Source organism: Bombus vosnesenskii, unplaced genomic scaffold (genome assembly GCF_011952255.1).
Source record: "Bombus vosnesenskii isolate JDL3184/JDL3185 unplaced genomic scaffold, Bvos_JDL3184-5_v1.1 scf7180000013267, whole genome shotgun sequence".
Lineage (NCBI taxonomy): Eukaryota > Metazoa > Arthropoda > Insecta > Hymenoptera > Apidae > Bombus > Bombus vosnesenskii.
This window is the reverse complement of record NW_022882927.1, coordinates 6,227,118-6,342,645: the sequence shown is the minus strand read 5'-3', so window position 1 is coordinate 6,342,645 and position 115,528 is coordinate 6,227,118. Positions and strand designations below refer to the sequence as shown.

Below are 115,528 nucleotides of genomic sequence, written 5' to 3'. Positions count from 1 at the left end.
GATCAATTTTCACATAAAACGGATAGCTCGTCACTGCGAGTAACAAAGAACGACCTAAAAAAGACAGATTTAAATTGTAACAGCCAATGAATATAAATACGCTGGAATAGCTATTTTTATTTAAAAATGGGAAAAAAGAGAAGTTGCAAACTTCGAAATTCTGGATGTCATCGCGTTGCTTTTATCCTTAGCCTTTCGAAATTTACCTCTTATTCGAATAAGTATAAATCTAGAATATGAATATACATGCTGATAAGTAATTCGACGTAGAATTATAAAACTGCTGGAAACTTTTCACCAGAAATTTATAATTTTAACTTTACGTTCGCCAATCCACTACCGCTCTTTTACTCAATTTACAGAAATTTCAAATACACAAAAATACACGTAATATTAAAAAATACAGCCATAAGTAGAAACATCAAGAACGAAACAAATTCCTATTAGCGTTCCATTTGTTCGATCGTATCTGCGGAACTACTTGTTTACCTAAAAATCCACAATCTGATCGTTCGTTAATAAATTATTACACCAAAGAGTCTTAACATTGTCAACTTCGGAGAAACTTACAGGCAATTTCAACGCGACTAAATCGTCTGTGATGGCGATTTTCTAGCGAAACAGGAACAGGCGCTTAATTATTAAATGCATCGTCGTGTCTGTCAAGTACCGCGGAATATATATCGAGCTATTCACAGCCGTATGATACGAACAAAATCCCTCAGCGCAGCGTCCTCTCATCGAACAGAGTCGAGTGAAAATGTTGCAAGGTTACAGCCGATTGAAAGCTTTTGCAATCTGAATTTCATTAGAGGAGAAGGGGGTGAGGGGGAAATTTTAAAGAAAGCAGCGAATTTCAATGTTAACAATCAACTGCAGGATGCAAAATGACGTTGGTTACCGGGTTAAAGAGCACCCAATTGCTATACAATTTCCTGCTGAATAATTGATAGCGTGTGTTAAACGAATACACAACGCTTCGAAATTGTCGCCGAGAATATTGGTTAATTGGTAACTGGACACAAACAATTGCGCGTAAATACAAGTGGTAATTGTTTTCGCTGAATTTGCAAATAGGAAAACAAATCGCGAAACCTCTACGATCGATGAGCGTGCCAAATCATTATATGTTTATGAGCTGAGCAATTTAATTATTTATTTATTTACCGACGAATTGCGTTGTTCTGTTGAGAGTGGGGATTTTTTTTTATTTGGCGTTGTTTAATAACGGGATAATATTACGCAGTGTTCTGTTCTATATTTATTTGATCAACGAACATTTAATCGCTAGTTTCCATAGCGAAGATGTGTACGAACTGAGTGACGCGATTAGTTTCAATGCAGTGTGAGTGATAAACGTTGAACGTTAAATTGTTAGACGAATGATTGGTCAACTTTTATATAGATTGTAACATCGTCTTCATATTTTAGAAGAAATTGTTCTCTAAGTCGAATATGTAAATAATCTAAAAAGTGAAATTAATTCTTAATGTCTAATTACGATATAAATATAGAAATTCTTCATTGCGACACCTAAAACTAAGATTAATAATTTTTATTTGTAATTCACGAATAAAATTCTCAAATACATACGATCCTTCGATCATTGAAACTACTTTCTAGTTTCTCAACTACAATTGCAATTTCGTTAATGTCCAAGATTTGCGGAATATTTTAATCGTACGTGGTGATAAGTTAGTTTCGAATTTTTCAAATCAACTTTCACTTTCATTGCTACACAGTCAACTCTAAAAAACTTCCTCAACCGTAATAATTAAAATCTGGTATAATTCACAATCGTAATTTCAACTTTGATCATTTTCACAAGTATAATATCGTCGAAACAATTTTTAGCCCCTAATTCGTGTCTACGATTTCAACGTTGGAAAATACCAGTAACAAGAAGAGATTTCTCGTTTCTATTAACTAAAATCCTCCTTCCATTCGCAATTATTTCAACTAAATACGTGCAACATACGTCACATTAAACGTTGAACAACTTCACATTCCGTTTCGTCGCAATTATACGAATAATACTGTCGTTGGAAAAAGAAAAGGAGGTAAAGCTTGGGAAAAATTTACATGGAATTGTGCCGTGCGACGAAAAAGAAATGGAACTGCGTGCAAACAAGCAGCTCCTTTGAAAACTGGCACACAATGCGCCGAACGAGAAGCTAACAACACTTTGCTGGCTTCTCTCGCCTTCCCACGGCTCCACCTTTGCTCGCATATATAACGCATTTTCGCCTAAACGACGTCGACAATGCCACGTGAAACAGACGTCAGAAACAGGTCACCGGTGGTTCATGTACGCACGCACATTTGCCCAACCAATCAAATTGCCACGACGTAGCTTTGCGTACGGTTGCCAAGAACGTTATTCACGTTGCCGCGGTGAATTGCCAAAATCCGCTGTTGATCAACTTGATCGAAAGTATCTCTGGTAGTCGCGGAGGCCTCGTTAGGAACGTCATTTACGTTACAGTTGCAGAATTTTAGTTAGTGCCCGATTAACTGAACTTTTGATGCTTGAATTCGGTTACCTGAATGCAAGCCATCCTATTATACGAACGAAAAGTAATAGGTAGCGAGGAAAATTGATGAGCTCCTATTGTACGCGAATCCCAATTATATCAACTATTCTACTGCACCAACTTTGAATCTATTCTCGAATGTATTATACGGACGAGCAAAATTGGAATTATACCTGAAATACTATACCCAAGCATCTATCCAATTCGACCATCTTAACTTTTTTGTAGAGATACGTGATTCGCAAGTTATATTACGTTCATGCGTCTATATATTTAATCCCTGTTTTAATCCCCAAATTGTGGGACAGCATCATTTGGTTTATGTCCAAGCTTAACGTTCTGCTTGCAATCTCATCTTTACTGACGACGTCCGCATAATACTGGGTCGTTTAAGCGCAACTCGTGGTCGTTTTCACGTTTCTGAGTTTTAAAAAATCCTCCGAAATTTCGTCGAATACCCTTCGAGTTTCCAGGCTATCATCGAATAGCCTTTATTGCCGTATGTTACCTTAATTTTTCAAAGGGAAGTAAACTTTAAACAAAACTATGGGAAAAGTGAAAAATGATTTCGAATTGCCGGACGTAGACGCGTATAGTATGCAGCTGAAGATATACGTAAAATATATATCGGAAATCTACAAATTGTTGCATGCATAGAAGTGAGTTAAAAATTCTTTCGTTCGAAGCCTCTTTTTTTCTTTTTTTTTTAGAAAAATCGAGTTTGAAATTGGTGTCAACGCCGTGTTGACAGCTATTCCGAGGAATTTTCAAATTTCGAAAAAACACAGCAACTGCCGGGATGACAGAAAAATTGACAAGTTTTTGCTGCCAAGCCTTCGATTGCTTTATGAATACAGAACTGTTAGGAACCGACGTCTGTGCATTCAGGTAGACACGTCGTAAATCCATAATACAGTACAGAAACAATTGGTGGATATGGGGTTGGCTTCCCCTTGGGCCTAGTCCCTCTGTTGACCTATATCATCACCTTGCTAACCTTCCAGTTATCAAGGGCTAATGTTCCGGATCCTTGGAGGATTATTTATCTTCTGATGATGTTACATCAGCCAGAAGGCAATTTGTCATGAATCGACTTGAGCGTTAATTCGGCTAATCTCGTTTTTCCTCGTCATCTTACATCAAATTACGTTTTATTGGCTGGATAAATCAGTTTTGATCTCGTAATCGGAATTTGCATCGAGAATATCAACTGACGTCTTACGTGAAATTCGTAATTACGTGGTTATTATTAATTTATAATTATTATATTACAATTATTATAATTAATTGATTAATACTAATTATAGTTTCATACATTGATTCGAGAATTAAAACGCAATTTGATTGTATGACATTACGGAGATATTATAAATAAACAAGCCAGGATATTTTCACATAGCGTTTCATAGTTTCATAGTTGGAAGCCCAGAACAATAAAAATAATTTCTAAGCTGCGGATATTTACGCAAATACTCATTTTTACGAATTAAAAAAAGCGTAAACAAAAGCATAAAAAGTACAAGTTAAAATACCCAGGTAGTGAATGATCCCATCTATTAAATGTTTTAATCAATGGTCTACTCATGGGATAGTCTGATCATAATTTTCTACCGATGAAAATATACCGACTATTTATTTTCAAAATAACGTCCGTGTCGCAAAAGCTCCATCTTTTTAACGAAGCAAACTGACAGCCTGGAAAAAACGATCGCTGCATCCAGCGGTTCGTTGCAACGCTCTAAGGACGATCGCGAACGCATCGCCCGAGAAACGTAAGAGGAACGATAAATATTACGTGGGCGTTACAGGAGAATTTAGGGGATGTAAGAAATCGAGGTGAAGGGACGGTGGTGAGAAGAGCGACAGAGAGAAGTTCGGTGTATGGTACCGGAAGAGAAGGCGTTTTGCGGGGAAGAAAGAGTTTCCTGGCAGCAGCCGACTTTAAAGGCACTCGGTCAACAAGAGGCGCGAGCCTAAGTCCTTCTTTTGACGACCGTGTGCCCAAGAATACGGGAAATGAAATAATTCGTTCAAACAATCTTCTCGTGAACAGATTCTATTTTTTTATTATTATTTAATTTGTACTTTACAATTTGAACAGCTGGACATTTGGTAAATTTTTCTAACTTAATTGCTAAATAACACGTGAATGGCTACCCCCAGTGGGATATCATCTTTGAGTTTGACTATTTCATTTCTTTAGTGAGGCCAGCGGGGTGTTTTCTTTTTTCTCTTTTTAGAAGAGATTTTACAGACTTTGTGTATGTGTGTATGTTCTGTAACTATTATCCCGAAATAAATCTTTATGGCAGTATCACACAACTAAACGAATAATAAAATAAGCGAATAAATCATACGCGAACAACACGTCACAATCTATCAAGTTTATAAGATTTCTGTCTGCTGGAATAGCAAGACACGTGCCATTTGTTGTAGATATACCTTTAATCCCATTCATCTGCAAATTATTCTACTAATTGAAGGATTTATATGCAACATTATCCTGTGTCAATTTTTCCCTTTTACGTTTCTAGATTCATCTTCATTCCCTTCACGAATCTACGCTATCAATCGAAGAATTCACATCGAATACTACCCATGCCAATTTTTCCCTTTCGCGTCTTCAGATACATCTTCATCCTGTCTATGAATCGATCCTATCGATCGAAGAATTCACATCAAAATACTAGTCTTTGTCAATTTTTGTCTTCCACATTTCTAGATACATCTTCGTTCTCTATGCGAGTCTATTCTATGAATCGGCCACTACTCCTCGCGCTAATTTTTCTCACCTTTCCGAGAAGTTTCCTGTTCAATGTACTCCGTATCGTCCTTCGAATAATTTCTGTAACCCGTTCGCTCGGACAAGTCTGGGTAAAGAAACGACGCAAAGAACGAGGTACACCATCGATACACGCCACTTAACGTATCGAACGGGTGGCAATAACGGCAGGGCATAAGCCCTTGTTCTCGGCGCCTAAGATGCCCACGTTCTTCCCTTATCTCGTCGAACGGCAAGAAATTAAGACGGGGATGCCGTAGAGATAAGTGGGGAAATAGAAAACACGAGGAGACCAAGGGGCGGAGGGAGAAAGTCGCGACGAAGAAAAAGGAGGACAACGACGTAGGAGTAGCTGCAAGAAGAAGGTGCAAAACGAGGAAGAAAAAAAAAGTGGAGGAAGCAGCAGAAGAAGTACTCACCCCCTGAGGCCTGGAAGCCCTCTTTGCCAGGCCGGGCTTGAAGACACTCGGTCAACAAGCGAGCAGAAGCCCCAAGTCTCTGGCCGGTTTTCCTCCGGCGCGTACGCGAACCAGAGAAGGTCGTTACACCGTGAGACGGTTGCTATCACTTCTTCTTCACTATGTGACGCGACGCGACACTGTCACACAGGGGCTTCTCGAGCGTGGCGAGTGGCCCAGGGTAAATAGCCCGGACAGAGAAAAGCTCACTTTTTTCCACCGATACGAACGACGCCTCGAATTTGCTCGAATTCCCAATGAATTTGCCACGAGCGACGACTGCAAGTTATGAGAATTTTCTATGAATTTTCTACTCGCGCGAATGACGTTTGGTATTTATCCTAATTTGTCTGAAATTCCACTATCGTTTAAAAATAATTCGAATTTTGCACGACTTTTTCGATGATACGCACGACGCTCAGAATTTATTCGATTGTTTACTCCAATTCATTCGAATTTGTCCGGAATTTTCTAACGATGCGAATGACTTTTCGAATTTCCTCTAGTTTCTTACGAATTTTCCGCTGTGATGTTCGAAAGTTATTCGAATTTTTCGATGAATTTTGCGAACGACGAGTAGAATTTATTCGACTTCACTGAAGTACATAGTAAACTTTCTTGTAACGCGAATGGAGCCTCGAATTTACTTCAATTTAGTCGAATTTGCCCGGAATTTTCTACTGACGCGAACAACGCTTGCAAGTGATTCAAATTTGCCATGAATTTTCCACTGGCGCGACGCTTGGAGTCAGCTCGAATTTACGTGAAGTCACCGTGAATTTTTCACTGACACGAATGATATCCAGAATTTAGTCGAATCTACAACGAATTTTCCGTTGATACGAACGAAATTTCCGCGAAATGAATTTTCTACTAGCGCCTGGAATTTATTCGAACTTTCTCGAATTTCCCAACGATACGACTGAGGCCTGCCATTTACTTGAATTTGCAATGAATTTACAATAAATTTTCCATCGATACGAGCGACGGTCTGGAACGTAGCCAATTTCGCGATCAACTTTCCGCTAAAGCTTGGAATTTATTCGAATTCGTAACGAATTTACCACCGATACGATCAACGTCAGATTTGAAATAAATTTCCCACTGACGTTTGGTATCTAGGAAAATATTGCTACTAATTTTCCACCGACGCTTACAATTTACATGAATTTACGCTACATTTCCCACCGATACCAATAACATCCGAAACTTACTCGAATTTTTCACGGACACGAACTTCGCTACGGATTTTACCAAAACGTGTAAAGAATTATCTCGTCAAACTGTGACCACAGATTAGACGCGACTGGTGCGTCAGTCTGCGGAGAAATCGGTAAGAAAAGAGGATAGGAATCGGTCACGAGCAACGCGAATCTCTGCTCTCCTCGCAAATAGGAAGTGGGAACGCGTCGACACAAAGCAAAAAAGAAAGACAGAGAGGCTAAGTTTAGAGGGCCGTACACGGGCCTAAACGAAAACGGAAGAGAGAGGATGGCCAACGAAGGAGCGAAGACGAACACAATACACTTTGCACTCGCGCTGTTCCTCTTCGAGACGACATTACTCGTGTAACGGAACGAGAGGCAAGCGGGGAACGTAGGAAGAGAGAATGATTTTAGATTCAGTGCCAGAAAAATCGTCGGCCAATCGCGAACCGACCGCAAGACAAATCGAGATCGCCATCTCGCGGCCAACTGGGGCCATCGAGTGATTTTAATAGACCTTTGTCAGACTGGTCGATCGAGCTTTCCTAACAGTAGAGAAATCATCATTGGCATTGATAACGATTTTTCACGATAGAAGTCTTTTATCGTAAGTGAATTGATAAAAGAGAATATGAAAAATGTCCATTTTGGGGGATTTTGCGAGGTGTGTAGCGAGTTTTGTCGCTGATGATCGCATATTTAGTAAACTGCGACTGTTCAGCATTTGTGGAAACTTTAAGGAAGATGCATATGATAAGTAAAAATGTGTAAAATATTCAAAACGTGCTATTTATTATAGAATTTAATGAACGAAGCAAATGCATATTACCATACCTACTTAAATTTTTAATAAAAGTAAGAACGTTGTAACATTAATTAAAAGTAAGAACATAAATTTGCATGGATACTCGCAGTCTTCTAATTAAAGAGCAAAACTAACGTCACGAGTAGGAAAAGATCGTAAACTACAAATCTCGAAAAAGTGGCCTGTATCGTGAATGAAACATGATGAAATTTTCTTGAAATTTAACTATGAGAATTAATCGTTCGTACAGGTAAAAATGTTGTAATTCGCAGCAAATGAATGACCATCGTGCAGATTAATTAAACTTTATCGTATTACTAATGGCCTGGAGTATTAAACATTTGTCAGTACGCGTGCTCCGTAATATTCTTTAATGTTCCCCTTAGCCTTCGATCGATCTGAGATCGATGAACGGTAACGAGAATGGAGAGAGAAGTTTTGCAGCGATGCAGCAGTATTGCTTGAGAGAAAGTTGGAACAGAAGTTTCCGGGTACGGTACATTAAAGAAACGAAAAGTAAAAAGATACGATAGTGAGATAATAACGATAAATGATCGTGTCGCTCAGGAACCGGGAACACCATTAGTCAAAGCAGTTCTCGTGAAGTTTGCCAGGGATAATCGGCTGAAGTCTGTCTAATGTGTATCGTTTCGTTGCTTATGTAATTACACAATTGACGAATAGAATTCTGACAAGATGTAGCAGTCGTTTCTTTTCTCTATTAAGAATCCTGCATCGTTTAGCATTTCAACTCTTCGGTTATAAATCGTAAAGGTAAAAACTCTAATGATTAACGCGCCATGATGAACGATAGAGACCTGTGCGAGTGTTTATGTCGAAATATCGTTAGCTAATCGCAAGCATTTAGTATCGTTACACTTACATGCGAGTGTACTTGTGTACGTTACATCTTGCTGACTTACTTATCTCCGATTGTTAACAAATCACACACCCATACACTCTAACTAAAACAACGAAAACCTTCCTAGAGATCGCCGGTAATAGCACTGAAATCTTCATGCTATAGTAACAAACAAATGTTACAGAAAATGCAAATATCCGTGGAATCTAATAGGAACGTTTAATAAAGAAAATTAAAGAAAGAAACTTATGTATATACATTATGTATATACTTACTGGTCATTTCAATGATCATCCCTTCAAGTTGAATGGACTGAATTCGACACTGTGTACTCTAAATCACCAAGCTCTTTAGTACTGCACTAGTTATAGGACACACTGTATCATGTTACTACTGGAACGTGTCGATCGTCAATGTCAGTTCTTCGACCAATTGAGAGCGACTCTTAAATTGTACATGAAAATATTGACGTCCACTCCATCAAGTTCTTTAGCACTTTACATTGGAGTACTGTACTAATTGTAAGACACACCACATTGTGTCATTATCGGAACACGTCAATCATCGGTATCAGTTGTTCAACCAATTGAGAACGTCTCTATGAGTGTATACGAAAAGACTTACACGCATTCTAAACCATCGAGTCCTTTAGTACTGTACTAATTGTACGACGCACTGTATTGTGTTATTATTGGAACGTGTCAGTCATCAATCTCTTATCAGTTCCTCAGTCTCAAGACAGCGACTCTTACAATACGAACACGAGGATCGTGACACGCACAGGATCACGTGTCACGGAAATTTAGTTACACGTAATAAGAATTAAAATTATCGAGAAACGAAAAGAACGTTGAGAAGATCGCTAAAGAACGCAAGAAGATCATGCAAAAATTCACAGAGCCAGAAAGTGTTTGAGAAAATAGAAAATTATTCAGACAATTGCCATTATCCTTTCGTTTCTATTTTCTCATTAAATATGCTATTCGCTATGTGATATAATCTATTGAAATCTACATGCAAAGACAACTGGGAACCTCTAAATTTCTATTTTCCAATTAACGAACGTCTTCTAGATGCTCGAAATCGCTTCTAAAGACCCTCGGTCCGCGCAATGTACACCCTATAGGCGAAACTTCGACGGATTAACCAGTTTGCACGCTGCTTGCTCGAGCGAGAACACGCTCTTACACTATAAATAAGACTTCGAAACTCGGCAGGCTTTGCTGAATTGGTTGCATGCCGACGATGGGATACGCGAGATCCATAGATCCCTTCTCGTGTACACGCGAAACGTTTGTCCACGGCGGTAGGACATCGCTGGATGCTGGTATTGAGGCCCGTATGACATTATCGGCTCTGGCATTTTCACTTATTGTTCGCGTATTGTTCTCTGGCCACCGCTACGTACACTAAGTACAGGTATTGTCGTGGTTGTACGTTATTATCGGTATTCATGGCTGCTTCTCGGATTTGTATTTATGTATACGCGTCCTCCGGTTCCCAACTTCCGTTTTTGCAATCGATCGTTAATGTCATACCTCTAATCTCCATGATCTCGTGGTACACGGGTATTATTACACGATCAGATTGTTTCTCGATGAATTCTGTTCGTTCGATTATGAACAGGCGAATTGCAACGGCTAGAGATTGTTATAAATATTGTAGGTATTAATATAATCAAAACACTGGACGTTATATGTACTAAAAGACACGATCTATGATTTGTAAAATCGATGATTCGTAAAAGTCACATATCGTTCTTCGAATCTTCGATCTGATTCGAACGATTCAGAATATCGAATTTATGAAATTTTGAAAATGAAATCGCGTATTGTAATTTGAATTTTAACACTGAATTTTATCGAATTTAATGTGTATGGTATTTATCATCGGATTTTTTCCACAGATTATAATTTTTATGGAAAATTGAAATTGTTTCCTGCAGTATCGTTGTTATACGCTAATTACAAACGTAATAATCGTTATAGTCTTTGCTAGATTGCTTCTTCGTCTTCGTGTTAGAGTTTAAACTCCTTTGATTTTCGGTTGGATGACTTTAAGATTTCATAGTGCAAGTTACTAAAGCAAGTTCAGATGCATCGAGTTAGAAGTGAGTACGCATTAATATGACCATTGTCCCAGCACGATCGTAAATGTATATAAGCATCGACGAAAATTCAACACTGTCCTTGTGCCTCGAACTCGGCCAAATGGGATAACTTTGCGCCATAAACTATGCGTAAAATAACGCCGCATGTAACAAAGAGTGGGCCGAAATGCATCTGGCGATACAAACGCCAACTCGAACAATTGGAATTGTTAGAAACACGATACACTGCTACGTGGAGTGGCCATTTGTGTTTCCAACGATGGAATTGATCACGTGAACTTTCGTTATTTAAAACATGCAAATGTTTATATAAAAGATCGTTCTTCAGACGAAAATGTATTACTAAATTGAACTACGTTCGTTAGCGTGATGTGACGTTACATGCCGATGCGATGGAATATGTACAACTGTAATTTGACGAATAAAAAGTAGATTGCAGTTAAACATCGTGTGATCATCGTTTTCCATAAAAATGTATTAGATTGAGAAATGCTGATTCAAACATGTTATAGGCTTCCAAACAAATTATAACGAACCTATCTCATTTTCTGTCGAAATAACATATTTGACGTTAAATGCAAAAATAGGAGATCAAACAACCTATGCTCGTATCGCATAGTTTTCTCATTTACATCCGTAGAGTACACTAAGAAAAATTGGTCAGAGAAATCTGAAGCAGCCTGTGTAATTAAAATTTAGTCTTACGATGTCTTACAATTGAATCTTCTAGAAACCATATCGACCGACTCCACAAACTAAGCAGCAGAAGAAGATGATGGATACTACACGCGTTATAAATTACTATTTTTCGAGGTTTATTTCATACCTTGCGACTATCTGCGCATCTCTTTACAATGAATAAACCGATGAAGGTAACTTAACTGTGTTGCAAAGCCACGCGTCTATGTGGTAAAATTACGAAATTTACATAGAGTTCTGCGATTTGAATTCTGCGATGCTGAATAATCGTAAAATTTCTCAAAACAAATGAAATCAAAGTCCTCCGGCAAAATCAAATTCACGCGAAGATCCTGCCCGTGGAGGATATGAAACAGGAAATAAATGCAACGAGCGTCTCCAGAAAATAGGATATCGGTCGACTGCAATGGAAATAAATCCGTGACAAATTCTACTGCTGGCTTATATTAAGTTGAGAGGCAGTTGATCGAATCGTTGCTCCAGTGGCCTGTCTGCAACGATAGAAAATGCTCGACGGAAGGAGCCACGCGGAAATTACCAGCCATCGCAGGAAGTAGACCGGCTGGTTGGCGAGGGGTGGTTTTTAGAATGTAATTTCTTTCTGTACATGCACGTCGCGGGGTATCCGCAGCGGTATTTCCCGTGGGATGCTTCAGATTGAAGATTACGATGCAGTTATCTTCCTTTAATCCGGACCCATCCTCCGGTCTCTATATACCCGGGCTGCGTTCGCTTATAGCTCTTCATTACCACTATACCTCTTGGGATCCATTCGTGCTTGCTAAAGCCTTCGCGGCCGGGCTATTGTCCGACACTCGATCAGAATTTCCCGATTACGAAATCATCGCGGCCACGTTGCGGTCGAAACTTTCTCTGGATCCCGCATCTTGGCGGTTCTTGGAAAAACCAAGAAAGCGTGTCATCGTGTGATAAATAGAAATTCACGCGAAAAATACACTTTTATTTGGAGCTTTTTGTAATCAGCTTGTCTTAAGTTGGTATTTTCCAAGTTGGTATTTTTTATATCTTGAAGAGAATCAGTCTTAAGAATGTTCTATTATTGCCATTACTTGAAACCAAGTGTAAAAGATACTCGCCTTACTTTAGAATAGTCGTATCTACGATATTAACGAGAACGATGACTAAATTGATATTTGTGCATCTATGAGAAACTTCTATCATCTATTTCTAGTATAGATAATTTCTAATATAGTCTATGATAAAGTATAGAAATAAATAATAATATAGAAAGATGTACGGAAAGATATAAAATAATAGATACGTGAAAGTGTGCAAAATACCCGAAGCAAAGTGTTCGTTGCGATATTCCAAGATATACAGATTTCTATATAGAGTCCGTTAATATTCGCGACGTAACATGGTCTGGTCTGAAATTAACGAGATTCCAAGGATTCGTGGAGCATAGAAAAAAAAGCAGGCTACTCGAGAACAAGGAGAAACGGGTTGTCCGTGGTCAGACACAGGCAGCTTTGCGCAGCGTAACAAAAACTAATATCTTCCCAGTTTCATCGCACATGTATATGTATGCTGTAGCGAGCAACTATAGAATCATCAATCACAGCGATCTTATTCAATTATTTACAGAGTATAAAAAGTCTCTTTACAAGGACACGATGAAGTACAGTAACAAAGAATCGACCCTGCGTGATTAATACGTTCGCATCTGCATTAATGGAATATCGTTCGTGAAAATAAAGTAATTAAGATTGTCGTCAGAAATTCGTCTATTTCCATTTTGCACAACGTCGTAAAAGCTCGCAAGAGACGAAGCGTACAAAACATATTTTTCCCCTATCGAAACGATTTTGATTCAGGAGATCTACTCCTGGAACGTACCCAAACCATAGTTAGTTTTAGAGGAATATAACTGTCTAGCTTTATGTGGACATCTGTTTATCCGAAATTTTGCGAAAGTGCTTGGAAAATACACTACGCGCAACTCGCTCTTTAATTGTTTGTTTCTCTGCATTTGCAGCGTATACATGAATTTTTAAAAATTCCACCCGTAGTACGCGTCATAATATTTATCATTAGACCGTGCTTGTTCACGCTATTATGAGGAATTTTTATGCGATAATACGAATGTATCGTCGTTAATTTCAATTAACTTTACAATAAAACTAATAACCTGGCAGTGACATAGATTCCTATCGTCATTCCGAAAGCAGTCGCCGTGGAAATTTCTCACGCGTGGATGAAGCAAAATTCCAGGAAAATTCCATGCTCCCTCCCGATAACTGGCAAAATCTTAAATTAATTCTAAAGGCAGTGAACGGCCGTTCGTAATGAACGTAGACGCCTTCGCGAGGTTTGTCGTTTCCCTCGACTAGATAGCTAGGACGGGCGAAATAACCGAAAACGAGCAAAAGGCGGAGAGGAAATGACAACACGCTAGTGCCAGACGAGACGCGAGGGCAAAGTGGCGTGAAAATAAACTCTGCCCAACCAGTTCCGGCAAAGTTTATTGCATACGACCGATTTTCAGAAAGGGGAACAGAGTAGACGAATGGGAGAACGAGTTTCCTGCCTGAAGAAACAAAAGTGAAGAAAGAATATCACAATCTGACGACCAACAAATTTCCCTTCGAATAAAAAGTAACACGTGACTGTTTGAAGTAACGAGCCATGCTTTACACTAGTTTATTATTTTTGTTTCAAGGGTAACTTACGAGATGTAAGTATATGTTAAGATAAAATAAGTCGATTTAGAATAATATTTTGTAGAAGTTAATAGTTTTTAAATAAACTGACATGTTATTATAAATAGTTCAGAGTGGCGGATATAGTGTTTTGTGTGTATTTAAATATCTTTGCACTTCTTTGGATATTAGATGTTCCTTCTGTGTTTGTAATGTAATAAAAAGGGAAAGAAATGAAAATAGTCGAAAATAAGGAGAAACGGTACGCGTGTGATCAGACACACTCTACGGCGGGTGTTTTAATTATTTTCTGTAACGCAACCTCCATTAAGCAATCGTAACGTGAAATATTTTTTATAAAATCAGCAAACAATTACATTCGTCAATTTTTCATACTTAGTTAATTTATGACATTAATTGAAAATTAATTGAAATGATTGGAAATGATATTCTTAAAAAGGAGGCAATAAAAGCTCGAATAACATGCAAAGAAATGAATAAAACTTGCCATACAAAGTTCTCAAATTTTTATTAAATTCCTCGATTTCTAAATAGCTATTTAGAGCAAATAACTCTGCCAAATAACTATTTTCTTTTCACAAGAAATTTAACATTAATCTGTCACTAAATTATAACTATGTTCGTCCAGTAAGTAAGAAAATATAAAATAGAAATTTGAAAAAATCATTAGTCTAGTAGCTTTTTCTCACGAGCAAAGAAATATAGAATACAAATTTTGTATCAGCTTCAGCATCAGTGAAAATGAAAAGAAACGCTATGGTCCACAAATTTTTCGCTTATGGTAAACATCTCTCGTAACAGTCTCAAGGTATACACCGAAGAGAACGACGCGTTGCTGTTCCGTATGCAAACGACGTAATTTCGTTAATGGGCGTTACCTAAAACCTAGGTGAAAGCCTGTTATAGTAATCGCGGGAAATACGTTTGTCGCACAACAGTGCGGATAATCGATTAAGCCAGGGGTAGATTCACTTACTCGCTCGTTCTCGCGCCACGTGGAGCGCGAATTTCGGAATTTCAATTTCAAAGAGAAGAGACACACGAGCTTCCTAAGATGGGGCTACATGCTACAATTTGCAGGGATTCAAGGCTAAGCTTCCACGCTAATAGAAATCTATCCAGTAACGAGCATTCATCCTCGGATCAACTGCTACTCGAACTCGAATCTTGTTGTTCGAACGCTTATTGATTCTTGTTCGCGTCATATTGCAATTTTCATTAATTCTTGTTAGCGAAATTATGACGTGAAAAATTCTTAATTCACATTTCATAAGAAACAAAGATGGACAAGTAAAAATATTCATGTTGTTATCTGCCCCCATCTTGCACGTCACTATTCCTTTACTTAATCGTATGTCTACTATGGAACCATATTACACTCAGGCTTTGACGAAACAAAATTAATAAATAAATAAAATTGACCAAATGTAATAACATAAAAGAAACACGAGTAACGTGGATTTTTAACAAACAGAGCGTAGTAAGATACTGAATAAGATAATTGGAAATATATGAATAAAGAGAAGATAGATGTACTGACTGGCTAATAAAAAGATCCAAGCTTTTCGTGAAGAATAAACCGAGGATATATAAAATGATTATAAAATCCATTTACACTTACGATATACCTTTTATTGTAGGAAATAACAGCGACGTGCCATATCTAATGCAACTAATATATAACAATACAAATACTTCGAATAATGTTTAATTTTTGTGACACGTTTAAAAAGAAGATTCGTTTAAAAAGCTAAAAATCCTACAAATTCCAAAAGCAGAGCGAAAAGAGATATTAAAAATCGTACAACTCTGTAGAATGAAAATTCTGGTGAGCCATTAGTCAGACAAATCGAACCACTGGTTAATTACTAAAATAACCGTACCCACCCCTCAAGAGATGAACAAAAAATCATCGAGCTATAGATTTTCTAGAAGATATTGGTTTATACAACCTGTTGTACGTACGTTTTGTCTCACTAATAATCGATCTTGAAGATACAATGGAATGGAATGGAAAAAGAAAATTCTTCAGACGAGAGATGACACCGCCAATAAAACTTGGGCGTGTTATTATTTCGACGTGGTAGAAAAGAAGAATTAACCGATCGACTCTGTGGTGAAAAAGATTTGAAATTCAGCGAACTCGAGGAAACTGGCATCGATCAAAGCCTTTCGAAGTAAAAGTACATAGAGGCTATCGAAACGCATCGATTTCGCGTAATCGATTCCCCGAAACACCTATTTCGTGACCCTTCTGTTTCACTGTCGATAGTATTTTTAATTAAAGGGTCGTTTGATAATGGTATTCCGCTCGATACTTCTAAATATTCGCTGCGTTACATTTATTAATTAATTCGCCGCTCGCACGCGCACGGCCGTTCGTTAAAAATTGCAATAAATCGCAGGGACACTGTCGTCGCGAATATTTTTCGATATTTCGTCGGACGAGAATTTTTCGAAAACGCGAGTATAAAGTACAAAGCAACGTTGAAAAAGCTGTGTCTTAATAACGAAGGCGTCTAAAGGTCAATCAGTGACCTATATTCCAGCATCAGTAATAACGGATTATGGATATTTTTATATTTTTATCGGGGGAAATTTCCAAGAAACGTTTAGTAAAAAAAAAAAAAAATTAATTGTAAGAGAAATACGGAAGCAATAAACGGTAATATCGTTACTGTGGATTAACGTGAAACAATTCTGAAATAATTCTAAAACGGTTCTACGATAGGCGTAATACATTGGATTGATGAAATTTTTACAAGAAATCGTAGGAAATCAAGTTTCTCTAGATTTCTGATTTCTACGGATTAATTTCAGCTTTTACCGGCTGAAATTAAAATCTCATTTTTACTGAAATTCAATTTCTACCGTCAATTTTTAGTAAAGTATTTTTATTAATAATTTATAGTTAAACTTTTAGAGTTAATTTAGAGTTAAACGAAATTATCCAGCCCGTTTGATTGATGATTCACGACGCATAATTTGATTAATATCTATTTAACAAAAAACGATGAAACTTAAGCAGTATAATATGTCGAGTTGAATACATTCTTATGGGTCTCTTCTACGTTGAAAAAAAATGCAAATTAAAGTGAAAAACTAAATGAAAGTTCTTATATTCTCAACGATATTAACTCATCTTCAATATTTTTCATATTAATTAAATCTCCTTAAAAATATTGATCACTGAAATTAATTAACCCTTATCACTTCAACAGACAGCAACGCTGTCAAACGCAAGCGACTGTTCTATGTGATCAATCAATATCATTCCGGTGGCAAGGGTTGATAAGTTAAATATCAAACTATTTTCTAATTATCAAATGCTGAAGAAAATAGGTCAACCGTGTAAAAATGCGCCGAAACCTTGAACCGCTTATGCCTGCAACAATATTTACGGAAAATACGTCGCATACGGAACGGTAATAAACTGAAAAGCACCGAAAGTGGCGGCGCTTGGAAAGAAAATCTGGGACAAGTGGACAGAAAATAAATAAACAGTAAACAGCGCGGCATTCATATAGCGTGCGCAATATTACGATGCATGCAATTTCGCCATGGTTACGGCGATATTAGATTAAGAACGTTAAATTTGCGTTTCCTGCGTCACTGCAAACGAAATCAATGCCAGCTCTGTTACAGTAATGAAGCATCGATTTTCCGTCCTATCAATTCCAGAAGAATAGCTCTCTGCGATGTTTTGAAACTAAAGACTCTGAGAAAATGTGAGAAAAATGTGAGAAAGTAAACGTGCAAGATTTTAATTCCAGGATTAAGATATTCGAGACGAGAATTAAAATATCTCGAGTTATATGTGCAGATTTATTAAGAATTATTGTTCTCCGATTTTCAATTTTTATAATTTTCTTCCCGGTCCATTGTTCAATTACAAATATGACGCATGGTCGCTGCACTTTGTATAAAAATTTATACAAGAACGACAAATTCGTTCGATCAATAGCTGAAATGATTAACGATGAAACGAGCCCCTGGCGCTTATAAGCACAGAGAAGATCATAAAACAAAGGATTAATAGCTCCTTCGTAACTTCACCCTTTGGCCTCAAATGACCAGGTCAGATGCGTTACATGGTTGGACGTTACCTGGTAATTTAACTTCTTTGTCTCAAATGACCAGTCTGTCTCGTTATAGTAATACAATGCATAAAAAGTGGCAATCAATAAACTGCGGATTCTTATGCATTTAAAGAAAATTTTAGATAACAAGAACGCACAAAGATACGCATAATATGCAAAAATACACAGAATAATTAAAAATTCTACGAAGATAAAGGAAATGATTTTTTCATTATCGTATTTCTTCTTTTTTTCTTTTCTTTCTCTGGTATCCCTACTGTTCCTTACACTGTACAGTACTTTTTATACTATCAAAAATACTATCAAAATACATAAAATAATTAATAATAATAATACATTTTTTCGAGAAAATTCTCAATGTCAACGACACAATTGTCCCAAATAAAAATGAACGTAATAGGAAAATGTACGCAATCGTGACACAAAACGCGACCTAAGTCGAGCAACCGAAGGAACTCGAACTCGACCTTAAGGCGGGTTAGCAAACAGGCGAAATCTTTCATGGAGGGCGTGATAAGTCGAGGATGGTGGAGGAAGACCGCGGCTAAAAGTGGTTGAAAATTCAAGAGGTTGTCGGTCTTGCTTGAAAGACGGCTCGCTGACGCTGAAGCTTCGCGATTGTACTAAAAAAAAAAAAAAAAAAAAAAGAGGGGAGAAATAAAAAAGAAAGCAGTTTACGCGACTAAAAGCCGGAAACTTGGGCGCAAAACATGGTTCGAGAACGCGACACGGAACAAGTATACATAAAACAACGGGGAATATTGCAACGACGAGGAAAGACGGCGTCATTGCGCCGCGAGATTGAATTTCAATCTCCACTCTACCGCGATACTTCGTTAAGGACACTCGTTCGAATGTCTCGTGGCTCGACAGAGCGAACAAAATCGCTGCCAGAGATACAGTCGATCGTAAATGAAACGAATGCAACCAATTATTGAAGATTTATGGCATATTACTGATAAATTCAGAAAGTATAATTTTTCGATATTATAATATTTAACTACTTCGTTCTACCGTGTCGTATCTTCAATTGCTAATTACTACTACATCGTAGCGTTTGTTCGTATACGATGGACATTAGAGTCTCGGTTATTCAAGTCTCGTACAAACGAAGTTCCGTATCATCCGAGGTGTTTTGAATTTTAACACATTAACTTGATGGTTTTGGACATTTTAACAGCAGGAGTACGGAAGTGTGACTAGTCGAATTAATCGATTAAACGATTAATTAAATCTAAATATATGCACAACGTTACATTATCAAAATGTTTTCTATGATTTTATTATGATTATACAGGGTGGTTGGTAACTGGCGGTACAAGCGGAAAGGGGATGGTACTACGCGAAAAAAGAAGTCGAAAATATAGAATAAAAAATTTTTTTTAATGATTTTTTTTAATTTTTCCATCGAGACAACGATCTACAATGAGATCCGTTATAACGAGACGTGATAAAATGCACGCGTACCGAACGAAAATTCAAAGTCGATTTTCTCGAAAACAAAGCCTCAAACGAAAAATCACCCCCTTTCCGCTTGTACCACCAGTTACCAACCACCCTGTATATATATCATATGACCCTTCCGTATTATGCTAATTTTCGATTATCCGATGATTCACATCGTGGGATAATTCCAGTGCATGAGATTCTACTGTACTCGTAATAATTTTATGGAGGGAAAACATAAATAAAATTGTACGTCAACTCTCTCTTTAAACATTTAGGTGATACGAATTTTTCTTCGTCTCTCACGGTAGATTGATTTAGAAATAAATCTCACGAAAGTAAATACTATTATTCAAATTCTCCTCTAATTTACAACATATAATTTATCACATGAAACATGCAGAATTATATGCAAAAATATACTTTCGTTAAATGAGTTGTAGTTATATATACCATCAAGATTATTATTTTGCACGATAGAAAAGATCATAACAATAATGAGAATACCAGAGGAAGAGCGAGGAAGAGTAAAGAAAGAGGTATTGAGAGGGTCAGGAGATGGCAGAGGGGATGAAATGAAGAAGACACCGTAGGACACTACAAAGACCACCCCTCAAGTAATACAGTTTTTCCGTGCCAGGAAATGGTCGTATCCACTACATGAAGTAATCGAGGAGAGGTTTTTAGGAGTATTACCATGCTGAGCCACGCATAACGCGACACTGCGGACACTCAGGTATGCATAAAGGTATTTTCTCGCGTCGCGAAAAGAAAAAAAGAAACAGGAAGATCAAATTATAACGAATTAACACGATTATTACCATAGTGCTTTTCGATACTGAAAATTTCGCCAATGTTCTAATCAATTCACGTTAGACTATTCAACTCTAATTACAGAAACAATAAACACGTGTCAGCTAGCAAGGAAAATTTACGGACAATTGTAATCCTCTCGTTTCATTCACATTTACAGCTAAATTTAAATTCGTCGACAACTAACTCCTACAATTTATTTGGCGCTCTAAGAACGCTTAAACGCGCTTATTCGCTGTAACTAACATAGGTGACATCTTCATAATCAACTCCTCGAAATATATCCACCGCTAGAAGGTGAACGAACTTATCATTCAACCTAATAAATTTCTCCCATGGACTATGCCGCTCCTTCCTCACGAGGCCTCGATTCAATTTTAGAGTTAACTTGTGCTGTGTATATAGCGCGCCTTGATTTCCTTGCTCAAAAGACTCAATCTTACACGCGCTCTTTCTCTCTCTGTCTATTTGTCTGTCTCTCTCTCTCTCTCGTGCGCGCGCGCCCTCGCTCTATTTCTCTCGGTAGAGCAGAGAAACACTGGTCGGGCGAAACTTCGCGGGTAACGCGATTTTCAGGTAAATTTCACTCGTCAACATTGCCATTAGGGCTACACGCCATGGCTCTTAGCCGGAGTACTGCGGATTTAGTCCAAACACGCCGCCTCTGCTACACGGCCACGCTATAAGCCACTTCTCAGCTACTAACTGGTCGGTGTGCGATCGCAAAAAGCCACCCCAATGGGTACATCGTTCATTCCGACCACGGAAATTCGCGGTACGTGCGACTGTGTGAAAGAATCGCTTGTCACGGTTTCCCTAAACCAAAGTCTCGTTCGAGGAATGCTCCTTTGTCAGATGAGGACGGAACGAGTATATCTTGACCGCTAGCTTCCCGATTTTTTTGTCCCTTTCGAAGAAAATTTATTCTGCTCTTACTATGTTACTATGCTTAGTTATAAGGATTGATACTATTTTGTCGAGAATGTCCGATTGCATGGACTTATTTTCTATTATTTATGGACTTACTATCTATGGATTATTATCAAAAACAAGCGAGATATTGGAGGTGATAAAATTAGGGTAGGTTAGCCTGTATTTTTCAGTTAGAAGTAGGCGCATTAATTGTCAGACGGAGCTTTTGGAAAGCTGAATAACCCGTTGCAAAAAGTGTCCACGCTTTCTCCATATCTCGCTACAAAACCATTTTAAAAGTTGCAGAAACATATACACGCGCAAATATAATACCTATAATTTAGAATAGAAGTGAATGCCATATTTCTGTCGCCGCGAGTGTCTTTTTTTTACGAACTTCCTCTGAAAGAGTATTAAATCTTTTTCTCTAAAAATGCTGCGTACTTAAAATTCATATCTTCCTTTGTACGATAAATGTTTGAAACGTTGCTGTCTAAAATTAGCAAAAAATTCTTGATTACATTTCTAACTTAATTTAAACTCGTCACTAAGGGGCAGCATTTTATTCACGTTTCACCGAATATACTAAAGCTTCAATCCAAGTGAAGCTTCACGTACGAGGATTAAAACAGGCATGATTTAATTAATCTTGTTTACAAATCTATAAATCATTAATTAACTAGACGATAAATGTGTTTATTTTCGTTACGACTGAGCTAACATTTTATATTACGTGCAAAATTATACGTATTAATATTATAATTAATATTTATATAATTACAATAACAATATTGCAATATTATATTATTATTCGTATACATATTATGCCCTTCTTGGAGACCCGAAAAAATGCCTTCTAATTATCAATAAAAATATCAATTAAAGATAAAAAAATACAACCGTGAAAAGCTTCGACAAGATGATAATTCTAAAATCAAATGACATGCACTGATTACGTAACTTGAATGACGATCGTAAAAAAGACAGGCTCGGCGGTTACAGTACGTTTGAAACAATCTAATGACGGTCCGGCAATGATTCTAATTACCGGTATAATGTTACGTCGTAACTAACCATACACGTCACATGAATATCACCGAGACTTTATCGCCTTGGACGCGTTGGAAATTGAATAAGAGACAACGTTACGCTGCACAGGCGTACGTGAATTATAATTAGGAGCAGAGGGACGAATCTAGTCGCGTTAATCGAAGAAAAACAAACTGCCTGTTCGAGACTTTTTCCCTCGCGCGGAATAAAACGAAAAGTCCAGCGGGCATAAAGAAGGGAAATTCTTTAGATTAACAGAGATTAGGGAATTAAGCGTTGTTTATTAGCAAATTCAGCGTTACTATTTCGTTCGTTCGTTCCTCCGGCTCCCTCGTTAATTATACCGTTCCCATTGTCGGGCAACGGGGCTATTTTCAGGCAAATGAGAATGCATAGCAGTTTGTGCGTATAAATGAATTTATTCGTCGGCCGAATGCGCGGAAGCACCGATTCAATTGACTCTCAGATGGTGTTGGGACTAGTTAAAACTTAAGCGGAATTTAAATTTGAATTTTGCCGCGCTATCGGGAGCCACGTTAGAATCCTCGGGAAGATTTAATCAAGACATTCAGCTCGTTTCTCTTTGTTGGGAAAATCGTATAAATCTTGAGGTATGAAATTCATCATTCATTACGAGATCTTATTAAAGTCAGGTTCTTTGATTATTTTATTTGACACTTTATACCGTCGTTTCGTCCGGATCTTTTCAACATTTCACAAGATTCTAATTTCTACGATTCAATCTTCCACTTGGATAATATCGTTGCTTTTTTTATCTCAATTAAATACTACAAGCATCATAACTGACTGGTTTTCTCAGATTACTATGTTCGTTTTATAGGGCAACATGGTCAGAGATTTGTCTTGTTCTTTTAAACGCATAAAATTCAAATGCAAATTAAATCGAGGAACTTCGTGGGAGGAAAGTTTATAAAACAATATAGTAAATCGTATCTGCTTGAATTGATAATTATAACAATTCTTAAGCAATTGTGTTCTTTTTACAAAATAGTAAACACAGGCTACGAATGATGGAATGAACGATGGAACGCGAATGAACGGATGAATGAAGCGTAATGGGAAGAGTATTTGTAGAGGATCGAGTATTTCGAGATGGCAAGGATAAGCAAAGAATAGGTATAGTTTATATTAGCACAATTGTCTGTAAATTTGGTTTTAGTTTTGCTTACGTGTATACGCGTCGAACCAAATCTAATTTCCCGACCAGCAGTTGAAATAAAGAAATGCATACATATTTACAAAATAGATGAAAATTTCAGGATAATGTAACAATTTGATCAACGCATTAGGTGGCCACAAATTTGTATTATATTAACCACGAACCAAACGTCTGCAACGTAGACTTGAAATCGTGTCAAAATTGTTGCTAATCGAATTTGACGACTTACAAGGCAAATTAGCTTGGTCTGATTCAAAGTCCTCTTCCGACACGAATAAAACCTCCTTCTACAAAAAAAAAAACGTTTCTCCATCCACGACCGGACACTTTCCACCATCGCTACGTAATCCTCGTAGGAATAACGAAGGGCAGACATTTCGATAACTCGTATAGACAGCGCGAAATCTGAAAAGAAAGGAAGAAGGACGCTGCGAGTTGTCGGCGTTCGAAATTCTTCTCTTGAGTTTGTCCCGGCGAATGCGAAATTAAGACGACGACGTCGACGACGACGCAGAAGTTGGCGCGGCGGGTGTCCAATGTTTAGAGAAAGGTCTACTTACTTTTCAGACGTTGAGACAACAAGAGAGCTCGATATCGATTTTGACGAGGAACGGATAAAAAAAGAAACGCGAGGGAAGAGAAGCAAAGAGGAAGAGAGGACGAGCAAGAAGAGGAACATAATGGTCCATTCTTCGGCAAGCTGCGGCGCTAGAACGAAGGGAAACATCGCGACGAGGCAGCGAACGTCTTGAAAGTCCCGTGGCAGGGATCCTTTTAGGGAATTACGAAGTTATCGGTAAAGTTCCCAAAAGGGGGACACGCCTCGCGGCATTACATTTAATAACGTTCGATAAACGCTCCTCTTTCCTCGTTTTTCTCTTTTTTTTTCCCCTTCTCCTCTCTTCCGCTTTTCCATCCTCCTTTTCCTTTCCCCTTTATTCGCCTTCCCTACCGTCCCTCTTCCACTTAAGCGTCGTCTACGATTCAAGCGTCGCGATCCTTAAACCTTTCTTACCCGTGTCACGTTAAAACGATCGATTAGCCTACCCGCGCGGTATTATTTACCCGATGTGAATCGCCTGTCAGCCATTGAGAAACTAATACTACACCTCTGAGTGGTGTTTTATCAGCTTTGAGATCGAGCAACTTGAAAGATCGAATGGAAGAATTCGTATGATTCTGTCACGTTGTTGATCTTTGATAGAGACGAGGTCGATAGGAAATTGCGTACGGTAAATTTAATTATTAAGATGCCATTTAAATATTAACCATTAAAATATTAATTAAAGATCAACCATTTTAATATTAAAAATAACTGACAAATAGAATGTCTACAGACGCGACGAAAAAATTTTTTAATCGATACTCGCGCGTATTAATCATTACACGGTAACTTCTGTACTACACATTTCTTACCACGTTGGTAATAGTCGTTTATTTTATACTATTGTCTAAAAGGAAACCAATATCGACTTCGAGTTGGTTTTATGAAAGTTCACATCGAGCAACTTGGAAGACTATCGGCGAGGATTTTTATACAGTACGATCTGAGTAATAACAAATGAACGTGACAGAAGATATCGCGAAACCAAATCCATTTCCAAGCTGTAGATCCGAAATAAAATAAAATAGTAACGATGGTAAGATCACAAAATTTCATTTCAAGACTAAATCGTCTTTTTCGTTCGTGACATTTGACGATACACGAGTCCGATTTAAACGACAGTGTACGGTCCACGGTGATATCCAGAAGCAGCAACGGGACATTCTACGTGCACGGTATTTCCCAGCGAGCTGATACAATTTTGTCCGTAGACACGACGCGCAAAGAGTCAAATGTCTCGAGTCGACGCGAAATCGATGCTGGCCGATAGCGTCTGCTACACGACAGTCAGTCGGTAAGACGTTGCCCATAAGATGCTCGAGAGATGTTAGGCTCGGTGGCCGGTTGCCAAGCAGACACAATCCGCTGCTATAAATACTGGCGGACACCAGCGGCGTATCCCACCCTGGCCCCATCGTACCATTCCATTCCGTTCCGCGCGACTACCCCCGTCCTCCAACTTTTTCGTCCAGGGTGCATTCCGCGCTTCGTTAACACGGGCAAAACGCTCGGCTCGCTCTGGCGCGCCGGATTCGCGCGGTACCCGCCCGGAATTCCTCGCTGGACCAAGCTGCTAATTTCGATGCGCGCGAACTAACGCGAAGTAGAGCGAGATGTGAAGATAGAAATCAGGATTTTACGGGTGCAGCGAGGTTGCAAGCGTGAATTTAGAACGAGACAGCTGGGATTGACACGAAGATTCGGCTAATTTCGACGTTATTATTACGAGCATGAAATATGTCGAGAGGTTAGCTATTCGTTACGGTTTGGTCGCTAGCGGTAATGACACCCGTTTATTGATCTTTTCTTTTCCTTTAGGTATCTTTAGCGCAGTATCTTTCGCGAGAATTCTTGCATCTAATAATTTATTTTGCCGATCTTACGACGCTTCCAACGTGTTCTTTCGTCCTTCCTCGAAGTACGATACATTCCATCGTATTTACGTTTGCAAGAATTAGGAGGAACATGTTGAAATTCCATTGTTTTTATCAACTGTTAGCATTTTAGTAATTACGTAATTATCGAGATTGAAGATCGAAACGTAACGCTATCTATGTCATCGAACGAGATAGGTTTCGAAAGATGTTCTGGAATTTCTACAACTTCAATGTGAAATTTTGTTGCTAATAAAGATGGGCTATAGAGATGCATGAAATAATTAGATCCGAGCATAGTTGTCAAGATCCTTGTCTCTTCCGGTAGCGTCAAATTTCTAGCCATAACTGTGGCTATTAACAGATAATCCTTTGAACCTACGGCTAGGCGATATTATCTTTTAGAATTCGTCGTTGGTTCCCGGTGAAGCCGGATTTAAGGCGTGATGCATGGAGCAGATATTACTTTTCAGAGCCTCATCGTAGGTCCGATAACTCCCTTAAACTATGTTCCAGCCAAGAATATATGTGGACGATATTACTTCTGAGAATGTTGCAGACCTCTCTACCCCGACCGATATATATCTCTGATACGTTCTGACCAGATCTGTTACTTTTATTTCTGCCATTAAGAAAATGAAATCGCAACTCGAAAGCCGCGACACAATAACTTCCGGCTAAACTATTTCAAAATAAAATTTGTCAAGCCGCTCGAATCGACTCGAGAAAGAACTACAACGTTCTATAAACATTCCTTTCTCTAATTAAAGAGTTAGTCTTAAAACGTAATAAGAACAAGAAGATGTAATGTAAATTTGTATAAATTCATCGCAATTACGTACAATTTCCTTGCAATTAAATTCCCTCGTACAAAATTTTACTGTAGCCCCTAAATTCCAATACGAGTCATTTAAAAATTCCCCGATGCTCCGAACTCTACAACATGCACAGGCTCGCGGATTAGCTCCAACTCATCTAGACAATTTTTACGAATATGCATAGTTTCCATACGATGCTCAAGTATCATTACCATACTGTCACAGTTCGGAACCAATCTGAAAATATATACATAGAAAATACAAGACATCTAGTACAAGCATATATATGCTCGTAGAGATCACAAAAGTCAATTATTCGTTACATTAATAAACCTCGATATCACGCTAATTTTTACGAAACAAATATCTGTAAATGTCGATAAAAACAGCTTACAATTTCTACGTACGTTTCCAGGTTGATCCCGAATTTTATCAACAAGCTCGTCACTCGAGCGTCAAGTCTCGTTACAGTGTCAATGGGATTTGAAAAGTCTCATAGAACACATACGACATACGATACGCAAATGTTTTCTACGCTAACGATAAGCGTACGAGGTACATTGGTGAACCAGTGCACGTGCACAAGTCTATGATGAAAACCGCCACAAGAACGATTAATCAGCCAAAGAGAAACACGACGTAGAGAGACCGGATGCTAAGGAAACAACTGCAAGTCGGAACTCCGTCGGATGTTGCCGGACGATTAGGGGATTCATCAAATTGACGGGGACGATCCTGCGACGGATACACACAGTCGTCCGTTCATGACGTACAACCGAAGCAGGTCGTTTATCCAGGCCGCTCCGTAACCTGTAGGGATGAATCATAGTCAACTCTGATCGGCAACCGTTCGCGAGCTCGACCTGGCTTTTATTAGACCGGCTGACACCGAGGATCACTGCCAAACTAGGACCGCGGCGAACAATGGCTTGCACGTTGAGAGCCGACTGCACGAAAATAACCCACGACCACCGACGTTTCCTGCCTCGTTCTATGCTGTGAACAAGTACAAAGACTAAAAAGGAAATGGCCGATCGAACGTGGAACGACACGGCTACGAAAGGGAAAGTGCAAAGATGAAGAAGAAGAAGAAGAAGAAGATGGCGCAGGACCTAAACGCGTTGAAGACGAGTCGATACACTTGCGGCGGAAAACAGGCTGAGAGTTGAGAGAGATTAGAAGAGTTTTTCAGAGAATTAGAGACAGATTGGAAAATTGTTCGAGAAGGTTGTGAGAGATTCCAAGATTTTTGGAAAGCTTGAAAGAGGAGAGAAAGAATGTTTGAGGGAAAGTCAAGAGGAATTCGAAGATCTTTTGAGAGACTTAAAAACAGATTAAAAGTTTAGGAGGAAATAGCAGACTCTTGAAGAGAATTAAAGACAGGTTCGGGAGTTGGTTAAGAAGGTTGAGAGAAATTCGAGGATTTTGAAGACGATTGAGAGATCTTTTAAGAAAGTTACAGACGAAATCGATGATTTCTAAAGAAAAAATTTTTTAAAGGAGTTAGAAATAGATTTGATAACTGTTTGAAAAGGTTGAGAGAGATTCGAGGATTTTCGAAAAGGTTGAAAGACGCTCAAAGTCTTTTGAAGAAGATGGAAAGGGATCCCAAGATCCTTTAAGAAACTTGAAAATAGATTCAAAGACTTTCAAAAGGGGAATGAACGGAATCCAAAGATTTTTGAAGAAGGTTGATACAGATTTGAAGACTTTTCGGTATTATTTGTAAGGTTTGATGGATGAGAGCGTGCTGGAAATATATCTTGTTTAGATTTTCAACCTCCATTCCAAGATGGGATTCCCAGACGGCGATGGGTCGATGGTAGGGTAGCTTAGAGATGCGTTTAGAATTTCGTGGACGTGTATCTCTGGCATTGGAAACGTTCAATTTTGTATCGGTAGTGGAATAAGGATGGAAAATAGATCATAAAGGGATAGATTCGTTCGAAAATAACATTCACGATTTCTCGTTCGATCCTCAAACTTATTTAAATTACGATTAAGTAATTCATCCTCCTGAAAGAATTCACAGATGAGAACGAATCTTCTCCAACTGACCTATTGGAAACGTCAACTTTTCAAAAATACTCTAAGACTTTTGCTCGATATTACACATACCAAAAGGAAACTTGTCCACTAACGTTGATTAAATTCATACATGAACTCATGGTCCTGGAAGAATTCAAAAGTGATAATCGTAAGAACGAGTCGTTTCTAATCGACACAGCGAAAATGGCAACTTTCGAATACTCTAGGACTTTTGCTCGATATTATACATTCTAAAAGGAACATTATCCGCTAACGTTTATTAAATTCATACATGAACTCATCGTCCTCGAAGAATTGAAAGGCGATAACCGTAAGGAAGAGCCTCTCCCAATTGACCTAGTGAAAATGGCAATTTTCGTAGAGACACGAGTATTATTACTTACTACGTATTAAGGGAGGGTCGACGGAAGTCGATGAGATTGAAGGTATTGTGCACGATGGAAGTGCGCGTGACCTACCGTAATGTTCCGTGGAGAACCGAGGAATTCGCCGAGAGAGTAGGAAATGACGTGGAAAGAAAGTCGATGAAAGCCGTGAAAATGCCAGGTGATTCGGTCAATGGTCACTTTTCATAGGGCAACACAGGAAATTGCCAATTGGTATGTACATAATACGAACGCACGGATAAATCGTTGCCACGGTTAGACGAAAATGTTCATCCCTTGGAATATTTTCAAACAGAATTCAACAAGATCGTTTCGAATTTGGTACTCGGTGTCTATGATAGCGCCTACCTACGATCAAAATTAGAATAAGCTTGAAATCAAACAGAAAACAGAGAGGTTGAGATCGAAATAAAATCGCTGGTCGAAGAATATCATCCCCTTCGAGTTTTAAAGTAGAATTTTGTTCGGTCTCGAAATAACTGTAGGTTTATGTCTTTTATATTTTGAAGAAAACTGTTATAAAATTCGGTGTATTAACTGGAAGCTTTGCTCCAGACATTTTTATGTAAGTGAGAAACTTTTATTTGCTTGCAAGTAGAAATATAGTTCTAATTAAACAGGAACGTTTATCCTTCTCAAAAAAAAAAAAAAAATAAAGTTGCGACAAGCAGATTCCCCGGAAATGTTAGGGGTTAGGGGTAGATAGAAACCCTGAACCGATCGACGAGGTTCTATTTGAACAAAAGGATACGGAAGGGAGGTGTGAAAATTTGTGAAACGATGTTTTTCTTAAAGTTGACAAATGATAACGAGCACCGATAAAAATAATTTGGAAAACGTATTCCTCGTAGAACTAAACCGTGAACTCTGAGCGGTGTATACGTAATTTTTTCTTCCTCTCAGTTTTCCTCTTATTGCTAATAAAATAAGATAATTACATAAAAATCACAATAACTCCTTCTCTTCTATATTTACCCCGCTTTCAATTCCTCAAACAGCGCTAATTAAAAGAATATTTCCAACTTGTCTACTTCACCCTTCTATGTTTGTTCAGAAGTATACGATCCTCCAGAATTTGTATTAATCGAACGTGAAATAACAATTGCGATCGAACTGCTACGACAAAGTTACAACGTTAATTTAAAAAATTAACCCAAAACAGAAAAGAAATTATTTAAAAGTTAAAAGTTCGATAAATAAGCTTTAACTACGGGAGTTAACAGTTTCGTTCGACCTCTGTTTTGAACAATTAACTGCGGCCGTACCTCACGCCGGCATTTAAGGGGTTAAAACCAGGCTAACAGACCATCAACGACCGGGCACAGAAGCTAAAGAATTCGCGAACGAGGTTAATATTAACCACCGACGTAAATCCAGCATTGTTTCGCGGAACGAGAGCCTGGGAAACACGTGAAAAACGAGAAGTCGCCGTTTATCAGGGGCAGAAGGGTAAGCGATACTCGTTTAAATCGCAACGTAAACGACACGGTATTATTTACGAAAGGGATGAAGCCGCATTTCAGACGACGTTTTTCAACCCTAGACGCCAGATATTTCGTTGCTGAAGCGGAGACAGCGTTAACGTTTTACCCGTCCTTTTTACTCCTCGTCTTTTTCCTTTCCTCTTTTCCTATCGATTATCGTTACCCCATAGAGGATTCCGCGAAGCTTAGCGGCGGGGCGAGAGCATCCGCTTGTAGCTTTCACTTCGCGCACCCTGTCCCTGGGATTAGTTCTGGCTTTAATGTCCGACGACAAGGGATTTCAAAGGTAATTGAATCGAGTACAGCGATTCGTCGCGTCTTTAAAGCCGCGGGACAGATCGTCCTCCAAAGTTCACCGAAGATTATGCAGAATATGTATCATTGATCTTCATCAGCGATGAGATTTTATCGCCTTTCAATTGTGGCAGTTTCGTTCGAACAACGGGGCTAGGAATTTTTTGCTTCGACTTTGGCAATTTTATCTGGATTTTTTTTTTTTTTTTTGTAAATCTATTTTTGTTTTCTTTTATCTTTTTCTTTTTTTCTTTTTGCTTGATTCTTATGTGCATCGCAAGGGGTGAGAAAGGATTGTAAACTTCCAATGTTAAAAAGATACTCGATACATCAAACATATATCATACTACTCGTGAAGAAAAACGAGAAAGCTTTAATCGACGTAAATTCTAGAACGAATACTCTTTGCGTAAAAATGTTTCCTCTTTACGAAATTAATTTGAGCGTAATAAATAACGTGTTCCGATAAACGCGTATCACAGCTTCCATTCTTTCTTGCGCCTCGTTTCTTTTTTCCTGTTTACGAAACTGCTGAAGCGATTAGGAATTGTGAATTGATTTAAGCGTGACGAACGATACAGCGAATTCTAACAATGCACATCGTAATTTCTATTTTTTTTTTCTTGTTAATCGCAATTTTAACTCTTCGATTCCTATAATTATTGATTTAATATCACTACCTACTGTCTAAATTCCTAGTAATTACTTAATGCTTGGTTCTACACGCTAAAGAGCATTTTTCCCAACAAACATCGCGGTATAATGCAAATGATTACCTTATTACGTTCATGCTACACGGTATACAATCTATTACGCAATCAGATTTAGTTAGGGTGCTCCTATTTCGGTAACAGAATGCATAATAATTCTGAACGTTTCGTTTGTCTTGAATGGAGCTTCGCGAAAGTAACATCGACTTCTGTGACGTTTTAATTTGAAATTTAATTTCGAATGCTCGATAATAACCTCCGAGAATTGCCGTCGTCCCAAATGGAAAAACACGAAGAAACTGGCAATCACGGATTCGCGACAGAGTTTGAACAAACTTTAGTGTATTGAACTTACCAGCATACTGCAGCCTCTTCGCTAACTCAAATACGCAAATAGAGTTGTACTTGAGAGACCTGGATTCGGCAAAGTAATTAACCCAGTCAATCAATTTTAGCACCGTGCGTCGCTATCATCTTCCACTTTAAGCTATTCCCTCGTCAATCTGAAAAACAATATAATATATTAATACAATATAACGCGTACAGATATCGTAATTGAATCGTGGATATTCATAGAAATTCTTCGTATTTCATATTTATGAATATAATTACAAAAAAGCAACTGTGATAGACGATTGCTTTACTTGCTGAATATTATAGCAAGTAATACAGTTTCGATATTTTGTACGTTTTTGTATGCTTTGTGCGTTCTACGGATTTTTGCGATCCTTCAAATTTTCAATAAATAAGGATAAATTAAAGATTACGCGATCTGATAATATAACAATGATATGTGATGATAGTATATGTGATAATATTGATAATCAAATTGCGGATTGTTACGCATATTTATATTCTTATGAACGCACCTAATGAAATAGAATTTCAATGGAAATCTGTTTTACTTAGCACATATTATAATTAACGCATCATTTTGGATACTTCATATATTTTTGCGCGCTATAGATACTGTGTAGGCATTTGTGCATTGATTTTTTATAAATGCAGAAAAATCCGCAAAAGTATGTAGGTAATATAATATTATTTCTCTCTCCCTCTCTCTCTCTCCCTCTCTCTCTCTCTCTCTCTCTACCGTTGATAACTTTTCGAACTCAACATTAAGGACTGAACGACAGCTTCTAGATAATTTCAAATAACAAAAGATCGCCAAAAAACACAAAGATTCGTAACTAATACGTTTGATCTATCAGAATTCGACTAGCTGTGAGGTACATGTAATATAAAGTTGGAAGAGAAAGAAAAAGATGGATAGCAAAGGTATACTATTGGACATTGTGGAAAGTCTCAGGAGGAATTATAGAGTGATAGAGTGCACGTCCAGTCTCGTGTGGATCTTTTTCTCACATATAAACACGAGACTTAAACGAGAAAAGTAGAATAGCACAGAATACAGCTTTTGATAATAGACAACATTTTAAAGCATCAGTTAGAAATAAATTATACTTAGCTCTATCTTACAACGGAACAAATTTTCGTACATATAAATTTCATTGTCTAAAATGTAGCCTGAAATTTTTAAAAGATGTCAACGACAGTGGAAATAAGATGGTAGCAGTTTGAATTTAAAAGAAATCATCGTGATCTAAGGAAATCAGCTTTCAACATTCCTAAAACCTCGAACAATTGACATATCAACAGAAATCCTACGTTACATTATATTACCGATTGAAGATACTATGAAGAATAATCCTCCAAAAGTTGGTGGCAGCAAAAGCCAAGTTGCGAAGAAGACGCTTGGCGAAGAAACAAAGGATTCTTATAAAAATCAAAGCCGCTTTCCAGCTGGCAAGAGGCAGCAAAAAACGATGATAATTGTCTCAGTGATTAGGTGTTTCACCTACGACTCGAAGAACTTCAGTACAAACTTGAAGTCGCATTTGATACTTTCAAAAAACTACAGTTTCTTTCCGCTACCCTTAACGCTACGTAAACGTGACAAATATTTTCTACAGCCGCTTCACAATAGCATTTCGTTTCGATGAATCGACCCTGTTTTCGTGCCTAACGCTTTAAGAAAATTAAGAACGAAGGATGAAGGATCGAGCTTATCGGAATAAGATGACCACGGTGAGTTCGAGTGCCTTTGAATTGGAGTGCACGGCCGGGCACATACGTTATCCGGTTAATTCTTTCTGGCTGGCTCGGCGAACAGAACCGGAAGCGATGTCTCTCTTTTCGTGTCAGATGGCCCGTGCTCGTCGGGCATAGCCGATTCGGCGGGTTTCGCTGTTTTGATCTGCCATGTGGAAGGATCCGATCGCTATGAAACGAGCATCGGCATACAGCTACGCGAGCCGAACCTGTAATCGGATGGCTGAGGATCGTGTCCCACCGTGTGTGCGACGATGCCAAAGGTAACCGCTCGTGAACATAATGAACGATATTTCGGACCTGTTTTCCCCCGAGCCCTTCTTCTTTTCGTTCCAGCGTTCGATCACCACCGCCACAACCACCACCAGCAGCACGGGGGATGGAAGAAAAAACCTACAGCGTAAATGAAGCGTCGACGTGTGACCGGAGAACTGGAAGATTATCGACCCGAGATTCGTACGCTCGCAAAGTGGATTTTCATTCGCTTAATCGCGAAACGCCGACAGCCAACGGTTACCGTGTCGTGTCAAGCCTTTTCGCATAGATCAAAATATGATGAAATTTCTAATTTATTTTTAAGATAAAAATCTGAGAAACTTGTCACGTTATTTAAAAGTTCTTTATCTAATAGGCGTATCCACTGAATTGGGCAACAAGTTCGTTCACATTTAGAAGCGAAGAGTGCTTATGGGATGCCATAATTGGAAAATTTTGATTCTTTATCGGGAGATGTTCTAGGTACCGATGAGAATAATGTAGTATAAAGTTCATGTGTAATTTCACTTGCTAGATGATCATTAACAATGCTAGAAGGTGGAGCAACGTCTCCTCTATGGAGGAAAATGTAAGTATCGATAAACTTTATTATTTTTTTATTTATTTATCTAAAAGGAAGGAACATTGAGCGTTCTTTAAATAAATTTCTACAGAAAGAACCTTCCTTTTTGGACTACATTGGTGCATATGGGTCCTTGTCCTCTTGTGAAGCTTGTTTCTTAATTCTTGCGGTGTTTTCTACGAGCACTTTTCGATCACGTTGTAATAAATTAATTAAGCAATGCAAACATTTCGATTTTTTAATGGAAGATTTATAGAACAGTAGGGCAAATGAGTTAACCCTTCAGAAATTAAATACACTTGGCGTATTCGGTTAAGTAGGCGTAAATGAAATTACCAGTGACCTAATGTACGTAGAGCGTATAAAGTAATCGAAAAGTAATTATTGTGAAAGCACCATAAAGTGTTAGCCTTGTTGTTTGTGTAACATAATTTCCATAATTTATATACAGTGACAGTATTCCAAATGCATATAAAAATAGATGATAGCTACAATTACGTATCTTCTTCTCTGTTGGAAATACCACTCCGTTTCAATTTTTTGCTTTTGCATTTCATGATATGCACATGATTGGCCTATGACCCATTGATAAACGATATACATTGATGTAGAAAGTCCCGTAGAATGAACCAATTACATCTTTAACAAGTTGAAACCGGCGTGATGATAACCCACTACCTTTTTCTTACCATCAGGCTCTTTCTCATCCACCAATGATTCACGCCGTTTATGTTTGCAGTTTTAATTTGTAAAAATGTAATTTAACGAAAATGTTATTGGAAAGGACGCGTACGAAATAGCGTGCCGGCTGGAACGTGTTAACTTGCTGTCAATAAACTGGATATATCGATAAATTTCGTAGAATTTGTTTAAACTTGTTGCACAGAAATGTGACAAAGCAGATTGTATATATAAACGATCCGATATATTTGTTTAGCTAATGTAAAAAAGATACGTCTGCCAATAAAGAAATAAACTAACGAAAGGCTGGAAATAAATAAACGAAAAAATTGTTACAGGGAAAATAAATGTTATCCCAACTCTAAAAATTCCAACAATGAAAAAGGGAAGAAAATCGTGGTAAAATAACGAGAAGAAAATGGATTTATTCAGGATCAACGACTGGAAATCTGATCTGCAATTTAACTGCCTCTTGACCGGACGTGCGAATCTATCGAGTTGATTTCGATTAAACACTCTTGAGCCTGGCGATAATACATACGCCGGTGGAACTCGACGGCGACAATTTTATTAATTAATTTCATCGCATCATCGCGCGTAACGAAGCATTATACGCTTGCGAAACTTCGTTAGGCGTCATTCCGAATATTATTCAAATTTACACGAATAATATCGATAACGCGTGCCTGGTGATATTTCGAAAATATTTAACTAGCAGCACGAAATACGCGTGATTTTTCGCGTAAACGTTTCAAGTGTTTCTCAACGAAAATGAAAAATATTTAGTCGTTCGATCTGCCATTCGAACCCAATGAGAAATGTATAATAGAATTTGATCGAATATTTCTTGCTATAATCTGCTGATTATTTAAATGCCTTTAATTGCCTGTTTCCCTTCGATCGACCGTATCTATTTGTTTTTTCAAGATATAAAACATCTCGCGTAAAATCGTTAACGCTTATTCTTTCTTTCGTTGTCGCAAATGTCGTGATCGCTAGAGCGCAGATGTTCGTGTGTTTATGAAAAATATCAACGTGCGTGTATATTAATATGCAAAGATACACGCGCGAAGCGAGCACAATAAAATACTCGTTTCGTTATACAGAATGAAACGATCTCGCAGATCTCACGCCCACAGTTCCATGACGCCAACGATCTGGCAATCGACGTGACTCAAAACAACAACGAACCAACAAATCTGCATTTATATTTCATTCCTCTGCTTGTTTTCATAAAAGTGCAAATTTATACAAGTATCGTCACTCTGCTTACTAATCACCGCACCTTAAACTTTCTCGATAGAATTTTAATTAGAGAACTGTATAGGCCGCGCATGATCATGCGCTCTCTGACCCTTAATCTTGCAGAAATACGACACGTACCTCTACCTTCGACCGTTTCTCCTTCTCTTTTTAAACGACCTTCTTTTTAAATGAAATAAATAATTTTCCAAAATTCGTAACACTCCGACTAACATCCTGAAAGATGCTCTACATCGGGTCTACTGACTTGCCATATCCTTTACCTTTGAAACATAATCTTGAAATTAAAATAAGAAAAAATGTAACCGGCAGATGTGCCAGTACTTCTGAACGTACAAGTATAGGATTCGGCTATTCAAGTACGATTTCGCTAGCTTCTAATAGGACAACGAACAAAGGCTAGGCGAAAGGAAGACACCCCCGGCGAGTACGGTTAATTTCTCGACGAGCCAATACGTCGTGCAGGCTCGTCGACTCGACGACGACGTTGCTCCAAATAAATCCATCGAGGCACAGTTGGGCAGCAACGGGAGGGAGGGAGGGAGGGAGGAGAATTTCACGCGACGTGGAGGTAGGTCATGCTGTAAAAACGTAACGGCTACATAATTCGCAAGCCTGCGGGACTTCCAATCGTCTACACTTCAAAGGGAAGCTTGTCATGTACACGGCACACGAGCGGTTCGAGGCCACCTTCGCACGCACGAATAGTCAGGTGGTAACCGAGCGCAAACGTTTATTTTTAGTGCAATTTGTCGCTCGAACGATGCCATAAAGCGAGCCCTAACGGCGTGTGTGTTACCGGCTTATAGAAATTTTCACGTGTTTGTACCCACGACTAAACGCCAGTCGCGTCGTTAAATGTGTCGCACGATATATGGAAAAAGCCTGTCCCGCTCTATAATCCGCCACGTTCTTGCCTTTCCTATCAACAGACCAACGCCATTTTCACTCGGTTTAAGGCATTTCCATTTCGTCGTCACTCTCGTGGGTAGTCGTATTAGAAAGCTGCAACGATGTACAACGCTCTTAGAATTTGTACTTTTATTTACATGACGTTTATATACGCTGATAAATTCGGCTCGAGTTAATGTCGAAATTCGTATTGTTCAATGGTACTAGGTCGTCCGAAAAGTTTCTTTCGTTTTATAAGGAAATAATGGACCTTTGTTCTATCAAAATAAAGATAAAAACGTTCGACAGATTAGGTGTCACGTGTGTATAAAGATGCATTTGTAGAAGTTGTAAAAGACGAGTCTGTAAAAGAAAAACACTTTTCGGAAAACCTAATAGTTTCACAAGACTGTACAGGCTGAACGAGAGAAACGATTGATATTGCGAAAATGAAACGTGGGACTTGTTGAGAAAGAGTGTGTACGAGAAGTAGCTTTTGTAGCCATCGTAAGTACACAGGGATCCGATTATGGCAATCACAGATACGTTATGAATGGTCATGGTTATTGTCTTCATAGTCAATCGGTTGCAAAACATATCTATATTGACAGTTGATTGAAAATAATCCACCTACTGTAATCATGTTTCGGCTGTTGGAATCGACAAATGGTAAGAGATCTTAGCACATTCGTACTAAAAATGCGACTTTCCTTCGAAACATACCCTTAACGCAAGCACACCGCTTGTCTTTTACACGAGTGCGTGGCAAGAATTCTCAGAAGATACGGAAATAGACGGGCGCACATTTATCTTTTCAAAGCATATCGTTACGGCGACATAAACGCGGACATCGATGTACGTTGCTGGAAGGTTGGAAAAGAAGACTATGCGAGTTATATTCAGGAGCTAACGACAAGAGCAAACAAGCGACAAAGTTTCTCAAATAAATTCTATGTTGTCTTCAAAGCCAGTTGTTTATAAGAAATAAAACAGTTATTATACAACAGTTTGTTTATAAGTGGATAAATGTGTAACTGTTTTTTTTCACAAGTGTACAAGTATCGTAATTGTTCGTAGTAAATTGGCTTGGATAATTTATATCGGTAAAAATAAATTGAATTCAGCCGGTTATTCTTATCAAAAATTGCAAGTGACCCAAAGCGACCGTAGTAAGCGGATTCCACTGCGTTGGGACCAACGTGACCACTCTTGCGCGATAGTTTACCAATTAACACGTTGATTCAGTGGTCGTCCCAGTGGATCACCTACGTTACTATATTTTCAGGGTGTTTAAACTCAGACAAATTTCATGGACCGGAAAATTGTCTACGATGTGGAATGACGTCGATAAACATTTTCGAAGAAATGGTTCACGAATACGATATAATATTTAACAAACATTAAATTTTATACTGTAATATACATACGATAATTTTATAATCTTCCAGTTTTATTCAAAATAGGATACGGTGAAACTTGGTTTGCCCGAACCGGTGGCGCGATCGGGGAACAAAATATTTCACACAACCGATGAGTTTTGGACGATAGAAGCTTACTGGCTTCACCAGCTGCTGCTACGAGTTTCGATAATAGAGGTTGACGTTCGAATAACTGAAATCCAGCCACAATTTCCACACAAATTGCGTCAAATTGTATGTCAGCTTAGACAAAAGTAGCGACTTGCGGATACGCGTTCGCGTGACCGAAAATAAGCTCGAGCGTGATTCGAATAATAGAGGCTCGGTTACGAGTTCGTACAACTGAGGATAAACAACAACTTGACTTGTAATTTGTACAATTTATTCGACAATCTCATTATGAAATTCGATGCTGTTAATTTTCACCCATGTTATTAATCGAATTATGCAAACGAGCTCTGCTAATTTCCTACGAGACGCGACAATAACAGGAAAATGAAACTCCCAAAGTCCAAAACGTAGAGAAACAAAGTACGTATTACACCACTCTAAAGAATAAAATCCTCGCGCTTTATCCAAGACAAAAAATACGAAAGTACGAGAGAGCAAACACCTTTTGAAATTACAATTTCCACCAGAGTATCGCCTATTACGTCGTAATAGGTTTAAAAGTCCAATGTGCAATCGCGTGTAAAGCTAAAGCCTCTTAACTGTTGTCTGATAACGCGTCTCACGACACAACAGAATTTCGTAAAGCGTATTTCGTGAATTTCATAAAGAGGTAAGACCGCAGTCGCGTCTTTGCAACGGATATAATTGGACTTTGCCTTAATTACATCGTCTCTCATGGATACAGCCATCAGGCGAGCCGGATAACGCATTCGACGTGAATTCAGACGCCCAGAAGATTAACAGCTCCAAAGGGAGCAAGAAAGATGTAGATCGTCTCAGTTGAGACGTTAAGACGTTCAGCTGATGTGGCAGCCGTGTTACAACTAACATCAACCAGACGAGAAATATATCGGTATCGCTGTTGAAAAATTAATGTCGCGATAAGGTATCACTCAGTTTCGTGTCGTGAATTAGTCTGGTCGTATCAGCCGCGTATGCACGTAGGAATTTTCTTGTCTTGACAAGACAGAGATTGATCCCTTTGGTAATGGAAACTCGAGAAAGCATTACGGTCACTTAACTTTCTTCCGGGTTTCTTCTTACAAATTTCATTTAAGGACTTACGCAGAATTTCAATCGGAAAGTTTGTAAAGAGTAGTAAAGTTCGATAAAATTACGTTCAATCGTTCGACCCTCTACGTGAATATATCGAGTATACTTGAATCTCTGATACCGAGAATCTGAATAAACCTCGTGGAATAGAAATGCATTAAAATTTTCCTCCGTAGCTGCGCAATTTTCTATCTTACACGAAAAAATTCAACGAAATATAGAGAAATCTGCAAAGGAGTGATAATTTCTTTAATCGCAAGCATATCGCCCGTTAAAGAGGATAAGAAACTCTTCTTAAATATGACAATCTATTCGAATTTTCTACTATCGTTATCTCGCGTAAATACAAAATTCCTAACAACTTCGATCTAACAAAATTAACTGAAATTTCTCTGATCTCTAATCCTGCGACGGAACAAGATACAACTCTACCAAAATATTTTTACACACCGCTGTACCTGCAAATACTTTCCTCTCGAAATTGACCAAATAATGTCAAATAATGTTTCAAAATTCTCCTCCTAATTAATTGCACTATCTAAACGACACTCTGACAAAACGACAAGGTTGTGCACGTCGATTTGAATCTTTATTATTCAGATTCACGTTGCACCACGGCCGAGCGTTTTTCCCTTGGAACCACCGCTATTTGCAGAGGCGCAAAGTGACTGACTAACAATAAGAGTAGCAATCTCGGTGGGTTACGTGTAGCTACGGGACAACATGTGCCGTATAACGAACTACGTTCCCCGAGTGTGTACACGCGCGTGTGTGTACGCGTGTGTCGGATATACAGGTGTGCAGGTGCATACGCAACCGCGTGTGACGCACAAATGACGTAGGCTAACGTGTGGTTAGTATCGGATAGGATAACAGTGTCGGTCAGAGACAACATTAAGCGATGTCCACGCTGTCATCGAAATTACGTAGCTCGTTTGCAATTCTTCGTGGACGACAGGAATCAAACGTTAGAGTGTAATATCGTTGATCGAAAGTTTGCAACCTGCCTATCATTTAACACGTGAGCCTACGAATTCGAAAGAATGTCGTAGTGTTTTACTGCTGTTACGAAAAAGATCGCTGTAGCTATAGGTTCCATACGACCTGCAAATTTCAAGAATGTCGTGATGCTTCAGCGAATGTACGAATTTTAAAAAAGTTGTATAGCGTTTCGTAGAACGTAGGAATTTTAAAAAATGTCACGGTGTTGCATAGAACGTGGGAATTTCGAAAAACGTCAAAGTGTTCTATGAAACTTGGAAATTTTAGAACGTGCCATAGTTAAATTAGTTAACGTGGTTGACACAGTTAAACGTAGAAAGTTGAAGCACGCCACGTGTTCTATGGAACGTACGAATTTAAAAACATGTCATCGATTAATTTTCTAATTAATTTAATTACTTTCCAAATTGGTGAACGTTCGATTGATTCTTACGTTCGATTACGACGACAATTAGACAAAACTTAAGCGTTTCGAGAGGATCGAACTAACCACCAGACGAGCGAGGAATTCTTTTTGCCCGGGATTAACTTTCGAAAATGGATATCGTTTGAAGGCTGCGGTTTATAGGTCAATTCGTATTTTAAAACAACGAATGGAACGTTGTACGAGATTCGAAATTCGAAAGCGGCCAAAATCGAAACGCAAAACCACACGGACCAACCACCTTCTAAAAGTCTAGCAAAGAAGAAACATTCGGACCGAATTTCGTAAATAAACTACGATATACTAAGCTATGTATTTATTACAATTATTTAACAAATTTATCTGTTAATTGTCATAAAACAATATCATCTTTCTCATCATCCTAGCAAATTTTTAACGCTAAAACTGCCAGAATGATCGATGATAAAATGACCAGTTCACAATTTTTCATAGAAATTTTATACACGTACAACGTTACATTTTTCAATGGTTCTTTGCAAAATACATTAATAAAAGCTTATGTTTCTTATTGCATTATAAACTTTGTCCCATCTGTCGCGCTTTAATTTCTTTAATACAAGTTTTACATTTTAATCGTTGGCAGTCCTAGTGTCAAATTTCCACGCATTGCGTAAATAAATTACTCGTTGTTTTAACTTCTTGTGTTATTGACGTCACTTCTAACTGTGTTGCTACAAAATGCGTAACTTGCCTGAAACGTCATAAATTAACGCGTGACGGTACACTAGTCGAACGAAAAAGTTTGTGAAAGCTCTCCACAAGGTTTCTACGTTCTGGCTTTTCAAAACCTCTTGCCAACCTCCGATACGTCAGCCAAAGCGACGAAAGAGGAAATATTTCGCGTTGCAATCCTGTGGATGATACACGCTGGAACGAACGTAAAACATCATCGGAATTTGAATATTTGCAACTACGTGGATCGATCGTCACGGTAATTAAACGCAATTAAAAGCTATCGTTGTTTACACATTCGCGTTCGTAGCGAAAATGCGGTGCAAAAAGTTCTGCACGCTCGTAATTCGCGCGTAAAAAAGCTACCATTTTCGTCGTTTAAATCGCAAGTAATTAGCGCGCGTTAAGGTCTGCTTTTTCTACACGGAAAAAATCCCGGCAATTCAGCGTTCGAACAAATTGCAGGCGAACAAGGTAGATAGGGAAATTAAACAAAATATGGTAGAAAATGAAACGATAGGTATGCAGTTCATATGGTTAATTAACTCGCCGACGAAATTGAAATACATTGTAAGATACGAGTTTCCGATATTAATTTCGCGTCTACGCGCTCGCAGTTGCCCGGCCAGTGTATCGAACGAGTTACGAGTCGTGCGTGTTTCTTACGCGAAATTGTTTTTCGAAACAACGCCCGATAAATCATGCCGCGAAATTACGTCTTCGCGGCTCGTTCGACGCTCTGTACGCTGCAATTCATCAAAATTTGATTTAATGTTGACGACCGCGGCGCATCAATTTTCGAGAGATTTCGATGCAAATTTAGGTGAAGATGAAAATGGTAACTAACTTCTGTATGCTAAATACAGAGTTGCACGGAATTACGACTAAATTACTCCACGAGTTATAATTACAAGATGATTCAATTACATCGTGCTCGATTACATTGTCATTAGAATTCATAATTCGAATCTGCCATTAAATTAAATTACGATGTAATTCGCAATTGCAATTGAAGTACGGATTACAACGCGCAACTGAATAATGTAATTGAAAGACACAAACGTAAGATCACAGTGTTCTGACCTGGAATTCTGTTACACACTTTATAATTCAATTATAGTACTAATCATCGATGTAATAATTCAAGTAAAAATTCAATTAGAATGATTATTATTACTGTAATTGAATTACCGTAAAATCCAATCATTATCGTGTAATTCGAGTAAAATGTAATTAGATTAGGCGATTAAATTACAATGTCATTCAGTTAGCACAACTGTAGCTGAATATTAATTACACGTTGCGTTGGTTAATTAATCTGTCTTCTTTGGAATTTCTTCAAATCAATATATGAACATACATAGCTCAGTATATATGAATATATCATACGAATAATAATACGAAATTGATTAAAACAATTATCGAAAAACACGATGTATATAAATAGAGAAAATATTTAACTTTGTTACTATACTAATTATTATTTATGAGATTTGTACTACGATGTTGAATATACCATTCGTTTACAGTCTAAGGTTCCAAGCATGGTTTAATAAATTTCCGATGATTTGTCAAATTAATTTTCTTTTCCCGTGACTGTTCTAATTTAGGATCAGGCTTGTACTTGTATCACATAATTCAATCTAATTTTCATTTACTTACGACACAAGGATTATTATCGGGTATAAATAAATTACACGATATAATCCTCTGAAATATTTTAATAACGACAAAATTTGTCTACCAATATATAAATATCAAATCAAACACCAGCAACAATGATAATACAGGTACGACGAGTACTCGCGATAAAAAGCATTTTCCAATCAAACCGCTCTCAGTTGCGCGAACAAAAAGGTCATTTCTATTTAGGAAAATTAAATTACGTCCATTCCCAAGCTACCCGGTTTTAAATACCGCGTACGGAACGTTCACCGCTAAAAATAAATGAAAACCACGCGGGCCTCTCCCTTCCCAGTGCTCAGGAGCTCGATTGTCAATTAAAAAAGACAGGGAACGTAGAGGGGAAAAAAGCAGCTCGCGCGTCGGTTCCAATGGTTGTTGTGGACGGTGTTTTAGCCTCGAATCGAAATCAATAAGCCGATTATTGGTCGCACTGAACGGAGATTACGTTGCTTTGAATTGACACCCCGACACTAGCTACGTGCGCCGATTGAATTTCGCGGACTTTCGAGACGGCCGGACGTCCGCTCCAGTTCCTTTTTCCACGTCTGATAACGTGAAATCAACGCTCAATGTAATCCTCGTGGACACTCCGCGAAGAATCGACCTTTTGTGACGGCCTGGCCAAGTTTCCACCTATTGTGCCATCCGCGTTATTTGCTTACACGCAAGTGAACAATACCGAAGCAACGCCACCGGCGTGAAAAGAAAAATGGAGACGTTTGCAGGAAGAAGAAAACAACGCGACGGCTCTCTTTTTTTCAACGCCATCTGTCCGGTTTACGATAAACGAGAAACCGCTAACTAAGGCAGCGCCTAGCCGCGATATAACCAAACTATACGATGGGATAAAGTTCGAATGGAGTTTGAACCGAGAGCATGATAATGTGAATACCTGATTTGCTTTTAATGTAAATTAGGAGAGATTAGAGGAGACTCAATTGGAGTTTCGTAGACGGTAGTAGATGGTAGTTTATAGTGTGCGAAGGATTAAATTGTTATATAGATTTTGAAATCTCTGTATGTATGTATATATAGGATGGAACAGATAATGCGAGCAAGTTGAAAACGGGATATCGTAAACCACGAATTTAAGTTAAATTAGGATAGGTCAATGAGTAGAGAAGTGTATTAAGATAATATGCTATAATTGATATAATATGATTAGTATTTCGGCTAAAAAGATTAGATTATTATATGAGTATCGAAATTTGTGTTTGTATACAAGATGGAATTGATAATGTAAAGAAATGTAAGTGAGAAGTATCGTAAACCTCGAATTTAAGTTAAAATACTTTTTAAATGGTTTGCTGAATCGGTACACATGACAGGAACCTCGTTGGAGAAATGTCACATAACAAAGGTTAGAAGAAGCACAAGTGACGACCTTGTCGAACGAAGCTAACAATATGCTGCCAAATTTCGGTTAAATCTCGCGTGCAAAACAAAGCAAATCCGACGCGTAATGGATCACCGTAAGCATTGTGAGTATTTACCTGACTTTTAGACAGAGGACGCTGAGCCGATACATCATTTGCCATCATATGGATTTTGGCAGTTACATGCTCGCACAGAAACAACAATGGGGCAAACGGTAGGACGTATGCCTCACTCATGGATCGATTTATTGGAGGAAAAGGATCGTGTTTTGTATTGGAGTGGCGAGGTGCTATCGAGAGTAGCCGACAACGTAAATCAAGAAGAATCGTTTCTGATCGACTACGGTAATGAGAGCATCGACAAAAAGGTCGACTCGTGGATGGAATCGAATCAAGCGCGGATCGACAGGATTTTCAGTAAACACCCAGACTTGCCGGAAGCGTATAAAATAAAAATAGCGAACGAACTCGAGCAAGTAATTACTATTTTCATTTTTATTTCTACATATATTGTTCGACCGTGCAGTCGCGGTTGATTTGTACAAAATCGCGATCGATTTTTATATTCCTCTGTAAATGATTTGTGTTCACGTAGAATAAACGACACGATATTTAAATCGTATACAGAGCAAGAAATACAGATATAATGTTATATCGTGTCCGAGTATTAATGTGAATAACTGTAAACAGACGCGATAATTTCCGTGTTAATTTCAACAACTTTCTAGGGAATTTTATTAACCGTTAAGGGGAAGTGGTGGAATTTTATTCGTGACACAAGTAAAATACCAAATACGACAAAATAATGTTGTATAATTGCGTCTAGATAACGGGAGAGTTGACGATGCAAATGAGAAACGACTATTACCACGGCTACAAGGACACTGTGAAGTTTACGAAAAAAGTAGATTTGCTAGGAGAAAGACAGCGTAGGATACATGCGAAGATCCAGAACCTTGAGAACACTTGCCACGGGAGCGTGAAAGAATTTCGAAGAAAATTCGGCCCGCTCCGAGCGAAGACGTTCAAGAACCTTAGAATAGGGGAAAAGATGATATTCCAAGACAAGAAACTGAAGTCACAGTTCGCTAAACGGGTATGCAAACTTTCATTTCGATTCTATTATTGTTCTTTCCGAACAACGATAATTCTATCATTCTTCTCGTTGCTGTAATTAGGTGCACGATATCGATCATAAGAACGTGGAAGAGTGTGCCAAATGTATCGATAAATTAATAAAGATCATTGAAAAAGCGGCGCTTACACAACAATGATGATAATAAAACGGTAAATAAATGATAATAAAAATACGGATTAATTTAGCGGACTTAGGTATAGGATAACATTGTAAAAATAACGAAATCGGGACAAATAAATGTAAAACGAACAAAATGAAGACAAATAAATGTAAAACTAGCGGAGTGAAGACAAATAAATGTAAAACAAACAAAATGAAGACAAATAAACGTAATTATACATATATATAAATTTATTTATTTATTTATTTATATATAAGTATATCTGATATCGACGGTGCCATAAACATGCCCGTATTATCGATTCTTGTTTCATATTGTATTAGCTATACGTAGACAATAGACGATCGATAGGATCTCAAATTACTGGCTGCGTTTCCGCTATCATACGTATTAAGTCATCCTCGACTCCTTCCGTTCGTTGCTTTAGGAAACGTCACATTTCTCACCGAGCGCAAATTTGCATTAATTGACTTTTGGCAACAAGAGAATCGAATTGCCTAAATGATTATCTGACAGATGAAATATGTCAAAAAAAATACCACGGTAATTATTGTTACGCGTCACAAAGACCATCTAAGAAAGATCGATTGTCGGAAGATCATTTATACTTTGAACTTGCTTATGCATCATATTTCCACGTGTCTGTAGAGAAACTAATATGAACGTGATAGATGATGATCTAGAGTCTAGTTCTAGATTCTAGGCAAAGAAAACAAACAATTCCCCTAGGAACAGGGTTGATAAGCTTAGGCTTCCATCACATACATACAATTGTAAGTTTATTTGACATGTCGACAGCATATTGCACGAATATTGTACGTTTCTGCACTTTCAACATTTTCGACGAAAACGGTTTGAAGAATTCAATAGTACTTTATAATCAAAGAAATTCTGCGTTGTACTCGTCTTTATGAATGCTCTTACGAAATTGATTATCATGCATCGATCGTCTTTAGGAACACAAAATGACGAGAGCGAATCATAATTCCTGAAAATATCTCTACACATATTAAATATGATAAAGAAATATATTATTCTTGAGAAATTCACGAAGTAGATATAAACGTGATTTTTATACAACATGGAGAAACAGTAAATAACTATTTGTCGCGTGTAAAAACTCTGCCAAATATGGCCATACGATATTTATGCAGTAAACCATCGATATTTTAAATCGGCGAATAAATCGATTCGCTGCTCATTAATAAATCTATTGAAATGATTAAAATGGAACGGATATTATCTAAAATGAATATTTACTAATACCGACGATTAAAATAAAATGAATACGGAATAAAATATTCTGGACAATAAAAACGACTAGATAACATTGTAAAATAAAAAATGCGCAACTAAATGTACGATGACGTATTATCATTTCTACAAATACATAATCCAATGCAATCCATAGGATAAAACGTATAAAACTACCGTACTAGTTAACCTGTCAACTGAGACATATACCCCGGTTAAATTATTAGCACGAGTATTTTCTTATATCTGTTGTTAAACGTACGTATTCATGTACTTATATTTGATAAATTTAAAAACGATTCGCAACTCGTTTATTTATAAATTGATATATGCATACCTTCTAATATCAAAAAATTTCATGAAATATAATTTACTTTAGGTAGTCGTAATATAATTTACACCGGGGAATAACACTTTGAAAATATACGAGGAAACAATAAAAGGAATAAAAGGAGAGAAAAATATTGAAATATCAATGACATCAAGGTTGTTCGGATAGACTCTTATGGAGACACTGGCTACCAGGCGAACAGAATGCGCAAGATGGTAACATTTGCAGGGCTGTACTTGAGCATTTTTGTACGAATGTCTATCGGTAATTAGAGAAACTTCTGCTATATGTTTATGTAGGAAATTCATATGTTTAACTCTTTTACTGCTGAAACCGTAATAACACGTTTTGTGAAATACGCGTTCGCTATGTTGCGCTCGTGAATTTACAGATTCCATGTAGCGTATTATTAATCGAGTTTTTCTCGCGAGTATACAAATCATTTAACGTCTGTTCGAATTAATTTCGTGCGAGGGAAGTGATTTTCAATTCCAGGATATCTGGATATTGATATTTACAGATCGCCTAAAGTAAAAATTATATTAAATTAAACTCAATTAATAATTGCAAAATTTATTCAGCATAGAGCGTCTCGTCGTAGGAATATATACGTATTTAGTATTCAACAATACCGAAATAAGTTAAACGCTACTATCCATAAGCGAAAAACTTATGTGTTTTCAGAAGTTTTAGTAGTTAGTATACATACGTTTCGAGAAACGTCCGTAGAACGTTAATAATGCCTTTGAAGTGTACTGTTTTCTAAAGATTGTAACGAAAACTTGACATAGCTCCAGTAAAATTATCAATGGTGACTGACTGAAATAGTTACATACCTGAGCAGAATTCGCGCGGGAATCTTCGACTAGACGTATCGTTCGAAGTCCACATCTTGACGGTCGTCAGGCAGCATGCATCTTCCCCTTGTCAAGCATCGCCGAAAACCGTCGTGTTTGGAGCACTTTTACATGAGCTACTTTTTTACACTTTACACGAATGACACACTATTGCTAAAACCACGACGCCGCGGTAGCAACGACGGTCGCTAACAACCGGACACTATCAGGAAATCAGAAGACTCGAGGAGTCATTTCTTCTTCATCATCGGAGTTGCATCTAGCTCCATCTGTGAACAAGAGCTTTAATCATTACTTGTACAAGAGAATCGATGAAAATAAACTCCATTACCATTCTATGATATTAAAAATCAAATGATATTAAAAATCACCGATAATATACGATAAGCTTTGATAATTATGATAATTATTATATTAATGTATATAAAATAAATACTGTATATGTCGTACTTATATTAATTTAGTCTAGAATTTGATTTCTCCTAAAAGTATTTCATTTAAGAATAAATAAATTAAATTAATACTTTTGAGAGAAAAATAAATATATTTCTAGTGTTTAGAAAAATAACCATGTCTTCCACAACCTTCAATAGCCGTGATCGTCTAGTGGTTAGGACCCTACGTTGTGGCCGTAGTAACCCAGGTTCGAATCCTGGTCACGGCAATGTGTAAAACATTGTCACGGTGAAGGTTTTTTTTTATATATTTCCTTTCATTGATTACAACACTTTATATGTATTCGTTCAACAGATATAATATTCTATAACATTAATCTTTATAATATTTTCTTTTCTTAATACTTTAATTTTTTTTTCAAATATAATGTGATGAAATACAAACTTGAGAAGATAATAACTTTTGCGATAAACAATAATAAATTGAACAAAGCAAAAGATAATGATTTCATATAAAAAATCTACATAAAAGTATGCATGTTACATGAATCATTATTACTCAATTGTTTAAGGTCTGATGTAATTCCTACAACTGTGTATATTAATGTAAGCATTTATGTTATGATAAAGGAAAAGAATTGTTTATAAAACGTCAGCAAATTTTCTCTTGCAAAATCAATAAATGTCAGGTAAAACCACATCAGATTCCAGTGCATAATTTGCGCTTCAAAGCACTTCAAAGCTTATTGCAATTGAATTCTTTGATGTGTCCAAATTGTTTATGTGTAACATGAAGTACTATAGATTAATATCATTAATCTTTATTTTATATCATATTGTAGTGTATACACACAATGTCTCTTGCACTAAAATTCACAATTTACAACCATTTACATCAATAAAGTTCAATTATTCTAGTGCGTACCATGGCTATAAAGGTAATGCCTTAAGAAAAGTATTACATTGTATATATTAATTTGCTTTGTTAGATTACAATATACGTTCTGGAAAGCAATTGAAGGAAATTGATTTGAGTACCAACTCCAAAGCACTGACTGAACAAAAGCAGCGAGATTCGCGTGGTGTATCAAGCTCTAATCGACATCTTAAACTAGGTAACTGCAATAAGAAAACTACAAGTAATTATTAACATTTATCAATATATTAATAATCCTCAGGTGATGCTCACCAAGTTGCAAACTATTTTCTCACTGGAGGACCATTAAAAGGTCATACACATTTCGTAAAAGATTGTGATTCAAATAATGATGACAATGATACAGAAAAAACAAGTAATCCTACTATTAAGACTAATACAGATTTACTTATAAATGAACAGGATTCAAACACAACTTCATCCGATTCTATTGTTGGGGCTCCTTTACCACATATTCCTCTACCACATATTCCTCCACCACATATTCCTCCACTACCTATTCCTCCGCATTTGAATTCCATTTTACATCCAGCTTTAAATACAATAAGTAGATTACCACATTTGCTAGGGAATAATTTTTTACAATCTGTATTACACCCTGATTTACATCCACATATCAACACATTACATGATATTCCTAGTACATTAGTAAAAACAGTTAGTGCGCCAGTAAGTGAGTTAATAAATGCCAGATCAGAGCTCCAAGATATGTTGCACCCAAATGGATCGTTTCTTAGAAGTATCAATGAAGTAAGTAATACAAAATGTAATGTAATGTAATTCATATATTTTTGTAATTCTATTTCATACTTATATTTAATAAATTTGAGGCACGAGAAAATAGAAAAGCAAGGAAAAATCTTAAGAACAATTTAATGTTTCCAATTGGACAACCACCTATTGTAGGATTAGCTCAACCAAATTCCGACAAGAATGTACGTACTACTTTGCTACAAGCGCTATTAAACTTGGGAAAATTCTATCATATGTATATTAAATTTACAGGTTCCAATATCGAGTATGATCGAACCATATCTTCCAGTATCTCATCCTCCCCCTAGTGGTTATATAGTGCACTATGTACCACACAATACAGAAACAGCATTACAGTCTCCAACTGGTTCATCGAAGTAATTACCTTCTAATTCTGAGAATAATAATTTGAATATTCAAAACGATCGAACAAATTCCTTCAATAGTAAAGTACCAAGATGTAAATGAAAACAAACAATTAACACGACTATCAGGATTACAAAATAATGATGAATAATAAAAGAATTTAACAAAAGTTTTAAGATATTTGTATGTATGAATGCATTCAGTTTAAAACTTCCCTTTAAAAGGTTTGTACAATTTGTAATATAATATTTTTGTACGTGAGAATAATTCTCATTTCAACACAAAAATATACATAAGTAACAAATATTTTTATGTTCTAGTGATATTATATATCTTTATCATCTTCTCCCCTTTCCTTTTCCTTTCTTTGACGATGAACTTGATGGCTGAGAAGATTGTTCACCACTGGATTGCTTTCCTTGTCGAGTTTTTAACTTTGGAATGGTCGTGCCCACATATGCCAAAACCGAATCTCTAGTGGGAAATTCTGGTTTCACAGGAGTACCATCGTCATTTTTAAGTTGTACGCGAATACGTCCGCGAAATAATAATTCTTTGCTACGTTCTCGTGGATGTCGTTTGTTTTCTACTCCAACGTTGAAACCAGCTGCTACCAAAACATCACGAATTTCTTGATATGTTGGATTTTCGACACATTTGTCTTTTGGAAGTTTCCGACCCCCTGCTAGAGTTCTCTTACTATTTAGGTATACCGGATAGATACAAATCCATCTACAACAAATTATTATACAGCTGTCAGTTTCATGTCAGAGAGGTTATGCAGCTGATCGTACTCGTATACATATATAATAAATAAAGTATATTAACATAAATTCAGTTATTTAAATATTTCTATAAAAAATAAAATACCAAATGATACGATAAATGCTTTAATGCCTTAATAAATATACCTTTCACGGTCACTGTGTTTCTTTAATGGGTTCCATGCGAGCGCCATATTTGATGTTATCGATAGTTTCATGGAATAATCCGTACTATTAATTCAAACCCTAATTTTTACGAAATAAAATAAATATTTAGTATAAAGTACTAAATAACAAGAATATTAATATATAATGAGAATAAGATTAAGTGTATCAAAAAAAAAAAAACAAAAAATAAATCACGTGGGCTCGTCCGGGATTTGAACCCGGGACCTCTCGCACCCGAAGCGAGAATCATACCCCTAGACCAACGAGCCATGTAACAATTACGTCATGATAAATTAGTAATAAGAAAATAGAATTAGTTAATATTAAAATATATTTAAAAATGTTAAAAAATTATGTAACTACTTCTGTATAAACATTCTCATTAATAATTCGTGTAGAGAAAATCACTTTTGAAATAATTTACATAATAAAATACTAACTGAATATGATACTCAATATAGTATAATTCTCAAAGAGCGATACCTTATCAGTATATGGAAATTATGAATAATTAAGAAATATTTAAACTCCAATGTTTTATTCCTGAATGAATGATAAATATCATTTATTACTCAATGTTTACCACTTTGAACTATGACCACATTGATCGGTTTTCGGATTTCGATTCCCATTTATCCCCATTAGATTTCGTGCGTGAATTCCGATTTCATATTTGCTAAACAACATTTACGTATCAGTGCAAATTCCATTCGGCGAAAATGTAACAATATTTTCGTGATATATGTGTATTCGTAACTTTATACAATTCTTACATAATATTCCTAAACGATATCTTTCATTACATATGTACGTGAATGTACTTGGTAAAAAAAAAAAAAATATGAGGTCCATTAATAGAAATACTACAGTAATTAGTGTGTGCAAAATATTAATGCTACATGAAAGGAGGAACTAGCTGTCCGCAAGCAGTTTCAACTTTCACTGTACTGATTACGTGATTAATAAGCAATTATCCCATATAATGGTGAAAGTATACTCTGCATGGTTTACTTTCGCATAGATAGCAAAAGATAATAAGATGATTGTGCGAATACATACATGATTCTTCATTTACAGCGACTGAAAGTGGAAGGAGTACGCTGATGAAAGGAAGAGAATTAGGTCACACGGAACATAAGTACGCATATTTCAAATATTTCTAGAGAGAAACAATGAAATAAATAAATAAATTGTAGTGGAATGAATGATGTACAGCAAGCTATATGAATAATGTATAATAACAAAAGTAAAAACCACATAAACTTTCTCGAATACTTGTCTGTTTAACCACAAGTATAGTTATAATTATACTTCCTCCATTGTTAATGTTCTAAATTTTTCCCATCCTAAAATAAAAATTTGGCTACTTGCCTGTACGTGCCAATACATCGCTGTCAATTTCTAATTGATAATTAAATTTAAATTTGCGTTGCATTTTTGCATAACTTTTTCTTTTTGTGCACATATAATAGTTATCAATTAATGATCGATTAATAATAATTGTAACAGTGTTTAAATATTTAAAGAAATTTAAAAAATTCACTTCTATAAAAAAGAAATGAAAACAATATTTCTCAGAGTGGAATTGTTTTTCGATATGCAGAAAGAAATGAAGGTTCTCGTTGAAATCGGTATGTGTCACATTTGAGACGTTTGCATCAAAAGCTAAAAAAAGATGGAATGCTTCAAGTAGGTCAATTAATTGCACCGAAGCATCATAGAGTTTCTTTAATTTATTTGATTATAGGTCAGTATGTCCAGAAACTACAGATCCCGAGGACAACGACGAAAGTTCGTCAGAGTGAGTACATAATTAATTCGTATAAGTCCGAGCAATCCTACGATCTTGATTTAATATTTTACTATTTCGTTAATATAATACTTACATATGTTTGTTTGCACAGAAGATCATAAAGCTTGATAATATGTTTATATGCATTTTATAGTTCATGTCGAGCAATAATCCAACCAATTAATATTTTCCTGTAAAAATAATGTCAGGCTGCTGTGTCAAACGATATTCGTTACAGTTGTTATTACGTTTCGATTTCTCACCTTTACATTTGCCTGCGATAGAAAACTTGCAGCCGATAACTCATAATAGAAGATCCTAGTATCGCAAAGTGTATCATTAATAACTTGTTGACAACAAGAAACATAATAGTATCTTCATGTAAAGATCGCAATGTTTTCTTACTATCTTATCACTTAAAAGGTACATATATCTATTGATTTTGAAGTTTCTTCGTGTTTAAACATCGCAATCTGCATTTTTAATAATTATCTATTCGAAGATCTTAAAATCTCTAGTTATAAATTCTACATTTATAGATTTTACTTATAAATTGTTCATTTCAATGAGATTTGAATATTCAATTTAATGTGTTCTTTATATAATATTCCGTCACATAAACGTACAAAGTACAGAATCGTATTTCTTATCCACGATGGAAAGTGGAATCGCTTACGTATGTGTATAATTACAATTTTATCATTTTCTGGTCTTTCTCAACGGTATACGCAAATAATTCAGATATATTATCATCGAAAGGAAGAAAGAATAACGATGATCCGAAAATTAACGAAATAAATGTTTATACCCTCTACCCGACACGTGTCCATTGCGAGAAATAAGAATTTCACGCTTTATCGATCCAACTGCACGAATTATAAAAACGTGTTATTACAATCCTTTCACCATTACATATAATACCGTTTGAATTTCTATAAATTTATATCGTTATCTTAAATTATCGAGTTATTATTTACAACGTAAGAAACAGCAATTTAATGATTTACTACGGTAGATTTCGTAACAGGTGGAAATTTCATATCCTTCGAGTCTGGATCAATCTTAAAAAAACTTAGCGACCTTAAGACCAATTTCTATGATGACGAAGTTGCAATAATCGAGCAAGCGCACACAGGTTGCTTTAGCTACATGCTCGAGTGTACGTCAGTCACGTTTGCGATCTATCCGTGCTTGGTGGGATCGATTTCACCGAACAAAATTGATTTCAAAAGAAAACGTTCATCATTTTCTACGCGACAAAAACAGACAGTGTTCGTTGTCAAGTGAACTATCATTCCCTCTAAATTATGATCAATCGTTATTCTTGAGTTTCATCAAGTTTCGTCATAAAATTTGAATCGTATTAATCACCAATGGGAACCTTGCATTCGAAGGATATGCGTGATGGAGTACGTCGCAGAATGTGAGTGATGAGATATTATATTCTTGAGAATGTTGAGTTATTCAGTTGCGAAAAACCAGATGCTGACGAATATATAATATTTTATTTAATGACAGGATGTTTTTTCCAGCGGTAGAAATGCCGTCCGGTAATGGCGAAAAAAATGTTGGTATATACGTATGTTCGATTATGATAATAAACCGTAGTCGCGTCGTATGAGTGAATTAAGTATGGGAAGCATTTATATCACTAATCCTCCATCGGTGGGAAAATTAATGATAAATAAAGCCGTTCCGCTGGACATAATTCGAGACAAAACAAAGATATGCAAAACATTGATTGCACATTGTTTTCGCTGTATGTCTACAAGAGATATTGTTGCATTTGTGATTGCTAAGTCATATAAATTTTAATCGGTTCATTTATTCTCATATCGAATTAAAAAAGAAACTTAATACGGAGGAAAATGTGGATATCAAAAATAAACCACCGAAACAGAAAGTAATGTAAAACACGAGTCTTATACTTTTGCTCTGTAAATAAATAAATGATACGGATATTATCGGATGTCGAAGCAATTAAATGAATTCTGAGATAATGATTCCTTCAAAACATTGACGTGTCACGATATTTTATTATTTTATAATTTACCGCTTATGGAAGTCTACAGAAACGTTCGCTGATCACGCTTATTTTTATTGTCACATGTGCATCTTTTGTTTTATCATGAGGTTTTACGAGTTCTCTCTTATCGGTACACGCGAGCAATTATTACGTTTAATATCACTCGCGTGATAATGATGTTTCATCAGTTTCAAAAAATGTATAAATACTTTACGTAAACATTAGATTTTGCAATTGTGACTTGTGGGCTGAAATTTTCCAATATGCTAAATATTTCAATGACATGTTATGCGATGGCAGGTTACCGACCTACGTCGTACATGTGTGTACAACTGAAATTAGTATTTGGTCAATTACTGTAACGTAAAAAGTCAAATAAGTATGCTATCAATTTCGTTTTTACTTTTTACAATAGAGACATTTATGAATTGAAAATCAAAACGTGAGAAATATCATGATGAAAGCATACATAACATTGTCTATAATTTCATAACACGTCGTCAGTTCGCTAGAGATAGTATCTTTAATAGAGGAACACAAATTTATATAAAATTGTAAAATACGAAAGATAACATATATACGTATACTAAAATTTTTTGAAATTAAAATAAATGGATAAAAATATATAAGGTACAATCACATAAAATCACATGCCAATTCTGATACAGTCGTTATATAAGAAAATATCTTTTTTTATTTCAAAACATTAATAGCCAGTCATACGATGTAATGTAGATAGATTTTTGAGCCAATGACAATTTTTTAAGATAAATATTTACAAAAATGGAACTTTCATATTCTTGCCTGATGATCACGTGACATGCATATATACTATTAAGTTATCAATATAGCGCGAAGGTTATACGAGTAGTGCGGTCCAACCTCATTCGTAGCAATCGATACAACAGTTTATCGAAAGATGTTTGATCGAATGAGTGGCAATTCATACGGAAATTTCGAGTATGTCGTGGAAGCATTTGCTCAGGCGGTTAGAATGTCAATTTCCTAGTTTTTCTCGTCAGTCGAGTTACTTACGTTATGCGACTCGAAACCTTGAACCAGAGTGTAGACACATTCAGATTAACAACAGGTAAAATCAACATTTTGAATGTTTAACCGACTACATAAGTCTATATAGTTGTGGTTATTACTATTATTATTACTATTATTATTACCATTAAATATTGTACTATATACAAATCCTTAACAAAGTAATTTACCAGGCGCATGCGTATTTTAAATATCGCAAAAAATGGTTTAGATGTGTACTAAATACGATAGTTTGTTCCTTAATCTCTGCATTGATTTACGCCATTTAATATTGAAATTAATTATTTAACTTCATAGGATATGTACATAATTATTGTCTTTATTCCAGTATTTTCAGTGTCGGGAATTATACGGGAATAGTGGGGAAAAAGTGTTCTTTGGTTTCTAGAACCATGGTAGTCGGAGATTTTGGACAGTTGTGTAACAGTTGTTTTGGACAGTTGTTTGTGAACGCGGATTATTTGATAGTATGTAAATATGGTGATAATGTAAAAATGTTCCGTTCGAAACCTAAGCAAAAGGTATTTAGTAATATGTATTTACTGTAGAATTTTTTGTTATTGCTCCATTTATTTAAGTAAATACCATGTAACTAATGTTTATACAATCTGGTTCAATTTGTTTCGCTATAACAATATTTTCTCTATTCTAAGATATTCCTAATATGTTTATTATAATTGTTATAATTTGCAGTAGATATAGACATTACAATTACTTAATTTTTCTATTAGATATCCATGATGTAATTCATGGCCAGCAAACACAACGCGAACAATTTTCGTTCGATGGGCGAAGTCGCGCGACTGCGCGATAGCCGCGATTGCGCTAAACTAGTTATATGTTCAGTGACGTAGCAAGTGTACCGTGTTCATGTATACTCCCATTTTCCTGTCTCGACCAAGTTCCAACAAAACAGACACAATCTGATAGCAAAAACCGCATCTGTGGTCAACAATTTATATTTAAGCGAAAATAAATAAAAATTCCTAGAAAGAAGAACTTTATTGCACTATACCGACGATTCGCCCCTACGATAAACTTTCGATGAAAAACTTATCATTGCCCGACTGTAAACACTCATTACTCCACAAAATCGTATTAATAAGTTGAATTACGAATGCAATTTCGAAATAAAAAAGAGGCGCAATCAGATTCGATTATTGGCTCATGTGATAGATACGTGACTGAGGTTCACTCCCCGCACCCTAACCTCACCTCGTCACAACGCTACTCTCTTCTACTGGTTGTACCCAGTAGTTCTACCGTACCGACATCCCTCCTCAATCAGCTTTAAACTACGCTCGTTATTTCCAGGCTCCAAAGCTCCAGTACTCATTTAGAGTGTGACAGTAAATCTTCGATGATGTCGAGCCTTCAAAGGGATCAACTTGGTCAGCGGGGACAGGGCGATGTCGTCTGTTCTAGTTTATTACGTGGTATTGATCATCTAAAAAATCCCCAGTTGAATAAGGTAAGCTAACGTTACGTGTTGCAATTTAACATATAATAGCGGTTTACGATGCCGACAGAATCGCTGACAGTTTGACATCTAATATCGTGTTTCGTGCTTTTTAAATACACTTCATTGAAAAGAAGAAATATACATTATATATTATATAGATTGTGGATTTCTATGCATTTGGGTCATATCTAATGTAGAGTACTCGTTATAATTTGTAATTTTTAGTAATTTTTAGAAGTAAAGATAGTATTAATCTTTATTTATGTTTATGAATTCGCATAACGATTTGAGATTACATCTCATTAGCGTATGATAATTATAAAGAGGAGAAAAAGTGACAACTGACTATTCATTATTGTTTTTCTATCGAATCAAAAACTTTCCTATGTTAATCCGCGAAAATAACCTGTACGTTGTAGCTGTTTTTTGGCGCGAAATTTGCATTTCATATTTGCACCTTTAACAGTCATCGCTTTGTTGGACAGTAGCGGAAAACTTTCTGTTGTTTTATTCAATGTGTGCGTATATTTTACTTCTATAACGTCGTGTAACTTTGATTATTACATCAGTTATATCGTGATCGTTTGCTTTTTAACAAAATCTGTGAAAATTACAAATTCATTGTTCATATACACATATCTGGAGGTTGATGCATACTTGCATAAATTTAAATAATACGTAACATAATAAATAACATAATGACGTAGACATTTCTTTATACGCAGGACAAAAAATTCGGGTTACATAGAACTAAGTGGTTTAGTAATTTATGAATGAAGAGATCTTCAGTTAATTCTTATTCTGTTGTACTATGAATGACCCATGAAGTTTCGTACATATCATCACTTTGTGATGAAATTTTAACACAGCTTATAAGATATTTTGCACTATTTCTCAACTTGGTCTTTATCAAACATCTGTATATTTTGTGACAGCGAATTGTAATTTTACATTATTATTTTATTACTTTAATTATTACCATATACTTTCATTAAGTTTATGTTACTTTTATATTACTCGTTATTTAATTTTAATACATTAATATCGGAAATGAAATTATAATTACACTTTGATATTTTGAAGAAGAATTTTACCTTTAGCTAATAAGAATCGTGCAGAAATATAGATACACGGAGGTGCATAAAATGAAAGAATGTGAGTATGAAAGAATTATTAATTAATATTTAGAATATTTAGAATGGAAATATTCGTTAGGAGGATAATTATGCGGTTACGTTCAATAGGTCACGTAGCCGATGCGATTCCATGAAATTCACTTTCACGGCACATACTTAAGAAACGGAACAAGCGGTGGTATGACAACCTGAGAATGATGAAACGGACGCTTCTTACGTATATGATAAAACGCCGTTATCTTTATTACAGTTTTTATACATGACTTTATGTTCGTATAGTACCCGTTCATCTAAATTAATCCATACCTATAGAAAGACGCCAACAAATTCAATTAAACATTTAAAAAACAGTTGACGAATACAGGAAAAAATACGTGTAACTCCTTTTCACAAATTTACAGATATAGCTATATAAGTAAATATTATTTTGAATACTAGTTTCACGATTAATGGCTAAAAGTCGAGGAAATATGTTATATAAATAAAATTTCTCGAGTTATAAAAATCTCGAAGTAGCAAAAATCAGAGAATCAAAATGAGAATCTTACCTAAGCTTAAGCACTGTGAGTATTTTGCAACTACGATGTTGCAAATTATACGAAACTGATTCTTAAACTTTGAAATGTGTTTAAAAATGAGGCGTAATTCGTAGTAGTATTGACCAAACTAAAATAATTTTCTGCGTGACTGTGCAAATTGTACTGTACGTCGCTGTTCCGGAAACATTCGCTTGTGATTACGAAATTTACTGGGAATTTCACGGTTAACAGCCGTTCTTCGAAGGTTACCGTTTAAGGAGTAACACGTATCTTCCTATGGAAATTTAAGACTTACGATATTTTCTTCTCTGTCATTCAGTTGTGTCTTTTTTCCGCAACTTGTAAATCTCTTATTGTTTTGTACAATATCTGAGTAATCAATAGCGAATTTAAGTCTATATAATAGACGACTGCGTTCCATTTTGTGAAAGGTATAATTCAATATCTACGTGTCGAGTAAAAAAATCAGTAGGTTTTTAATGCAATGTGACGATCAGAAATGATGAAATTTTCATGAAACGACAAACATTTTGTTAGAAACCTAGCCAGTTAGAAATAATTATTTTAGTATTTAACTTGGATTTATTAGTGTAATGAAAGAGCAGGAATGGCTGGGTTATAAAAAAAAAGACAAGAGTGGTTCCATTATAAATAGTTCCAGTGTCTAGTGGGCTAAGGATCAAAAAGTTACGCATGAACAACTTTACCAATCTAAAATCACTTTTTAAACATCTGATATTTACTAGTTTAAAACTAGTTTTAAAGTACGCTCTATTAACTCTTTATAGTCGAATGTTAGAAGTTAAGCGCAATTTTTTGTCTGGAAAGTATGACGGATATTAATTGACATAAATAGCAAGTAACGATATAATGATAGGATGTAATAAGAAGAGAGATAAGATTCATACAATGTTGATATACAGATATAAAACTTAAAGTTGTATGACATCAGATACGATTAAGAATGAAACATTGTAAATAACTAATCGAACTGGGTGGGTCGTACTTGATGATACAAATAAAAAGGAAATTTCTATGAAAGTCTCAAGAAGCATTATCTTGAGAGTTTATTTTTCAGAGAAATTAATTTCGAAAATTTAATCACTGTATGTATACTCTTAGCTGTAGTATTTGATTCTCGATCTTAAAGGTTTAACGTTCAAAGAATTAAAAATATAAACTTTGTTAAAGTCCAAAGTATAAATCTATACAGAATATATATTATTCTAATATTAGAGTGTATTGTCTGAATATTAATTTCTTGTACTGACTGATAATTTATCTATCAGCTTAAATGTTTGTTCGCCTTTGATGTAACAAAAATTTAAATATAGTCACTCCTAGATTTACATATATATACACTGTGTGAATTCTTCGACGATTAAACTTCTACGTAGTTTTCATCCACTCACATTCAAAGACAATGTCAATAGCTGGAACTGATAAAATTCCACGAATAAATCTCTTAATACCTACGATTTATTGCCCTTGACCATTGCCTCAAATTTAAAATAAATTTGCTCTGTTATTTATCCGAGAATGAACTCGAGCAAACATTCGTACTATCGAAGAGTTGGAAAACTCCAGTCGACGATATCTTACAATACTACCTCCCCTCATTCCCCTACCTTTTTTTGTGCAATTATGCAAAAATTGCACACATCACGCGACTATTGAAACAAGCTGTCACGAATCAGCTGATAGGAATAACTATATATCGACGATGGTATTGTTTCATATTTATTTGCTATTGTTTCTTTGTCAGGCTCGAGATACCTAGGTAATTTGCGAATTTAGATACTCCAGGGATTTACTATTATTTAATTGAACATTGATTTCATTTAATTGCGAAGCAGATTAAATATTAAATACAAAGAAGCCTCGACTGAGATATTCACTCATTGAGACAATCGCGTTCACATTAAATATTCGATGTTTTCTTATTATTTAGAATTGTTCAAATATCAAACGTTACGTGAAATATGTAAAAATATCTTTATCGTAGGAATGTCAATAATTTGGTTCAAATATTGAAAAATTTAGCAGCCTCAGTTATTTTCAATTAAGAAACGACCGGTAAAATGGAATATTCTTATAAAAAATTCACATAAATTTTTACACGATTTATAGTTACAACGATCGATCGTTCTTTTGTATTATTATATTATTATTTTCATATTAATTTTAGATTACGTATTATGTATCATCCATGTACTAGTATCCTAATATTTACGAATTAATATTTGGAAAGTAAAGAAGTACAGAGATAGTTAAATAGATAAATAAATATATATCGTACACTATTAGTTAACATTTACACGAGTTTAGTATACTACGCCCTTGCAACAAGGGCGCACCTAGATTATGCGTGATACGCATTGGAGCAAGTATTATGATTCTTGCGGTAGGTCGTGACTCGTTTCGTAACCAAAGACTTGCAGAGTTGTGTATCGATTGTTTGTTAGCCGGTACAACTCCTGGCAACCGTTTCCATCGTGGATTTGTTAGTCATGGGACTCGAGGATCCCGTGGATAGCTCGTAGGAACAATGGACACGGATTGGTGGGACCTCGTGCCAGATTTTCACAGAACCGCGCGTATTCCTGAACCTCTGCTTGCTCTGGATGGAAGGGTATTTGTCATCTATTGCCAATTATCCTATTTTATTCTGCAATTTTTATTCAATTGTTCGCTCGTTTTATCACGTTCGTGTTTTTAATTTATCGAATTTATCTGAAGCCTTCTGTTCGTCTAATATTCATTCGATAATCGACAGATTTCAACGAAACTAGATAGGATTCTTTTTCTTCTTTCGCCACAATACCTGTTTACCGATATTCGAATCCATCGTCGAGGCAACGTTTCGTGGTGTTCTTATGACATAAGCAATTTCATTGCTTCACTAATTCCAGCAATAAATAGAGCAACTCAGATCCTTAGATTTAGTAATTCGTGATGTAGCCATCTGATTTGAATATACTGTGTTTTCACCAAGTCGAACAATGCGATCGATCGACAAGGTATTAACGGTTATTCTCTTTTGGAAAATATTTCGATTTTTCATCAAACTTTGCATCGGCATAGTCAACCATCGCGAAGCTGAACATTTTGCCTCTAAGTGTTGTCGTTGCGTACACAAAGTATTCTGTAGACACTTTCCAACTGGTGTCCGAGCAAACGGCAAAGCGTCAAAGATCAATCGCGAAATGTCATCGGATGTAAATCTGGAAATATTTACATACTATGAATCTTCTGACACCTCTTTTTTCCTCTAGAGTCAACATTTTTCATTTCGATTCGCAAACACACGATAAGATAAGATAAGGAGAGATCCCAAAAGATTTTAGTCGAGTCATCGTCTGGTAGGCCTTTTCCTCGACATCGAACATCACTTTCGTCGATCTCGAAAGGTTCTCCATTCCCCAACTTTCGTGCCTTTGCTTCGGTGCATTGGTCCGTTACGAAATTTCGAAAGTTCCTTTCTGGTTTAATGGACCGTCAATTGCATAAGGATCAACGTGACTTGTCGTTTCGTTTATTCGACTTGGGAGAAAAGATCGGTTATTTCAAGTAACGTAACGAGATTTTGCTGATTACTTATGCAGCGAGTTGTCAACAAGCAAAATTGTCAGAGGCATAATTAGAAGTCAATCACGAAATCATAACTAACTTGGTCATATTTAGAGCGTAGATATTTTCTACTAATTCAAATAATCCAAAAATGGAAGACAATCAGAAGTATGATACTTGCAGATATTTTTCTCAAATCCAAATATTTTTATGAGAACAAGTGAAGAAATGGAACCTGACTAAAGATTTGCGTTGCCTTCTGGATTTTTAGATTTTTTCCTGTGTATTCTTGTACCGTTCAATTTCCTATGAACGAAACAATCAAATAAATATCCTAATAATTCCAATCTAGTAATAAATCGTTCTACCAAGCATCGTTCTATTTTCTTTCATTTTTCTTTTTTCTCTTTTTTAACGAAAGATTCCGTTGACACTACTTTGGATTCCAGACTAACCGGATAGCGTAGGGTCAAAGCACTCTGAATGTATAGTATTTTTCCATCGACAACTGGGGTCGTTGACAATGCTTCGAACGTACCAAGTAGACCAACCATCGACTACGTCAGTTCACTTTTATTAATTACGATAGGGGTCGAGCATGGACGAACATACACTTCCCCTTCTCTGTTTCGTTTTATTACGAATCAATAGCGAGTTTCAACTTTTCAAGTCGATAATTTTAAACATCGAACCAGCGATCGAACGTCATATTTCGTAAAACTTACGTAAAACTGTTTTACATTGCAAATTGACCGTTTTAAATTTGCCCTCTGCTTCGCGACATGCGCTGTTTTATCGTGGAAATATACAGTGCCGAGTAATTACGATGATAAATAATTTTACACGTGTTTTTCCTTCGCGACAGAGTGAAAGGATCTTGGAAGGTGTTCCACAGGCGTGTAACATAGTCCAAAACAAATAGGATTTTTGTCCACCAACTCGGGCAAACTGGTCGAGTTTCATCGATTAGAATTTCATGAGGCTCAATTTAAAAGCTTGAATGCTGGTCTAATGTAGAAATCTTTGCGAATTATTCTAAAAATTAAAGGACTCTCTGAGAGCTAGTAGAGTTGCTACTTAAACTATTTCTTAAGTTACGTAGGTTTCCAATTTTAACAAAATTCCATAGTAAAATAAGTGGAATTTAAAGGGAAATCATTCAATAATTTTATTACATTATATCCTGATCCAGAGATATAATATTGCTATGGATTTACGACGTTTCATAATAAAATAAACAGATCCTTCTCACGCGAAAGAATATCTTTTCGTATCCGTATTTTACGTTATATTCGAAGCTAACAAATCGCAATGATTCACTGACACCACAACGACGCTCTTTATGGCTTTCGTCATCGAAATAAAACTCTACAAATGTCTTAGTCGACCATGTATCAGCTTAATTAAAAATTAAAAATATTAAAATTAAAAATAATAAAATAATATTGAAATAGAGGGAGAGTATGGTTATTGGCATTTAGAAAAAGTTGCCTTCAGTTAACGTCAAGTTAACTTAAAAAAAAAAAAAAAAGAAGAAAATAAACCTGTTTTACTAGTATCTAACATAATTGTAAAAAAGAAATCACCTGTTAATTACAAGAGTGCGTAAAAGTAACACCTGATACGTCATAAGAGACTGATAAATTACGCTAATTAATATCGGATGACCGGCAGGAAAAAGCTCTTTCTCGTGTTGAATACAGAAAGATAACGAAATGATCGAATGATGCATACAATACAATGAATGGTATTGTTCGAGCAAATACTATAATTGCCATTAGTCCTCTTCAACAGACATGCTATCGTTTCACTTAATCGATATCATACACGTTATACACTTCAATGGTTGTGTTGGTATTCTATTGTTAGAGTAACTGAAAATTGCACCATTTGCGTTAACCGTAATACAATCATGCGTTGAATATTTTACCTTCTTCGTCATACGTTTCTAAACAAAGATTTCCTTGTTTATTAATTGAACGAAGATCATGCTAATTCAAATATGTATCTGTTTATTATTTTTCAACGCATAAAATAAACAACGCATAGCACAGCAGCCAACTTTAGCTAATTTTGTTGCATTCGAAGGAAATTAAGATTAACTTTAATTTAGGTTTATTTAAAATTCAAAAGAAATCTGGTCGTATGGATGGCGTAGAAATAAACGAATTAATCAGTCGATATCGAAGAAAGCATGCAAAGAACATTTTATGAACGAAATTCGAAGCAAATTCATAATGTTGAAACAAGATACGCGTCTTGAAAGTGTTTCGAGAAAACGTTTCACTGGCTCGATGAAAACTTTTGTCTAAACATTCTAACAAAAACCACTCAAATCCCACGAAAATAGACTATTGCGTATTTATAAAATTTTGTATCAGTCACTTCGCCTATTCTACTAATTCTAATATTAAAACTACCACTTGGCCTGGTTATGTCCAGTATAAATTGGACAGACATTCCACGTTTCCGATATTAAAGTCTTCTGTACGTTCTTTCTTCTCTCGATTTTTATGTCTTTGGCCTTGACGATGGATATATAGGTTTCGATAATAAATAAAAATCAATAAAAAAGCAATTATGTAAATATGACCATAAGTCGATCATAACGATGCGTACTGTTCTTTGCTCTTGGCCATAATATCAGTGCTGATTAAGTTGAACTTAATTAGCCAGCCTAATTAGCTAGTTGGCAAACCGATGAATCTTGCGAGTGAATGGAATTAAAAATTATGGACTGTTGAGACTAACGTTGACCCCCTAAATGTTGCATCTTCGATGGAAATTGAATCTAATTTTAACGAGCTTTAGTTATGTTACTTAATAGAATGTCATATTATAGAATGTTATTTGTAACAATTTCTTGTTAAAATAATACGTTTCTGAATCAGACAAGTTACACATATCCGCTATTATTATTATGTTAATATGGTTAATAGCAGGATACAGCGTGTCCAATTTAAAGCGATCCTCGAGAATATTTTCAAAACAGCTGACATCGGAAAAAATGCATAGAATTGTACGTCCTTTGACACGTTCAACGATCTGACTCGTTATTCATTACAACACAATACTAATTTATTTATGTTTCTTTTTTTTACACAATGGCAGCGAAAATTAGACAAAATTGATCAATGACGAAGTAATTTTTTTTTTTTTAATTTTATCAGTTATTATGTCATTCTTTATCGATCGAAGATGTTACATATACATCGTACGTACTGCTTTGAAGTCGAAAGATTTATTGACTCCTTTGCTGATTTAAATGGTTCAAGCATCTGGTCCATCAAGTAAGTGGGTCCTTGAGCGAACCGAATGTGGATCATGGAAATTTACATCCTGAGGGTATATTCGTTAATTCCCGTGTACATAAGTGATATATCATCTCAATTGCTTGTTTCTAAACTCCTTAATGTCTCGCGGTTTTATATCATGTGGTTTATAATTGACAATTTTACGGTTTTGAAATTAATGTTTCCTGTTGGTTGGAGATTAAGCAAAAGAAGAGAAATATTACACGCCTATTGGAAAATAATTTTTTCTTAATGTGTTCACCCTCTTTCTGTTAACTTAAACTCGTACGTACTTGATTTCCTTTCGAACTGTTTCAAATTTCAATTTCAATATTCTCTCCTCTATGTTTTCGAGAACGATCTTCCCTCGTCGTATAAAAATAAAATCAAAGTATTCCAAAATTTGTTAACAGATCATATCATTGAACGCGAGTTACGAAATATTTTGATTTGCAAACATCCGAGCGCGTGTTATTTAAAGACCATGATGTAAGATCGAGTCAGAGGCAACAGCTGATCGCCTTTCACTCACGTTCACTGCCAACCGACAGGAATTTTCTCGTTAACCCATTGCAGACAGTAATGGAATGATTCCTGTCAATGTCAGGATAGCATCAGGCTGACCCCATGATGCGCCTCTGTTTATTGCATTCGTTTAAACCGATGGTCCCACTATTTAAATTAGATAATATCGATAAGAGAAAGAAGTGTACGTATTCACGCAATTTCCTTTCGTAATCTCTTGACGTACAAAATGAATGAATTGTACTAGCATCATTTATAATTTGTATTTCAGATCACACTGCAATGTATACTTATGAAAATAAATAATCTTTTCATTGCAGGGGATGGCCTTTAATATTGAGGAGAGACAGACATTAGGTATTCATGGTCTATTGCCAGCAGCTGTAAAAACCCAGGAAGAACAACTAGAACTCTGTCGCTTGAATCTAGATCGTTATGATGATGATTTATCAAAATATATATACCTCATTGGTTTACTGGTAAGTATTGATTATTAAGTTTATCCTTTCCTTTATAAGTATCTGAGTTATAAACTGGCAAATTGAATTGAGAAATTCGTTCAAAATAGTCAAGATTATTCGGTCAAATATCTGAAATATTCTAAAGGATAAGGAGAATCTAGAGGATCCAAAGAAATTGTTCTAAATTTTGTTTATTCTGTATTACATTTCCACTGAAGAAGAATAATCGTTCAATATTATTCTTACAGGACCGAAATGAAAAACTTTTCTACCGTCTATTGGGAGAAAATGTGGAGAAAATGATGCCCCTGGTATATACACCCACAGTAGGTTTAGCATGTCAGAAATTTGGCCTAATTTACAGAAGACCACGAGGTCTGTTTATAAGTATATATGACAAAGGCTATATATATGATATTATGTGTAATTGGCCTGAACACGATGTACGAGCCATCGTCGTAACCGATGGTGAAAGAATATTGGGACTGGGTGACTTAGGGGCCTGTGGAATGGGAATACCAATTGGAAAATTGTCTTTGTACACCGCTTTGGCTGGAATTAAACCTCACCAGTGCTTGCCAATTACTCTAGACGTTGGTACAAACACTCAGGTTGGTACAAAGATTTCTAAATAATTAACGCGTTCAGAGTTCAGGTGTCTAAATTGTGTACCCATATACGGGTCAGGAGATTACAAATGCATTAATTATGAAGTAATCAACTTCTTAATTAAGTGAAAGTGTTTCCTATGAACAAAATGTGATTGTGAAATACATATGTCGAATGTGCATTTATAAATTGTGTTAATTCTTATAATGGAATTAACTCTTGTCATGCGAAACAATGGATTTTTGCAAGATATGTATGTTTTATCCTAAAACAGCACAGGATGGATCTAAAAACTATATTATTTATATGTAAACATACGCAAAGAAGATAATAAATGTTATACAAAATGATTAAATACTAACTTCTGTTTCAGTCTCTGTTAGACGATCCTCTCTACATTGGCCACAGACACAAGCGTGTTACTGGTCAGGAATACGACGAATTTTTGGACGAATTTATGCAGGCTGTGGTCAAAAGATACGGACAAAACACTTTAATCCAGTTTGAAGACTTTGGAAACGCCAATGCGTTCAGATTACTTAATAAATATCGTGATCACTACTGCACCTTCAACGACGATATCCAGGGAACTGCATCAGTTGCTGTAGCTGGTTTGTTGGCATCTCTTCGTGTCACGAATACGAAATTGTCGGAAAATACAATCGTGTTCCAAGGTGCTGGAGAGGTAAATATCAACACTTGATATTTTAGATCGATTGAAATACTTTTAAGAAATGCATTAAGAAACTATAAATCGATATCATAAATATAAACATAATCTGAATTAGTGTCAAGATTAAGATGTATTCAATATTGTAGGCTTCACTGGGCATTGCGTGGTTGTGTGTCATGGCCATGCAGAAAGAAGGTGTGAGTAAAGCAGAAGCCAAGAGTAAAATTTGGATGGTCGACTCGAAAGGATTAATTGTTAAAAATCGTCCAAGCGGTGGGCTAACGGAGCATAAGTTGCACTTCGCTCGAGATGATGCGCCAATAGATACGTTATTGGAAGTTGTCAAAACCGCAAAACCTACGGTACTTATTGGTGCAGCAGCAGTTGGTGGCGCGTTTACCACTGAAATATTGGTAGAAATGGCAAATAACAATGAAAAGCCTGTAATTTTTGCTCTTAGCAATCCAACAAGTAAAGCAGAATGCACTGCTGAGCAAGCATACACTGCTACAAAGGTATTATTACAAAAATATTATAAGATTCTCAATTGTACTCCAACAATGTGTGAACTATAGTATGTAAGAGCAAAAAATTGAGTAATTAATTTTAAATATTTACAGGGAAAATGTATATTCGCTAGTGGATCACCGTTCCCACCAGTGACGTACAATGGAAAGACTTTCTATCCTGGTCAGGGAAATAACAGTTATATCTTCCCTGGAGTAGCATTGGGCGTCATATGCTGTGGTATGCGTACTATTCCTGAAGACACATTCCTCGTTGCTGCCAAGTCATTGTCCGATATGGTTTCTGAGGAAGATTTAGAGAAAGGAAACTTGTATCCGCCACTCCAGGACATTCAGAAATGTTCTTTGAAAATAGCTGTTGAAGTTATGAAGTATGGTTATGACAATGGTAAGACTTGTATTTTCTAACATTCCTGTAAGATGTGTTTAGCAATTAGATCGAACTAAATAATTGATTTTATTTCCTTAGAACTTGCTACGGTCCATCCTCAGCCCAAAGACTATGAAAAATTTATTCAGGCACAATTGTACGATACAACTTACAAACCATCAGTTCCTCCAGTATACAAATGGCCTAAACTGTAATTCCGACTGTCATCGTCTTATATGTGAGGCTTTGATAAAATTTGAGTAGATCGATTACACAGATGTACGCAACATTTGTCTAACAATGTTGATTTTTTTATTTGGTATGGTATTGTAATTGCCTGTTGACCAGGTTCGTATATAAAAGCTCTGTTTTACGTGCGCGTGTATGAGCAACATGTATGAGTGTGTATTGTAAAAAGTATCTTGTCGAAATATTGTATAAACGTATGTAACGCAACGATGTATTGGACAACTTTAAATTATTGGGATGAAAAATTTGATTTGCTAGTTGGAAAAATAAATATCAAATAATTATTTGAAAGAAACGTGTTTATTGCTACTCGAAACAGCATTTTTTCGCAGTGCTCAGACATATTCCTTTCGTATTTTGTACGAGCAGCAGAATGTGATAATTTTCGTCGTATGTATAAGAAAACAAAGAGTCAAACGAGATTTACATTGTTTAGGAGCTTCGTAATTCTTCAGAACTCATACCTCCATTAAACAAAATAAAAGCAGAGGCGTTCTTAGGTACGTGAGTTCGCATTTATTCTTAAGGATTATATGCGACGCACGCGTAAAATTCTCAGTATTTAGGAGTGCCATTCAATCAATCCATTTCAGCCTTCTAATCGGATTGATGAAACGTAAAACACACATGATTGTCTGTAATATCGTAAGATTATGCACAAAATTTAGATATGCATTAAACCAAAAAGAAAAAAATGAAACAAGTTTTCATCAGCTTTATCCAAAAGTTCCTAAAAATGATCTAGCGCATTTTCTAAAACAAATCGTATATGCGGTATTTTGATGATTTCTGAAAACATTAACACGTGTATTTTACGACGATGAATTGGCGTCCAATGAATTTCTCTCTCACACACTCCCTCCCTTTCTCGCTCTCACTTTCTCTTTTTCGTTAATCTTAGTGTCAACACGTACGCATATATTTACTTATTTCTTAATGCTAAATCTTTTTCTTACTACTAAACACGCCATGGTCATCAATCTATAACAAACAGAGTATAAACTGCGACCCTTCTTTACTCCAAACTTTGTTGCATAATAACATTGTAATAAAATTAAGGGATAAAATGTACAGAAGAGCGTTTAGAAAATGTTAACAGTGTCGCGGGACTTTATAACCCTACACTGAGCAGACACGCTGGTCTTTATGCAAACCACTAATAGGGACCTACCTCGTCAAGTCACATTACGTCGTCTACCAATTTTAATATCTCGCAATTGGGGATAAGAATGGTAACTTGGTATATTTTTTATGTGATCATTCTCGATAATCTATCATATATTATATCGAATCTGAGTCCCACAGCACCATTGTACTACTGCTTTTTTCTTTTATTTTACACTGTTAATAAACAATACAATTTTGCAATTTAATCAACGTCGTTGATCGTTGCTAACAAATTTAATTACATTTTCTAATAAAATTTCGAGTCTTCTTTCTTCTTTTCCTTTCTTTTTATCTACTTGTTTAAATTCGTTTAGTTATTCGGTTTATGTCATCGAATCTTGTTATAACCGGAAAGATACAGTCTTATAAGACTTAAGGGTATCAGATTAACGACGTGGGACAATAACGTTGTTGACCGTAGAGTGTCTGTCCAGTACGGAAGTCGGTCCCTTTCCTAGCTTCATCGTGAGAGAGAATGTGATCGTTCATGACTTTGTTGAGAATCGCCTGCTGCCCGAAGATCTGGTAATCTTTGATGTGCAGGTAACGCATCAAAGAAAGAATGTGCCAGCGCGTCCTTTAGTGTTATCCTCTGAGAAGGTTCATATTCTAACATTTTTTGGACGAGATCGAATAGTTGTCGATGTTCTTCATCGTCCGAAAGCATACAACGCTGCGTATACAAAATGAAAATACATTAATATTTAAAGGTAATTTTAAATTAGAAGATCTGTTCACGCAGTATTTGTTATTTATAGGAAAATAAACACTTTTAGATAATTATGTAATTTAGTATAATATATTTAGAACGATGACTAATTACTTACGTGTAAAGGTTTGCAGTTGTCACGTACATATCTACCGGCTGAGCTCTTCTCGTCCCATTCTAATTTGCCATGATAGAAGTATTTAGTTTTAGTCTTACGGGCCATACGATGTGGAATCGTGCCAAGTATACGTTCCATCATCGCTAAGTGCTCGCGGTTGTCGTGTGTTTGGAATAAGGTAATACCCAGGTACAATTCGAAGAGGATGCAGCCAATCGACCATACGTCACAAGGCTGAGACCATCCTAATTCTATACAAAACGGGTAACGAATCAATAATAAGAATTTCGTAATCTGAACAGCTGATTTTACGAAGGTTACTCACCTAAAATTACTTCGGGCGCTCTATAATGTCTTGTACTAACGATCGTACTATGGTGTTCATGGTCGAATGTAGCACTACCGAAATCGATGAGTCTAATATCTGTTCGTTTTACGCGCCTAATGTCTCTCCGCTTAAAAAGTAAAAACTTTTTTTACACACTTAGAACACTATATTTTATCCTACATTTATTTTTTACTTAATTGATATAATTCGTCACTTAGAATCATGCAGCATTAAATACTTTACTGTCAATTTATTTACAGTTCGATTAATAATTAGAGAGAATTAAAAACAAATATCTCTAGCATATAAATAGATCTGAAATAAATTAAGTAAAGAAAGTTGGATGCTTTTCAATTTAACGTACTTTAACACATGCATACCTTTTACTGACACGAATGTATAGAACGTGTTAAGTAAAAATAAATGAAGTACAATTATTAATTCCATTTCAACATTCAATTGCACTATTTTATAAATAGAATATTCATAAGTATAGAGCTACACTATTCCAAGTGACATAATAAATTGTCCCATGATAATATAGAAAAATCTAATCATGGCTCACCTTTTTGCTACTATATATGGTCTCATAATCGGAGTCTACGAACAATATATTTTCCGGCTTCAGATCGGTGTGCGTAAGTTTGTTATCGTGCAAGAACTTTACGGCGTAGCAAAGTTGATACCCAATATGCCTGACATGTTCTAATGGATAAGGCTGGTAACTATTATCCCTCTGTAGATACTAAACAGTTAGGAATATGGAATCGATACGTTATTTGATAAATATGCCATACATACCAAGAAATCAAAGACGCTAAGCCCAAGCATTTCGAAGGCGATGCACATGTGTCCGTGATAATTGAACCAATCGAGCATTTTCACACACAAGCTGAAAGTAACAATAAAATGTTAGATGAACACAAGAAACAAATTCACTATTTGTAAAAATATACATAGGCAGGAAGAATGGTGCTAACAAGTAGAAGGCGATTCTTTTACGTAAATATAAACTGATTGTTCTGCTTTATCTTTTGAAATCATTTCACGCATATCGAAAGATTATTTGTACATAATTAGATAAAATGTAATTTACTTCACACACTGCTGACTTCAGCAGTTTAATCAAATTTTTCTTAATTTCTTATCCATATTCCATCGAATATTAAATTTAATTACAATATTTTGGTCTTATTTATTGAACATTGCTGCTATTAATAACATTAGGAAATTGTAGTATGCTGCTTCATCTCTACTATATTATAGCATAGTGCAAAACGTAAACATTCTATTTACATTACCTTCTGCTACCAAAGTTTTAAATATAATTTGTTGAAATTTTAACAATTCCTAAACCAAATAATACCTCATATTCTTAAATTACAATTAAGTAAACTTAAACTAAATTTCCTCAGACAAAAAAGAGAAAAATTGAGTCTTTGTAGGCGGAAATTTCGCCGCAGAATTTTCAGCTTATTTTTACACGAAGAATCGCCCTCTTCTACTCGCCGCGGTCCAGTCCCCACCAGGTCGAAAAACCACGCAAATACTAACTGTTGGCCTTCCGGATCCTTGGTCGCAATTTTCTCTAAGGCATTTATTTCGAGCTTCGCGGCTTCTCTATACTTCTCTACGTTCTTGATGATTTTCAGCGCCATCACGTGATCCCTGCAAACGTCATTGTACTTTTATTAGACGACACTGTCCACCGGACCGCCAATAATCCACATGGTCGGTAACATCATCGTATATACATAACGAAACACAAAAGCGCGCACGTCCAAAACGCGACAAAGGAGAGAAGAAAGAAAGGAAAGAAGAATGTGAAAAATGGTTCAAAGAAATTCTCCCCTGATCGGCATCCCGACGAGCGATTTCGTGACAATTCGTTCGCCCGTCGAGGCCCGTAAAACAAAGTGCAAGGCCATCCTATTATTGCGACTACTTGCGCGTCATTTTGTGACACTGCGGCACGGCTATTTCTGACTCTGCTATGACTCGAGTCGCGCCACGCACCTTTGCGATTTTCTTTGGTGCATGTCGTTCTGAGTGGACAGAAAGTCAGGATCAACAAAAAGAATATCCCAGAAAGAAAAATCAGGAGGAACTTGGAGGAAATCAGAGTAGGACAGGATAAGTACAGGATAATCTATAAATTACTTTACTATCAAAACAGAATAGATTCTTCTATGTGTGTCTTAAATGTTTTAAAAAAATTGTGTTTCACATAGTGGAGATTCATTACGGAAGCATTTACTACAGAGCAACAAAAGTAATTAAATACCATTTTTTTAAATTAACGCTGTATCGCCTAATTTTTATGTCGTGAATATGTCCATAAAGTTAGTAACACACAGAGTTTGTTGTTGTCTCCAGCAACAAGAGTTTGTCAGCGATTTGCAACAAGTCAGAGAACCATGTATTAAGGAAAATATCGAACACATATGTCAAGCAAAGTATTTGGACAGAGCCAAGAACATGCATTTGAAGACTGTCTTGCCAATTTGGAATCTTACAGGCTTTGTTGCAAGTTACCAGTGATAATAAATTGTCTTGCACGGTAACAAGATAAACGCGTGCAAGCAAATTTTAGAAATTGTAATTGATATAAAATTGTCGAAATTATTACGGATTTCCTCTATCACGTATGGTAAAACTCAGTCGAATGATGTGGTTTCTCGTAGTAAATCACTGACAGGCTCCTTTAGCTGAATCTGCCGGGCCAAATGATATATTCCTAGTTGTACAAGCAAATCCCTTGCGTAAAAATAGAAAATGTATATTCCCTACTTTAAGACAACAGCACTGAACTTCAGAAACAAAATTCGATTATTGCCTTACGTTGCTCCGCAAATACTTCCATTATAAATTCCCAAAACCTGAAACAAAATTTTTAACACATATAGCATAGAGGAATTTATTCGACATCTTAACAGTAAGCCATTCTGTATATAAAAAGGAGACTAAAGAAAAATAGAAAAACGCAGACCCGAGGTAGGTTACCTATGTAGTAGTTACATTAGCTGCCACTTACATTTGCAAGTCCTTAACCTTGACAACTTTTCCAAAAGTACCCTCTCCTAGGGTGGCCAGTACTTTATCTGCAATGTAAAAAGATAGATAAGCGTCCGAATACATCAAAGACCTCGCGTCCATGGAAGGATCGTCCGTGTTGCTCTATAAAGGCCCTGCCCTCGACTCTAAAACCTAAATTTATCATCGATGGACTATCTCGAACAACATTTAACATATTCTTTGTCTCATCGATGATAAATTTCTCATACATATATATATATATCAAACGATTTCTAAGAAAATTCTAACGAAGATAAGAGAAGAACAACAGAGACGCACTTCTTGTTGGACGTTCGGCCGATGTGTGTTCTGTACGCCATACTTTGTGAACGGATGTATGATTTAAGTGAAAAAAACGGTATCGTTAGAACTTTATGTTTTATCGATCGGAACTGCTGCTCTCCTAAAGGCCGAGGTACCCTAATCGTAAAAAATTGGCAGCCTGAGGACATAACATTGACTATCATATCCGGATGCACGTGTAAAACCCGACGTCAACACTATTCTCTGTCACTGTTCCAGCCTTGAATAGGCTGGATGCATTGGAAACGTTGTGTGAAAAGCCATCGGAATAATGAGAGCGAATGTCCAATGTCCTCGTGCGCCTGTTCAAAGACAGGGAAACACGTCATCCCGAAGAAAACGTATCGACGAGATAGCGCAAGCGTGATCTCTCTTTGTCTCTCCTCCTTCCTTCGCCTCTCTGTCTCTCTCTGGCTCCGACATTTCATCTTCAATGACAGGAATGAAAGAAGTCGATACAAGAGAAGAGGAATTTATATTGCAAATAGCATTCCGAGAAAGTTGCTGTATTTGTACTCTCAGAGACATATATACGAATAGTGGATTCTGAAAATTCTCTGGTATACTTGAAACAGTGGTATACTTTAATGAGAAATCCAGCATATTTAGAAGTATTTGGAAGTAGTAGTAGTACATGATAGTGGGAAAGATATTTAAGTAGTGGTTATAGAGAAATTAGTCACACAGTAACGTTTTAGAGTGTTTTGAACATGTTTGAGCTAGTTTGGATATGTTTGAGGTAGCAAGTGTTGATCAATTTGCATTATATATATATTGGATATACTCGTCGATTACGATGTGCAGGGTGGAGGAAAACGAATATTTGTAACAGGAAGAAGATCGCTACGACGAACACGTGTTGCCAAACCTTCCAACCATCTAAAATCATTTGCGGAACCCCTTATACCGTAAACCCATTAACAAACGTTAATTGAAAGAGATGATTAAAAGGGACAGAAATCGATGTGAAAGGAGAATCAACCCTTTTCGATTAAGACAGACAGAGAATTTTTAAGGAAGTATCCAATATTCTCTCGACTATCAGACACAGAGCAATCACGAAGAAGAATCAAGGATTTGTCAAACTAAAACAAATAGAACAACGTCGAGGAACAATTTTGCGAAATGGATCAACCTGAAACAAGCATACACAACGAAATACACAGAGGCAAGTTGTGAAAAATTCTACAACACAGATGTTTGAGAACAAGAGAAAAAGAAAGGGGAAGCAGAGGCGAGAAGAGGCAAAGAGAGACCATGGGCAGATACCGTGGGTAACCGATCCGATCGATCGATCGACCAATCGATCTGAGGCTTGCTTAAATCTACTACAATGAGTGTATTCACGTATTCACGAACATCTATTTGCCAGGATGTCGCCGGATTGGTAAACAAGGTGGCCGTCTTCGTCGTCCTCGACGGAGGGCGGTCGTGGGCTCTACATATGGGCCGGTGGAATCGGTATCAGCGGCGCGTGCCAACAGAGGACCCAATCAGTGGTGTGGAGTGCACCGTTTGGTTGGTCCGGATCACATTGGTCGGTCCGACGATCAGTCCCAGTGTGTTCGGTTTCATGACGAAGAGCCCCGACAGAGAACCAATTTCCCCAGCGGTCGTAACGTTGATCGACGATTCACCAGTTGATTGGACCAGAGAAGACGTAGTCGTTGTGGTTCGCACGTTGATAGGTTGCGTGTGGTCAATGGCCACCACACGTAAGTCGGCCAAGTTGTCGGTCATCGTTGACGTTGCAGGGTAGAGCGTGAGATCCCATTGTGGTCGAGAAGAAGAGTCGTTGGAGTGTCCACATCCAAGAGCCGTCGCATCAACCGATCGCCACCACACACCGTCATCCACCACCACCACCACGAGGGCGGAGACCCGTGTAACACGCGGTAGAGGACGTGTGTAAGCACGGACGAACGTACGAGTGTGTCGGTGGGGAGGAAGTAGGGGGATACATCATCGTCATCGGTCATCATCGAACCACCCGATCCGAGCGCCCAGTCGAGACCATAGTGACCAATCCGTGTGCCATATCCGTTTCCATTCCATTCCATTCCATTACAACGGAGATGGTAACCCAACAATCAGAGAGAAAGGGGAGAGGGCAAAATGGTTTGCCAAGTCAGAAAGTTGCGGTTACGAATTTTACCATCGGCACAAAGCGAACATATTTTGTCATTTCTTACTATTATTACTTTTTTTAAAATTTACGAATATGATTATTGTATTACGATCATTATGTCTCATTTGTTACCTTTTACTTTTTTCTCTAAAGATATAGAAATATCGTTTCTATTGCTTTTTTTACTTAGATCTTGTTTTTTTCCTAAACTCTTATACTCGTGTTAAAGTTAGTTACTTTGTACATTGCATCGAAGGAGCTGTCTTACTTTAGCGTATGGAATATACGAAAATGGATATCTAAAATAGACGCGTAAATATCGAAATAGAATATTACTTTCTCGTTTATATGCATTGAATTAGAGATTGAATTCATTTACAGGGATAAAGATCGATGAATGAAAAAATGTCGGACAGCTTCTCTCGAGTGTGCTCGTCACGTATTATTCTTTTCTCTAACATGCTCGGAGAGGTCGTCTTTTCTCTACTATATATTTTTTCTCAATATTTATGTTAATCTTCAATAATCTGTAGAAACTCGGTGTACTTACGTGAATGCGCCAAATGAACGCGCCACGACGCTCGATCCGTCGTTTCGATCGACCGCCGTGACACGTTCGTACGGCGCGCCAGTGCGGATCGATCGATCGACACTTCGAGTCTACCTTATCGACGCGCGAATTCAAACTGACTCGATGCATGAACTACTATACATGAACTGAAACGATTCTTTTTTTTTTTTTTTTCTTTTTTTTTTTTGAAGAACGAGGGGACAAAACTGTGGTACTCTATCGATCCTTATCGATTAAATAGAAATGTTTTTCATCGCGAAAACACATTTTGAAAATACATAATATTTGTGTAAAGGTTTAATTATTGAATTAATTAAGAACGCGTACGTATAGAAAAATGTTTTAGAGAAAATTTATCACATTAATGGTTTGAAGAGATAATACAAATTACAGTTTGCTAAACTCGATAACAACTTGCTGAATACACTGCAGCTTCGATGGATCGTTGACACGGTGCCAACGCGCAATTATTTCGGATTAGTCGAACATCGAGCGTGAGATCGAGAATTTTTCAACGCGCCGACGCGGCATCGCAGTAAGTCAGTCGGCCAGAGGAAAAAAAATTCACTTACGTAACTATAACATATAGTTAAGTTTTCTTGTTAAAACGGATTTATCATCCTGGTACGAATATTCAGTGATGCTTCGAAAGACATTAGCCGAGTATTACGATGATTTGAGATATTTCAAAGAGTTAGAATGCTCTAGAAGCGTTTCCCAATCCTCATTAAGTGGGATCCTCTTTTATAACAGCCAAATAAAATAGATTAGTTAATAGTTAAGAATAGATCTATAAGAATAAAGATCTAGAAGAATATAATCTCTAATCTAACGTGATAGTTACATGGATAACATAATTAAGTTATATGGATAACATAATCTGCCTTCATTTATCAAAAGTCAGTATTAAAACTAACATTGATAGCGTAATGTATGCAGCTATAGTGGAATAGATAAGCGTTAGAAATCTTTGCGAAGAAATTTTCTATAAAAATAACTATGCCGAGCACTGGTGCTTGGAACCCACAGACTGGAAATCCAGACTCTAAATAAATATACTGTACATATTTTCAATTAAATTAATTGTAAACTCTAATAATCTATCTTTATTGTTGCGTATCGTCGACAAGTCGAAGATAAAATGAATACTTAGATTGGAATCAGTAGAAAATAAACGAAACGCACTAAATCAGTATTGTTCGAGCCTTACTGTCGAATAAAGTTGACTCTCCCCACCCTGATGTGTCGTCTTCTGTTTCAAGAGCGAGGTAAAAAAAGAAAAATTCTTTCTCCTACAAAGACGACGTGAGACGACAGAGGTGAACAAAATCCCAACCCAAGAGGCTTCAAAATGTTGCTTTAAATAACTAAAAGTGTATACAGCTTACAGATTTTGCTTGCAGACCTGTAGCTGCATATAAAATGTCTGAATGCCTACAGGCAGTAAAACAATACTAACGATTTATGATACCGATCATGGAACGAGTCTCTTAAAATCTCAACCGATCAAACTACTCGATCGATCATTATAATCTCGTTACGTCTGATTTACCAATTATACGAATTTTGAGGTTTTCAATTACCTTTCGAAGCACCACATGGACTATCAAATACCAAACCTAATTCTCTATTCCTAATAACGACAGGCTAGTAACTCACGAGTCTCGATAAGATAGCTCGAAAACGTGAGAAAAATTCAGGAATACGATTTTTGGATGACGAACCAAAATTCGTATCATTGTATTAGGTCGTTTTATAAATCTCGTCGCTTTTTTGCTAAACTTTGACGCGAAATTGCAGAAAAGTACTATGAGCTCAATCGTCAACGTGTTCTACTATCTCGTTTCCTGTCACCTTTTTCGTCCAAATACGAACGTTTCTATTCTTAATTCATCGAACGTATCTGATTCAGGATCCGAGCAAAGAAGTTTTAGAATTTCCTGCTTGGAACTTTGGAAAAACCATCGTTAGCGTGTCTTTACATCTGGAGTTTTTAGAACGATCAAATTAAAATCTTTAATTTCCACTTTCGCTTCTTCTTCTTTTTTTTTTTTTTAATAATTCAGAAAGCATACAGTCTTAATTGGATTCTCGGTTGCTATTCTTTCACTATTTTATCAATCTTCATCAAATTCACGCCTATTAAGTACCAAGTGTCCATTCAGAAAACAGACGCGTCGCATGCTCTCAATTCGAGCTTTCGATTGCCATACTTTCGCTGTTTTATCGATCTTCTTAAAATTTCCTAAACTAAACTAACTAAACTAAACTAAATTCTCTTGATTTAAGCTCTCAGTTGCCGTTCCATCTTCGATCAAAGATGCAAGTTCAAATTTACGCCTGTTAAATACCAAACACCGATGAAAGAAGCAAACAATGAAAAAGCCGTATGCTTCTTACGTAAAGAATAACGTTCGTTGAAGATCGATGAGAGAGAAGAAGCGTCAAGACTTATAGAACGACCCAATAACTATCCCTCGGATGGACGCCGTACAAACACAAGTATCGATTAGTAGATCATCGCGGCTCTGGAATCGCCAGCCAAGGGTTGGACTTGTTAACTCGAGCGGAGACGCATAAACAGCTGTGAGAGAGGAATGTGTGCGGCAGGAGGAGGTGGCACGCAACAACACAGCAGCAGCAACGGGGACTGATCAGAACAACGTTCATCCACGATCGACAGCCGTCAGAGAAACCCATAGAAACCCGCGGTTCGACAACTTACAATCGCGTGCTGGACCGTGTCCGCGTTGTTGTTAACGACACTCGCGGCCATTGCGCTCTTCGACGCGTCTTTTCGCTCGCTTTGACGAGTACTCTTCCTATACTTGCTGGCGATTATATCTGTGGTGCTAGGCCTCATCTTCACTTGACCTCCTGCAGCCAATTGACTGTAAGTCTCTTCCATGGCAGCGTACTTCTCGATCAAACTCTGTATCTCCTTCCTCTTCGCTACTCTCTCGGAGATCGCTGGATCACTTTCCTCGGAATCGATGATCGGAAGGACGCTGACATCGTTGACGTTTTCTCTAACTACGCTACTCGTTGGTGTCTTGTCAGGATCATCGTCCTTCTTCTCCTTCGACACCAAAGGCTCCACTTTCATCGGTCGAACTATTCGAAGAGCAGCAGACGAAGATTCCAGTTGCTCGCTTTTACCGTTTCTATACGGTCTCACTTTTCTCGTACGCGTCTCCGCATGGCCAGATTTGTGTCTTCCGTATCTACGATATGCGTCTGAATTTTGTAAAGCGTGTTTGTCTACACGATGATAGCCGGGTGTTTTCTCGCGTTTGAACTCTTTCGCGGTGGGAGACCTGACGAAGGGATACGCTTTTTCCGAGAGCACCACGCTGGTTTGGCTCTTGATCACGGTTCGGGTCATCGAAGGTTCCAGGGTCTTCTCGTCGCGGACAAACGGGCTGTCTTCGCGACGATAATAAGCGTGATCTCGATCTCGTTCGCGAGTGCGTCTGTACTCGATGGACGGTCGATCCGTATGATCGTGATGCTTCTTTCTCGAATATTTGTCAAGGATTGTACAGTACTTGTCCTCTAAACGCGCTCTTGCGCTGTTCAATTGACTGACGATCGGCGATGGTCTTGTAACAGATGGTTTGTTCCCCACGTTGTCGTTCACCGTAGACATTCCTCGTACTCTGGTGGTTAATCGTTGTAGGAGATTCGAACACGAGTCGCTGAGGAGCTGAGTGACGCTCGTCGTGGTCGAAGAGCGCGCGTATCGACTTCGCCGACCCGTCGAACCTTGACGAGACGTCGACATGTTGTCGCGTGGCGCGAAGATGAACATCGAGACACAGTTTCGACACCCACGCGGTTATCTGTTCTGATTAATCCTTATAAACCTTCGATTTCGATGGAAATCAAGTAGAAAATTCTCTATAGGCCGATTAATCGATCTACAGTTGCAAGGTTTCGATTTCTGTCAAAAGTAAATTGAAAATCTTCGTCCAATTATCCGCTCGATTGGTTGATTCTTTCAAACCTTTTATCTTCATGAGAAATCTTAGTAAACCTAAAGAAAATAAAGTAAAAAATCTTCCAACAATTTGATCGATAGTTTAACGATACCTGTCAGAAGCAAATACAAAATTCCTCGTCTAAATAACTAGTTCATACTTCCAAAACTTGGATTTCGACGAAAACCAAGTGGAAGATCTTCGTCCAACAATGTAATCGATAGATTTCGATAGAAACCAAATAGGAAACTGTCGATTCAATGATCCGGTGCTTGGCCACTGCTTCCAAATCTTCGATTTCAATAGAAACAAATAGCAAACTGTTCGTTCAACGATTTAGTGCTTGCAAGTGTTCGATTTTGATCCAAATCAACAAAAAGATGTTCATTCAACGATCTGATTAATCGATTGTTAATTCTAAAGTTTCGATTTCGACTAAAGCCACGTGGAGAATCTCCAGCCAACGATCCAATGCTTGATTGACGACCGAGTCTTTGATTTCGATAGCGATTCTTAGAAAAGTTGATCTAAGAAACTCTTCGTGCAACAATTCAATGGAATTCAACTTCCCCGACTACATTCCACACGGCAGCTTCCTCCGGTAATTCTGTTTGTTTTCGCACTTTGAATCGCGCGATTCGATACGCGTCAGTTTTCCCTCGCGTGCGTTTCCTCGAATATCCAACGCGAGACAGCTCTTCGGACCGCGGTTACAACAGGCTTCAAGGTCGTGCCGTTAGAGCTTGCGGAGTGTTCTCAGCGTGACACAAGCGACGTATCTTCACCCTGTATCGTACAACGGCTGCGAGAAACAACAGTCGACTCACAGATTCAACTGCAAAATCACACATACACACACGCGCGCCAATATACAGAAGACGAACGAGAGATTGAAGGATTATACAGATTACTCGGAAGATTAGAAAAGCGATCCAGCGACGATTGCCGGAGAATTTCGACGCGGACCTGGCCGCAGGTTCATCACTCGGCCGTAGGTGCGAGCATCGTGCAACAGGGACGCCGACGAAGGCACTAAAGAGAAGCACGACCACAACGGCGGTCACGGAGACGACGGCCGACGTCGACCGTTCACGAAGACGAGGAGGAGGATTCGGTGCGCCCCGCCAAATACTCTCGTCGCACTAAAAATACCGGGCAGCGGTGGTGAGCTACACTCTCCGACCATTCTACATCTATCTCTGCCTCTCTTCCTCCAAACTCTTCGTACCTCGTTCCTCTTTTCTACCGATATCTATTTCTCTCTCTCTCTCTCTCTCTCTCGCTCTCTCTCTCTGTCGTGTACGAAAACGAATAATCCGTGCTGCGATGAGGAACAGAAAGGAACCAGTAGGAAGGAAGAGACGAAGAGGAGAGAGTGGTAGAGTATTACGTAAATTTGTCCCTCGCTTATTCGGAATGGCGAAGTTCGGCACGCTCCTCAGGATCGGGTCTTGGCAACGTCACCGCTTCCTGGTGCACGACGAGGTCGGAAGAAGCTTACGGCGCATCATTGTCACCGATAGCGTTTAAGGTTCTGGTTATTATGACGCGGTACGGTCGTGTTCTCGCCAACTCGATATGTCGTAGGAATCGAAATTGTATTGTACGTAGGTTGTTTCGAGTGCATGGATTTTCAGTTTCGAGTGTCTCATCGGTTATTACAGTTCCTGGACTGTCGAATTAGGACCACGCGTAGAAACTTTATTTGGAGAATAACCGCGGTAACTCTCGCTCAAAAGTCTCAGGCTAATTATCACCTGTTTGCTTCAGACCGAGAAATATTAAATGATCACTAAAGGACGTAGACAAACACCATCTAATGTGGCATTTTGTGTATGACAAAAGAACCGATTAATGGATTAACAGGTTCACTAGAAAGTACATTTATATCGTTTGAAGTTCACGATCTACATCAGATATCGAAGATTTGTGAAGAATAAAAGGTGCTTAAGACTTTTCAATGTATGTCATATATACTGGTATTATGTCAGATAAAAAGCAAATTCCTGAATTGTAAAAATTATTATTAAATACATACACAATCAATTATTTAATCCGTTTCACTTATTATTCCATTTTGCCATAAAAAAATGCCATTAAAGATATCTCTAAGCCTAATTAATCCTCTGTACTTATTTTTTACTGTTACGTTATCAGATTCGGGAACAAAGATTCCGCACAATTTGGCCAAGAAAAATGTTTATCAAGACAGTAAAGATAATATAAAGATCCTATATAACGAAGCATACGCAAAAACGTATAATCCTCAAATGGAGACAAATTAATATATAAATGAATTAATTTCATTTCCCATTAAAATTCCACCGCGCCTCTCTACTTTACTAAAAAGGTAAAAACTATCGTAAGTTTCGAGTGATCCTAATTCGATGACCATGGACTGTACACGACCATGTGCTGTATGAATAGGGGGGCGTTTTCGCACACGCGTGCCTGATGTTTCTTAGTCTCTCGTTCGTTTTCTGTCTCTCCGCTGCGCACCTTGACACATATAGAAATTACGAAATCGGAGGAGGAGCGCGGTTCGAACGGGAGCAACGGAGCTTTCGTGGCATTAAATTCCGATCTACGCCGGTGACGGATATACGTATTGCGCGTAATTAGAGCGCGCTCCATCGGTTTTTGCGAGATCGTTGCACCATCGAAAAGATTCTGACGTTGGAGTGCAAGAGGTGGCGAGAATCGATGCTGTATAGTACGACAGCTTGACTATTGGTGTTCATTATCGGTGTTCATTAGTAGTCGTAGAATTTCTAGTTTGGCTTTTGGTTCGTTAGAACGCTGCCAATCGATTTTTTCGAGATCGTTACACCATCGAGAAGATTTCGATGTTGGAGCCCAAGAAGCGAACTATCGATGCAGTATGGTATGGCTTGGCTATCGATGTTTATTATTATCGTTACGTTCATTGGTATTCGTAGAACTTCCAAGTTAATTTTGGTTAATTAGAACACGGTCCGTCAGTTTCTGCGAGATCGTTGTACGCAGGCACAAGCTAAATTTCAATGATGCTCTAAAACGTGTCATTGGCCTCCCGCGTTGTCAAAACATCGTGTGGATATGTTTCTACTTGGGGGTAAACATACTCGTTAAGAAACTCGAACCACTAATGAACAATGCGAGTATTCAGAGAATCGTAAAACTATCAACGTGATAATTGACAAAATAGATAAGCAATACAAATTTTACTATCACCTTGAAGAATATCATCTATTGAGAAGTTCGAACGACGGAAAGCAATTGGTGGTCGTGAAAACCCAATGGACTATCGATAGTATAATACACTTATCGGTATGTCAAACAACATTGACACGATTTCTTCTATATCTCCTAACGAAAACAAGTTGATATATAGCGTAGAAAATACTTGTGCTTCTACAACAATAATAATTTACTCGTCTAGCAATGAATTTATTTATTTCTGCTCATGTAATTTTGTTTACGATAAATGAATAAATATTAAAAATAGGACACAGTGATTTGTACCGCGTAGAAGATGAATTAGCGTGTCTTTGCTGGTAGAATATCACGATAAAATTGCTTTTTAAGGGTTAACACGCGATAAAAAAAATTCACATTTGCATTTTATCGAACCATGTGGGTCAATCTTTTTTTTCTTGCTTGAAAAGTACTTTATCTTCAGTTTGATTGATTCACAAATTATGAGTCAGACAGGGAAGGTTGTTCTAATCTGACAGAAAAAATATTGGCATATCCAAGCAGCGATATCTAAATCTGGTGAATACATCCATACGTCGTATATTATTCCTAATACTACTAATTGTAACTTGTATATTATTGAAAATATCATTCTGATCACAGATGATTCTCGTAATATAATGACCAGATGCCGGACACCGTCATATGAAACAGTTCACCAATTGCTCATCGGCCAGATACTTCCTCCATAAGCAAACAAAAATCGGGTATACTGTATCTCAAAAATCGTCATACGATATCAAAGAACAACTTTATGGAAAGTATTTGATCATTGTATATCAACTGATTATTAATAGACTGCGGCTCTTTATATAATTGTCTTTTTAAACGCACGTAAAGAAATGGAATCTAAAATTTTCTTCAGTTTCTAGATATTGTAACAAGTACTCTACTTCCGATTCTTGATATATAATTGTGCATTCTCTGTATTTTAATATTCACCGATTCATTGTCATCGATTACCAATCATAAGCCTCTTGCGTCGATAAATCAAGAAACAAACATAACATTTTTCAAATTCTTGTTAAAATGTGAATTGCGCGTTAATCAAAAGCTTCTTTCATAGTCGAAGTACACTATTCGTCAAAAAATCGTCGAATTCTAAATTCTAAACATCGGACCAGCGAAGTACGTTGGTCAGTGGAAGAGTTCGCGAACTATTAATAAAGTCTGGGCCTTTTGTCTTCAAGGTCGCCGATTCGATGATATCGATGTCGCGGGTTTCCTACAAAATAGTGGTATAAATACGCGTCGCGTTAGAAAATAACGGCGCAGTTCATGCTCGATTCTCGCCCACGAGTTCGCGTTTCACGCGGAACTTTCCTGGCATCAACGGAAACCGTTTCTGCCTGCGTGCATCATCGGCCGTTTCCGGGAGAGAGGAAAATAAAAAAACGATGATTTAGAGCCAACGTGGTGGAATTAGCGCGAAAATATCGCGTAAACGTTGGTTTAACGACAAAGAAGCGCAACGTTTATGACAGCATTCAATACACGAACAATACGTCCCTGTCTCGTACAGTGACTGCTGTTTGATAAATTTTCACATCCAGTTTTAAAAACATCTATCCGCCACAGAATCACCGCTAGCAAATATATATTTAGTCAGTGAAATATTTTGAACAAATTCCACATCCATAGACACGACTGTGTTACAACGAAGAAGAGGCTTAGAAACGATTCTGTAACGTACATTCTGAGAATGAGAATATTTTTTTGACAAGATTTCTCCTCCTCTTTGAGCTTCCATAGCCGAATCTCAAGCTTCGATGTTTATCTGCTTGATAACAGGGTTGATAAGGAGCTTGTTTTTCCATTGAGAAATATATTTGATTTCGCGTGATTAAAAATTGATAGTGAATAAGTATAGCGTACAGTTATTCGACTGGTTTTGCTAAATTTTGTACTACTTGTTCGACACAATCGATTATGCGTCCTTTGTGTCCTGTAGAGTTGTATATCGAATCAACAACGTGACGTTCATGGTCCTATACTACTTGTCTGACAGAGCCACTGACGCACAGCGACCTATACTACTTATTCGATACAAACGATGACGCACTGTATGCGTCCTATGAAACTTACTGATCACAGGACATAATGTTTATGGCCCTATACTACTTGTCTGATACAGCCACTGACGTACAACGCGCACGCTGTACTACTTATTCGATACAAACGCTGACGCACCCTATGCGTCTTATGAAATTTAGTAATCACGGGACACGATGTTTATGGCCCTGTGTTACTTGTCTGATACAGCCACTGACGCACAGCGTGCGACCTATATACTTGTTCGACACGAACGATGACACACTCTATGCGTTCTATAAAACTTGTATAATCGTAAGACGCACTGTTTACGATTCTATACTATTTGTCCGACACGATTACTGACGCACAGCGTGCGACCTATGCTTCTTAAACGACACAAACAGTGCATAGTTATTAATCGTGCCAATGAGAGAAAATAAATTTGAACAACAAATGGATACAAGTCAAGCTCCGAAGTGAACGAATTATTGCGACATAAAACCTCTTTCTAGACATGTACTCTAGACAGAATTCCAATCTAAAAATTGGTAATTTATATCTTAAATACGTTTAGTAACCTTTGTGACAGGCATACGATGTATATTACAATTACAAATGCCCTGAAATTAAACAAACCTGTAACCAAAATTATCATATAACGATCACTTGTGAACGAAAAAGAGTTATCCAACGAATTTGGGATCAAATCCCTAAAGCAACTAGGAAGTGGAAAGAACAAAGGCCGCGAAGAAAGAAGATGAACCGACCATACCACTGCGATCTCCAACTGTATTTCTCCGCTCGACGTTCGCACGCGTGTTTATCGTGGTCGTGCGTACGAGCCTGCCAAATATAACCAAGAAGCGTGAAACGCGTGCGCCACGATCGCCTCGTAAGAGCAGAGGCGAGCTAGAAAGCTCGCGGCGGGCTAGTCGTCAGCCGGCTCGTTTAAATGTTAACGCGAGTGGCTGGTTAACTAGCGCTTTACTCGCTTGCTCTCTGGCTGTTTCATTGGCCCGTTCCATGTCACCGTTGCTGCTGTCGCGCTATGGCAGAGGGCCAACCGAAACAAGTACACGCGTAGGCGAATCGCGTGTTAGGCTAAGTTCTGGCTTAGGTAAGTTTTATCCCTGATATTTGTCAACGACGTTCCACCCTTCCCTTTCACAGACGTAAAATAAGATCCTATGTCTTTGTGTTGGTGTAATAGTTATGCTGCGCAACTATGGAGGAAGAAAGTGTTTTGTCAACCCCCATCAAACAGATATGGGGCCTATTCGGATCCTGCCATTTATTTCAATATTCGATTGAAATTAGATATCTTATTCTAGTTAAAAGATAAAATTCTAATGCGTATTTTTGTTTCCTTAAGATTCAAAGAACGAGATTCTACTGGGGGTCCGTTTGCACCTGGCTCTTCTAACAGGTTAAAGAATCAATCTATGGTAGAGACAATGTATATTACTTTCTTAACAGAATATTGCACTTTATTGCGCTTTTATACTGCATTAAGACACAAAATGTCGATATTCTATTGAAAGGTAGAAAAAAGCTCATAGTTTCTCCATAGTTGGACAGTGTACGTACCTACCGAGATATCCGTCTGAATGATTTTGCTTTACACATCATTTTACGTAAGTGAGAAAACAAGTTCACATGCATAGGACCGATAGGAAATATATCCAACAAATATCTCACCATGGTCAAAATGACTCGACTAGCGAAAATCTCAGAAACAATCCTATTAAACATCTCTGCATCATTATCGACCGTCGGTAATTCGAAAAATTCACTAAAATTAAAAAAAAACCAATGAAGATTCGAAAAATGTCTATTCTTTCGTTGGCTACCTCTGAAATCGATGTGTCGTTCGACTCTGGTGTCACGTCGAGCTTGGTGTCCAGTTCCCTGGTGGGTTCCACGTTATTTCCCCGTTGCACCCAAGGCTCCCATCCCTGCCTGGGCCACCACGACACCTGGTTCCCAGGCATCAACATGTTCACCTCTTGGCTAGCCATCGTCGACGACGACGAGGACGAAGCCGAGGGTGGTCCACCGTCAGCCAAGCCACCGCCGCCGCCACGCACGCACCAGCCTCCAGAATGATCCAGGGTGAACAATACTGTCTGTTCCTTTCCCTTCTGTTCCCGTAGTAAATCGTACAATTTTCGTATCGTAGGATTACAAGGCTTTCGTGTCGCTCTCACAGTCGCATCTTGCCAAGAACAACGCGTATTTCTAAATCCAGGTTGTGATCGATTCTGGGTCAGCTCGCTGAGATCTCTCGAGTTACCTTAATCGACGATGTGTAAATATGTACCTCTCGATTCTATCTCTCTGTTTCTTCTAAATTCTAGATCTGTTGGTTTTCTACAGTCTCTGATAATGCACACTTTATGTACCACTTGTATGGACGAAATATTTCTCTTCATTCAGATCTGGATGATCGACGTCCGGATCATTACCGGGGTCTTGGCTTCTTTCCTCTTGTTTGGACGATCGGCTTCGACCGCCACAGGGTGATTCGTGGTGGAATTTTCTTGGAACCGACACGAAGGAGGAGCAAGAATGGTTTTGTCTTACGCGGGTGCCTCAGCTTCCGGCGAACCGGCTTCCCTGCCGGCGCGTTTCCCGACGACGATGCGGAGGACGACGGTGTTGCGCTGGCCATCTGGCGCAAACTCGCACTAAAACCGCGGCGAAACCGCGTGACGAGTCCCCCTCGAAAATAGTCGCCGGTCGAAAATAGCCGACGCTGGCTAAGAAAGAAGAATCATCGGCATTTGCTCCGGGTACACGCGTCGCCGCGCTAGTTGCATCGCGGCCTTCTCCAGAGGCTGATTCCCCATGTGTGCATCGCGTACCGATCTTCCTCTATCTTCTTTTCGGTCTTTTTCTTCCACTAAATCGTTTCCTCTTTTTCCTATTTTCTCTCGGGTTACGTTCGCGCATTGTTTGAACTTTTCTCACTCAATTTACGCTATCACATTCTGTCTGTAAAAAAAGAATTCCAAAGGTTCGCTTAACATCTTTCTAACACATTTCTTCTACTTGGATTTTACAATTTTATGAAATTTCCACAGATTTATGATAAATCATTGATCGCTCCTTGATGGGATAATCGACGGTCTTCAAATACCGCAAAAATCCATCGCTATGCTCCTTCTACCTCCTAAGATAGATGTAGAATTTGACTTTTTCTTCTCGCTTCATTCCGTTCTTCTTTGCTCTTTGATCGATCCTTTTCTTTTGCTCGTGTCCACGTATTTATATCGTCCAGAGGTCTGTCGAACGGGACGCGCAAGAGACAACACGGATATCCTTGCTTTTCATAGATACCGATAGTGGAGACACGCAGGAGGAACGAGTTGTATACGTGGGGGATTATTCGCCAGATCTACGTTCCAGCGAATGCAATGTGAAAAATTCACGAGAAGATAATGGACTAACCGCAAAAATCAAGGCTTGTGTACATGGTGGACGTATACACCATGTGTAGACATCCTATGTTAATATATCTATATTCAATATATCGTGTATTGCATTGTGTGCGTGTATGACCACGTGTAGAATTTTGTTAACCATTCACGAACAGAAACCTTGTGTGACGCACATCTGTAAATAAAAGTCTGTATATGCCTTGTAGAATTTTATGTCTGTAGACATTCAGAAACTTAATGCGACGTACATCTGCGGACAAAAATTTGTATGCGTCTCTTTATAGGATTTTATGAATAGTCTGCAGATATATAGAAATTTATATTCGCATTTTATAAAATTGGTGTATTTAAATAAGAAGATATGTTCACAAGTATAACTTTATATATTTTACACAAAATTCACATATTTGTAAATGTTTGTATTGGCATTGTGTACAGATATGCGTTCGTGCATAAGGATTCTGATATCTACAAGCAGCCTGCATGAATTTCTAAAAGATGCACACGCAATATGCTATAATATGCAGCACACGATATAATAGTTCACACGCAATACTATTTGCAAGTTTGTACACATCTTGGTAACTGAACTTTTCATCCCTTGCGTGTACGACATTTACAAAAAAAAGAAAAAGAAATTAGGACAGGTTACTCATACTTTGTAACTTTTTACTCCTGTTAATTGCCGACTGCAGCAGATGTAATTATTTAAAACCAATGTAGTTCTTTTTTCAGTAAAACCTTTGTTAAAGATACATATATATGTTCTTCATCTTTAAACACCTAGATTCAACGAATATATGAAACAGATATCCTTGAACCACCAAGTCTTCAAACCATTAATCTTTGTATGAAAATAATATTTTACCACTCAAAAAATAAAGAATATTTAAAGTATACTTGTCGGTATAAACAATCTCTAAAATATAAATACATACAATAAACATCCTCAAATTATATTATATTAACTATATTATATTAGCTATCTATTATTATTATATCAGCTATATATCATATTATATTAGCTATCAATCATCTTTTTAATCGAAAGAGTACCACAGTACCTGCCATTGAGCGTGATACTATAGGAAATGAGTGTTAGGGTAAATAAGACCGCGAGGAATGGTCGACAATAATCGAGACCGATTTCTCTAAACATCTATCCGAGTTTTGTCCCCGTAATATTCTACGATATTATCAGACGCGTGGAAATGTGATCTCAAATAGTATATAACAAAATGAAATCTAAAGATACACTGGGCAGAATATAAAGACGTCCGCGTCGGTTGTCGGCGCCATTCGACTCACCTGACTTCTGGAGGACGGTGAACGATGCCTGTGTCGATCCTGACTAGTCGACGACGAGGCATGGTGACGATAGATCCTTGCACGTCGAGAAGAAGTAGGATGCGCCAAACGATCACGATCGCGATCACGATGCCCGTGCTGGCGACCGCTACTCGGTGATCGACGATGGCTTCGCTTGTACCGTCTTTCCTGGCTAGTTCCGCGGTCGTGTTGACGCGACCTCAGCACGCGTTCTCCGCTGAAATTGCCACTAATTAGTCTTAGGTTTATCACAGCCTCAGAATTAGACGTTCGTGTGAATCCGTTCACTGCGAGACGTTGGTCGTGAATGGAATATTGACAGAATAGAGAAATTAATGGAATGGATGGTGATGCAGGAAAATTGTACGACAATTGATGATAATGGATGGTTCGGTGTTTTTATACAAAGTTTGAGAAAAAGTGATCTGTAAGTTTTGATGACTCAGATACTTGAACTACGTATTCAATTGATACTAGCCTCTTTTTAAGAGGTTGTTTCATTTGCTAGTGGCCTTTAATGGCAAGTCTTGTGCTTGATGTATATATATATTAGTGGTTATACGGTCTCTTGAAGCACGAGAGAGCAGAATGAAAGAATCTGTTGATGAAACGAAGCGATTCATATGGAGAAAAGAGTAACATTCTGACCTAATATGGTCTTCTCTTTGCGGATAATTGATAGGTCTATATAAATTTTGAAAAGAAGATTAAAAGTTTATCTTGTGATTAAAGTATGAATAAACAATAATAGATGATGATAACAAAAATAGATCAGCTTTGGAAATAAAATGTGATACCAGAAGATTACGTCTCTCAGATAATTATGTTCCTCAACTTCCTTATCTTTCTTTGCCACTAATTTAAACCATTAAAATGAAAATAAAAGTGTGTCCAACAATTAGAACATCTAGTTAACACTCACACGTAATAACTTTTAAATGGAATTCAGCCTTAAGTAACATTTTATACGGTGTTTTAATAGTGAATTCTGATACATACGCAATCTACAATTAGAAACCCGGGCATAATTGTTGGAAACAATCTAACTTTCACTCTACTACATTCATAGCTGGCTGATAAAAAGGAGAGAAAGGAGATCTTACGATCTTTCGACGTGCATTTTCCTCCAAATAATAGCGACAGTTTCTAATTACATGCTTAAGAGATCAGGTATATATTTAAAAACGTAGCTAGAATAACAAAGTAACTTGATCTGCATAAGGAAGCTGATAGAACGGCTGAATTATTTACATCTTAATTTACAAATATCTCGATCCGCTTGAACAGAACTGCTTGTTTGATTTATCGCAACGATCTTGTATCGTACCTCGTACGATGAATTAACGCGGATTAAATAGCTTAATGATTTACGAAATACCGATATTTGCGATAAATATCAATTGTTATTTACACTTCAGAGTTGGCGATTAATTAATTTCCAAACCTTTCTATTTGACTATTTTAAACTCCCATTAACACTTAATTAACTTTAAAAGCATAAACACAAAAATTGCCATACAAGATAGTTCGCTCGAAGCAAAACGATCATTGTTATAAACTTTTACAAAGTATTCATAAATATTTCAAAGACGTTACGGTACATTTTAAAAGTATATATCAAACAGTATTCGTGTAAACATATATAAGCAATATGTAAAATTCTACATCGAGAAACAAATAAATAGCTTGAAATCTATTCTTAACAAACATTTACTATTCGATTCTAAGATAATAATCTCAAGCTTCCAAACTAAGATTATACAGTAAAAAGAAAATAGTCAGATGATAGAAAATTTTTGTGATTGATCGTGTATAAAGAAAAAGAAAGATGATGTTTATGATTAGATATGATTTTTCAAACGGTTTAAATATTGGATATATTTAATTTACAAACGGAGTTGACTGAGAATCAGGCATAGCCTGTCTGCTACGCAAAATGTACACGGGAGCATTTCAGCGCAACAGTGAGTTGACCTACTTTGGGTGTGTCTGGCTTCAAATAGACCATTTCACTTAAGAGTATTTCGCTGACGCCTTCTGCAACGTCTTGATCGAGTCCAACGCGGCAGAAATCCTAATTTCAAGGTTAAACATTCGCAGCTGTTACATCTTTCATCGCTACGCTGCGTTTCGTAGCTGTAAAATCTTCAGGTATCTCTAAAAGAGTAGACATATGCAACGATATTCCGCTAACAAAGAAAACATCGTAATCTTGTTATCTTCTAATCTTATTTTTGTTTAAATTCCATCGCAATAAAATGAGGTTTCACAGTCTGATAAGAGCAACAATTCTTTCATACTATCCCTATATTGTTTATGAAATTTAGTGGAAGCAATATATTTTATTTCAAGAGAAGAACACGATTATAGAAATATCTATAGAACAGCGATTTCCAATTCTTTTGTGCGCAAATAAAGTGAAAATTTTAGAAATTTCAATGCCAAAAAGCATGCTTTGTATGCAAATAAGAATTTATGATCTAGGATAAAGTACACTATGTACAAAAGAACCTAAGTGCCACTAACGGTACACATACCATTGCTTGTAAAACCACTGATCTAAAGAATTTTCTTCTAAATTTTCAAGCCTTTACATTTCTAACTAAAGGCACTTCTAATGTTCAAGATACTACACTTTCCCTTAGAACATCTTATTTGATGTTTATAAAATATATAATGTAAGTATATAAAATACAAATCATTTAAAAAAGTTTCAGCAAATATTTAAGTATCTTAGATGTCTATGTGTGTCAAAGGGAAAAGCAAAGTTGCATAAACACGTACTAGTAAAGAAATATTAACTTTTGTACGACGGAAATGAATACAAAGTAGATGTTCAATGTATCCTTCGTATAATTCAAGGCAAGTATGTATAGATGCATCTTGACACAGATTGCCTCTATCCAACCTTTCCTCTCTTCTTTCGATGTATATGTTAAGTCTCTTGGAAACCAAACTAACTAGTTAACTCAACTTTTGTGAATTTTCTCGCGAAACATGAGAAGTTTATTTGTCAATAGAAGATCGTATAAACAGTTGTAAATTTCAATGTGAATTTTACTACTTTTTCTACTTTTTAATTTACCAGCTCGTGTAGCACTTCTATTTAAATTTGTATGACCTTCTTGAAACACCTCGTACATATTGCTAACAAAAACACTAAAAATATACAAAACAGAATTTAGAAGCATTGAAATGTTCAGATAGTGACGAAAGGTGTATCACTGTTTGTTACTTCTAACAAGCCATATTAATTGCAAGCGTAATTTCGTTCACGCACGAATAAATCGTGGGACAGAGAAGAGAAGCACAGTGATACAAAAAAGGCTCGAAAATTCGCGACTAACGATGATTCACGCACAGGAAGTTGCCAAGATTTTTAATCGGCCATCGTCCTAACATCGTGGCCTTCGATACCAAACAATACCTTCTTCCCAAACAGACTGATAGGAATCAAAAACAACGTTATTTGACTGAATGGAAAGTTTCTGTGTTATTATCATATTAAACCCTCAAACAGTTTCATTGTAAAAATATACTGGAATTATTGGTCGATCAAACAAATTCTTGAAATGTAAAACAAACGGGTAATTAGCTTCTTGTTCTTGGAAAGCGATGAATGTTTCAACATTACTGACACAAAAGATTGTGTTCTTTAATCCTTAATAGTTAAGGATACTCTTTGAAAAATGAAGATCATAATTATTTGGACAGTGTAAGCACTTGTTATACTTTACTACGCTTCCAAAACCAATTAATAAAAGTTAATAGAAGATCCTTTGGCTACTGTTCACGCATACGATTTCTCGCTAGAACAACGAAACAGTTTTCATCGTGTTTATTATTCGTTAGAAATCCGACGTCTCAAATTACAATTATTCAAGCAATATCCATCAACTTGGACGTCGTCCGAATAATTGTAACTGCTAATGTACAGTTACAATATTTATACTAGTCATGTAACGATATTCGAATAAAACAGAATCGGTAAAAAAATATCCAAAAAAGTTGCATCGCACGGAAGATCGAGAAACTTTCCATTCTATTTAACACACGACTTAACACACTCTTCGTTCAAACATGACACGCACACGCAACGCACATACCGCTGCAATGATTCCACAAGATACGAGCTCACCCATCATCCGTTATGTACAAACCACAAACAAATCTTGGTGCGTGTCGAGTGCAACGGTTCAACATTCACGCTCCTCGATCGGCGTGGAATGGCGAAAATTCTCTTCTTCTAACTCTCAGCCTTTCTCGCAACAATCTCCAGACAAGAAGAACATCGGATACAAAACAGAGGAGAGAAAATGAAAGGACGAGACGCAGAAGCGTGTTCCGTCGAGGAAGTTGTTCTCGATGTAAATCACTCTGTGACGAGCGTACGGAAGAGGAAGAATCACGCGGACCGAGACGGCATCGCGACGAAACTACGCTAAGCCAATAAGGATCGGCGAAAAGTCGCGGATGGTAGCCTTTGACTGCGAGCTTTCTGCTGGTTCGTGCATTGGAACACGGCCAAACAGTCCTTCGAAACGCCGACGGGAGAAGGTGGAATTGATAGCGCATTCCGTGTATCCTTTTCGAAGGATCCTCGCGCTAAAGAGGTCATAGGATTATGCGCAAAAGCCGCCCTCTTACCCGCAACGCTACCTCCCACCCCTAAAACCGTGCCAAACACAGCGGATCGTCGCAGAAAACAAACAATGTTTCTCTCTCTCTCTCTCTCTCTTCGATTTCTTCTGGCGACTTTTAATCGCGTGAGGGAGTCTAGTCTACGGTTTATCGCACCACTTTCTTCCTTTTTCTTTCTCTGACGTTACGATCGTCGACTAGAGGGATGCAAGGTTAACGTGTAGGCGGTTTACGAGGGTGGCTTGGATCGATTGTGCGCGCTGTGGGTTGCGGAACGTTTGAGTAGTTGACTAAGGAAGAAAAGTTTCTTGGAGAAGGTAGTTTTTTAGCGTGAGAAAGATTAGATGTTTCTGATTTTTTAGTGTTCGTAAAGTAAAGGTATTGTTTTAAATGGAAATAGGTAATCATTATACATTTTATATTTTAAATTTATACCTTAGACAACGTGATACTCGTGGTTTGGTCCTTCGAGTTTCATAGGCGTATTTATCAGTAATGAAAGTAGAAATTAACGATAGAAGCAGGATCGAAGTCACGAAGAACAAAGATTATATCAGTGGCTCGCTGCACGAATATTGCATATAAAACTTGAGCTTTTATGTGCAACAAATTTATCGTATTTAACGTACATGGAGATATTTTTTAAGAACAACGATCCATTCGTCGCTGTCACGATCCTTTGTCGCTTTATGTTTCTGAAGGTGATCAATGCGCAATTTGCAATCAATTTTGTAATAACGTTAACAATGATAAACGCAAGAGAAGTATTTATTCCATCGTAAAGTATCGTTTAAAACTGTTATCCCTCGGAAACGCGAAAAGCGAGCGTGCAATATATGTGCAGTAAATCTATGTTATCTAATCATCGTGAAAATTTCAAATTTCAAATGACATTACTCGTTTCAATTTTTACGTTATATTATATTTTTGAATATAAAACGGAGCGCTGAATAATCGTCGAGCGAGACGATTTTAATACTTTCACGCTCCACCAATTGTTGTATGATAAACTTAATAAACTTAACAAATTACAACCTATTTAAACGATAAATGTTATGTGTGTCTTTTGTAAGGTTGGTCCACATTTTTACCTGCGCTGTGTATAAATAAACATGTACAAATAAATTGCATGTATGTCCAGATGAGATTACTCGCACAAAGAAACATTTCTCATTTGCAAGTGTGGGACATAATTTACAACACCTTTTCCACTCTTCGCATCCAAGACACCTATAAAACGACTAACAATGATAAATCGCTTATTAAGCAGGTTTCGTTGGTTCTGTTGTAGGGGACATTTCAAATATACTGTACCTTGGTATCCAGGAAGGGCGACGAATGGAGGCGTAGAGGACCGGCATCCTTTAACTTCAGTCCGTCTTGTCACCTGAATTACAATGGAATCACCGCCTTTCGATATGTTAAAGAACAAATGTCGATCGAAACTGATCGAGCGAAGGGAAGATTTATCGTTCGTACGAGTCGAAACAAGTAAATTTCTTGATGATCGACGTAACGTAGGATCGAAATAGTTCATGCATGCGAAAAATACCTCGTCGTGCGTTATACACGAGCGTGTTTACCACACGAGAGAACGTTTTCAGTTACGGTTACTATATTTAAGCCCCTGTAGTCCTCGTTTCACTGACACATCATCGAAGAGAACTTTATTTTAAGTCGTCTCAAGAGTCTCTTTCTTTCCATTTTTAAAAAGGCTGAATTAAAATTATACTTGAGTCTTCTGGATATAAATATATAATGGACTATCTCTTTCGAAAATATGCTTATATTTAATATTTATGGCAAAATTTGGTAATTAGTTAAAGTAATTAGAGTAGAAGCTTGTTAACACGTTGAATGCCACGCCAGTTTTACAAGGTTTGGCCGTGGCGTCACGATGAATTTTTTATTATGAGATACATATCATGTTGAAATATTACTTACAAGAGATATGTTACAGTGTATAATCAACATTAATGAATTTTTGCCATTATCAATTATCTCATATTGTCCCTTCGCGTGGCTAGATAATTGTTCTATGTTGTTACGTCCCGGGGCTCACCATGAACCATAATCTATCCCTCAGTCATACTTATTTGGACCCACAATAATCCTAAAAAACCGTCACAAGGTTTAGCATTTTTTACTTTACTGTCAAGGCCCTTAATTACCATCAAACATCTTTCAGGTAGAAACGTTCCTTAGGGTTATTGTTCACTAAGGTAAAAGCGGATTTTCCCATGTTCGACAGCCACTGGTAGGGAGCACACATAGTAGATCTATATATCATTCCAAACTATTTTTATCAATTTTATACTGCATTTAATTTTGTCACACCATTGTAGCAACGATGGTAATAATACGAAATTTATAACTATTTATATAAAAATACTAAACGAGACTGGAGGACTAACAGAACTAAAAACAATAATAGAAAGGCAATACAAGACGGCAAGGAGGCAAAAGCCCAAAAGTCGCCATAGTTTTAGAGACAGAATAATTAAGGGAGTAATTAATTGAGTGGATAAGAGGAGAGGTAGATATATAAGAAGCGAAATAGGTAACCGAGATGTAAAGCTCGTCCAAACCCGAAAGACACGGACTAGCAATATTAAAAAAAAAATATAATTATTGATATTTGTTCAAATTATGTATTTCTACTAATCTTGGTGCGCCGGTCACCGGTGACCCCCATGGCATTCAACGTGTTAGAGAAAAGAACGTTAAGCATGACAGCTGTAGATCTCATTTGTAGATTTTCATACCTTCTTTTTCTATTTATTCGTTTGATCTGTAACTTTTGGTTTATGAACCGTAGAAGATTGTTAGAATCGTCAAAGTTAGAGTAATTGATTTTATTTACAGTTTTTTTGTACTGTCATTCGCTTCGTGAAGAACGTAGTCCGTAAAAAACAGTCTATCGAAGATATTCACAGATTTATTTATATCCTAAAGACAAACACTGCGAAGTCATTGTTGTGAATCTTGTCAATTACCAAGCGATCTATAGCCGTTCTTAGAAACAGTTTCTTCAAAACATGTGATTTAGCGAACGCTGATATTATGCGCCATACCTGTGCTTCATTCAACAAGCTTTAAGTAATATTTTTGACGCGAACGAATGGAAAATCTAATTATTCGCAACCTATAAATTCCTACTTCTCTGTGTCCAAGAAGAATATGGTGTGCAGAATTAAAATTAAAGGCAAGAGTACAAAGAAACTATAAATAAAACAAATACTCCAACCTCAACAAATCTGGCAATTTTCTATTCAAAACTCCCCGTTACGCAGCTTATTTAGAATCTAAGGGGACAAAATTATTAAAACTGTTAAATTATTAGATGTTAACGTTTACAATTCAGAATATAGCATCCGCAAAGATAATCTCGGACAGAGGATTTATGTCACATTGTCGTTGCAGAAAATAATCGCTGAGCCTGAAACCACCATTAATCAAATTCATACTTCGCAAATACTACGACTGTCCAATTTCAATGAACAACAACCAAACTTTCAAGTCACCATCGATAAGAACTTCTTGAAAACAAGTCACGTGTCTAACAAATCTGAATTGCAAATGAGATCAGACTCGGTCCAAAGTATAGATAGCGTTTTCTATGGTGAAAATAATATATTACGGAAGACTTTGTGGCTGATCGACGAGCGAAATTTGCGTCGAATCGAAACCAACAACGTCACACACGCGTCACACGTTACACGTGAACAAAGATTCTGTAAAATGGAAGTTCGAAAAGAACGAGTTGTTTCCTTGAAGGAGAAGGAAGTCGAAACGAAGTAGTGCGGAACGAGCAGGAAGAGGAAACGACGAATTTGAAAAGAAGCTCGAAGGTCGAACGCGGCTCGAAGAAGCTTTCCCCGGGTCTTGGGGAACTGAAACTTTTGTTCTGTGTTAGACGATTTATGCGCAACTTGCCCAAGAAGGAAACCAAGACCTTGGTCTCGTCGAAAACTTGCCCGCTTATATGACAAACAGCTTGTCATTGTCGCATTTGTAAAAGATAAGTCGAATCGAAGGTGCTGTCACTTTTTTACTTTCGTATTTGGAACACTGACGATCGTTCGCAGATATATACTGACGTATGTGGGTATTTTTGGATTGAAATGTATCGATCGAAACTGCTAAAAGACGCCTCGCGGTTAATTAAGACTTCTTTGAGAAGATCACGATCGACGATTACCGCGGAAGAAAATTTCCAACGTGAAAAATATTTCCTTTTCGTATTTGCTCGTTCATTATTGCTTTTACAATTTTATTTTGTATTTTACACTATCTTGGGGATTATTTACCGAGGCAATTTGAAGTTGGGCTTTGCTGCTTGAAACGAGAAAGGGGAACGTGACATAGAAAAATATTTTACCCCTTGCAATTAACAAAATTACAATTCTTATGAGAAATTAAATTATTAGTGGACAGGCTTTTCCTAAAGTAGCAGATCTAATACATATAACGATTCATATTTAAAAGGGCTATTCTGTTATTGTACGTGTACATAATATCCACAGAAATTAAAGTTAGAGGGGAAATACTGGCATGGAGAAGCATCTTTCCTGAGAATTCAAAGATACAAGAGAATATCGCATATAATAGAAAATAAATATCTGTAGTAGACAATACTCAACTGACATAATATATACCGCAATAACGTGTATGTAACTCTACCATTGCAAACGTAGCATTGAAAGCAATTGAACAGATGAAATGTTGCAGAGATAAGGGAGATGCTGCTACCAGCATAAGCGTAATAATTTTATGTAATATCTTTGCTTATATAAGCGTTTCAATCCTTTTGAAATATCGGATGCCTCGTTGAGTGGCAAAATCAATTGATTGGGTAACTCCTTAATTATATATGTATATAAAGCAATGCGCCCAGTTAGACAAAGTACATAACGCACTACGGTCTATTAATGCAAGCACACCTTGTATAATCTTATAGAAAAGAAGATTATTTCTGGAACTAATAAAACTATGAAAAGACTGTCCCATATAGGAAAAAAAGCAGGATAATATATTTAGACTTTTTGAAATTTATTATCCAGGTAACTGAAAGGCAGGGTATTTTTAGAATTTTTATTTAAAGTAAAACTATAGGGACGCGCGTTCAAATTTTATTTACCAATTTGGCTGAAGTATACGAGAGACATGAATATAAACGTGAAGGATGTGACGAGCATATGAAAGCACTGTAAATGTTTTCGACTCGGTAGATATCGTGAAATCTGGCACGATCCGTAACAATTGTATGTCTTTACGTTCAACTATGACCTTTCATGTTCTCTCGAAATTCCAATAAGACCGACTATAATGAAAATTTATAGCAGCATTAAAAATCAGTGAAAGCTATCGAAATACTTCTATAAGTTTCGCGATCGTGTTTCCTTTTACGAGCTGAATATCGTTCTTCGATACTCGGACGAATAATCATTTATCCGACATTTCGTCGTCGATATTGTTCTACCAATAGTTCTTTAATGATATTCAACTTTAATGATATGAAATTATTTGATACTATTAGCAGCATAAAAATCTTGAAGAATTTCCAAATAAAAATATAAAGATACTAAAAATCCATATTGCAACTGTTTCAATCTCATTCTACAACTTCGAACTTCTAAAAATCACTCCAAACATTATCTGATTTAATTAATTATTATTTGAATATATATAAATTATTATTATATTTCTACTTTTAAGATACCACATACAGTTAGTCTCCTGACCATACCGAGCAATTTTCTCATACTAAAATTAACACAAATGACTTCACACCGAAAATAACATAAAAGACCGGAAAAAATCCTCGAACAAAAGTAGAAAAGACGCCGAGCAAATATTTGAAATTCGTATTACATTCGTTTCAATGAAATTCCATCGCTTCGTTTCAAACTTCGTCGGCGCCTTAAACCTCTAGAAAGCACTGATAACACAGAAAGACAGAAAGAAACTGATAAAAATTAATTTTATGTATCACAATTATCACCAGATTAAACCAGATAAAACGAGACCTTATGAAGAAGCAATTTATGACACGTACCGTTTATTCATAAGCCAGTGCTCATTTACTAAACGCTGACGTCCACCCTTCGCGAGGAATTCCCCTATTATTGCAAGGCTGATCGAAACTTTTTACGAGCCCTTCAGATGGATGGGCAAATAAAGAGAGCACCAGGAGAAAATAAACAAGGACCTACATACCTAGATTCTAAGCTTGATTGGTTTTCTCTGCGTTAAATTTATTGTTAACGCGCTCTATGCTGCGAGGAAAAATAGATTCTTTTGACAGACCCATCATTTCCAATGACAACGATACATTAGAATTTGTGGTTCAAGAAAAAGTAACGCTTATAAAGTATCATTAAACAATTTATTCTTTCCTTGGAGTTATTTTATCGATATAATATAGCCAGAAATATCTTTCCTTAATGGGACAGCTTTTCTTGAAATTATTCTATATTATAGCTATTTTAAGGTTGAATTCTAATTCCATGAAATCATACATATTCATGCATCTTTATGCAAAATGCACAAAAAACGTTCATAATCTATTTTTAACATTTAAAATCCTTTCTAACTTCAGTCTGCTTTATGCAATAAATGTTTATCTCGTTTATATATTGAACGACAAGGCGCATTTAAAATTTAAAATCCTTTTCATAATTTCCGGTTCAAATATTGGTAATCTATTTATAAAATTTCACCTCGAAAACTTTCCTCATTCCATTTACCTCATTTGTATATTTAAGGACAAGATTCATTAAAAATGTTTAATTCTTTTTACAATCCCCAGAGCAAACGTTCATAATCTATTTATAAAATTTCACCTCGAAATTTCTTCTATTTGCATTGTACTTTACGCAAGAAACTCTTGTCCCATTTATATATTTAACGACCAGATTCATTTAAAATTGAAAATTCTTTTTTACAATTCCTGGCTCAAACGTTCATAGTCTATCTATAAAATTCCATCTTGAAATCTTTTTCAATTTCAATGCTCTTTTTACGCGACAAATTTTCATCTCATTCGTATATCGAAGAACAAAACGCATTAAAAATTTTGAATTTTCTTTCCAACTCTTTACTCGAAGCAAAGCAACGACCAACACGCGCAACCGTAAGATCTTAATCGAGCAGAGAATCGTACAATGTTACGAAAGAAACCAAGAATCGAGAAACGAAGAACAAAAACGTAATTGGCGTAAGAACGAGCGCTCATTAGAGACGACAGGTTTTCTAGCTACGACAAAATCACAAGAAAGATCGTAACGTACAATAGCGACGTTAAACGGGGACTGAGAATTTTTATCGTTGCGGCAGCCAATTTGCCAGAGTACAAACGGTTTCATCGGGAGCCTTGTTTATTATCGTTCAATCGCGTAAACGCGTGCAGCTATGTAATTAATTAGACCGGTAACGAAGGTAATTAACTCGAGAGCACGGTCTCGCGTTATGGTTGGAGATAATTAGGAAGCTTAGATTCTACGCGTACCAATTGCATCTCCAACTGGCTAAGGATTCTTTTGCAGAACGTAATTTGTAGAAACTCTTGATTATTTACTGTGATTACGATTATGTAGTTTATCATCTCAAAATAATTACTCTCGGAATTTCTTCTCTTTTAAGTGGGTCTTGTGGGGCTTTTAACGACTTGCCTTCATGGTTTCTAGTGTGTTACGAATTTTTACTAAAATATAATTCGTAGTAGGAAAAAAAGATAATATTTTCCTGTTTTATAAAGGAAATTTTACAATAGGTCAGCCTTGCACATGATTGTCTCTCGCCTACAGACAATTCATTTGTTAACGAGATCTAGCGATGAAACGAAACATGCTGATAAATGATTCAACGGAAACAGGCTATAAGATCGCTTAGATATACATTAGCAGCAAGCTTTTAGAGAAATATTCTCTGCGGTAACCGTAAATCGTCAGACTTTCTCGAAGTTTTCTCCGCGTAAAGATCAACCCAAATTATTACAAGATTCTACTTATTGAATTTAATGCCAAATTATTAAGCAATAAACTCTTCCTTTCTTAGAACGTAAACGCTTGTACAATGTTTTCCAATCGAACACAAAATCACAAGTATACCTAATTAAAAGATAGTAGAACTGTTAAAAAGACTTTCGAAAAACTTGTTCATTTAAAAAGAGGAATATCATCATCAAACCAAAGGGAAAGAAATAAAATTCCAACAATTCTACTAAAATAATTCAAAAATTCCAATAATATAAATTACTGTATGATGAATTTCTAAATAGAAGCACAAAAATGCTTTCATTTAGAAGGAACAGAAAATGACTAGCTAAGCTAAAAATGCAGAGAAGCTGTTTCTCCGCTGGTATCTTCTCGACCCTTGGCATTACTAAACGTCTACGAGGCTAAGTTTCTCCATCGTTCCTTCCTTATTCCCGGTCGTTTATCACGATCAACTGCAAACGCGCAAGAAATCGCGGTACACCGTCGGTATATACAAATTGCTATCGGGCGTATAATACATCAAGAAACGCGTTGGAATCTCGAAATTGAATAATTTCGAAGAAACGCAATTGAGATCAGTCATCGACCGGCACGCGATACCAGGAAATAACTGCAACGAGAAATTACCACTATTCGTTAAATGCAACCTTAAAGGCAACGAACGAAGAAGCTTTAAGCATTTAATTAATCTCTAAACTCTCATATTAGTCGTTTCGTATCCTCGAAATCTTCCGTGAAATGCACGATTAATCAACCGTGAAAATACCGCGCGTTTTTCAAACGTAAAATCTTGCTTCGCGATTGTCTGTTTAATTCGAAACGCGTATTATAAATTATCAATGGATTTTTTCCTGAATTCCGGCGAATCAATTACGATTCAATGGAAATATAAAATTCTGTTACTTTCTATTCTGTGTTTTGTTCTCCGAATTTCTTCCTATGTCGTTATCACGTTTTTTTGTAAGGCCTGGATTGGTTTCTTTTTTCTCGATTAATCCTCGAGATAGAATCGGAACACTACGTTTATGCCACAGATTTGATAAACTTTGAATGGAAAATCTTCAGTAAAATTTCCTATGATACTTTATCGAGTCTCAAGCTATCTAATCATTCCAAACATAATAGTACGATTCCCAGACCACGTTTCCATAATTTGTCCAGTGACAGCCACGAAATCATCAGTAAACGCACGATATGGATACTTAAATAGTCTAACACAGTGAATATTTATTTACGAAAAATTAGGATTGATTATAAAACGTTCTAGTTCAAAGCGAATCATTGTAAACATACTAAAATTCCAGGAGTCAAGTTACGAAAAGGTGAATTAACTAAAAAAAAAAAAAAATACCTGACTTCAGAATACAAATCGCTGAAAATTCAATAAAATTCTGAGAGAAACTACGTTGAAAAATTTATTTCTAAACAGTGTACGACTTTCTTTACCGAAAAATAAAGCTCAGAAAATGATCGTAGTCTACAGTAAGTCAATGCAAATTCATTAAGAAGTTCCAAGAAAATCATCGATATACGATGTTACGTAGTTATCACTGCAACTTCAAAGATTTCCAAAATTAGAAGCGATAACGATCTCCTCGTTGATTTTCATCGCGTATATTAATGAAATTCTATACATTCTCCAGCCAGATTTTGCATTGCAGCGTCGTGAAATTCGATTTACAATATCATAAATTGCCGAAAGTCGAGATAACTTCATCATGAGACGCAGTTTATAATATATTGATACAAAGAGAAATTGCACGTTTTTCTAGCGATGCAAGTGTACAAACTGGAACGCGCAAACACGTTGTAACTGGCTGCTACTTTCTCAACAACGATTAAAGTCTTTCCACTACAAGATTAATTAATTCTTTTTTGAAGAACATCGTAAGGAAGAAACATGTACACTATTTACTCGTTCAGAATTTATAGCAATTGGATTTTTAAATCTTTCCATAATTATTCTAGATGTTTGTTTAAGAATATGAAAAGGCTCTTTATGTAAAAATATTTGTTCAGGTCCTATTCGTTAGTATCTTGCCATTTTAAATAACAGAGAAGTAGCTTGTTATTTAAATTAATTTTCCGTTAAAATCCAGAAAAAATAAACAAATAATAAATTATTTGATGTAATGAGATTTATAAGAGAGTTTCATTACTTTCCTTAAAAAAAAAAAAAAAAACACAGAGAAAAAAGAAAAGATAAGGCAAAATGTTCTATTACACAATGACATCTATTTGTTACATAAGGAATTTTAATAAACTCTACAGATTATTACAAAATTTTACTACCATCGTCATTATTCTTCATAAAATGTTACTTTGTGATACTCTACATAATTAAAGTTATGAATACATTTCATAAATAAGGAACTCAAGAAGATATACTCGCTCATATCAAGACATTTAAATGGATATGAATTTCCCTAAACTGTTTATATTAACGGCATACTAGTATTAACTCATCAACTATATCTTTCATTGATTCATATATATGAAAATGAAATAATCTGAAGATAAAGAATTGTTCAAGAAGCAGAATAATTATATAAGCTTTCATAGTAGCGGACATCAATTTTATTCTGATATCTTAACTTTTAAAAAACATTTTTATCGCGTCATAGTGACACACTATACGTAGTTGCAACGGTCATAAAGAAAATTATCGCAAGTCATTTTATCTACGATTGCACGCCTTATATCCTATCAACTATTCAGATACTTTTAAGCAGCATGCGACGTCGTAGCTCTTTTACTATACAAAATGAGATATAATAATTCAAGTAAATGTTACGAAGTTCCATAAGAGTTATCAAAATACGATAAAAAGCTTCTCTGTTCCCCTAACGATAGCTCTAAAGTTATTTACAGCAAATATTTAGTTTATCCTGTCGCATTTAACTCAGAGGGAAAAGATTACATTTCAATATTTATTTCATTTCAACCCCAATAACTATCTAAACTATAAATTTTAGAAAACTTAATAATATAACTTGCAATAATTTATTCAACCTGCTCCATATAAATTTCAAACTCCAAGTTTACTAAACTTGCTAGAATTTTGAATCAACAACATACAAATAATAAAATTCTTCTGATGAATTTTGTTCTGATCTTCTAACATGTTAATAGCCATTTTCATTCTGGAGTAGCTCTCGTCAAATATAATTCCGTTTTATAAGATCATTCTCAAAACTCTTGCCTTTTAAATTTTCTTCTGCCAATCAATATACGATAATTGTCATCCGACAAACACGACGGTGGTTGAATAATTAGGAATAAAGTGCGCATCAATAAAATTCTCGTACGACAAATTTCCTTTAGCAGTTTCTCAATAATACTTTCCGGTGTTAGAATAGTTCAGAAGAGTGATGGCAATTGCCATCTAAGGGCATTTTAATTAAGCGATCTCAGCGAGCGACGACTTCTACAAAACACCTTCTCATCCACGCGCTGCTGCGACATACCACGTTTGTCCAAGAATCCTTCCGCGTTTCTGGCGAGCCAGTGCAACTAAATCAACTCCAACGGGTTCGATCACGAGTTCTTTTTCTGATCTATTTATTCTTTAAATCACGGTGCTCGAAATACAATCAAACTGAACATCTAATGTCTAAACGAGAAATATTTAATGCGGGGCGATCGATGCAATTGAAAATAAAATTTACAGTGGATATCTCATGATATTGATCGTGTTAGAACCTCTACTATATTATTTAAACGATAGGATCGATATCTTGAAAGCTACTACCTCTTATTGTATACAATGAAGTTTCTGAGATCCGATTGTGTGAATAGTATGGAATTTCTTTCGTGTTAGTTGGTAATTTATTTTGTAGGATTTGATATAATGTTTCCAATCAATGAATAATAATTTTATACCAAGCGTGTGAGGGAATTTTGTGAAATTAGATATTTTATATTATAAGTTGTTAGTTTGAATATGAATCATGATATGAATTAAGATAGATATGTAAATAATCGTGTGTTAAAATTATTCACTTTCTAATATCAAATATATACTTTCCAAAATTATTAAAAAGTTACATAGATTAAGCTGAATGTTAAGATACATATTTTATAAAATTTCATGGTATACTAGTTGTATAATAGTTCATTATTCTTGCTATTCACACATATTGAATAATATATGTTTTACATTAGACATGATAATGAACTTCTAAACAATTCTGAATAATTATAATCAAATCATCCAAAGCAAATTACCTTAATTAATCTATCCACTTTAAATTAATTTAATTTAACAACCTGTTTGATTATAAAACATAAGTATCTAATTAACCAATTTCCTAATCATCGACATATTTTGTTCTCTAAACAAACATTGCCTGACAAAACAAGCCTTATATTAAGTAGCAATCCGAGACACGTAAAACAAAGCTCTGTACACACTTACGCAAACGGGACCGCCAAGAACAAACAATAATCGTTTATTCATGACTCATTATACTTGATAAATTACAATACATATAAAGCGTCTGATAATAAGCTTCCAATCTTTTTTGTCTCATACGAGGAGGAATCGTTAACAATTACAGCAATACACGAAATCTATTCTGGATAAAGTTACAGAACGTGTGTAATCAGCCACAGGAAGCAACACTAAAAATCTACTATATTTTTGCTGTCCTAAATCCCAGTATATACTTATACATTTCCAAGCAACAATTATAAACATCGAATTACGCGCAAAATTACTAACATCATACATGTCCTACGTACATTGAATATAAACTACACAATGCACATACATCTAAACCCTAATAAGTATCCTCCACTGTACCTCGACTCATTTATACCTTTCGCACGCTTGCAATTCTTTCCAAATAAAATCATTTCAGATAAAACCCACATCAGCACTCACGTATGCTTTTCGAATCGTTTTTCGAGACAATAGCCAACACGACTTATTCCGGTACTCGATTGGATCAACTACGTCCGGTAAATCTTGTAGAAAGACCTCCCCAGCGAGTATGTGGAAGCTCGAACGCACCGACCACGACTGACAGCCATAAAGATCTCATGGAGAATTTCTATCGTCTCCTCGGTTCATACTAGGCGTGTTCGGAGTGGGAGATCGCGTTCGTGGCATTGGTCTCGTGTGCTGTAGCTCCACTTATTCCCCACCCTGCTTCCTCCTTAATGTTTTTTACGCAAGTCTTACAAAAAGAAGTCAGTTTTGCGCTCCAACGGTTTTACTCTTGTTTTCAAAATATGATGCCATAGAAAAAACTTTGTTTCTTTTTTTTATTTCATCCGCAATAGTAAACACGTTTTGATTGCCCTAATTTTCTGCTTCAACATGCCCATGAATAGTTTATTAACATAGTCGTCGTATTGTTTAGTCATTGATTTACACATGCTCTTAATAGACACTATGTCACTGTCAAGCAACATTGTGTATCAGACATAGGTTTATATTATTTGAACAGAAATATTAATGTTTCTTGCTTATAGTATATAAGATTAAGAGGTAATCGCCTAGATTCTCAGTCAGATCCATGATGGTATATATGTTATAGAATAAATAATTTAGTGCTGTTACTTACCTATAAGTTCCTTTACTTCGTGGACTTTCATAGTCAATGCGACGTCTCTTGTGTTCATATGAGAGAGACCCTGCAGAGTGTGAACGTGCTCTTGAATGGCTACGAGTACGATGACGCCTCCTGCTTCGTGGCATCTGAAACAAACGATAATATATTATTTAGAGTTCATATACACACACAGATCTAAAAAGAAATTCATGAATGAAAACCAAATGCCTCTGCAGCTAAGAAGACTCAGATTCATAAAATATAGTCATAAGCCCAATGGTGAAAGTTTAAAGAATATACATAATTATACGTTCATTAAACTACTCTGCTCCATTATGATGATCAAAACATATTGAATATGGTATAAGAATTATGATCCAATATTATGACACATTATTAATGTAACATAAGAAATTCCTTTGAGAATAGTTGAAAATGTTTTAAAATGTTCAAGATATTATAAGAAAGCATGGTATTACCATAAATTTGTTATATTATATATATTCTTTTTTCAACATAAATATAACTTTATTGTTTGCTTTTAAAAATATTTTCAATACATAATATACATAAAAGCCAAATAAATTAAATGATACAAATTAAATGTATTAGGTGATTGATTTTTTTATGTATTAAAAGATTCAGAAAGGAAGAACTACATATAAAAAGAGTTATATGATATTATATATATATATACATATATATATATATATATATGATATAAAAATATACAAATGAGCCATCATAACCAAAAATACTTATATGTACTTATGTATAATTCATGCAAATATGGCTTATCTGATCACTGTACTGTAACTAGCTTAAAATTACATAAAATATAAGTTGAAGCAAACAGGCAAAGTGAAACTTAACTATAATTTTTAAATGACCTAGACTTATTAGTTTTCTAGAGAAATTCTGACATTTTATCATAATTAATATGACATTACAATCAGGATTGAAGAAAAGAATCGAAGATCATAGATATATGAAATGCACAACTGAAAATATTGTACGAATTTCAGGAAGATATTAGGACCTTTCTATTGAGCCTTTCTATTGAAACGACAGTACATGTACTTACATCAGGAAGGCGAAACGGGCTCAATTGGTTCCAAATGAAACTGAAGATGGATGATATCCAAGAACGTGAAGCTGATGCTTGAGGTATGACACTGCTTTTCGACAACGACGTAGACATCAGCTCAAAAAATTCTGGAAAATGTGGGTAGTCGCATCGTAAGAGCGTACTAAGCACTATAAGGAAAACAGCCCACTCCGAAAAGATAAGTAACTATATCTATAACTCTTGAGAAAGTTTGTTGAGAGTGCTATACAGCCCTATGCGAAAACCAGAGGATTCATTTTCCATGTGAAATCGTCAATCCCGCCAAAATCGTTGAACGTACGTTACACGGGAAATGTGGAGGAGAAGACGATTAGAATGATAATACGATGTGCACGACGGCAGATATAATGAAGAGCAGGGAAATAAAATAAAAATGAGGTAACGAGTACGTATAGGCACGCTTACCAGTAAAATCAATGCTAATGGAATACTCGTCTCTTGGGACGAAGCGTCGAGCTTAAACCCTAACATCCTTGAAGAACAGATTGTGCATTGCGACAACGTACAATACGTACGTATTTAATAATCGTGAGAGAATGAAAGCGACAAAATTTACGAATAGAGAGACAACCGCAAAGCATACGCCATAAGGGAACTTTCATGAAACGGCCATCTTGAAGGTAGAGAAGCATCAAGTACCAGTGAACGCAACACATGCATAATTTTTGCTGGACATTTTGAGTAATCAAAGTTTAACGTACTGTGATAATATTTGCGAAAAGAAGACTTACGTTTAAGGGATAAATCAAGCTTGGTTGGTCCCAAAATGTACTTGCAAACACAAAATATTCAAAGAGCGCAATGAGAGTGCTACGTACGACACTGTTGTATGTGACAACGATGTGGACATCGGATCGATGCGATTGGCGAATGGTATTCGACTATGTTCGTGCGGAATCGTAGACCCGAGTATAAACGAACTGAAACGACTGCGCACGAGCGAACCTTACTAATCCCCCACACCACTAAGTGCTTGCGGCAGATACAAAACGATGTAATTTGTACCTACAAGTACCGGCTACCACGTTCACAGACAATAATAAAAATTCATGCAAAATTTATTTTCCAATCAGAAGAAAATATTTCTAAGTTCAAAACGATTATAATTTACTTCAATAATAAATTGTTTTAATTATGTATGTCGTATAAACTTCGTGTATATTGCACAATTTTTCATAATTGTTTCATTATACTAAATACTTTAATGTTATAAAGTTAAATAAATTATCGACGTACTAATTATGACATTATTAATTTATTTTTATATTTTAAATAAATATTCTATGAACAATATCGAAATGAAATCGTATATTTCGATACGTGTTAGTAAATAAAACACTTTCTTTAATAACTATTATTCTATTATTATTCCATTATAATAATAAATTATATATATATATGATGCAATAAATTCTGAAAATGGAACAAATTATTTCAACTAAAACGAACGATGTTTGTGACATGTGTGATATACGCCTGATAACCTCGTTTGTAAGCGGCACGAAGAAAACGTGTATCGTACAAAAACTATATAAAAATAACACCCAATTACTAATTTATTATGCAAGTATTATCAGTACGAAATAAATTTGCTATTTCTGTTCAAAATATACATTAAAAAACAACCTAGCCTTTATTCCAAAATATCAATCTAACTTGTTGCGCTTATTTTATTAGAGGAACTTTACATACCTGTCCCCACATTAGATTAGTAATAACTCGTACGACACCACACTTTATTAAAGTCATTAACTTCCAGAGCATACTCAAATTTCAAGTAATTGTAAACAAAACTAGAATGTTCACGAGGTTCTGAAGTAATCATATAAATTCTCCATGACCGATTGATGTCGTTTGATGACCTCCGTATATTATCGTAGGTGGCACCACACCCAAGTATATTCAAGAGGGTAACTACATCATTATCGGTAAACGATTTATGTAAGCAGACGATATGCCTACGTAAGATAAATTAAAAATTACCGCGAAAATTGAAAACAAATAAACAAGCATATTCTCAAGAAATGACTATTTTAAGAGAAAAGCAGAGACACTTACCCCTATTGTTGAATCAATCGCGATGAGTTTAGAGTTCCTCTGGGTGTAACATTTCATCATTGCAGAAGGGATCAAATTCGTTGCGATCGTCCATAATTCTCTGTACGAATGCTGTAACCATTTCGATCATTGTTCCAACAAATTCTGATTTCTATATTTACACATGTATAATTCGAAGCTCTTTATGAAGATTCACTGAATTATGCGCAAAGAAAAAGAAACAAAAAGCAAAAGCCACCGTTATACCGTGCACTACATTTTGTGACCATCGAAGCTACACTAAGTCCTTTAACACAAGGGAACTCCGATTCGATGAGAGCAAGTCGATAACTCGATGTGATTGTGATTACCCCGTGCACAAGGCCACGTGATACATCTGGACCTGCGCCAATCGTGTTATGGAGGAGGGAAAATGATGATAGATGAATTAATGGATTTAATGACTGTACATAGTTAAAATTTCGACTTTTTACACTTGACTTCTACAATGCACATACCTGTCGTCCACGATAAAGATAATCGCGATTGTTTTGAACCTTTAATACGCTATTTAAAATAGACGTGCTTCTTGTAGTAAAACGGTATAATAGACACTGTACTAAAACTGCAGCCATTTTATCCAGCTTACGAAATGGACTCGATGCAGGTAATGTGTTTTAGCTCATAGCGCTTGCGCGACTAACTAACCCCATACACGAAATAAAATCAACTTTACAGCTTTGATCGTAATCAAAGAATAAAGACTAAAACTGTCTTAATCATTCTATGCGTATAACGTGTTAGTAGATCAAGTAGCTACAAAGGGACAATCGTATCGTATATAGCAAATGAAATCGACTGTGATTCACGAATAAATTATATAAGCTTACAAGTTGGAAACTGTCCATTAGATC

The 115,528-nt window shown here is 36.6% G+C and overlaps 5 protein-coding genes, 2 long non-coding RNA genes and 2 other non-coding genes across 21 annotated transcripts; 6 read left to right on the top strand and 3 right to left on the bottom strand.

Annotated features, from left to right (window-relative positions):
- Positions 1-44,424: 44,424 nt before the first annotated feature.
- LOC117230471 lies at positions 44,425-46,901 on the top strand. 2 transcript variants are annotated; one of them, XM_033487975.1, is made up of 4 exons: positions 44,425-45,569; positions 45,644-45,940; positions 46,291-46,560; positions 46,643-46,901. In XM_033487975.1, the coding sequence occupies exons 2-4, from the start codon at positions 45,668-45,670 to the stop codon at positions 46,736-46,738; spliced, it is 639 nt and encodes a 212-aa protein (XP_033343866.1). In that variant the 5' UTR covers positions 44,425-45,569; positions 45,644-45,667; the 3' UTR covers positions 46,739-46,901. The 2 variants fall into 2 exon arrangements, with proteins under 2 accessions (XP_033343866.1, XP_033343868.1); XM_033487977.1 differs by lacking the exon at positions 44,425-45,569 and having other exon boundaries at positions 45,580-45,940.
- Positions 46,902-49,757: 2,856 nt separating this feature from the next.
- On the top strand, positions 49,758-49,829 carry Trnah-gug. The gene has a single exon. It is a non-coding gene; the product is annotated as a tRNA-His (tRNA).
- A 484-nt stretch (positions 49,830-50,313) lies between these two features.
- Positions 50,314-51,668, top strand: LOC117230629. The gene is made up of 5 exons (XM_033488242.1): positions 50,314-50,477; positions 50,550-50,675; positions 50,739-51,247; positions 51,328-51,432; positions 51,503-51,668. Exons 1-5 carry the CDS (start codon positions 50,342-50,344, stop codon positions 51,629-51,631), a joined length of 1,005 nt encoding a protein of 334 aa, XP_033344133.1. The 5' UTR covers positions 50,314-50,341; the 3' UTR covers positions 51,632-51,668.
- LOC117230628 (signal recognition particle 19 kDa protein) lies at positions 50,366-52,636 on the bottom strand. Its single transcript, XM_033488241.1, has 2 exons — positions 52,528-52,636; positions 50,366-52,348 (listed from the first exon to the last, which is right to left on the bottom strand). The coding sequence occupies exons 1-2, from the start codon at positions 52,596-52,598 to the stop codon at positions 51,955-51,957; spliced, it is 465 nt and encodes a 154-aa protein (XP_033344132.1). The 5' UTR covers positions 52,599-52,636; the 3' UTR covers positions 50,366-51,954.
- A 109-nt stretch (positions 52,637-52,745) lies between these two features.
- Positions 52,746-52,817, bottom strand: Trnap-cgg. Its single transcript has one exon. It is a non-coding gene; the product is annotated as a tRNA-Pro (tRNA).
- Positions 52,818-55,480: 2,663 nt separating this feature from the next.
- On the top strand, positions 55,481-71,125 carry LOC117230634 (NADP-dependent malic enzyme). 3 transcript variants are annotated; one of them, XM_033488261.1, is made up of 8 exons: positions 55,481-55,763; positions 58,731-58,887; positions 68,262-68,420; positions 68,651-69,013; positions 69,385-69,696; positions 69,831-70,199; positions 70,305-70,599; positions 70,681-70,796. In XM_033488261.1, exons 1-8 carry the CDS (start codon positions 55,714-55,716, stop codon positions 70,794-70,796), a joined length of 1,821 nt encoding a protein of 606 aa, XP_033344152.1. In that variant the 5' UTR covers positions 55,481-55,713. The 3 variants fall into 3 exon arrangements, with proteins under 3 accessions (XP_033344152.1, XP_033344151.1, XP_033344153.1); XM_033488260.1 differs by lacking the exon at positions 55,481-55,763 and adding an exon at positions 57,329-57,456 and having other exon boundaries at positions 70,681-71,125; XM_033488262.1 differs by lacking the exon at positions 55,481-55,763 and adding an exon at positions 57,923-57,937 and having other exon boundaries at positions 70,681-71,125.
- LOC117230642 lies at positions 59,109-61,594 on the top strand. The gene is made up of 2 exons (XR_004492814.1): positions 59,109-60,033; positions 60,123-61,594. It is a non-coding gene; the product is annotated as an uncharacterized LOC117230642 (long non-coding RNA).
- A 158-nt stretch (positions 71,126-71,283) lies between the features above and the next one.
- Positions 71,284-115,281, bottom strand: LOC117230633 (serine/threonine-protein kinase Doa). 10 transcript variants are annotated; one of them, XM_033488251.1, is made up of 12 exons: positions 115,133-115,281; positions 114,636-114,746; positions 111,461-111,594; positions 93,229-93,466; positions 77,890-77,968; positions 76,187-76,253; positions 74,707-74,820; positions 73,954-74,044; positions 73,718-73,888; positions 73,150-73,279; positions 72,825-73,075; positions 71,284-72,670 (listed from the first exon to the last, which is right to left on the bottom strand). In XM_033488251.1, exons 1-12 carry the CDS (start codon positions 115,247-115,249, stop codon positions 72,458-72,460), a joined length of 1,716 nt encoding a protein of 571 aa, XP_033344142.1. In that variant the 5' UTR covers positions 115,250-115,281; the 3' UTR covers positions 71,284-72,457. The 10 variants fall into 10 exon arrangements, with proteins under 10 accessions (XP_033344142.1, XP_033344144.1, XP_033344143.1 ...); XM_033488253.1 differs by lacking the exon at positions 115,133-115,281 and having other exon boundaries at positions 73,718-73,897; positions 114,636-114,932; XM_033488252.1 differs by lacking the exons at positions 114,636-114,746; positions 115,133-115,281 and adding an exon at positions 114,270-114,463 and having other exon boundaries at positions 73,718-73,897.
- On the top strand, positions 85,731-87,376 carry LOC117230641. Its single transcript, XR_004492813.1, has 2 exons — positions 85,731-86,093; positions 86,871-87,376. It is a non-coding gene; the product is annotated as an uncharacterized LOC117230641 (long non-coding RNA).
- Positions 115,282-115,528: the final 247 nt, after the last annotated feature.

Bases quoted from the DNA above. Each gene is read 5' to 3' on its own strand.
- LOC117230471 (XM_033487975.1), top strand. From the start codon at position 45,668: ATGGGGCAAACGGTAGGACGTATGCCTCACTCATGGATCGATTTATTG. The intron at 45,941-46,290 runs GTAATTACTATT...AATTGCGTCTAG, and splicing joins TAGCGAACGAACTCGAGCAA to ATAACGGGAGAGTTGACGAT. The intron at 46,561-46,642 runs GTATGCAAACTT...TGCTGTAATTAG, and splicing joins AGTCACAGTTCGCTAAACGG to GTGCACGATATCGATCATAA.
- LOC117230629 (XM_033488242.1), top strand. From the start codon at position 50,342: ATGTGTAACATGAAGTACTATAGATTAATATCATTAATCTTTATTTTA. The intron at 50,478-50,549 runs GTGCGTACCATG...TTGCTTTGTTAG, and splicing joins AATAAAGTTCAATTATTCTA to ATTACAATATACGTTCTGGA. The intron at 51,248-51,327 runs GTAAGTAATACA...AATAAATTTGAG, and splicing joins TTCTTAGAAGTATCAATGAA to GCACGAGAAAATAGAAAAGC.
- LOC117230628 (XM_033488241.1), bottom strand. From the start codon at position 52,598: ATGAAACTATCGATAACATCAAATATGGCGCTCGCATGGAACCCATTA. The intron at 52,349-52,527 runs GTATATTTATTA...AATTTGTTGTAG, and splicing joins AAACACAGTGACCGTGAAAG to ATGGATTTGTATCTATCCGG.
- LOC117230634 (XM_033488260.1), top strand. From the start codon at position 57,329: ATGTCGTGGAAGCATTTGCTCAGGCGGTTAGAATGTCAATTTCCTAGT. The intron at 57,457-58,730 runs GTAAAATCAACA...CGTTATTTCCAG, and splicing joins CACATTCAGATTAACAACAG to GCTCCAAAGCTCCAGTACTC. The intron at 70,600-70,680 runs GTAAGACTTGTA...TTATTTCCTTAG, and splicing joins GAAGTATGGTTATGACAATG to AACTTGCTACGGTCCATCCT.
- LOC117230633 (XM_033488249.1), bottom strand. From the start codon at position 83,040: ATGTTCATCTTCGCGCCACGCGACAACATGTCGACGTCTCGTCAAGGT. The intron at 73,898-73,953 runs GTATGTATGGCA...CTAACTGTTTAG, and splicing joins TTAGCGTCTTTGATTTCTTG to TATCTACAGAGGGATAATAG. The intron at 72,671-72,824 runs GTAAGTAATTAG...TTGTATACGCAG, and splicing joins ACAACTGCAAACCTTTACAC to CGTTGTATGCTTTCGGACGA.